Genomic DNA, 144,179 nt, shown 5'->3' with positions numbered 1-144,179 from the left:
CAATTAAGAATAATATTCTAAAACAAAACAAAAAAAATAATATTCTAACCTGCATATTAATTATCAACTCCAATACTACAATTAACAATAATATTCTAACCTGTACATTAATTATCAACTCCAATTCAACAATTAACAACAATATTCTAACCTGTATATTAATTATCAACTCCAATACCACAATTAACAATAATATTCTAAGCTCTATATTAATTATCAACCCCAATACAACAATTAACAATAATATTCTAAACTGTGTTTTAATTATCAAGTCCAATATGACAATTAACAATAATATTCTAACCTGTAATTAACAATAATATTCTAAACTGTATACTAATTATCAACTCCAATACAACAACTAACAATTAATATTCTAAACTGTACATTAATTATAAACTCCAATACCACAATGAACAATAATATTCTAACCTGTATATTAATTATCAACTCCAATACAACAATTAACAATAATATTCTAAAACAAAACAAATAAAATATTCTAACCTGCATATTAATTATCAACTCCAATACTACAATTAACAATAATATTCTAACCTGTACATTAATTATCAACTCCAATATAGCAACTAACAATAATATTCTAACCCGTATATTAATTATCAATTCCAATACCACAATTAACAATAATATTCTACACTGTATATTAATTATCAACTACAATAACACAATTAACAATAATATTCTAACATGTATATTAATTATTAACTCCAATAGAAAAATTAACAATAATATTCTAATCTGTGTAGTAATTATCAACACCAATACGACAATTAACAATAATATTCGAATCCTGTATATTAATTATCAACTCCAATACAACAATTAGCAATGATATTCTAACCTGTATATTAATTATTAACTCCAATACAAAAATTAAAATAATATTCTATACTGTATATTAATTATAAACTCCATTAGGACAATCAAAATAATAGTCTAACCTGTATATTAATTATCAACTCCAATATAATTAACAATAATATTCTACCCTGTATATTAATTATCAACTCCAATACAACAATTAACAATTATATTCTAAACTTTTTATTAATTGTCAACTCCAATACAAGAATTAATAATATTCCAAACTGTATATTAATTATCAACTCCAATACCACAATTAACAATAATATTCTAAACTGTATATTAATTATCAACTACAATATGACAATTAACAATAATATTCTAAGCTATGTTTTATTTATCAACTCCAATACAACAGTTAACAATAATATTCAAAACTGTATATTAATTATGAACTCCAATTCAACAATTAACAATAATATTCTAACCTGTATATTAATTATCAACTCCAATACCACAATTAACAATAATATTCTAACCTCTATATTAATTATCAACCCCAATACAACAATTAACAATAATATTCTAATCTGTGTTTTAATTATTAACTCCAATATGACAATTAACAATAATATTCTAACCTGTGTTTTAATTATCAACTCAAATAGCACAATTAACAATAATATTCTAAACTGTATATTAATTATCAGCTCCAATACAACAACTAACAATTAATATTCTAAACTGTACATTAATTATAAACTCCAATACCACATTTAACAATAATATTATAACCTGTATATTAATTATCAACTCCAATACAACAATTAAGAATAATATTCTAAAACAAAACAAAAAAAATAATATTCTAACCTGCATATTAATTATCAACTCCAATACTACAATTAACAATAATATTCTAACCTGTACATTAATTATCAACTCCAATATAGCAACTAACAATAATATTCTAACCTGTATATTAATTATCAATTCCAATACCACAATTAACAATAATATTCTAACCTCCATATTAATTATCAACTCCAACACAACTGTTAACAGTAATATTCTACACTGTATATTAATTATCAACTACAATACCACAATTAACAATAATATTCTAACATGTATATTAATTAGCAACTCCAATAGAAAAATTAACAATAATATTCTAATCTGTATATTAATTATTAACACCAATATGACAATTAACAATAATATTCTAACCTGTATATTAATTATCAACTCCAATACAACAATTAGCAATGATATTCTAACCTGTATATTAATTATTAACTCCAATACAAAAATTAAAATAATATTCTAAACTGTATGTTAATTATAAACTCCATTACGACAATCAAAATAATAGTCTAACCTGTATATTAATTATCAACTCTAATACCACAATTAACAATAATATTCTAACCTCCATATTAATTATCAAACCCAATACAACAATTAACAATAATATTCTAGTCTGTGTTTTAATTATCAACTCCAATATGACAATTAATAATATTCTAACCTGTGTTTTAATTATCAACTCCAATATGACAATTAACAATAATATTCTATCATGTATATTAATTATCAACCCCAAAACCACAATTAACAATAATATTCTAACCTGTGTATTAATAATCAACATCAATATAAAAATTAACAATAATATTCTAACCTGTATATTAATTATCAACTCCAATACAACAATTAACAATAATATTCTAAACTGTATATTAATTATCATCTCCAATACGACAATTAACATTAAAATTCTAACCTGTGTATTAATTATCAAATCCAATAGGTCAATTAACAATAATATTCTTAAATGTATATTAATTTCAACTCCAATATAACAAATAACAATAATATTCTAACCTGTATATTAATTATCAATTCCAATAAAACAATTAACAATAATATTCTAACCTGCATGATAAATATCAACTCCAATACAAAAATTAACAATAATATTCTAAAATGTATATTAATAATCAACTCCAATACAAAAATTAACAATAATATTCTAAAATGTATATTAATAATCAACTCCAATACAACAATTAACAATAATATTCTAACCTGTATATGAAATATCAACTCCAATAGAACAAATAACAATAACATTCTAACCTGTATTTTAATTATCAACTCCAATACAACAATTAACAATAATATTCTAACCTGCATATTAAATAACAACTCGAATAAAACAATTAACAATAATATTCTAAACTGTATATTAATTATCAAATCCAACAAAACAATTAACAATAATATTCTAACCTGCATGATAAATATCAACTCCAATACAACAATTAACAATAATATTCTAAAATGTATATTAATTATCAACACCAATACAACAATTAACAATAATATTCTAACCTGTATATGAAATATCAACTCCAATAGAACAAATAACAATAACATTCTAACCTGTATTTTAATTATCAACTCCAATACAGCAACTAACAATAATATATTAACCTGTATATTAATTATCAACTCCAATACAACAATTAACAATAATATTATAAAACAAAACAAAAAGATAATATTCTAACTTGTATATTAATTATCATCTCCAATACGACAATTAACATTAGTATTCTAACCTGTGTATTAATTATCAAATCCAATAGGTCAATTAACAATAATATTCTAAAATGTATATTAATTTCAACTCCAATATAACAAATAACAATAATATTCTAACCTGTATATTAATTATCAATTCCAATAAAACAATTAACAATAATATTCTAACCTGCATGATAAATATCAACTCCAATACAAAAATTAACAATAATATTCTAAAATGTATATTAATTATCAACTCCAATACAACAATTAACAATAATATTCTAAGCTGCATATTAAATATCAACTCGAACAAAACAATTAACAATAATATTCTAAACTGTATATTAATTATCATCTCCAAAACCACATTTAACAATAATATTCTAACCTGTATATTAAATATCAACTCCAATACAACAATTAACAATAATATTCTAACCTGTGATTTAATTATCAACTCCAATATGACAATTAACAATAATATGCTAACCTGTGTTTTAATTAACAACTCCAATATGACAATTAACAGTAATACTCTATCCTGTATATTAATTATCAGCTCCAATAGCACAATTAACAATAATGTTCTAACCGGTATGTAAATTATCAACTCCAATACAACAACTAACAATAATATTCTAACCTGTATATTAATTATCAACTCCAATACAACAATTAACAATAATATTCTAACCTGTATATTAATTATCAACTCCAATACAACAATTAGCAATAATATTCTAACCTGTATATTAATTATCAACTCCAATACAACAATTCGAATAAGATTCTAAACTGTATATTAATTATCACCTCCATTACGACAATCAAAATAATAGTCTAAACTGTATATTAATTATCAACTCCAATACAATTAACAATAATATTCTAACCTGCATATTAATCGTCAACTACAATACAAGAATTAACAATAATATTCCAAACTATATTAATTATCAACTCCAATACAACAGTTAATAATAATATTCTAACCTGTATATTAATTATCAACTCCAATACTACAATTAACAATAATATTCTAACATGTATATTAATTATCAACTCCATACAACAATTAACAATAATATTCTAAACTGCATATGAAATATCAACTCCAAAAGAACAAATAGCAATAACATTCTAACCTGTATTTTAAGTATCAACTCCAATACAACAATTAACAATAATATTCTAACCTGCATATTAAATATTAACTTGAATAAAACAATTAACAATAATATTCTAAACTGTATATTAATTATCAACTCCAATACCACAATTAACAATAATATTCTAACCTGTATATTAAATATCAACTCCAATACAACAATTAACAATACTATTCTAAACAGTATATTAATTATCAACTGCAATACAACAATTAACAATAATATTCTAACCTCTATATTAATTAACAACTCCAATACAACAATTAACAATAATATTCTAACCTGTGATTTAATTATCAACTCCAATATGACAATTAACAATAATATGCTAACCTGTGTTTTAAATATCAACTCCAATATGACAATTAACAGTAATATTCTAAACTGTATATTAATTAACATCTCCAATACAACAATTAACAATAATACTCTATCCTGTATATTAATTATAAACTCCAATAGCACAAGTAACAATAATGTTCTAAACTGTACATTAATTATCAACTCCAATACAACAATTAACAATAATATTATAAAACAAAACAAAAAGATAATATTCTAACTTGTATATTAATTATCAACTCCAATACCACAAATAACAATAATATTCTAACCTATATATTAATTATCACCTCCAAGATAAGAATTAACAATAATATTCCAAACTTTATATTAATTAGCAACTCCAATACATCAATTAACAATAATATTCTAACCTGTATATTAATTATCAACTCCAATTCAACAATTAACAATAATATTCTAACCTGTATATTAATTAACATCTCCAATACAACAATTAACAATAATACTCTATCCTGTATATTAATTATCAACTCCAATAGCACAAATAACAATAATGTTCTAAACTGTACATTAATTATCAACTCCAATACAACAATTAACAATAATATTATAAAACAAAACAAAAAGATAATATTCTAACTTGTATATTAATTATCAACTCCAATACCACAAATAACAATAATATTCTAACCTGTATATTAATTAACATCTCCAGTACAACAATTAACAATAATACTCTATCCTGTATATTAATTATCAACTCTAATAGCACAAGTAACAATAATGTTCTAAACTGTACATTAATTATCAACTCCAATACAACAATTAACAATAATATTATAAAACAAAACAAAAAGATAATATTCTAACTTGTATATTAATTATCAACTCCAATACCACAAATAACAATAATATTCTAACCTGTATATTAATTATCAACTCCAATACAACAATTAGCAATAATATTCTAAACTGTATATTAATTATCAACTCCATTACGATAATCAAAATAATAGTCTAAACTGTATATTAATTATCAACTCCAATACAATTAACAATAATATTCTAACCTGCATATTAATCGTCAACTCCAATACAACAATTAACAATAATATTCTAACCTGTGTTTTAATTATCAACTCCAATACAACAGTTAACAATAATATTCTAACTTGTATATTAATTATCAACTCCAATACAACAATTAACTATAATATTCCAAACTGTATATTAATTATCAACTCCAATATAAAAATTAACAATAATATTCTAACCTGTATATTAATTATCAACTCCAATACAACAATGAACAATAATATTCTATACTGTATATTAATTATCAACTCCAAATCCACAATTAACAATAATATTCTAACCTGTATATTAATTATCAACTCCAATACAACAATTAACAATAATATTCTAACCTGTATATTAATTATCAACACCAATATAAATATTAACAATAATATTCAAACCTGTATATTAATTATCAACTCCAATACAAGAATTAATAATATTCCAAACTGTATATTAATTAGCAACTCCAATACAACAGTTAACAATAATATTCTAACCTGTATATTAATTATCAACTCCAATACAACAATTAACAATAATATTCTAACCTGTATATTAATTACCAACTCCAATACATCAATTATCAATAATATTCAAACCTCTATATTAATTATCAGCTCCAATACAATAATTAACCATAATATTCAAACTGTATATTAATTATCAACTCCTATACATTAATTAACAATAATATTCAAACCTATTTATTAATTATCAACCCCAATAAAACAATTAACAATAACCGGTATATTAATTATTAGATCCAATACCACAATTAACAATAATATTCTAAGCTGTATATTAATTTTCAACTCCAATACATCAATTAACAATAATATTCTAAACTGAATATTAATTATCAACTCCAATTCAGCAATTAACAATAATATTCTAATCTATATATTAATTATCAACTCCAATACCACAATTAACAATAATATTCTAACTTGTATATTAATTATCAACTCCAATACAAGAATTAATAATAATATTCCAAACTGTATATTAATTATCAACTCCAATACAACAGTTAACAATAATATTCTAACCTGTATATTAATGATCAACTCCAAAACCACAATTAACAATAATATTCTAAACTGGATATTAATTATCAACTCCAATACAACAACTAACAATAACCGGTATATTAATTATTTGATCCAATACCACAATTCACAATAATATTCTAACCTGTATATTACATATCAACTCCAATACATCAATTGACAATAATATTCTAAACTGAATATTAATTATCAACTCCAATTCAGCAATTAACAATGATATTCTAAACTATATATTAATTATCAACTCCAATACCACAATTAACAATAACATTCTAACCTGTATATTAATTATCAACTCCAATACAAGAATTAACAATAATATTCCAAATTGTATATTAATTATCAACTCCAATACAACAGTTAACAATAATATTCTAAGCTGTATATCAATTATCTACTCCAATACATCAATTAACAATATAATTGTAAACTTTATATTAATTATCAACTCCTATACAAGAATTAACAATAATATTCCAATCTGTGTATTAATTATCAACTCCAATACAACAGTTAACAATAATATTCTAACCTGTCTATTAATTATCAACTCCAATACAACAATTAACAATAATATTCTAATCTCTAAATTAATTATCAACTCCAATACATCAATTAACAATAATATTCTAACATCTATATTAATTATCAACTCCAATACAACAATTAACAATAATATTCTAACCTGTATATTAATTATCAATTCCAATAAAACAATTAACAATAATATTCTAACCTGCATGATAAATATCAACTCCAATACAAAAATTAACAATAATATTCTAAAATGTATATTAATAATCAACTCCAATACAACAATTAACAATAATATTCTAACCTGTATATGAAATATCAACTCCAATAGAACAAATAATAATAACATTCTAACCTGTATTTTAATTATCAACTCCAATACAACAATTAACAATAATATTCTAACCTGCATATTAAATAACAACTCGAATAAAACAATTAACAATAATATTCTAAACTGTATATTAATTATCAACTCCAAAACCACAATTAACAATAATATTCTAACCTGTATATTAAATAGCAACTCCAATACAACAATTAACAATAACATTCTAATCTCTATATTAATTATCAACTCCAATACAACAATTAACAATAATATTCTAGTCTGTGTTTTAATTATCAACTCCAATATGACAATTAACAATAATATTCTAACCTGTGTTTTAATTATCAACTCCAATATGACAATTAACAATAATATTCTATCATGTATATTAATTATCAACCCCAAAACCACAATTAACAATAATATTCTAACCTGTATATTAATTATCAACATCAATATAAAAATTAATAATATTTTAACCTGTATATTAATTATCAACTCCAATACAACAATTAACAATAATATTCTAAACTGTATATTAATTATCATCTCCAATACGACAATTAACATTAATATTCTAACCTGTATATTACTTATCAAATCCAATAGGTCAATTAACAATAATATTCTAAAATGTATATTAATTTCAACTCCAATATAACAAATAACATTAATATTCTAACCTGTATATTAATTATCAATTCCAATAAAACAATTAACAATAATATTCAAACCTGCATGATAAATATCAACTCCAATACAAAAATTAACAATAATATTCTAAAATGTATATTAATTATCAACTCCAATACAACAATTAACAATAATATTCTAAGCTGCATATTAAATATCAACTCGAATAAAACAATTAACAATAATATTCTAAACTGTATATTAATTATCAACTCCAAAACCACAATTAACAATAATATTCTAACCTGTATATTAAATATCAACTCCAATGCAACAATTAACAATAATATTCTAAACAGTATATTAATTATCAACTCCAATACAACAATTAACAATAATATTCTAACCTCTATATTAATTATCAACTCCAATACAACAATTAACAATAATATTCTAACCTGTGATTTAATTATCAACTCCAATATGACAATTAACAATAATATTCTAACCTGTATATTAATTAACATCTCCAATACAACAATTAACAATAATACTCTATCCTGTATATTAATTATCAACTCCAATACAACAATTAACAATAATATTCTAAACTGTATATTAATTATCAACTCCAATACAACAACTAACAATAATATTCTAACCTGTATATTAATTATCAACTCCAATACAACAATTAACAATAATATTATAAAACAAAACAAAAAGATAATATTCTAACTTGTATATTAATTATCAACTCCAATACAACAATTAACAATAATATTCTAACCTGTGTTTTAATTATCAACTCCAATACAACAGTTAACAATAATATTCTAACTTGTATATTAATTATCAACTCCAATACAACAATTAACTATAATATTCTAACATGTATATAAGTAATCAACTCCAATACATCAATTAACAATAATATTCTAACCTGAATATTAAATATCAACTCCAATTCAACAATTAACAATAATATTCTAACCTATATATTAATTATCACCTCCAAGATAAGAATTAACAATAATATTCCAAACTTTATATTAATTAGCCACTCCAATACATCAATTAACAATAATATTCTAACCTGTATATTAATTATCAACTCCAATTAAACAATTAACAATAATATTCTAACCTGCATATTAAATAACAACTCGAATAAAACAATTAACAATAATATTCTAAACTGTATATTAATTATCAACTCCAAAACCACAATTAACAATAATATTCTAACCTGTATATTAAATAGCAACTCCAATACAACAATTAACAATAACATTCTAATCTCTATATTAATTATCAACTCAAATACAACAATTAACAATAATATTCTAGTCTGTGTTTTAATTATCAACTCCAATATGACAATTAACAATAATATTCTAACCTGTGTTTTAATTATCAACTCCAATATGACAATTAACAATAATATTCTATCATGTATATTAATTATCAACCTCAAAACCACAATTAACAATAATATTCTAACCTGTATATTAATTATCAACATCAATATAAAAATTAATAATATTTTAACCTGTATATTAATTATCAACTCCAATACAACAATTAACAATAATATTCTAACTTGTATATTAATTATCAACTCCAATACAACAATTAACAATAATATTCTAACCTGTGTTTTAATTATCAACTCCAATACAACAGTTAACAATAATATTCTAACTTGTATATTAATTATCAACTCCAATACAACAATTAACTATAATATTCTAACATGTATATAAGTAATCAACTCCAATACATCAATTAACAATAATATTCTAACCTGAATATTAAATATCAACTCCAATTCAACAATTAACAATAATATTCTAACCTATATATTAATTATCACCTCCAAGATAAGAATTAACAATAATATTCCAAACTTTATATTAATTAGCCACTCCAATACATCAATTAACAATAATATTCTAACCTGTATATTAATTATCAACTCCAATTAAACAATTAACAATAATATTCTAACCTGCATATTAAATAACAACTCGAATAAAACAATTAACAATAATATTCTAAACTGTATATTAATTATCAACTCCAAAACCACAATTAACAATAATATTCTAACCTGTATATTAAATAGCAACTCCAATACAACAATTAACAATAACATTCTAATCTCTATATTAATTATCAACTCCAATACAACAATTAACAATAATATTCTAGTCTGTGTTTTAATTATCAACTCCAATATGACAATTAACAATAATATTCTAACCTGTGTTTTAATTATCAACTCCAATATGACAATTAACAATAATATTCTATCATGTATATTAATTATCAACCCCAAAACCACAATTAACAATAATATTCTAACCTGTATATTAATTATCAACATCAATATAAAAATTAATAATATTTTAACCTGTATATTAATTATCAACTCCAATACAACAATTAACAATAATATTCTAACTTGTATATTAATTATCAACTCCAATACAACAATTAACAATAATATTCTAACCTGTGTTTTAATTATCAACTCCAATACAACAGTTAACAATAATATTCTAACTTGTATATTAATTATCAACTCCAATACAACAATTAACTATAATATTCTAACATGTATATAAGTAATCAACTCCAATACATCAATTAACAATAATATTCTAACCTGAATATTAAATATCAACTCCAATTCAACAATTAACAATAATATTCTAACCTATATATTAATTATCACCTCCAAGATAAGAATTAACAATAATATTCCAAACTTTATATTAATTAGCCACTCCAATACATCAATTAACAATAATATTCTAACCTGTATATTAATTATCAACTCCAATTCAACAATTAACAATAATATTCTAACCTGCATATTAAATAACAACTCGAATAAAACAATTAACAATAATATTCTAAACTGTATATTAAATAGCAACTCCAATACAACAATTAACAATAACATTCTAATCTCTATATTAATTATCAACTCCAATACAACAATTAACAATAATATTCTAGTCTGTGTTTTAATTATCAACTCCAATATGACAATTAACAATAATATTCTAACCTGTGTTTTAATTATCAACTCCAATATGACAATTAACAATAATATTCTATCATGTATATTAATTATCAACCCCAAAACCACAATTAACAATAATATTCTAACCTGTATATTAATTATCAACATCAATATAAAAATTAATAATATTTTAACCTGTATATTAATTATCAACTCCAATACAACAATTAACAATAATATTCTAAACTGTATATTAATTATCATCTCCAATACGACAATTAACATTAATATTCTAACCTGTATATTACTTATCAAATCCAATAGGTCAATTAACAATAATATTCTAAAATGTATATTAATTTCAACTCCAATATAACAAATAACATTAATATTCTAACCTGTATATTAATTATCAATTCCAATAAAACAATTAACAATAATATTCAAACCTGCATGATAAATATCAACTCCAATACAAAAATTAACAATAATATTCTAAAATGTATATTAATTATCAACTCCAATACAACAATTAACAATAATATTCTAAGCTGCATATTAAATATCAACTCGAATAAAACAATTAACAATAATATTCTAAACTGTATATTAATTATCAACTCCAAAACCACAATTAACAATAATATTCTAACCTGTATATTAAATATCAACTCCAATGCAACAATTAACAATAATATTCTAAACAGTATATTAATTATCAACTCCAATACAACAATTAACAATAATATTCTAACCTCTATATTAATTATCAACTCCAATACAACAATTAACAATAATATTCTAACCTGTGATTTAATTATCAACTCCAATATGACAATTAACAATAATATTCTAACCTGTATATTAATTAACATCTCCAATACAACAATTAACAATAATACTCTATCCTGTATATTAATTATCAGCTCCAATAGCACAATTAACAATAATGTTCTAAACTGTATATTAATTATCAACTCCAATACAACAACTAACAATAATATTCTAACCTGTATATTAATTATCAACTCCAATACAACAATTAACAATAATATTATAAAACAAAACAAAAAGATAATATTCTAACTTGTATATTAATTATCAACTCCAATACAACAATTAACAATAATATTCTAACCTGTGTTTTAATTATCAACTCCAATACAACAGTTAACAATAATATTCTAACTTGTATATTAATTATCAACTCCAATACAACAATTAACTATAATATTCTAACATGTATATAAGTAATCAACTCCAATACATCAATTAACAATAATATTCTAACCTGAATATTAAATATCAACTCCAATTCAACAATTAACAATAATATTCTAACCTATATATTAATTATCACCTCCAAGATAAGAATTAACAATAATATTCCAAACTTTATATTAATTAGCCACTCCAATACATCAATTAACAATAATATTCTAACCTGTATATTAATTATCAACTCCAATTCAACAATTAACAATAATATTCTAACCTGTATATTAATTATCAACTCCAATATGACAATTAACAATAATATTCTAACCTGTATATTAATTATCAACTCAAATACAACAATTAACAATAATATTCTAACCTGTGTTTTAATTATCAACTCCAACACGACAGTTAACAATAATATTCTAACCTGTATATTAATTATCAACTCCAATAAATCAATTAACAATAATATTCTAACCTGTATATTAATTATCAACTCCAATTCAACAATTAACAATAATATTTTAACCTGTATATTAATTATCAACTCCAATACCACAATTAACAATAATATTCTAACCTGTATATTAATTATCAACCCCAATACAACAATTAACAATAATATTCTAATCTGTGTTTTAATTATCAACTCCAATATGACAATTAACAATAATAGTCTATCCTCTATATTAATAATCTTCTCCAATACCACAATTAACAATAATATCCTAACTTGTATATTAATTTCAACTCCAATATATCAATTAACAATAATATTCTAACCTGTATATTAATTTCAACTCCAATATATTAATTAACAATAATATTCTAACCTGTATATTAAATATCAACTCCAATGAAACAATTAACAATAACATTCTAACCTGTATCTTAATTATCAACTCCAATACAACAATTAACAATAATATTCTAAAATGTATATTAATTATGAACTCCAATACAACAATTAACAATAACATTCTAAACTGTATATTAATTATCAACTCCAATACAACAATTAACAATAATATTTTAACCTGTGTTTTAATTATCAACTCCAATATGACAATTAACAATAATATGCTAACCTGTGTTTTAATTATCAACTCCAATAAGACAATTAACAGTAATATTCTATCCCGTATATTAATTAACAACTCCAATACAACAATTAACAATAATATTCTATCCTGTATATTAATTATCAACTCCAATAGCACAATTAACAATAATGTTCTAACCTGTGTATTAATTATCAACTCCAAAACAACAACTAAAAATAATATTCTAACCAGTATAATAATTATCAACTCCAATACAATTAACAATAATATTATAAAACAAAACAAAAAGATAATATTCTAACTTGTATATTAATTATCAACTGCAATACCACAAATAACAATAATATTTAACCTGTATTTTAATTATCAACTCCAATACCACAAATGGCAATATTATTCTAACCCGTATATTAATTATTAACTCCAATACAACAATTAAAATAACATTCTAAACTGTATATTAATTATCAACTCCATTACGACAATCAAAATAATAGTGAAACCTGTATATTAATTGTCAACTCCAATACATCAATTAACAATAATATTCTTACCTGTACATTAATTATCAACTCCAATAAAACAATTAACAATAATATTCTTACCTGTATATTAATTATCAACTCCAATACGACTATTAACGATAATATTCTAACCTGTATATCAATTATCAACTCCAATACATCAAATAATAACAAAATTCTACACTGTATATTAATTATCAACTCCAATACAAGAATTAACAATAATATTCCAAACTGTATATTAATTATCTACTCCAATACAACAGTTAACAATAATATTGTAACGTGTATGTTAATTATCAACTCCAATACAGCAATCAACAATAATATTCTAACCTGTATATTAATTATCAACTCCAATACATCAATTAACAATAATATTCAAAACTGTATATTAATTATCAACTCCAATTCAACAATTAACAATAATATTCTAACCTGTATATTAATTATCAACTCCAATACATCAATTAGCAATAATATTCTAGGCTGTATATTAATTATCAAATCCAATACAAAAATTAGAAATAATATTCTAACCTCTATATTAAATATCAACTCCAATACATCAATTAACAATAATATTCTAACCAGAATATTAATTATCAACTCCAGTTCAACAATTAACAATAATAATCTAAGCTGTATATTCATTTTCAACTCCAATACAACAATTAACAATAAGATTCTAACCTTTATATTACATATCAACTCCAATAAATCAATTAACAATAATATTCTAAACTGAATATTAATTATCAACTCCAATTCATCAATTAACAATAATATTCTAAACTATATATTAATTATCAACTCCAATACCACAATTAACAATAATATTCTAACCTGTATATTAATTATCAACTCCAATACAAGAATTAACAATAATATTCCAAACTGTATATTAATTATCAACTCCAATACAACAGTTAACAATAAAATTCTAACCTTTATATTAATTATGAACTCCTGTATAAGAATAAACAATAATATTCCAATCTGTGTATTAATTATCAACTCCAATATAACAGTTAACAATAATGTTCTAACCTGTCTATTAATTATCAACTCCAATACAACAATTAACAATAATATTCTAATCTCTATATTAATTATCAACTCCAATACATCAATTAACAATAATATTCTAACTTGTATATTAAGTATCAACTCCAATTCAACAATTAACAAAAAATATTCTAACCTGTATATTAATTATCGACTCCAACACCACAATTAACAATAATATTCAAAGCTGTATATTTATTATCAACTCCAATACAACAATTAACAATAATATTCTAACGTGTATATTAAATATCTACTCCAATAAAACAAGTAACAATAACATTCTAACCTGTATATTAAATATCAACTCCAATACAACAATTAACAATAATATTCTAAACTGTATATTAAATATCAACTCCAATACAACAATTAACAATAATATTCTAAACTGCATATTAAATATCAACTCCAATACTACAATTAACAATAATATTCTAAACTGTATATTAATTTTCAACTCCAATATGACAATTAACAATAATATTCTATCCTGTATATTAATTATCAACTCCAATACCACATTTGACAATAATATTCTAACCTGTATATTAATTATCAAATCCAATACACCAATTAACAATAATATTCCAAACTGTATATTAATTATCAACTCCAATATAAAAATTAACAATAATATTCTAACCTGTATATTAATTATCAACTCCAATACAACAATGAACAATAATATTCTATACTGTATATTAATTATCAACTCCAAATCCACAATTAACAATAATATTCTAACCTGTATATTAATTATCAACTCCAATACAACAATTAACAATAATATTCTAACCTGTATATTAATTATCAACACCAATATAAATATTAACAATAATATTCTAACCTGTATATTAATTATCAACTCCAATACAAGAATTAATAATATTCCAAACTGTATATTAATTAGCAACTCCAATACAACAGTTAACAATAATATTCTAACCTGTATATTAATTATCCACTCCAATACAACAATTAACAATAATATTCTAACCTGTATATTAATTACCAACTCCAATTAACAATAATATTCAAACCTCTATATTAATTATCAGCTCCAATACAACAATTAACCATAATATTCTATACTGTATATTAATTATCAACTCCAAATCCACAATTAACAATAATATTCTAACCTGTATATTAATTATCAACTCCAATACAACAATTAACAATAATATTCTAACCTGTACATTAATTATCAACACCAATATAAATATTAACAATAATATTCCAAATTGTATATTAATTATCAACTCCAATACAACAGTTAACAATAATATTCTAACTTGTATATTGATTATCAACTCCAATACAACAAATAACAATAATATTCTAAGCTGTATATCAATTATCTACTCCAATACATCAATTAACAATATAATTCTAAACTTTATATTAATTATCAACTCCTATACAAGAATTAACAATAATATTCCAATCTGTGTATTAATTATCAACTCCAATACAACAGTTAACAATAATATTCTAACCTGTCTATTAATTATCAACTCCAATACAACAATTAACAATAATATTCTAAACTCTAAATTAATTATCAACTCCAATACATCAATTAACAATAATATTCTAACATCTATATTAATTGTCAACTCCAATACAACAATTAACAATAATATTCTATCCTGTATATTAATTATCAATTCCAATACCACAATTAAACATAATATTCTAATCTCTATATTAATTATCAACTCCAATACATCAATTAACAATAATATTCTAATCTCTATATTAATTATCAACTCCAATACTTCAATTAACACAATATTCTAACCTGTATATTAATTATCAACTCCAATTCAACAATTAACAAAAAATATTCTAACCTGTATATTAATTATCGACTCCAATACCACAATCAACATTAATATTCTAAGCTGTATATTTATTATCAACTCCAATACAACAATTAACAATAATATTGTAACGTGTATATTAAATATCTACTCTAATAAAACAAGTAACAATAACATTCTAACCTGTATATTAAATATCAACTCCAATACAACAATTAACAATAATATTCTAACCTGCATATTAAATATCAACTCCAATACATCAATTAACAATAATATTCTAACCTGTATATTAATTATCAACTCCAATACAACAATTAACAATAATATTCTAACATCTATATTAATTATCAACTCCAATACAATAATTAACAATAATATTCTATCCTGTATATTAATTATCAACTCCAATACCACAATTAACAATAATATTCTAACCTGTATATTAATTAGCAACATCAATATAAAAATTAACAATAATATTCTAACCTGAATATTAATTATCAACTCCTATACAACAATTAACAATAATATTCAAACCTGTGTGTTAATTATCAACTCCAATACAGCAGCTAACAGTAATATTCTAACCTGTATATTAATCATCAACTTCAATACCACAATTAACAATAATATTCTAACCTGTATATTAATTATCAACTCCAATACCACAATTAACATTAATATTCTAAGCTGTATATTAATTATCAACTCCAATACAACAGTTAACAATAATATTCTAACCTGTATATTAAATATCAACTCCAATACATCAATTAACAATATTGTTCTAACCTGAATATTAATTATCAACTCCAATTCAATAATTAACAATAATATTCTAAACTGTATATTAATTATCTACTCCAATACCACAATTAACAATAATTTCTAACCTGTATATTAATTACCAACTCCAATAGAAGAATTAACCATAATATTCCAAACTGTATATTAATTATCAACTCCAATACAACAGTTAACAATAATATTCTAACCTGTATATTAATTAACAACTCAATACATCAATTAACAATAATATTCTAACCTCTATATTAATTATTAACTCCAATACAACAGTTAACAATAATATTCTACCCTTTACATTAATTATCAACGCCAATACCACAATTAACAATAATATTCTAACCTGTATATTAAATATCAAAGCCAATACAACCATTAACATTAACATTCCAACCTGTATATTAATTATCACCTCCAATACAACAATTAACAATAATATTCTAACCTGTATATTAATGATCAACTCCAATACAACAATTAACAATAATATTCTAACCTCTATATTATTTATCAACTCCAATACAACAATTAACAATAATATGCTATCCTGTATATTAATTATCAACTCCAATAGCACAATTAACAATAATGTTCTAACCTGTATATTAATTATCAACTCCAATACCACAATTAACAATAATATTCTAAACTGTATATTAATTATCAACTCCAATACCACAATTAACAATAATATTCTAACCTGTATATTAATTATCAACTCCAATATAGCAACTAACAATAATATTCTAACCTGTATATTAATTTTCAACTCCAATACCACAATTAACAATAATATTCTAACCTCTATATTATTTATCAACTCCAATACAACAGTTAACAATAATATTCTACCCTGTATATTAATTATCAACTACAATTCCACAATTAACAATAATATTTTAACCTGTATATTAATTATCAACTCCAATACAACAATTAACAATAATATTCTAAGCTGTATATTATTTATCATCTCAAATACGACAATTAACAATAATATTCTAACCTGTATATTAATTATCAACTCCAATACAACAATTAAAATAATATTCTAACCTGTATTTTAATTACCAACTGCTTTACGACAGTCAAAATAATCGTCTACCTTCTATATTAATTATCAACTCCAATACAATTAACAATAATATTCTAACCTGTATATTAATTATCAACTCCAATACAACAATTAACAAAAATATTCTAACCTGTATATTAATTATCAACTCCAATACAACAATTAACAATAATATTCTAACCTTTATATTAATTATCAACTCCAATACATCAATTAAGAATAATATTCTAACCTTATATTAATTATCAACTCCAATACAGGAATTAACAATAATATTCCAAACTGTATATTAATTATCAACTCCAATACAACAGTTAACAATAATATTCTAACCTGTATATTAATTATCAACTCCAATACAACAATTAACAATAATATTCTAACCTGTATATTAATTATCAACTCCAATACAACAATTAACAATAATATTCTAACCTTTATATTAATTATCAACTCCAATACATCAATTAAGAATAATATTCTAACCTTATATTAATTATCAACTCCAATACAGGAATTAACAATAATATTCCAAACTGTATATTAATTATCAACTCCAATACAACAGTTAACAATAATATTCTAACCTGTATATTAATTATCAACTCCAATACAACAATTAACAATAATATTCTAACCTGTATATTAATTATCAACTCCAATACATCATTCAACAATAATATTCTAACCTGTATATTAATTATCAACTCCAATACCACAATTAACAATAATATTCTAAGCTGTATATTAATTATCAACTCCAATACAACAGTTAACAATAATATTCTAACCTGTATATTAAATATCAACTCCAGTACATCAATTAACAATAATATTCTAACCTGAATATTAATTATCAACTCCAATTCAACAATTAACAATAATATTCTAAACTGTATATTAATTATCTACTCTAAAACCACAATTAACAATAATATTCTAACCTGTATATTAATTATCAACTCCAATACAAGAATTAATAATATTCCAAACTGTATATTAATTATCAACTCCAATACAACAGTTAACAATGATATTCTTACCTGTATATTAATTAACAACTCCAATACAACAATTTAGAATAATATTCTAACCTGTATATTAATTATCAACTCCAATACATCAATTAACAATAATATTCTAACCTGTATATTAATTATCAACTCCAATACTGCAATTAACAATAATATTCTAAACTGTATATTAATTAGCAACTCCAATACCACAATTAACAATAATATTCTAACCTGTATATTAATTATCAACTCCAATACAAGAATTAACAATAATATTCCAAACTGTATATTAATTATCAACTCCAATACGACAATTAACAACAATATTCTAACCTGTATATTAATTATCAACTCCAATACAACAATTAGCAATAATATTCTATCCTGTATACTAATTAACTCCAATACAACATTTAAAATAATATTCTAACCTGTATATTAATTATCAACTCCATTACAACAATCAAAATAATCGTCTAACCTGTATATTAATTATCAACTCCAATACGACAATTAACAATAATATTCTAACCTGTATATTAATTATCAACTCCAATACCACAATTAGCAATAATATTCTATCCTGTATATTAATTATTAACTCCAATACATCAATTAACAATAATATTCTAACCTGTATATGTATTATCAACTCCAATTCTACAATTAACAATAATATTCTAATCTGTATATTACTAATCATCTCCAATACTACAATTAACAATAATATTCTAACCTGAATATTAATTATCAACTCCAATTCAACAATTAACAATAATATTCTAAACTGTATATTAATTATCAACTCCAATACCTTAATTAACAATAATATTCTAACCTGTGTTTTAATTATCACCTCCAATATGACAATTAACAATAATATTCTAACCTGTATATTAATTAACAACTCCAATACAACAATTAACAATAATATTCTATCCTGTATATTAATTATCAACTCCAATACCTCAATTAGCAATAATATTCCAACCTGTATATTAATTACCAACTCCATTACAACAACTAACAATAATATTCTAACCTGTATATTAATTATCAACTCAATTACAAGAATTAACAATGATATTCTAAAACAAAACAAAAAAATATTCTAAACTTTATGTTAATTATCATCTCCAATAACACAATTAACAATAATATTCTAACCTGTATATTAATCATCAACTCCAATACCACAATTAACAATGATATTCTAACCTGTATATTAATTATCAACTCCAATACAACAATTAACAATAATATTCTCACCTGTATATTAATTATCAACTCCAATACAATTAACAATACTTGTCTAATCTCTATATTCGTTTTTTTACTCCAATATAACAATTAACTGTTGCTATTTTTTTATGCTGCTTATCAGGTCCATTTGACCAATTAAGTCTGACTTTATACCCATGTGCTTTATTAACTATGTCAACTTTCACAATTTACTGTAGCTTTACTACCTGCATTGGGTAATTAAGGCCAATTTGGCAATGATCTTTAACTATGTATAATTGGGATTAGTTATCACACATTATGTACCAATTGCAAGCTTCTTTAAACATTGATGGGTATTTGGCAGGGCTAATTGAACAGATAGCCTTGCTTTTATTACTGTGTGCATTGGACTCTGTGCCCAATTTAACAGTAAATTTCACTCGCATGTTTAATCGCTGCCAATGACAAGGTGACAAATAACCAGCTTTATTCCTCTGGCACTGGGCATCTACTCCAATTAAAGATTAAATCTCAGTAGAGTATCCAGAATATTGTTTTCAACCCTGAAATGTGCCACCAGCAGAATGCTGCCCTCAAGCCAAAAACACCTTCTGCCTATTACACCAATAAACAATGTGGTACATGAAGTTCAGTGCCAGTGTGAAGCTAGGCATGTAGGCCGTATGCCCCAAAGATTGGTGAATCGTATCAAACCGCATGTCCCAGCCGCTGTTCGCAACGGGCAGGGTACAGATCGTATCCAACCACCCTGTGCCTGCAAAACCCATAACACACAGTGCCCATCATTAGATGTGATTCTGCGATTGCTAAATAATACTCCTCAGGGCCATCAATTACCCCGACAGTCAGGCTCTTAAAGTTACGCATTTGCCTGTGTGCTGGAAGCTACATATATTAATACACGGGGCCCTCGTTCTTTGCAGACCGAAAGAACATGTGTATACTGTGCGCCTATTTCGGCTAAAGGAAATAAGTGACAGCCATTCGCTGGCTCATTCCTCAGGGCAACGCCTTGACCAATCAGGGTCAAGCTGCCTGGTTTAAAGTTCAAACAATGCTTGCCAGTTAACTGTCAGTCACCATCATGGGTGCACTCCCCATGGCAACATCACTTGCCAGCCAGTCAGCACTCTCTTCACGTGCAGTACGAATTGTTGTTTTCCCGCTTATATTGATGTACTTGCGCAGCGTTCCTGACATGTCTCTCTTTCTCAGCAGCACTCAAGCTCCGTGCTACCATTTATTTCGAGAACCCCTGACAGCCTTAAAGCTAGAGTTATAGCAAAGAATAGAAAGAAGTATATAAAAAATAGAAATCCCTCCACAGGTTTTGAAACCACTGGGGATTATTCAGTGAGCAGATATGGCCAAGGACCTTGAAGAGATGATTGGTTCACTCTGCGCATCTCTTTATCCCCTGGGGTAAGACACTGATACCAGGTCCCCTTCTGCTGGCTTGGATGGACATTAAAGACCCCACCATGGCAATTATAGCAGGAGGGAGCAGGGGGCTCACCCACGTTTCCTTGTGGCCCAATATGTATCACTCGAATTCTTCCCCCGCCTTTGGGTTTATTCCCACCCCTCCGCAGTGTCACAGGGGGTCACCACAATGCTGGCTGATCACCTGTCTCCCTTCCCCATTCATCGTATTCAGCTTCAGTGAGCATTTTTTAAAAATACACATCCGGATGCCTTTTGCACCGCTGAACCTCCCCAGTTATCCCGGGTTGGGATACACCAGAAGCCGGTAATCTCCTCGACTGAGAATCTCGGAGTGGGACTCGAGACCCCCATGGTCAGCCTGGTCAGAAGCAGAGTGTCTGAGCCAAAAGATCAATTCATCCCTCCAACGGACAGAGAGAGAGAGAGAGACGGAGAGACAGAGAGAGACAGAGAGAGAGAGACAGAGAGAGAGAGACAGAGAGAGAAAGAGATAGAGAGAGACAGAGAGAGAGAGACAGAGAGACAGAAGAGACAGAGAGAGAGAGACAGAGAGAGAAAGAGAGAGAGAGACAGAGAGAGAAAGAGAGAGACAGAGATAGAGAGAGAGAAAGAGAGAGACAGAGATAGAGAGACAGAGAGAAAGAGAGAGGCAGAGAGAGAGAGAGACAGAGAGAGACAGAGAAACACAGAGAGAGAGAGACAGAGCGATAGATAGAGAGAGAGAGAGAGAAAGAGAGAGACAGAGAGAGAGAGACAGAGAAAGAAAGAGAGAGACAGAGAGAGAGAGAGAGACAGAGAGAGACAGAGAGAGAGAGACAGAGCGATAGATAGAGAGAGAGATAGATAGGGAGAGAGAGACAGAGAGAGAGAGACACACAAAGAGAGAGAGAGAGAAACACACAGAGAGAGAGAGAGAGACAGAGAGATAGAGAGAGATAGATAGTGAGAGAGAGAGAGAGACAGAGAGACAGAGAGAGAGACACACACAAAGAGAGAGAGAGAGACAGACAGAGAGAGAGAGAGACAGAGAGAGAGATAGAGAGAGACAGAGAGAGAGAGAGACACCGAGAGAGAGACAGACAGAGAGAGAGACAGACAGAGAGAGAGACAGAGAGAGATAGAGAGAGAGAGAGACAGAGACAGTGAGAGAGAGACAGAGACAAAGACACACAAAGAGAGAGAGAGACAGAGAGAGAGAGACAGAGACAAAGAGACACACAAAGAGAGAGAGAGACAGAGAGACAGAGAGAGAGAGAGACGGAGAGAGAGAGAGGGAGACACAGAGAGAGACAGAGAGAGAGAGACAGAGACAAAGAGAGACACACAAAGAGAGAGAGAGAGAGACAGAGAGAGAGACAGAGACAGAGAGAGACAGAGACAAAGAGAGACACACAAAGAGAGAGAGAGAGACAGAGACAGAGAGAGACAGAGACAAAGAGAGACACACAAAGAGAGAGAGAGAGAGAGACAGAGAGAGAGACAGATAGAGAGATAGAGAGAGAGAGAGAGACAGAGAGACAGAGAAAGAGAGAGAAAGACAGAGAGAGAGAGGCAAAGAAACATTATTCTGATCGCCGATCGTATTGTCATTTTCTGCTTGTGGCTGTCACGTTTCAGTCATTATAAGTGTTGGATAATTCCACCCCTTCTTGTACATTAAACAGATTCAAAGAAATATATACTGGATAACTCTGGATAATTCTTTTGTGGGAGGCAAGGCCAGCACTTGTTACCCATCCCCTAATGCTTGACCCCTTCAGAGGGCAGTTATGGCCAGCCACATGATTGAGGGCTGTTACGGCCAAGATGGGAGGAGCGTGTGAATGCTCGAGACCCCACTGCTCCACAGGCCGTACTGTTAATTTGAACGGTTTAATTTTCTCACTGAAATGGCCAATTGTGCACCTCGAACCTCTAGCACCCAGGAGAAAAGGGACTCGGACCAGGCTTGTTTCAAACACTCGGAATGATTCATTTATTTCAAAGCAAGACTCCTTTAACAAGTTTCAAGTACTGGTTAACACACAATTGTAATCAGGATGTATAACTATCTATCCCTTACTAAAGGATTCCCCCAGTGTCGCACACACACACACACACACACACACACACACACACACACAGACGTGTACACACACACACATACACAGACGTGTACACACACACACACATACACAGACGTACACACACACATACACAGACGTACACACACACACGTACACACACAGAAGTACACACACACACGTACACACACACAGACACACACACAGACACACACACACACACACAGACAAAGGAGAAACAGGTGGAGTGTCTCTCTGCAGGGATGGGCTTTGGAGGATGGGCATTATAAAAAATAAAGGATAAAATCCGCAGGATCTGGACGCTGTCCACCTGGAGTTCCCTTGTGCGTAGATGGGCCGCTGGTCTTGGTAGATGCCTGGACGTCCTCATCAACTGGTCTCAGCTTTGCAGGACCAAATGCAGACCAGTTACACTCAGGTGAGGGTCCCTTGGCTGCCGGGTGATAGCCACACGCAATGTTAGGGAAGGTAGAGAGAGAGGGGTCCAGTTAGGGTAGCTTTCCTTCCTCAGCTGGTTCTAGACTGCCTTCAAAACAAGCAGGTTCACAACTTAAGATGTTTCTTTTCCGTCTCTCCTATGCAATTGCCTCTTTGTCTCCCAGCTTTTCATTAATTAAAGTGCGTTGCAGTTCAAAACAAACAAACAAACTCCTTCTCAAGTACCATAAAGGTCAGACGATTTCTTGGAAGAGGCCTGATTGTTGACAAGTCCAAGGTGAACTTATGACCTTTGAAAAAAGAAATACTCAGGTTAGCATCCAGATGACCAGATCATGCCAAGTCCTTCTGTTCTGTGAAATGGAACTTTGCTCTTGAGATACACAGTTTGGGCAGGGCCCTGAGCTAGGTGTAGGCCAGACCAGGTAGGGATGTCAGATTCCCTTCCATAATGGGGCAGTCATGAGGCAAATGGGCTTTTTCAACAGCAACCAATCAGCTTCTGAGTCCCAATTTACCAATTGTCTCTTCAAAGAGTCATCTGGACTCGAAATGTTGACTGTCTTTCTCCTGACAGATGCTGTCAGACCTGCTGAGTTTCTCCAGCAATTTTTGTTTTTGTTTCAGATTTCCAGCATCTGCAGTGTTTTACTTTTATCCTTTCCCTCAGAACATTCAGCTGGGCCTTCAGGGCACTAGACCAGTGACATTAGCGCTACCCACCACCCCCTCCCGAATTGATTGCTAACCAAATTGCAATCTTAATCGTCCCAACCAATGAAACATTAATCTTAAGCGCCTGACTGAATCGAGCAGTAGGTTAAGCACCTTGCCCAATCCAACATCAGCCTTCAACGTGCTGGCCTTCCCCTCGCACAGGGAATGCTTCTTCCTTCGGGAGGCCTGGCTGGAAATCAGGTATCAGTGATGGCTTCGGATTCACGGAAGGTGACTCCTCCTTGCCGGCCCGTCAACTGCGAGGGCATCGCTCCTGGTCACCGTGGCACAGCTGGGTGCCCCCTGCGTTGGTGTTGGCAGAACAGAACTCCCACGGAGGCTTTTGAGATTGCCACTGGAATGCTCCTGTGGGAAAGGGCCCTTCCTGGCAGAGCTCAGAGTGAAGCTCCTTTGTTGAGCAGCCCTGAGCAGGGGGTTTGGTGGGGGGTGGAGGGGAGGGGGGTGGAGGGCAGGGGAGGGGGTTGGGTGAGGGTGTTCTGACACCACTTCACATCCATTGCAGCTGATGTGGGGCTATCATGGCCTCAGTTATTGACCTATCGGTGTCTTTGAGGACAAGGAGTGTTTGGGTGCACGCTCGCGATGCCATGACATACGAGGCTATGGGCCTAGTGCTGGAAAATGGGATTGGGATAGTCAGGTACTTGCTCGACCGGCGCAGACTCGATGGGCCGAAGGGCCCTTTTCCCGGTGCCGTAGACCTCGATGACTCTAATCCTGCTTGTTCTTCGGGTTTTCTGTTTTATTGACAAGATCTTTGTAACGTGGAGTCAACGATGTTGTTCCAGGGTCATGAACTGGCGTCCGTAAGCTATACAACGCTCAGCGCGAGAGGGAATCATGGGGAGGATGACTGACAGACAGAATTTATGGCCTGAATCTGCGGGTCAGTGAGGGGGGTGGGAGGGGGCAGGGTCATCGATGTATAAAGTGACGCATGGTGACTTCGGGCACCATTCCCATCTTCAGTTCGGCAGCCGTGCACCGGAGTCGGCTGTGCTCCCGCTGAACTGTCAAAGGCCTGTTAAGGCCGTTTAAACACTAATGAAAATAATTAACGGAGCTGCCCGTCCAACTTTACGGTTGGCAGGGGTGGGGTGGGGGGGCCGAAGAGACCAGGCGGCCTTCGCATTTATCATGAAACCTCATCCACGGGTGGGACGAGGCTTCATGAAGTGTTGATAAATTGAATACATTTCTTTTTAGTTAAAGTCGTTGACACGTTCTGACTCATGGGATAGTTTCACATGAGGGGAGATGTCCGAATTCTTCCTTCTTCATTTCAAACCTTCATAATCGAACCGAGGCTCTGTGCCTCGGGGAGATTCCTGTGTCCTTTCGTTCGTGTGCGTGAAAGAGCACAGGCCCTGAGTCTCCCTCCTCCACCCCACCCACCCGCCCGCCTGCACAGGTGGCACTCACCACCCACCCCACCCACCCCACCCACCCCATCCCACGTCTTGTGTTCAGGTCTGGTGGCACAATTCTACAAAACTGCAGCGCGTAACTTCGAGCTGGACGAATGAACACGTTGGTCTCGGTGATGACCCTCTTCAGTCCCGGCAGCATCCTTTGGGGGTGGAGGCCTGTCAAGATATGTGAAGTGACGGACGCTTCACCATGAACACCAACTGACCATATTAGATGGTCAAGGAAGGGTGTCAAATGCCTTGGAAGCAGTTCAGAGAAGGTTTACCAGACTAATCCCAGGAATGGGTGGGTTGTCTTATGAGGATAGGCTGGACAGGTTAGGCTCGTATCCGCTGGAGTTTAGCAGAGTGAGAGGTGACTTGATTGAAACCTTTAAGATCCTGAGGGGTCTGGACAGGGTGGATATGGAGAGGGTGTTTCCCTCTTGTGGGAGAATCTAGAACGAGGGGGGGGGCCACAGTTTAAAAATAAGGGGTCACCCGTTTAAGACAGAGATGAGGAGAAACGTTTTCTCTCAGAGGGTGGCGAGTCTTTGGAACTCTCTTCCCCAACAGGAGGTGGGAGCAGAGACTTTGAATATTTTTAAGGCCGAGCGAGTTAGATCCTTGATTAACAAGGGGGTGAAAGGTTATTGGGAGTCGGCGGGAATGTGGGGTTGAGGTTACACTCAGATCAGCCACGATCTTATTGAATGGGGGGGAGCAGAGCTCGAGGGGCCGAGTGGCCTTACTCCTGCTGCCAGTTGGTATGTTGGTATTTGATCCTTGCCTGGATGGGTGCAGCTCCAACATCATTCAAGAAGCTCAGGACAAAACAGCCGCTTGATTGGCTCCCCATCCACAAACATTCACTCCCTCCACCATCGACGCACAGTAGCAGCAGTGTGTGTACCATCTACAAGATGTACTGCAGGAGCTCACCAAGGCTCCTTCGACAGCACCTTCCAAACCCACGACCACTACCATCTAGAAGGACAAGGGCAGCAGACACATGGGGAACACCCACCACCTGGAAGTTCCCCTCCGAGCCACTCACCATCCTGACTTGGAAATATATCGGCCGTTCCTTCACTGTCGCTGGGTCAAAATCCTGGAACTCCCTCCCTAACAGCGCAGTGGGTGTACCTACACCACACGGGGACTGCAGCGGTTCAAGAAGGCAGCTCACCCAACACCTTCTCAAGGGGGCAATTAGGGATGGGCAATAAATGCTGGCCCGGCCAGCGAAGCCTACATCCCACGACCGAGGTAAACGGGGGTGTCCGTGTGGGTGCGGAGCTGCCAGTGGGGGCTGTCCGGACAGTGAGTCAGGGTCCGGGGTGTCCGTGTGGGTGCGGAGCTGCCAGTGGGGGCTGTCCGGACAGTGAGTCAGGGTCCGGGGTGTCCGTGTGGGTGCGGAGCTGCCAGTGGGGGCTGTCCGGACAGTGAGTCAGGGTCCGGGGTGTCCGTGTGGGTGCGGAGCTGCCAGTGGGGGCTGTCCGGACAGTGAGTCAGGGTCCGGGGTGTCCGTGTGGGTGCGGAGCTGCCAGTGGGGGCCGTCCGGACAGTGAGTCAGGGTCCGGGGTGTCCGTGTGGGTGCGGAGCTGCCAGTGGGGCCTGTCCGGACAGTGAGTCAGGGTCCGGGGTGTCCGTGTGGGTGCGGAGCTGCCAGTGGGGGCTGTCCGGACAGTGAGTCAGGGTCCGGGGTGTCCGTGTGGGTGCGGAGCTGCCAGTGGGGGCTGTCCGGACAGTGAGTCAGGGTCCGGGGTGTCCGTGTGGGTGCGGAGCTGCCAGTGGGGGCTGTCCGGACAGTGAGTCAGGGTCCGGGGTGTCCGTGTGGGTGCGGAGCTCCCAGTGGGGGCTGTCCGGACAGTGAGTCAGGGTCCGGGGTGTCCGTGTGGGTGCGGAGCTGCCAGTGGGGGCTGTCCGGACAGTGAGTCAGGGTCCGGGGTGTCCGTGTGGGTGCGGAGCTGCCAGTGGGGGCTGTCCGGACAGTGAGTCAGGGTCCGGGGTGTCCGTGTGGGTGCGGAGCTGCCAGTGGGGGCTGTCCGGACAGTGAGTCAGGGTCCGGGGTGTCCGTGTGGGTGCGGAGCTGCCAGTGGGGGCCGTCCGGACAGTGAGTCAGGGTCCGGGGTGTCCGTGTGGGTGCGGAGCTGCCAGTGGGGCCTGTCCGGACAGTGAGTCAGGGTCCGGGGTGTCCGTGTGGGTGCGGAGCTGCCAGTGGGGGCTGTCCGGACAGTGAGTCAGGGTCCGGGGTGTCCGTGTGGGTGCGGAGCTGCCAGTGGGGCCTGTCCGGACAGTGAGTCAGGGTCCGGGGTGTCCGTGTGGGTGCGGAGCTGCCAGTGGGGGCTGTCCGGACAGTGAGTCAGGGTCCGGGGTGTCCGTGTGGGTGCGGAGCTCCCAGTGGGGGCTGTCCGGACAGTGAGTCAGGGTCCGGGGTGTCCGTGTGGGTGCGGAGCTGCCAGTGGGGGCTGTCCGGACAGTGAGTCAGGGTCCGGGGTGTCCGTGTGGGTGCGGAGCTGCCAGTGGGGGCTGTCCGGACAGTGAGTCAGGGTCCGGGGTGTCCGTGTGGGTGCGGAGCTGCCAGTGGGGGCTGTCCGGACAGTGAGTCAGGGTCCGGGGTGTCCGTGTGGGTGCGGAGCTGCCAGTGGGGGCTGTCCGGACAGTGAGTCAGGGTCCAGGGTGTCCGTGTGGGTGCGGAGCTCCCAGTGGGGGCTGTCCGGACAGTGAGTCAGGGTCCGGGGTGTCCGTGTGGGTGCGGAGCTGCCAGTGGGGGCTGTCCGGACAGTGAGTCAGGGTCCGGGGTGTCCGTGTGGGTGCGGAGCTGCCAGTGGGGGCCGTCCGGACAGTGAGTCAGGGTCCGGGGTGTCCGTGTGGGTGCGGAGCTGCCAGTGGGGGCTGTCCGGACAGTGAGTCAGGGTCCGGGGTGTCCGTGTGGGTGCGGAGCTGCCAGTGGGGGCCGTCCGGACAGTGAGTCAGGGTCCGGGGTGTCCGTGTGGGTGCGGAGCTGCCAGTGGGGGCCGTCCGGACAGTGAGTCAGGGTCCGGGGTGTCCGTGTGGGTGCGGAGCTCCCAGTGGGGGCTGTCCGGACAGTGAGTCAGGGTCCGGGGTGTCCGTGTGGGTGCGGAGCTGCCAGTGGGGGCTGTCCGGACAGTGAGTCAGGGTCCGGGGTGTCCGTGTGGGTGCGGAGCTGCCAGTGGGGGCTGTCCGGACAGTGAGTCTGGGACCCTCCGCGGGATCAAAGCCAGTGGTGGACAGGGCAGCATCCTGCTCCCTGCGTTACTCCTGACACTGGGCATCCCTAAGGCCCACCCCCTCGGAGTGTTGGCTACAGGAGGCTCTTCATGAACCATGTCCAGAGGTCGACACTCGCTTCTGCCTTTTTTAGGTGTTGGGGGAGGGGATGCGGATCCCTGCTCCTGCCTCCCCCACCACCCCTTGCACCAACCCCCTCCCCACACTGCCCCTCCGCACCCCCCCCCCCACCACAAGGCCTTCCCTACCCTCCCTGCCCCGGGACCCCCTTGGACATAGTCTCCGGCCTCTTCCTGTGCTTCCTCTCCCACCCACCGCAGCAGCGGCAGGGGTGGGGGGGGGCGCTAGAGGGCTGCCTACCAATCAGATTGGCCGGCAGCTGTCTGAGGCGGGGCTTCCTCCCGAGTGAGGGGAGGGGGCGCTGATCCTGCAGCCAATTGGCCGCGGGGCAGTCGGAGGCGGGGCAAGGGCGCTCTTAAAGGGGAAGGGCTCGCGTGGGGAGTGTAGAAAAATCCTGTCAACTGTGAAGCCCCAGGTCAGGCAGCTTTAAGGGGTAAAAACGGGACCGACCTGGAGTTTGGGGGAAGAGAGAAAGATTGGAAAAAGAAGAGAGAAGGAAGGGAAGGGGAAGGGAAATGGTAGACAGAGGAGGGGGGTGTGGAGAATGGGCCAACTGGAGGGTGTAAGACGAAGTGGAGAGAGGGAACAGGGAGCAGGAGGCGTGTGTTGGCAAGAGTGGGATGGCAGTGGGCACGAGGGGAGGGGAGGTGGAAGGAGGCAGAACGACTTTGGGAGAGAAGATGGATGGGGGGAGGGTGGGGGAGGGTAGTAAAGGGGGGGAAGGGAACAGAAACAAGAGAGAAATGGAGGGAGAGAGAGGGACGGGGGAGAAGGGAGGGGAGGTTTGCAGAGAGAATAAGAGAACTATTTGCCAGGGTTAGAAAAGTGTAGCTACGAAGAGAGATTGGATAGGTTGGGGTTATTTTCCTGAGAACAAAGAAAGCTGAGAGTTGACTTGACTGAGGTGTACAGAATGACGAGGGGCAATAGATAGAGCGGACAGGGTAAAATTGTTTCCCTTGGTAGAGAATTCTAGAACCAGGGGACATAAGATTCAGGATAAGTGGCAGAAGGTGTAGGGGGGACATGAGGAAGAAATTTTTTACGCAGAGGGTAGTGGGTGTCTGGAACTCGCTGCCCAAGTTGGTGGTAGAGGCAGAAACTCTAAACTCTTTTAAAAAGCACCTGGATCTTGCACCTTTAGCACTGTAAGCTGCAGGGCTATGGGTCGGGTGCAGGAAGGGTGGGATTAGAAAGGGCGCCTGGGTGTCCTAGGGCTGGCATGGACAAGATGGGCTGAATGGCCTCCTCCTGTGCTGTAACTTTTCCATGGTTCTGTGGTTCTATCCTGCCTGGGGTGGTCCCTGAGTTAAATCAGTAAAATTGAGACTGTTTGCTGACCTCTCAATGGCTCTCTAGCCCCAGACTGGAACCGTTCCCACTCCTTGGAGATAATCGAGGTTACGAACGACCAATTGGAAAAGAAACCGATTCGCCTTGGGGCCACCTCGAGACTCAGCTTCAAGCCCAACACCTGCCCCCTCCTCCCACCGATATTCCCACCCATCCCGAACTCTCCGCACCCTCCCCTGTGCACGCGCTGCCCCCACCCCCCCACCCGCCGGCTCCCGCCTTTCACACTCCACATCCCGCACCCTCTCACCCCGGCCAACCGCCAACCCGGCTGTCCCCGCCCCACTCAGTGGTCCTGACGCGGCGCATCGTCTGGGGGGTGCTTCACTGCGCCATCCCGCTGGGCCTCCCGGCGACAGTGCAGGTAGACGTTTATGGGGTGGGCGTAGGCCAGGGCCACCAGGGCGATGAATCCGACATTCAGCTGCAGCGGGAAGGTCAAAGAGAGAGGAAAAGAAAGGCGGCGAGAGTTAGCGCTCATCTCCAAAGACTCACAAAGCAGCACAGCACAAAGGGAGGCCATCCAGCCCGTCGTGCCACTTCCTTGCCCTCTAGAAGGACAATCCACTTGGTGTCATTGTCCCGCTCTTTCCCCCACGTGTCTCCTTCGAGGGACATGGGGGTGTCTGTAATGACGTTGGTTCATGGGATGTGGGCCAGGCCCAGCGTTTATTGCCCTTCCCTAAATGCCCTTGTTCAGAGGGGCATTCTAAGAGTCAACCACCTTGTTGTGGGTCTGGAGTCACGTGTAGGCCCAGACTGGGTAAGGGACGGCAGATGTCCCTCCCTAAAGGGGGGCATTAGTGAACCGGATGGGGTTTTGCAACAACCGACAACGGTTCCATAGTCATCATCAGACATTTCATTCCAGATTTTTATTGAATTCAAGTTTCACCATCAGCCGTGGTGGGATTCGAACCCCCGGTCCCCCAGGGCATAACCCTAGGTCTCTGGAACACGGGTCCAGCGACAATACCCCGATTGTCACTGGGCTAGGGGCCCAGGGTGGTGCTCTGGGGACCTGAGTTCGAACCCCTCGCCCTGGCCGATGGTGAAATTTGAATTTGGTACAAAAAACTCTGGGATTAAACGTCTGTCGATGACCACGGAACAATTGTGGTTTAATAAAAACTCCACCCAGTTCACCAACGTCCCTGTAGGGAGGGGAATCTGCCGTCCCTTACCCCGATCCCGGCCTACACCTGACTCCAGACCCACGGCAAGGTGGCTGAATCTTAAATGCCTCTCTCCAACAGCCCAGCGAGCCACTCAGATCTCCAGGGCAATGAGGGGGGGGGGGCAATAAATGCTGCTCCAGCCAGCAATGCCCAACCCAACCCCATCCCTAATATCATCCCCATCCCCAACCCCAACCCCATCCCAAACCCCATTCCCAACCCCAAACGCATCCCCATCCCTAACCCCATCCCCATCCCTAACCCCAACCCCAACCCCAACCCCATCCCTTACCCCATCCCTAACCCCATCCCTAACCCCAACCCCAACCCCAACCCCATCCCCATCCCCATCCCTAACCCCATCCCCATGAATGAATGAAAATAAAAAGTTGCAGTCTAATCTCTACCCCACCCTCCCTAACGAAGAGCCTCATCCAAATCACTCATCGCATGAGTAGCTTCCTCTTCATGACACCCCTGGTTCTCTACCCCACCATGTTCTCCATATTTGCACCCCCTCCTGCCCCTGTTTCTGATATTCCTGCCAGAGGAGGCAGTATCTCCTTATCTTTACCCCCCTGAACACTCCCGTGTCCTGAAACGCTCCACGAAACCTCATTGTAACCCTGCCTTACTCCGAGCAGAACAACTCCAGCCAGAGTCCTCACACAGCGGTACTCCCTCACCATTCACCCACCCCCCAGCACAACACCGCCCTGCCCTCCCACCCCCCAGCACAACACCACCCTGCCCTCCCAACCCCCAGCACAACACCACACCCCCTCCCACCCCCCAGCACAACACCACACCCCCTCCCACCCCCAGCACAACACCACCCTGTCCTCCCAACCCCCAGCACAACACCACACCCCCTCCCACCCCCAGCACAACACCACCCTGCCCTCCCAACCCCCAGCACAACACCACACCCCCTCCCACCCCCAGCACAACACCACCCTGCCCTCCCAACCCCCAGCACAACACCACACCCCCTCCCACCCCCAGCACAACACCACCCTGCCCTCCCAACCCCCAGCACAACACCACACCCCCTCCCAACCCCAGCACAACACCACCCTGCCCTCCCACCCCACAGCACAACACCACACCCCCCACCCCCCAGCACAACACCACACCCCCCACCCCCCAGCGCAACACCACCCCCACCCACCCCCCAGCACAACACCACACCCCCTCCCACCCCCCAGCACAACACCACACCCCCTCCCAACCCCCAGCACAACACCACACCCCCTCCCACCCCCAGCACAACACCACCCTGCCCTCCCAACCCCCAGCACAACACCACACCCCCTCCCACCCCCAGCACAACACCACCCTGCCCTCCCAACCCCCAGCACAACACCACACCCCCTCCCAACCCCCAGCACAACACCACACCCCCTCCCACCCCCCAGCACAACACCACCCTGCCCTCCCACCCCCCAGCACAACACCACACCCCCTCCCACCCCCCAGCACAACACCACCCTGCCCTCCCACCCCCCAGCACAACACCACACCCCCTCCCACCCCCCAGCACAACACCACCCTGCCCTCCCACCCCCCAGCACAACACCACACCCCCTCCCACCCCCCAGCACAACACCACACCCCCCCACCCCCCAGCACAACACCACACCCCCCCACCCCCCAGCACAACACCACACCCCCCACCCCCCAGCACAACACCACACCCCCCACCCCCCAGCACAACACCACACCCCCTCCCACCCCCCAGCACAACACCACCCCCCCCTCCCACCCCCCAGCACAACACCACACCCCCTCCCACCCCCCAGCACAACACCACCCCCCCTCCCACCCCCCAGCACAACACCACACTGCCCTCCCACCCCCCAGCACAACACCACACCCCCCACCCCCCAGCACAACACCACACCCCCTCCCACCCCCCAGCACAACACCACACCCCCCACCCCCCAGCACAACACCACACCCCCCACCCCCCAGCACAACACCACACCCCCTCCCATACCCAGCACAACACCACCCTGCCCTCCCACCCCCAGCACAACACCACACCCCCTCCCACCCCCCAGCACAACACCACACCCCCTCCCATACCCAGCACAACACCACCCTGCCCTCCCAACCCCCAGCACAACACCACACCCCCTCCCACCCCCCAGCACAACACCACCCTGCCCTCCCATACCCAGCACAACACCACACCCCCTCCCACCCCCCAGCACAACACCACCCTGCCCTCCCACCCCCCAGCACAACACCACACCCCCTCCCACCCCCCAGCACAACACCACACCCCCCCACCCCCCAGCACAACACCACACCCCCCACCCCCCAGCACAACACCACACCCCCCACCCCCCAGCACAACACCACACCCCCTCCCACCCCCCAGCACAACACCACCCCCCCTCCCACCCCCCAGCACAACACCACACCCCCTCCCACCCCCCAGCACAACACCACCCCCCCTCCCACCCCCCAGCACAACACCACACCCCCTCCCACCCCCAGCACAACACCACCCCCCCTCCCACCCCCCAGCACAACACCACACCCCCTCCCACCCCCAGCACAACACCACACCCCCCTCCCAACCCCCAGCACAACACCACACCCCCTCCCACCCCCCAGCACAACACCACACCCCCCACCCCCCAGCACAACACCACACCCCCTCCCACCCCCCAGCACAACACCACACCCCCTCCCACCCCCAGCACAACACCACACCCCCTCCCATACCCAGCACAACACCACCCTGCCCTCCCACCCCCAGCACAACACCACCCCCCCTCCCACCCCCCAGCACAACACCACACCCCCACCCCCCAGCACAACACCACACCCCCCACCCCCCAGCACAACACCACCCTGCCCTCCCACCCCCCAGCACAACACCACACCCCCTCCCACCCCCCAGCACAACACCACCCTGCCCTCCCACCCCCCAGCACAACACCACCCTGTCCTCCCAACCCCCAGCACAACACCACCCTGCCCTCCCACCCCCCAGCACAACACCACACCCCCTCCCAACCCCCCAGCACAACACCACCCCCCCTCCCACCCCCCAGCACAACACCACCCTGCCCTCCCAACCCCCAGCACAACACCACACCCCCCACCCCCCAGCACAACACCACCCCCCCTCCCACACCCCAGCACAACACCACACCCCCTCCCACCCCCCAGCACAACACCACACCCCCACCCCCCAGCACAACACCACACCCCCCCATCCCCCAGCACAACACCACACCCCCTCCCACACCCCAGCACAACACCACACCCCCTCCCACCCCCCAGCACAACACCACACCCCCACCCCCCAGCACAACACCACCCCCCCTCCCACACCCCAGCACAACACCACACCCCCTCCCACCCCCCAGCACAACACCACACCCCCTCCCACCCCCCAGCACAACACCACCCTGCCCTCCCACCCCCAGCACAACACCACACCCCCTCCCACCCCCCAGCACAACACCACCCTGCCCTCCCACCCCCCAGCACAACACCACCCTGCCCTCCCACCCCCAGCACAACACCACCCCCCTCCCACCCCCAGCACAACACCACACCCCCTCCCAACCCCCAGCACAACACCACACCCCTTCCCACTCCCAGCACAACACCATCCCCCTCCCACCCCCAGCACAACACCACTCCCCCACCCCCCAGCACAACACCACCCCCCTCCCACCCCCAGCACAACACCACTCCCCCACCCCCCAGCACAACGCCACTCCCCCACCCCCCAGCACAACACCACACCCCTACCCACCCCCCAGCACAACACCACCGCGACCCCCCCACCCCCGATCCATTCCAGTGAATGCCTCCCTGTACGTTTGCCAAATCCTTCACCCCCTTTCTCAAGGGCCAATGACTGGAAACGGTACCGCACACGATAGGGATGAAGGAACTTTTGTAAGGGTTTAGCAGTAATTTTATGAGTTAGTACTCTGTGCCTCTCCTGATAAAGCTCAGGGTTCAGACCTGTAGCATCAGACGCAAAGCCCAGTGCCTCACACTGACCATTTCACTCTTGGTGGCTTGGAGGTGACCTCCGGGTATATCTCTATCTCTATCTCTCCCTCCCTCTGACCTGTCAGGTGACCTTTGGCTATTTCTATCCCTCCCTCCCCCTCCCTCTGACCTATCAAGCAACCTTTGGCTATCTCTATCCCTCCCTTCCTCCCTCACACTGACCGTTCACTCTTACTGACTTGGCGGTGACTTGGAGGCAACCTTCGGCTACCACTCTTCCCCCCCTCTCCCTCCCTCCCTCCCTCTCCCTCTCTCTGTCTCTCTCATTCCGTATGTCTCCCTTGCTCCCTCTCCCTCCTTCTATCTTTCTCCCTCCTTCCCCCCACTCTCTCTCCCTCTCTCTCTCCCTTTCCCTCCTCTCTCCCCCTCTCTCTCACATATACACGCGCATTCTCTACATTGTATGAATGACACCTGTCACGCCTCTTCCTGGACCGACTGGATCTGTGGCTTAGACCAGGGGGAAACCTCAGATGCCCAGTTACCCCCCTCATACTCACATAAAATGGGTTGTCTTGCAAGGGTCCCTGGATGAAAGTGAAACAAGGATACTGGAGCAGGGAGACAATGGCAGAGACAGCCTGCGCTAGCCCATAGACCTTCCCAAAGTGACAATGGGGGAACCTGAAGGAGATGAGAGGATGGGACGGAAGAAGATTTAGAGAATGACAGTATCCAGCACACAAACAGTTCGAGTGCACACTGTGTTTCCACAGCACATCAGCACCCTCCGAATCTCGCCCACCTCTACCCTGCCGGAGGATTCTTGAGCGACCGGGGCGTGAGGATAACGCGACCAGGGCTTAACCATCCAACAGGAGGCGTGGGTTCGATCCTCACTCAAGCAGCCAGTGGAATTTAAATTCAATCAAAGAGGGATTCTGGCAGTGAAGGGCCAGCCTCAGCAGCGGTGAAGATAGAACGATCGTCATTCGAAAAATCATAGAGTCACACGGTGCAGAAGAGGCCCTTCGGCCCATCCAGTCTGCACCGACACGTGAGAAACACCTGACCTACCTCCCTAATCCCATTGACTCAGCACTTGGCCCCATAGCCTTGAATGTTATGAGGTGCCAAGTGCTCACCCAGGTATTTTTTTAAAGGATGTGAGACAACCCACCTCCACCAGCCTCCCAGGCAGCACATTCCAGCGTCTCAAAATCAGAGATTTGGCAGCGTGATGAGTGAGCTTGGATTCCTGTTTTCCAACGTCCAGACCTAACAGAACGATGAGCTCCTACCAGGCCGCTGGCTCTGAACTCCCAGGTCTCGTGGTGAGATGGGAGGTTGACCGACCTCTTGTTTCCAACAGCCCAACTCCTCACTGACCCCCCACAAACACACCCACCCCGCCATCCCTCCCGCCCCACCCCCGCCCAACAGAGCATTGAGATTCTGGCTGAACTGAAATCACATATTTAACAGCGGAATAAAAGTCTGACTGAACTGCACCCCCCCCACCCTTTTTTTAAAAATTCATTCAGGGGGATGTGGGCTTCGCTGGCCGGGCCCTGCATTTATTGCCCATCCCTAATTGCCCCCTTGAGAAGGTGGTGGGTGAGCTGCCTTCTTGAGCCGCTGCAGTCCCTGTGGTGTAGGTACACCCACAGCGCTGTTAGGGAGGGAGTTCCAGGATTTTGACCCAGCGACAGTGAAGGAACGACCGATATATTCCCAAGTCAGGATGGTGAGTGGCTCGGAGGGGAACTTCCAGGTGGTGGGTGTTCCCATGTGTCTGCTGCCCTTGTCCTTCTAGATGGTAGTGGTTGTGGGTTTGGAAGGTGCTGTCGAAGGAGCCTTGGTGAATTCCTGCAGTGCATCTTGTAGATGGTACACACACTGCTGCTGCTGTGCGTCGGTGGTGGGGGAGTGAACGTTTGTGGGTTGGGGTGCCAGTCGAGCGGGGCTACTTTGTCCTGGACGGTGTCGAGCTCCCTGAGTGCTCTTGGAGCTGCACTCAGCCAGGCAACTCCCAGGACTTACAATGTAACTGGCATCTGAGTGGACTCCTGGTATCAGAATCCCAGATGTAAGATTGTTCGGAGGGATATTTGAATGGAGCCCTGCCCTCAAATCCCGGATCTAATCGAGCAACGAGAGTCTGGGTGTACTCCTGGTCTCAGCGCACGAGCGTATGATTTCGAAGCAAGCATGGGCTGCTTGGCCCCTCGAAACTGCTCCGCCTTTCGATAAGATCACGGCCGAACTGATCACGGACTCCACTCCACATTCCCGCCTAATCCCCGATAACCTCCGTTAGTCAAGGATCCATCTCCCTCGGCCTTGAAACTAATCAATGACCTCCCCTCGCCACTGCTCTCGGTGGAAGAGGACTCCAAAGGCTGGTGGGGGTGGGGGGGAGACAGTGGTGTCATCACTAGATCAGTAATCGGGATAAGGTCCTGTGGACCGGGGTTCAGAATCCCCCCATGGCAGATGGTGAACTTGGAATTCTACCAAAAAGAAACCTGCAATTCAAAATCTACAGACGGCCACCAGACCTTTGTGGTCAAAGCCCATCGGCTGCGCCAAGGCCCTTTCGGTCTGGAAATCCACCACCCTTACCTGGTCTGGCCTGGGTGCAACCCGCACCAACTTGGTTGACCCAGCAAGCCGCTCAAGGGGTAATTAGGGGTGGGCAATAAATGCTGACCTAACCAGCGGTGCCCACGTTCCATGAGCGGATAAAAAAATACTCAAGACCATACCCCACCTCCCCCACAGCCCCCTGCCGGGAGGGGTAGGGGCACTCAGTTCTGTCTGAAATGGAAGACCCCCTTATTTTTAAGCTTTGTCCCGTAGTGACCCACTCCCCCCCACCACACGGGGAAACATCCTCCCAGCAGCAGCCGTGTCAAGCCCCCTGGGGATCTTACCACATGGAATGGGAGGTCTCGGCGGAAGCCAGGGTCTCAGGATCCCGCCCATCGTGACATAACAGCAGTCAGAAAGGACCCCCTCAGGATCCCTGGGCCTAACAAGGTAAACTGGAGCCTGGCCTTGGTCTCAGAGTCGCAGGGATAACAGGTGACAGAGATAAAAACAAAAAAACTGTGGATGCTGGAAATCCAAAACAAAAACAGAATTACCTGGAAAAACTCAGCAGGTCTGGCAGCATCGGCGGAGAAGAAGAGTTGACGTTTCGAGTCCTCATGACCCTTCGACAGAACTTGAGTTCGAGTCCAGGAAAGAGCTGAAATATAAGTTGGTTTAAGGCGTGTGTGTGGGGGGCGGAGAAATAGAGAGACAGAGAGGTGGAGGGGGGGGTGTGGTTGTAGGGACAAACAAGCAGTGATAGAAGCAGATCATCAAAAGATGTCAACAACAATAGTACAATAGAACACATAGGTGTTAAAGATAAAGTTGGTGATATTATCTAAACGAATGTGCTAATTAAGAATGGATGGTAGGGCACTCAAGGTATAGCTCTAGTGGGGTTTTTTTTTAATATAATGGAAATAGATGGGAAAGGAAAATCTTTATAATTTATTGGAAAAAAAAAGGAAGGGGAAACAGAGAGGGGGTGGGGATGGGGGAGGGAGCTCACGACCTAAAGTTGTTGAATTCAATATTCTGTCCGCAAGAATGACCCAAACCTCCCTGTCGCTTGCCATTTTAACACTCCACCCTGCTCTCTTGCCCACATGTCTGTCCTTGGCTTGCTGCATTGTTCCAGTGAAGCTCAACGCAAACTGGAGGAACAACACCTCATCTTCCGACTAGGGACTTTACAGCCTTCTGGACTGAATATTGAATTCAACAACTTTAGGTCGTGAGCTCCCTCCCCCATCCCCACCCCCTTTCTGTTTCCCCCTTCCCTTTTTTTTCCAATAAATTATAAAGATTTTCCTTTTCCCATCTATTTCCATTATATAAAAAAAACCCACTAGAGCTATACCTTGAGTGCCCTACCATCCATTCTTAATTAGCACATTCATTTAGATAATATCACCAACTTTAACTTTAACACCTATGTGTTCTATTGTACTATTGTCATTGACATCTTTTGATGATCTGCTTCTATCACTGCTTGTTTGTCGCTACAACCACACCACCCCCCTCCACCTCTCTGTCTCTCTATCTCTCCGCCCCCCACACACACACCTTAAACCAGCTTATATTTCAGCTCTTTCCTGGACTCGAACTCAAGTTCTGTCGAAGGGTCATGAGGACTCGAAACGTCAACTCTTTTCTTCTCCGCCGATGCTGCCAGACCTGCTGAGTTTTTCCAGGTAATTCTGTTTTTGTAACAGGTGACAGGTTGGCCAGACCGAATGGTGACCCTCCCCCCCGCTCCCCTTCCCCTTCCCACCCCCCCACCCCCCGCGCAGGAGGTCGCGCGCTGACTTACGTAACGGCGATGAAAGCGGCGTCTCCCCCGTACAGGAACGAGCGGTTGATCACCTGCAGGGCAAAGGTCAGGTACTGGGCCTCCAGGACTGGGATGGCGGCGCAGATGGCAAACAGCACAGCCTGGGTGACAGTGATGGCGAGAGAGATGATCGCCGATCTCATGCTAGCAAGCCTCTGTGAGGCGGCGCAACCTGACGGAGGGCAAGAAAGAGGAGGGATAAGCCAAAGGAAAAGACGACTCGCCATCAGCCCTCGGATGCTCCACCTCAGAGCCTCGGGGCCCAAAACCCCGTCCGCGATCGAGGGAGACAGCCCCAAACCAAGCCCCCCCCGCACACTCCCACAGTGACAGGGAGAGAGAGAGAGGGCCCGCACACTCCCACAGTGACAGGGAGAGAGAGAGAGGGCCCGCACACTCCCACAGTGACAGGGGGAGAGAGAGAGGGCCCGCACACTCCCACAGTGACAGGGGGAGAGAGAGAGGGCCCGCACACTCCCACAGTGACAGGGAGAGAGAAGGCCCCCCTCCCCAGTGACAGGGGGCGAGAGAGAGGCCCGCACACTCCCACAGTGACAGGGAGAGAGAGAGGGCCCGCACACTCCCACAGTGACAGGGGGAGAGAGAGAGGGCCCGCACACTCCCACAGTGACAGGGAGAGAGAGAGGGCCCGCACACTCCCACAGTGACAGGGAGAGAGAGAGGGCCCGCACACTCCCACAGTGACAGGGGGAGAGAGAGAGGGCCCGCACACTCCCACAGTGACAGGGGGAGGAGAGAGAGGGCCCGCACACTCCCACAGTGACAGGGAGGAGAGAGAGGGCCCGCACACTCCCACAGTGACAGGGAGAGAGAGAGAGGGCCCGCACACTCCCCAGTGACAGGGGGAGAGAGAGAGGGCCCGCACACTCCCACAGTGCCAGGGAGAGAGAGAGGGGCCCGCCACACTCCACAGTGACAGGGGGAGAGAGAGAGGCCCCGCACACTCCCACAGTGACAGGGGGAGAGAGAGGGCCCGCACACTCCCACAGTGACAGGGGGAGAGAGAGAGGGCCCGCACACTCCCACAGTGACAGGGGGAGAGAGAGAGGGCCCGCACACTCCCACAGTGACAGGGGAGAGAGAGAGGGCCCGCACACTCCCACAGTGACAGGGGGAGAGAGAGAGGGCCCGCACACTCCCACAGTGACAGGGGAGAGAGAGAGGGCCCGCACACTCCCACAGTGACAGGGAGAGAGAGAGAGGGCCCGCACACTCCCACAGTGACAGGGGGAGAGAGAGAGGGCCCGCACACTCCCACAGTGACAGGGGAGAGAGAGAGGGCCCGCACACTCCCACAGTGACAGGGAGAGAGAGAGGGCCCGCACACTCCACAGTGACAGGGAGAGAGAGAGAGGGCCCGCACACTCCCACAGTGACAGGGGAGAGAGAGAGAGGGCCCGCACACTCCCACAGTGACAGGGGGAGAGAGAGAGGGCCCGCACACTCCCACAGTGACAGGGAGAGAGAGAGAGGGCCCGCACACTCCCACAGTGACAGGGGGAGAGAGAGAGAGGGCCCGCACACTCCCACAGTGACAGGGGGAGAGAGAGAGGGCCCGCACACTCCCACAGTGACAGGGAGAGAGAGAGAGGGCCCGCACACTCCCACAGTGACAGGGGGAGAGAGAGAGGGCCCGCACACTCCCACAGTGACAGGGGAGAGAGAGAGGGCCCGCACACTCCCACAGTGACAGGGGAGAGAGAGAGGGCCCGCACACTCCCACAGTGACAGGGGAGAGAGAGAGGGCCCGCACACTCCCACAGTGACAGGGGAGAGAGAGAGGGCCCCGCACACTCCCACAGTGACAGGGGGAGAGAGAGAGGGCCCGCACACTCCCACAGTGACAGGGAGAGAGAGAGAGGGCCCGCACACTCCCACAGTGACAGGGGGAGAGAGAGGGCCGCACACATCCCCAGTGACAGGGGGAGAGAGAGGGCCCGCACACTCCACAGTGACAGGGGGAGAGAGAGAGGGCCCGCACACTCCCACAGTGACAGGGGGAGAGAGAGAGGGCCCGCACACTCCCACAGTGACAGGGAGAGAGAGAGGGCCCGCACACTCCCACAGTGACAGGGGGAGAGAGAGAGGGCCCGCCACACTCCCACAGGACAGGGGGAGAGAGAGAGGGCCCGCACACTCCCACAGTGACAGGGAGAGAGAGAGAGGGCCCGCACACTCCCACAGTGACAGGGGGAGAGAGGAGGGCCCGCACACTCCCACAGTGACAGGGAGAGAGAGAGAGGGCCCGCACACTCCCACAGTGACAGGGGAGAGAGAGAGGGCCCGCACACTCCCACAGTGACAGGGGGAGAGAGAGAGGGCCCGCACACTCCCACAGTGACAGGGGGAGAGAGAGAGGGCCCGCACACTCCCACAGTGACAGGGAGAGAGAGAGGGCCCGCACACTCCCACAGTGACAGGGAGAGAGAGAGAGGGCCCGCACACTCCCACAGTGACAGGGGGAGAGAGAGAGGGCCCGCACACTCCCACAGTGACAGGGGGAGAGAGAGAGGGCCCGCACACTCCCACAGTGACAGGGGGAGAGAGAGAGGGCCCGCACACTCCCACAGTGACAGGGGAGAGAGAGAGAGGGCCCGCACACTCCCACAGTGACAGGGGAGAGAGAGAGGGCCCCGCACACTCCCACAGTGACAGGGGAGAGAGAGAGGGCCCGCACACTCCCACAGTGACAGGGGAGAGAGAGAGGGCCCGCACACTCCCACAGTGACAGGGGGAGAGAGAGAGGGCCCGCACACTCCCACAGTGACAGGGGAGAGAGAGAGAGGGCCCGCACACTCCCACAGTGACAGGGGGAGAGAGAGAGGGCCCGCACACTCCCACAGTGACAGGGGGAGAGAGAGAGGGCCCGCACACTCCCACAGTGACAGGGGGAGAGAGAGAGGGCCCGCACACTCCCACAGTGACAGGGGAGAGAGAGAGGGCCCGCACACTCCCACAGTGACAGGGAGAGAGAGAGAGGGCCCGCACACTCCCACAGTGACAGGGGAGAGAGAGAGGGCCCGCACACTCCCACAGTGACAGGGGGAGAGAGAGAGGGCCCGCACACTCCCACAGTGACAGGGGGAGAGAGAGAGGGCCCGCACACTCCCACAGTGACAGGGGGAGAGAGAGAGGGCCCGCACACTCCCACAGTGACAGGGGAGAGAGAGAGGGCCCGCACACTCCCACAGTGACAGGGAGAGAGAGAGAGGGCCCCCGCACACTCCCACAGTGACAGGGGGAGAGAGAGAGGGCCCGCACACTCCCACAGTGACAGGGGGAGAGAGAGAGGGCCCGCACACTCCCACAGTGACAGGGGAGAGAGAGAGGGCCCGCACACTCCCACAGTGACAGGGGGAGAGAGAGAGGGCCCGCACACTCCCACAGTGACAGGGAGAGAGAGAGGGCCCGCACACTCCCACAGTGACAGGGGGAGAGAGAGAGGGCCCGCACACTCCCACAGTGACAGGGAGAGAGAGAGAGAGGGCCCGCACACTCCCACAGTGACAGGGGGAGAGAGAGAGAGGGCCCGCACACTCCCACAGTGACAGGGAGAGAGAGAGGGCCCCGCACACTCCCACAGTGACAGGGGAGAGAGAGAGGGCCCGCACACTCCCACAGTGACAGGGGGGAGAGAGAGAGGGCCCGCACACTCCCACAGTGACAGGGGGAGAGAGAGAGGGCCCGCACACTCCCACAGTGACAGGGGAGAGAGAGAGGGCCCGCACACTCCCACAGTGACAGGGGAGAGAGAGAGGGCCCGCACACTCCCACAGTGACAGGGGGAGAGAGAGAGGGCCCGCACACTCCCACAGTGACAGGGGGAGAGAGAGAGGGCCCGCACACTCCCACAGTGACAGGGGAGAGAGAGAGGGCCCGCACACTCCCACAGTGACAGGGGAGAGAGAGAGGGCCCGCACACTCCCACAGTGACAGGGGGAGAGAGAGAGGGCCCGCACACTCCCACAGTGACAGGGGAGAGAGAGAGGGCCCGCACACTCCCACAGTGACAGGGGAGAGAGAGAGGGCCCGCACACTCCCACAGTGACAGGGGAGAGAGAGAGGGCCCGCACACTCCCACAGTGACAGGGGAGAGAGAGAGGGCCCGCACACTCCCACAGTGACAGGGGAGAGAGAGAGGGCCCGCACACTCCCACAGTGACAGGGGAGAGAGAGAGGGCCCGCACACTCCCACAGTGACAGGGGAGAGAGAGAGGGCCCGCACACTCCCACAGTGACAGGGGGAGAGAGAGAGGGCCCGCACACTCCCACAGTGACAGGGGAGAGAGAGAGGGCCCGCACACTCCCACAGTGACAGGGAGAGAGAGAGAGGGCCCGCACACTCCCACAGTGACAGGGGAGAGAGAGAGGGCCCGCACACTCCCACAGTGACAGGGGAGAGAGAGAGGGCCCGCACACTCCCACAGTGACAGGGGGAGAGAGAGAGGGCCCGCACACTCCCACAGTGACAGGGGGAGAGAGAGAGGGCCCGCACACTCCCACAGTGACAGGGGAGAGAGAGAGAGGGCCCGCACACTCCCACAGTGACAGGGGGAGAGAGAGAGGGCCCGCACACTCCCACAGTGACAGGGGAGAGAGAGAGGGCCCGCACACTCCCACAGTGACAGGGGAGAGAGAGAGGGCCCGCACACTCCCACAGTGACAGGGGGAGAGAGAGAGGGCCCGCACACTCCCACAGTGACAGGGAGAGAGAGAGAGGGCCCGCACACTCCCACAGTGACAGGGGAGAGAGAGAGGGCCCGCACACTCCCACAGTGACAGGGGGAGAGAGAGAGGGCCCGCACACTCCCACAGTGACAGGGGGAGAGAGAGAGGGCCCGCACACTCCCACAGTGACAGGGGGAGAGAGAGAGGGCCCGCACACTCCCACAGTGACAGGGGGAGAGAGAGAGGGCCCGCACACTCCCACAGTGACAGGGAGAGAGAGAGAGGGCCCGCACACTCCCACAGTGACAGGGAGAGAGAGAGAGGGCCCGCACACTCCCACAGTGACAGGAGAGAGAGAGAGGGCCCGCACACTCCCACAGTGACAGGGGGAGAGAGAGAGGGCCCGCACACTCCCACAGTGACAGGGGGAGAGAGAGAGGGCCCGCACACTCCCACAGTGACAGGGGGAGAGAGAGAGGGCCCGCACACTCCCACAGTGACAGGGAGAGAGAGAGAGGGCCCGCACACTCCCACAGTGACAGGGGGAGAGAGAGAGGGCCCGCACACTCCCACAGTGACAGGGGAGAGAGAGAGGGCCCGCACACTCCCACAGTGACAGGGGGAGAGAGAGAGGGCCCGCACACTCCCACAGTGACAGGGGAGAGAGAGAGGGCCCGCACACTCCCACAGTGACAGGGGAGAGAGAGAGGGCCCGCACACTCCCACAGTGACAGGGGGAGAGAGAGAGGGCCCGCACACTCCCACAGTGACAGGGGGAGAGAGAGAGGGCCCGCACACTCCCACAGTGACAGGGGGAGAGAGAGAGGGCCCGCACACTCCCACAGTGACAGGGGAGAGAGAGAGGGCCCGCACACTCCCACAGTGACAGGGGGAGAGAGAGAGGGCCCGCACACTCCCACAGTGACAGGGAGAGAGAGAGAGGGCCCGCACACTCCCACAGTGACAGGGGGAGAGAGAGAGGGCCCGCACACTCCCACAGTGACAGGGGGAGAGAGAGAGGGCCCGCACACTCCCACAGTGACAGGGAGAGAGAGAGAGGGCCCGCACACTCCCACAGTGACAGGGGGAGAGAGAGAGGGCCCGCACACTCCCACAGTGACAGGGAGAGAGAGAGAGGGCCCGCACACTCCCACAGTGACAGGGAGAGAGAGAGAGGGCCCGCACACTCCCACAGTGACAGGGGAGAGAGAGAGAGGCCCGCACACTCCCACAGTGACAGGGAGAGAGAGAGAGAGCCCGCACACTCCCACAGTGACAGGGGGAGAGAGAGAGGGCCCGCACACTCCCACAGTGACAGGGAGAGAGAGAGAGGGCCCGCACACTCCCACAGTGACAGGGAGAGAGAGAGAGGGCCCGCACACTCCCACAGTGACAGGGAGAGAGAGAGAGGGCCCGCACACTCCCACAGTGACAGGGGGAGAGAGAGAGGGCCCGCACACTCCCACAGTGACAGGGGGAGAGAGAGGGCCCGCACACTCCCACAGTGACAGGGAGAGAGAGAGAGGGCCCGCACACTCCCACAGTGACAGGGAGAGAGAGAGAGGGCCCGCACACTCCCACAGTGACAGGGAGAGAGAGAGAGGGTCCGCACACTCCCACAGTGACAGGGAGAGAGAGAGAGGGCCCGCACACTCCCACAGTGACAGGGAGAGAGAGAGGGCCCGCACACTCCCACAGTGACAGGGGGAGAGAGAGAGGGCCCGCACACTCCCACAGTGACAGGGAGAGAGAGAGAGGGCCCGCACACTCCCACAGTGACAGGGAGAGAGAGAGGGCCCGCACACTCCCACAGTGACAGGGAGAGAGAGAGAGAGGGCCCGCACACTCCCACAGTGACAGGGGGAGAGAGAGGGCCCGCACACTCCCACAGTGACAGGGGGAGAGAGAGAGAGGGCCCGCACACTCCCACAGTGACAGGGAGAGAGAGAGGGCCCGCACACTCCCACAGTGACAGGGAGAGAGAGAGGGCCCGCACACTCCCACAGTGACAGGGGGAGAGAGAGAGGGCCCGCACACTCCCACAGTGACAGGGAGAGAGAGAGGGCCCGCACACTCCCACAGTGACAGGGGGAGAGAGGGCCCGCACACTCCCACAGTGACAGGGGGAGAGAGAGGGCCCGCACACTCCCACAGTGACAGGGAGAGAGAGAGAGGGCCCGCACACTCCCACAGTGACAGGGGGAGAGAGAGGGCCCGCACACTCCCACAGTGACAGGGGGAGAGAGAGAGGGCCCGCACACTCCCACAGTGACAGGGGGAGAGAGAGAGGGCCCGCACACTCCCACAGTGACAGGGGGAGAGAGAGAGGGCCCGCACACTCCCACAGTGACAGGGGGAGAGAGAGGGCCCGCACACTCCCACAGTGACAGGGGGAGAGAGAGGGCCCGCACACTCCCACAGTGACAGGGGGAGAGAGAGGGCCCGCACACTCCCACAGTGACAGGGAGAGAGAGAGAGGGCCCGCACACTCCCACAGTGACAGGGGGAGAGAGAGAGGGCCCGCACACTCCCACAGTGACAGGGGGAGAGAGAGAGGGCCCGCACACTCCCACAGTGACAGGGGGAGAGAGAGAGGGCCCGCACACTCCCACAGTGACAGGGAGAGAGAGAGAGGGCCCGCACACTCCCACAGTGACAGGGGGAGAGAGAGAGGGCCCGCACACTCCCACAGTGACAGGGGGAGAGAGAGAGGGCCCGCACACTCCCACAGTGACAGGGGGAGAGAGAGAGGGCCCGCACACTCCCACAGTGACAGGGGGAGAGAGAGAGGGTCCGCACACTCCCACAGTGACAGGGAGAGAGAGAGAGGGCCCGCACACTCCCACAGTGACAGGGGGAGAGAGAGGGCCCGCACACTCCCACAGTGACAGGGGGAGAGAGAGAGGGCCCGCACACTCCCACAGTGACAGGGGGAGAGAGAGAGGGCCCGCACACTCCCACAGTGACAGGGGGAGAGAGAGAGGGCCCGCACACTCCCACAGTGACAGGGGGAGAGAGAGAGGGCCCGCACACTCCCACAGTGACAGGGGGAGAGAGAGGGCCCGCACACTCCCACAGTGACAGGGGGAGAGAGAGGGCCCGCACACTCCCACAGTGACAGGGGGAGAGAGAGAGGGCCCGCACACTCCCACAGTGACAGGGGGAGAGAGAGAGGGCCCGCACACTCCCACAGTGACAGGGGGAGAGAGAGAGGGCCCGCACACTCCCACAGTGACAGGGGGAGAGAGAGGGCCCGCACACTCCCACAGTGACAGGGGGAGAGAGAGAGGGCCCGCACACTCCCACAGTGACAGGGGGAGAGAGAGAGGGCCCGCACACTCCCACAGTGACAGGGGGAGAGAGAGAGGGCCCGCACACTCCCACAGTGACAGGGGGAGAGAGAGAGGGCCCGCACACTCCCACAGTGACAGGGGGAGAGAGAGAGGGCCCGCACACTCCCACAGTGACAGGGAGAGAGAGAGAGGGTCCGCACACTCCCACAGTGACAGGGAGAGAGAGAGAGGGTTCAAAAAAATCACCCAATACCTCAAATGAACAAACAGAAAGACAGAGATGGACAGAAGGTGGGAGAGATACCCACACATCCATTCCAGAGAATGAGAGAGAGAGAGAGAGAGGGTCTCCCCAAATCCTCACACACCCGGTCATCAGGGAGCCTACAGGTCCTCGCATGACCCACCCCAAGCAGAGAGGGGCTTCCCAGATCACCGCAGTAAGCCATCCAGGAGAGAGAAAGGGGTTTCCTCAAATAACCAGCGCAACCATTGCCAGAGAGAGAGAGAGACCTGAACTCCAGAGACTCCAGGGAGAGATAGAGAGAGAGAGAGGCCGGGCTGGGGGTGTTCCCATCAAAACCACCATCGGAAACCATCCCAGAGAGAGAGGGAGAGAGAGAAACAGAGACTGAGACAGAAGCAGAGACAGAGACAAAGGCAGAGAGATAGAGAGAAAGAAAGAGAGACAGAGAGAGAGACAGACAGACAGAGAATGAAACAGAGACAGAGAGAGAGAGATAGACAGAGAGAGAGTGAGAAACAGAGGGAGGGAGACAGTGAGAGAGGGAGACAGAGAGAGATAGACAGAGAGTGAGAGACAGTGAGAGAGAGAGTGAGAGACAGAGTGAGAGTGAGAGAGAGAGAAAAACATATATATATAGATATATATATTTATAGAGAGAGAAACATAGAGAGAGAGAAGGGGATAGAGAGAAAGAGAGAGACAAGGAAAGAGAAAGTGAGAGAGCGAGAGCAAGGGAGAGACAGACAGATAGAGAGAGATAGGGGGAAAGGGAAACAGAGGAATAGAGTGAGAGAGAAAGGGAGAGAGAAAGAGACAAAGAAAGAGAGAGAGAAGAGAGTGAGAGATGGCGAGAGAGAGACAGAGAGAAAGAGGCAGAAAGACAGAGAGAGACAGGCACAGATGCAATGAGAAAGCAAGAGAGAGCAGTTACCATAATTCACCATACTCCAACTATCCCAGAAGACACCCCACACAGAGAGAGAGAGAGAGAGAGAGAGAGAAAGGGGGTCTCACCCAGCCATCCCAGAGAGAACACGGAATAGAGAGACATTCATCTCCCTCTGCACACCTAGGGGAGACACCTGACCCCAGAGCTCAGAATTTATACTGCCTCAGTGGGAGCTGAGTGTTCACAACTGGATTACCCGAGACTGGGAGGGAGACGAGTGTTCACACCTGGATTACCCGAGAATGGGAGGGAGCTGAGTGTTCACACCTGGATTACCCGAGACTGGGAGGGAGCTGAGTGTTCACACCTGGATTACCCGAGACTGGGAGGGAGACGAGTGTTCACACCTGGATTACCCGAGACTGGGAGGGAGCTGAGTGTTCACACCTGGATTACCCGAGACTGGGAGGGAGCTGAGTGTTCACACCTGGATTACCCGAGACTGGGAGGGAGACGAGTGTTCACACCTGGATTACCCGAGACTGGGAGGGAGCTGAGTGTTCACACCTGGATTACCCGAGACTGGGAGGGAGCTGAGTGTTCACACCTGGATTACCCGAAACTGGGAAGGAGCTGAGTGCTCACACCTGGATTACCCGATACTGGGAGGGAGACGAGTGTTCACACCTGGATTACCCGAGAATGGGAGGGAGACGAGTGTTCACACCTGGATTACCCGAAACTGGGAAGGAGCTGAGTGTTCACACCTGGATTACCCGATACTGGGAGGGAGACGAGTGTTCACACCTGGATTACCCGAGACTGGGAGGGAGCTGAGTGTTCACACCTGGATTACCCGATACTGGGAGGGAGACGAGTGTTCACACCTGGATTACCCGAGACTGGGAGGGAGACGAGTGTTCACACCTGGATTACCTGAGACTGGGAGGGAGCTGAGTGTTCACACCTGGATTACCCGAGACTGGGAGGGAGCTGAGTGTTCACACCTGGATTACCCGAGACTGGGAGGGAGCTGAGTGTTCACACCTGGATTACCCGAGACTGGGAGGGAGCTGAGTGTTCACACCTGGATTACCCGAGACTGGGAGGGAGCTGAGTGTTCACACCTGGATTACCTGAGACTGGGAGGGAGCTGAGTGTTCACACCTGGATTACCTGAGACTGGGAGGGAGCTGAGTGTTCACACCTGGATTACCCGAGACTGGGAGGGAGCTGAGTGTTCACACCTGGATTACCCGAGACTGGGAGGGAGCTGAGTGTTCACACCTGGATTACCCAAGACTGGGAGGGAGCTGAGTGTTCACACCTGGATTACCTGAGACTGGGAGGGAGCTGAGTGTTCACACCTGGATTACCCGAGACTGGGAGGGAGCTGAGTGTTCACACCTGGATTACCCGAGACTGGGAGGGAGCTGAGTGTTCACACCTGGATTACCCGAGACTGGGAGGGAGACGAGTGTTCACACCTGGATTACCTGAGACTGGGAGGGAGCTGAGTGTTCACACCTGGATTACCTGAGACTGGGAGGGAGCTGAGTGTTCACACCTGGAGTACCTGTGAGCTGGGGGGGGTGTGGGGAAGAGGAGAGTTCACACCTGGATTAGCAAAGACTGGGAGGGAGCTGAGTGTTCACACCTGGATTAGCTGAGACTGGGAGGGAGCTGAGTGTTCACACCTGGATTAGCTGAGACTGGGAGGGAGCTGAGTGTTCACACCTGGATTACCTGAGACTGGGAGGGAGCTGAGTGTTCACACCTGGATTACCTGAGACTGGGAGGGAGCTGAGTGTTCACACCTGGATTACCCGAGACTGGGAGGGAGCTGAGTGTTCACACCTGGATTACCTGAGACTGGGAGGGAGCTGAGTGTTCACACCTGGATTACCCAAGACTGGGAGGGAGCTGAGTGTTCACACCTGGATTACCTGAGACTGGGAGGGAGCTGAGTGTTCACACCTGGATTACCTGAGACTGGGAGGGAGCTGAGTGTTCACACCTGGATTACCCGATACTGGGAGGGAGCTGAGTGTTCACACCTGGATTACCCGAGACTGGGAGGGAGCTGAGTGTTCACACCTGGATTAGCTGAGACTGGGAGGGAGCTGAGTGTTCACACCTGGATTAGCTGAGACTGGGAGGGAGCTGAGTGTTCACACCTGGATTAGCTGAGACTGGGAGGGAGCTGAGTGTTCACACCTGGATTACCCGAGACTGGGAGGGAGCTGAGTGTTCACACCTGGATTACCTGAGACTGGGAGGGAGCTGAGTGTTCACACCTGGATTACCCGATACTGGGAGGGAGCTGAGTGTTCACACCTGGATTACCCGAGACTGGGAGGGAGCTGAGTGTTCACACCTGGATTACCCGAGACTGGGAGGGAGCTGAGTGTTCACACCTGGATTAGCTGAGACTGGGAGGGAGCTGAGTGTTCACACCTGGATTACCCGAGACTGGGAGGGAGACGAGTGTTCACACCTGGATTACCTGAGACTGGGAGGGAGCTGAGTGTTCACACCTGGATTAGCTGAGACTGGGAGGGAGCTGAGTGTTCACACCTGGATTACCCGAGACTGGGAGGGAGACGAGTGTTCACACCTGGATTACCTGAGACTGGGAGGGAGCTGAGTGTTCACACCTGGATTACCCGAGACTGGGAGGGAGCTGAGTGTTCACTACTGGATTACCCGAGACTGGGAGGGAGCTGAGTGTTCACTACTGGATTAGCTGAGACTGGGAGGGAGCTGAGTGTTCACACCTGGATTAGCTGAGACTGGGAGGGAGCTGAGTGTTCACACCTGGAGTACCTGTGAGTGGGGGGGGGAGAGGAGAGTTCACACCTGGATTAGCTGAGACTGGGAGGGAGCTGAGTGTTCACACCTGGAGTACCTGTGAGTGGGGGGGGAGAGGAGAGTTCACACCTGGATTACCTGAGATGGGGAGGGAGCTGAGTGTTCACACCTGGAGTACCTGTAAGCAGTGGGGGGGGGGGGGAGAGGAGAGTTCACACCTGGATTACCTGAGACGATGTCTGGCGATTTGTCTTTGCGTTTGTGCCGGTCCATGATTAGCCCGTTCCAGGGAGCACAGAAAACACTGCACATCTGTGTGAGGGCAAATGCGTTTGTAAACCTGCTGACTGAGAGAGAGAAAAGAGGGGGAAAGGGAGAGATGGAGGGTGAGAGTGTTAGGAAAACAGCGAGGCAGAGGGATAAGAGAGAGATGGAGAGCTTAGAGGGAGAAAGAGAAAGACAGAGGGAGGCAGAGAGAGAGGGAGGGAGAGTGAGTGAGAGAGAACGAGAAATAGAAGCAAAGACAGGGACAATGAATTAGAATTTCATTTTATTGCTACTAATTGTTCAGGTATTCAGTTGCTTGATTTACACACATATCAATATACTTTACCTGGGATTAGGATACAAGCCTTAGTGTGATTTGAGATGCAAGTTTCCTTGCGGATTCGATTATGAGTCATGGTGCAGATAGGGATGAATTTCTGACTGTGGAATGGGATAAATGGTATCATGTGGATTGGGATAGGTGGTTTCATGTGGATTGGGATAGGTGGTTTCATGTGGATTGGTTTAGGTGGTATCATGTGGATTGGGATAGGTGGTATCATGTGGATTGGGATAGGTGGTATCATGTGGATTGGGATAGATGGTATCATGTGGATTGGTTTAGGTGGTATCATGTGGATTGGGATAGATGGTATCATGTGGATTGGTTTAGGTGGTATCATGTGGATTGGGATAGGTGGTATCATGTGAATTGGGATAGGTGGTATGTGCATTGGGATAGTTGGTATCATGTGGATTGGGATTAAAGGTCTCAGTTTCAACTTGCTGATGAAATTATGACAGTCAGTGTGGATGAGGATATGGGTCTCAGTGTCGGTTATAATACCCGTCTCAGTGCGATGAGCCCTTGGTCATTGCCTCAATGAAACCACACGTCTAAATCCAGGTCGGTCCATGTGTCTCCGTGTGGATAGGGTTGAGGCCCTGGTCAACGCTGCAATATGAGTTTAGGTGTGAAATAGGGTAGGAGTCTCGACAAGCACCCAGACACTTGGTGTGGATTCAGGAAAAAAGGCTTGATGTGGACTGGAAGACGGGTGCCAGGGAGAAGTGGGTCAAGAGCTCAATCCAGATTGGGAAATGGACACAGTGCAGACTAGAGTGAAAATGTCAGTACGGACGGAAATAAAAGGCCTGGTGGGAATGGGATACGAGTCCCCGTACGGAATGGGAATCGGGTCCTGATGTCACTGGGAATTGGGTCTTGTTGTGACTGGGAATCAGGTCTTGTTGTGACTGGGAATCAGGTCCTGATGTGACTGGGAATCAGGTCCTGATGTGACTGGGAATCGGGTCCTGATGTGACTGGGAATCGGGTCTTGTTGTGACTGGGAATCGGGTCTTGTTGTGTCTGGGAATCAGGTCCTGATGTGTCTGGGAATCGGGTCCTGATGTGACTGGGAATCGGGTCCTGATGTGACTGGGAATCGGGTCTTGTTGTGACTGGGAATCGGATCTTGTTGTGACTGGGAATCAGGTCCTGATGTGTCTGGGAATCGGGTCTTGTTGTGTCTGGGAATCGGGTCCTGATGTGACTGGGAATCGGGTCTTGTGACTGGGAATCAGGTCTTGTTGTGACTGGGAATCGGCTCCTGATGTGACTGGGAATCGGGTCTTGTTGTGTCTGGGAATTGGGTCCTGATGTGACTGGGAATTGGGTCTTGTTGTGTCTGGGAATTGGGTCCTGATGTGACTGGGAATCGGGTCTTGTGACTGGGAATCGGCTCCTGATGTGACTGGGAATCTGGTCCTGATGTGACTGGGAATCGGGTCTTGTTGTGTCTGGGAATCGGGTCCTGATGTGACTGGGAATCGGGTCTTGTTGTGTCTGGGAATTGGGTCCTGATGTGACTGGGAATCGGATCCTGATGTGACTGGGAATCGGGTCTTGTTGTGACTGGGAATCGGGTCCTGATGTGACTGGGAATCGGGTCCTGATGTGACTGGGAATTGGGTCTTGTTGTGACTGTGAATCGGGTCCTGATGTGACTGGGAATCGGGTCTTGTTGTGACTGGGAATCGGGTCTTGTTGTGACTTGGAATCGGGTCTTGTTGTGTCTGGGAATCAGGTCCTGATGTGTCTGGGAATCGGGTCTTGTTGTGACTGGGAATCGGGTCCTGATGTGACTGGGAATCGGGTCCTGATGTGACTGGGAATCGGGTCTTGTTGTGACTGTGAATCGGGTGCTGATGTGACTGGGAATCGGGTCTTGTGACTGGGAATCGGCTCCTGATGTGACTGGGAATCTGGTCCTGATGTGACTGGGAATCGGGTCTTGTTGTGTCTGGGAATCGGGTCTTGTTGTGTCTGGGAATCGGGTCCTGATGTGACTGGGAATCGGGTCTTGTTGTGTCTGGGAATTGGGTCCTGATGTGACTGGGAATCGGATCCTGATGTGACTGGGAATCGGGTCTTGTTGTGACTGTGAATCGGGTCCTGATGTGACTGGGAATCGGGTCCTGATGTGACTGGGAATTGGGTCTTGTTGTGACTGTGAATCGGGTCCTGATGTGACTGGGAATCGGGTCCTGATGTGACTGGGAATCGGGTCTTGTTGTGACTGGGAATCGGGTCTTGTTGTGACTGGGAATCGGGTCCTGATGTGACTGGGAATCGGGTCTTGTTGTGACTGTGAATCGGGTCCTGATGTGACTGGGAATCGGGTCCTGATGTGACCGGGAATCGGGTCTTGTTGTGACTGGGAATCGGGTCCTGATGTGACTGGGAATCGGGTCCTGATGTGACTGGGAATCGGGTCTTGTTGTGACTGTGAATCGGGTCCTGATGTGACTGGGAATCGGGTCTTGTGACTGGGAATTGGGTCTTGTTGTGACTGGGAATCTGGTCCTGATGTGACTGGGAATCGGGTCCTGATGTGACTGGGAATCGGGTCCTGATGTGACTGGGAATCGGGTGCTGATGTGACTGGGAATCTGGTCCTGATGCGGACTGGGTTATGGGCTTTGGTACAGATTTGGATGTGGATCCCGGGGCAGATTTGGACACATGCTTCATGGTTTACATTGGAGTAAGGGTCTGAGTTTAGGCCAGCGTACCAGTCTCAGGATACCCTGGGATTGAGTTCTAGTGAGGGTGGTGTTGCAAGCCTCAGAGCAAAGTTTGATGTGCATCTCAGAGTGGATTGGGATACAGTTTTTGGTTTATTTGGGATAGGGGCCTTGCCATTGGGATTTAAATCTCCCTGAGCATTGGGACATAATGCTCAGTGCACATTGGTGTACAGGATGGAGTGGGATACGTGTCCCACACAGGGAGTTCAGAGGACATGGAATACAAGTGTCCAAGCTCAATTTTGTGCACACAAGGCATTTTACACGCCGGAGAGCCAGTAAGTGAAACACAGAACTGGGGCTGATCTGTACATCCTTGTATGAACACATGGAGTCTGAGAGTCATGCATCAAAGCAGGAGGCCATTGTGCCCATCGATTCAATTCTGGCTCTCTTTAGGACAAATCCAATTAGTCCCCTTGCCTCACAGCTATCAGTTTATTTCCCTCAAATACCCAGCTAATTTCCTTTTACTCTTTCCACCGCTGCCCCAGGCAGTGAATTGCTGGGCATTGCCGCTTGTTCTGTAAAGACTTCCTTCCTCCTATTGCTCGGATCCTTAAACCTGCCTCTCCAAGTCACCATACCATTGACTGAACAGAGCTGAAGGCTGAACTCTGTGTGCTAATCCATCAACAGGCCTTTCTCTCTGTCCCCCTCCCACTCCATCTCCCCGTCTCTCACTACCGACCATCCCGCTCTCCCCTGTGGTTTTGCTGTCGTTACCCTTTATGTGTTCCTCAATCCGCATGGCCCCATTCAGCTTCCTTTCACTCGTTCTCTGGCATTCTTCTCTTCCCATTATCCACTCCCCGTTCTCTCTGAGTTTCTTTCCTCTCTCTCTTTCCCATCTTGCTGCCTGTCTGTCTGTCCATTCCCCTCCCCCCCCTCCACCCCCCCTCCCAACTGCTGTATTCCGTGATTTACCCTCGGACACATTACCTTGTTTGGAGTCACCGTCGGCGAGCAGGGCGAGCATGGGGTTAAAGGTGCCGATGAACAGGAAGTGTCGGAGCTGGATGATGGACAGCCAGAGCAGGTGGGTGAAGAAGAACGATGAGAATATGCAGCTCCTGAATGAGGGAACCTGCTCCTCATTTCCTTTCCAGGTTGAAGCAGGAGAGGTGGGGACAGTGTTGTGGGGGTGGGGGGAAGAGAAACGTAGAGTTAATAAGGACAGGGAATTGATGAATAAAGAAACAAGACGATACCCAGACAGATCACAGAACCATTTCTACCATAGCAGTCAACAGGCCTTTCCTAATCTCGACTCCACAACGCAGGGGATTGTTTGGCCCATCGCGTCCGTGCTGGCTGTTAGAAAGTCTCTGTCAAATAACGCCCAATCCCCCAGCTCCCTCCCTCAAGAATCGCGCAAATAGTTTCCCCCTTCAAGCATGTTTCTGACTCCCCTTTCGGAGTTAACGTTGAACCGTCCTCCTTTGCCCAGTCAAGCAACGTCTCCCGCACCATGAGAGCTGCCTGTGTAATATCCACACCTCCATCGTCTTTTGCCCATTATCTTAAGAAGCGCCCTCTGATTACTGCCTCTCCTGCAACTGGAGGCAGTTCCTCTTTAACATACAGGGCAGAAATTTTCACCTCAGTGGGCGATCGCACCTCCGACATGCTCAAGCGTGAAACGACGCCCGATAGTTCGGTGGGTGGGATGCGCACTGGAGCCAGTGAAGGCCATCAAGTTATCAATTAATGGCAGGCAGAAAGGCCAAGTGGCCTTTTCTCGTTTTTTTTTGGAAACCTCATCCGCGGGACGTGTTTCGTTACCTTTTTATTTTCTTGACGCATCTCCTCACCTCCCTGAGGCGGCTCTGTGCCTCAGGGAGATCGGGTGGGCGCTCGCTCGCACACGCAGTGTTCACCCTCGGCCGGTTCCCACGCTCCCACCCTTCCCCCCCCCATGCACCCCCCACCCCTCCTCCCACTCAGGCAGCTTCCGCTCGTGTTTCACACCGGGCGGGTCTTAATTGACCCGTCCAGCGCAAAATCTGGGCACGGTGCCAATCGCGGGCAGCTTCCCGAATGCCCCATCCCTCGCCGACCACCCCCGCCAAGGGGGCAGAATTCAGCCCATAAAGGAAAATAACCTGTTAGGGAGATACTCCCTCCCTAACAGGGCTGTGGGTGTACCTACACCACACGGGGACTGCAGCGGCTCAAGGAGGCTGCTCACCCACCACCTTCTCAAGGGACAACTAGGGATGGGCAATAAATGCTGGGCCCGGCCAGCGAAGCCCACATCCCCCTGAATGAATAATATAAAGATGTAGGGCCAACCCAGGTGAGGATGGCAGACTTCCTTCCCTGAAGGGCGTTCGTGAACCAGATGGGGTTTGTACTACAATCGACAGTGGCTAGGGGCTCTATCCCGAAGGAGAGACTCGAACCCTTCAGGAGTTACGTGTGCAAGTACTTTGGGACACTATTCCAGAGGGTGGGAATTTATGCTTGAACAATGTTCATTCTGACTTTGAATGGTTTATGTTGTCTATGGATGTTAAAGAGTATCAGGCAATGGCGGGTATGTGGGGCTGGACTATCCCCTCATCGGCTGGGTCAACTAACGGGCAGTCAGCGTGAAAGACGTGAAACGCTTAGCGCTGTTGAGCGGGAGGGTCGCCAGCGAGAAGTCTGCTCATGCGCTGGGGGTGGTGGGGAAGAGAGCACGCTGAACGCTCCCTATAGGCAAAGAGCAGCCTCAGGGAGCCCAAGGAATTTTAAATACAAAAATAAACATTTTATAAGTGATATAAACACCTCCCCACACGTGGCATGGATTACAAATGTAGGGAGGTCATGTTGGAGTTGTACAGAACCTTGGTGAGGCCACAGCTGGAGTGCTGTGTGCAGTTCTGGTTGCCACATTATAGGAAGGATGTGATTGTACTGGAGGGGGTGCAGAGGAGATTCACCAGGATGTTGCCTGGGATAAAACATTTAAGTTATGAAGAGAGGTTGGATAGACTTGGGTTGTTTTCGTTGGAGCAGAGAAGACTGAGGGACGACCTGATCGAGGTGTACAAGATTATGAGGGGCACGGACAGGGTGGATAGGGAGCAGCTGTTCCCCTTAGTTGAAGGGTCAGTCACGAGGGGACATAAGTTCAAGGTGAGGGGCAGGAGGTTTAGGGGGGATGTGAGGAGAAGCTTTTTTACCCAGAGGGTGGTGATGGTCTGGAATGCGCTGCCTGGGAGGCTGGTGGAGGCGGGTTAGCCTCACATCCTTTAAAAAGTACCTGGATGAGCACTTGGCACATCATAACATTCAAGGCTATGGGGCAAGTGCTGGTCAATGGGATTAGGGAGGTAGGTCAGGTGTTTCTCACGTGTCGGTGCAGACTCGATGGGCTGAAGGGCCTCTTCTGCACCATGTGACTCTGTGACTCTGTGTGACTCAGTCACATGAGGAGGGACTTGTTAAAAATGAAGTTAAAAATTTTTATCGTCTTTTATTTTTCTCACTCACTGTCGGAAACCTCATCCCGCCCGTGGATGAGCTTCCGGAACAAATGCAAAGGCTGCCCGGCCTATTCGCCCGCCCACTAACCGAACGGTCCAGCGGGTAGCGAAAAACGCAAAATAATTAATTGCTTAAGGGCCTTAATGGGCCTCTTCACTGTCGGCGGGCGCACTGCCGCCTCTCGTTCCCACCCGCTGACCGAAAGATCGCCAGGCTGCGTGATGACTTCGGGACGCTTGCCCAAGGTCAGCGCCCACTGGTTCATTCTCGTCCAGGTCGGACCCGCAGGGAGAATATTCCGGCCCATGGAGTTAGATTCCATGGTCTCACTGAGTAGCGGAACTGGATCCAAGGGCAAATCGGTCTCCTCCTCTTCCCATGCTGAAATGGAGGGAGGCAGAGGAGGGGGCAACGGCAGGGCACCAGGGGGATTGGGAAAGAGATGGTGGAGGAGGGAGTTAGGTCAGGGTAAGGAGGAGGTACAGGGTTTGAGGGGGAGTCGAAGGGGGTAGGGAGGGACAGAGGGAGAGCAGACGGAGGCGCAGGAGGGAGGGAGGCGTGAAATGGAGAGAAGGGGGGAGAAAAGTGAGAGTGGAGGGGGGCAGGTTAGAGGAAGGGGAGGGAGAACGGTGAGAGCGAGGGGAGAGAGGGAGCAGAGGAAAGACGGGGGGAGGGGAAAGCGGAGAGGGAGGAGAGGAAAGAGGGAATGAGAGGATGGACGAGGGGCATAAAGGGGAGGCAGAGAGGGGCAACGCTTTCTAACCTGCTGGCCCATTGGCCTGGGGATTCACACCATCAATCATCTCCGCTTTTTCCAATCCTTCTTCCCCGTCTCCTTCCGCGTTTTCCCGTCTCTCTCCCCTGTTCTCTTCCCTCTCCTCCAGGGTCTGGTTGGCCACCCTCGCCGTCCCTTCCCCCCCTTGTCGGGGGCCCCTCTGGCTCACAGCTTCCTGCTCATGGGAGAGCGATTTCAACCCGAAACTCTTCCAAGCGACCCTGTCCAAACAAGCCAAGGGTTTCCTCTTTGTGTAGAACGGGCACTTCTATCTTATCCCACGTCGAAATGCCCTGAAACCCACTATCTGATGTCGGATTGCAGTGAACTGCCTCGTATCTATCCATTCAATAGATAGAAACCACCTGGCAAGTCATGAATATTTCCCAGCCTGTAACTCACTCCTGCTCCCTGCTGCGCTCCATCGTCAATTTTGTCCATGAGATTTCACATGTAACTCATTCCCAGGCATCTATTCTTCTATGTATAAAGCACCCAAAAGTGGATGATCCTCAATTATTTAATGTATAAACCCCTCCGATCTGCTTGGGGAGGTAGGGGGTCTACCTGCCCTATAACCCACACCAGGGTATCCGTTAATCACCTGGACCCCCAGATTAGACTCCAGCCTGTAAACTCACTGCCAGGTATCTGTTAGTCTACACGTAAAGCCCTCCAGTCCCCTCGATTAGATTCCAGCCTGTTAATTACTCCTTGGTATCTCTTATTCTATATTCAAACAACCCTCCTATATTTCCAGCCTGTCTAACACAACGGCTGTGAATTATCCCATTTCGAACCTCCCAAATCCAACCAGTTACTCACTCCCATGCATCTCTCATTCCATATATAAGGGCCGGGGACTCCCTGGTTCTCGCTTCCGGGTATCTGTTTTCCTCTGTATAAACCCACCGCGCCTACCCACTGGTTCCCAACGTGTAACTCGCTCCATAGTTTGGACAATGTATAACCCACCCGCTCACGGATACAATTTATTCTATATTGACCTTTGTACCCTCTTCCAGTCTCTAACTCAATTCCAGTTACCTGCTGTTCAATCTATAGCCACCCCTGCCGTCAAACCCTTCCATTAGATTCTAGCCTTCAAGTTACTGTCTGTTATTTCATGCATAAAGACTCCACGGCTTAGACAGGGGAACTCAACTCCATAAACCAACACAAACACCTTGATTCCAGCATGTAATGCACGCCTGGGTGCTTCTTATCCTATATATAAACCCCACTGAACTCCTCAACTGGATTCCACCTTGTGACTGACTCCCCAGTCAACTGTATCCCAGCATGTAATCTCCAGTGAACATAAGAACACAAGAAATAGGAGCAGGAGGCTATTTGGCCCCTGAAGCCTGCCCCGCCATTCAATAAGATCATGGCTGATCTGCCCCAGGCCTCAACTCCTCTTTCGTGCCAGCTCCCCACAGCCCTCAACTCCCCAATATTTCAAAAATCTATCTAACACCTCTTTAAATACTTTCAGTGATCGAGCCTCCACAACTAACTGAGGTAGAGAATTCCAGATATTCACTGCCCTCTGAGAGAAGAAATTCCTTCGCATCTCAGTGTTAAATGAGTGTCCCCTTATTCTGTAACTATATCCCCTAGTTCAAGATTCCCCCACTAGTGGAAACATCTACTCAACATCTACCCTGTCAAATCCCCTCCGAATCTTGTACGAGTCTTGTATGTAGCCTATGAAACCCACTCTTATCCTTACCAACAGTGGGAGCTGTCCCCCAGAGTAGACAAGAAACAGCCTAAATAGTCACACTCACTGAATCGTACCTGACAGCCAATGTCAAGGACATCATCATCAGCATGACTGACATTGTCCTTTCCCACCAACAGGACAGGCCCATCAGAGGTGTCAGCACAATGGTGTACAATTGGGAGGGACTGGTCCTAGCAGTTCCAAACATTGACTCCAGACCCATGTGGCATCAGGTTATACGTGGGCAAGGGAACCTCCTGCTGATTACCACCAGCCTCTCGCCATCAGCTGATGGATCGATGCCCCTCCATGTTGAACACCAATTCGGAGGAAGCACTGAGATTGGCAAGGGCACAGAATGTACTCTGGGTGGGGGACTTCAATGTCCATTATCAAGAGTGGCTCAATAACACCACGACTGACTGAGCCCTAAAGGACACAGCAGCTAGACTGAGTCTGCGGCAGGTAATGAGGGAACCATCAAGAGGGAAAAAACATACTTGACCTCATCCTCACCAACCTGCCTGTGGCAGATGCAACTGCCCATGGCAGTACCGGTAGGAGTTAATACCACACAGTCCTTGTGGAGACAAAGTCCTGTCTTCACATTGAGGATACCCTCCATCATGTTGTGTGGCACCACCACCGTGCTAAGTGGGATAGATTTCAAACAGATCTAGCAACTCGAGACTGGGCATCCATGAGGCACTGTGGGCCATCAGCAGCAGCAGAATCGTACTCGAATACAATCTGTAATGTCATGGCCCAGCATATCCCCCACTCTACCATTACCATCAAGCCAGGGATCAACCCCGGTTCAATGAAGAGTGCAGGAGAGCATGCCAGGAGCAGCACCAGGTATATCTGAAAATGAGGTGTCAACCTGGTGAAGCTACAACACAGGACTACTTGCGTGCCAAACAGCAAGTGATAGATAAAGATGAGCGATCCCACACTCAATGCACCAATTCAAAGTCCCACAGTCCTGCCTCATGCAGTTGGTGAATGTGGTGGACAATTGAACAAGCAGAGATGGTGCCTCACTAAATATCCCCACACTCATCCTCATCAAAGGATGTCCAGCATCTCAGGGTGAGATTTGTGACCATCATTTGCAACAATCTTCAGCTAGAAGTGCCGAGTGGATGATCCATCTCGGCCTCCTCCGGAGGTCCCCAGCATCACTGGTGCCAGGCTTCAGCCAATTTGGTTCACTCTGCATGATATCAAGAAACGGCCGAAGGCACTGGATACTGCATAGGCTGTGGGCCCTGACAATGTCCTATACCTGAAGGCATGTGTGCACAACTAGACCCAGGCCAAACTGTGGTGGTACAGCTCCAAACTGGCACCAGTATGACAATACAGAATATTGCCTGGGTGTATCCTGTCCACAAAAAGTAGGGCAAACCTAACCCCGCCCCACATCAGAATACTCTCTATTGCCGGAAAAGCCATTAACAGTTGCTGTATATCCACAACAATGGCCTGCTCACCGACGGTGTGTTTGAGGTCCACCAAGGTCACTCGGCTCCTGACCTCACGGGCGGAAGAGCTGAACTCAAGAGGTGAGGTGAGAGTGACTGCCCTTCACATCGAGGCAGCATTTGACCGAGTGTGACATCAAGGAGCCCCAGCAAAACCGGAGTCAATGGGAATCAGGGGGAAAACTCTCCACTGGTTGGAGTCATACCGAGCACAAAGGGAAATGGTTGTGGTTGTTGGAGATCAATCATCTCAGCTCCAGGACATCACTGCAGGAGTTCCTCAGGGTCGTGTCCTCGGCCCAACCATCTTCAGCTGCTTCATCAATGACCTTCCTTCCATCATAAGGTCAGAAGTGGGGATGTTCGCTGATGATTGCACAATATTCAGCACCGTTCGTAACTCCTCAGGTACTGAAGCAGCCCATGTCCAAATGCAGCAAGACCTGGACAATACCCAGGCTTTGGGCTGACAAGTGGCAAGTAACATTCACACCACACAAGTGCCAGGCAATGACCATCTCCAACAAGGGAGAATCCAACCATCACCCCCTTGACATTCAAAGGCACTACCATTGCTGAATCCCCCACTAACAACAGCCTGAGGGCTTACCATTGACCTGAAACCAAATTGGACCAGCCGTATAAATGCTGTGGAGAGCAGGCTTGGAATTCTGTGGTGAGTAACTCACCTCCTGGCTTCCCCAAAGTCTGCCCACTATCTACAAGACACTGGTTGGATGAATGCCACTCCAAAAAGACTCAAGAGTCTTACAACATCCAAGAGGAAGTAACCTCTGTGGTCATCCCCCTATCAATCATGTTAAAAACTCACTCCTTTCAGCATGGGTGTACAGTTGATGAAATCTGTACCATCCACCAAATATACTGAAGCAACTTGCCAAGCCTCCTTTGATAGCACCTCCCAAACCCGCAATCTCTACCGCCAAAGAGAACACGGGTAGCTGAAATCCTGGTACACCACCACCTGGAGTTCCCTTCAAAGCTACACACCCTCCTGACTTGAAAATATATTGGCCGTTACTTCACTGTCGCTGGGTCAAAATCCTGGAACTCCCTCCCTAACAGCGCTGTGGGTGTACTTAAACCACAGGGACTGCAGTGGTTCAAGAAGGCAGCTCACCTCCAGCTACTCAAGGGGCAACTAGGGATGGGTATTAAATGCTGGCTCAGCCAGTGATGCTCACATCTCATGTAAGAAAACTGCTCGATTGGATTGCAGTCTTGACATGAATGTCAAGTAAATTCTTAATATGTAAAACACAAGCCATTCAATTAGATTCCAGCCTGTAACATATTCCTATTATCTGTTATTCCCTATAAAAATACCCAAAACTCTCGATTAGATTCCAGTCTGTAACTCACTCCTGGGGTATCTATTATTCTATAAATAGACCACCCAAACCCCCCGATTAGATTCCAGTCTGTAACTCAATCCCGGGAATCTGTTATTGTATATATAAACCACCCCGAACCCCTTGATTAGATTCCAGTCTGTAACTCACTCCCGGGTATCTGTTATTCTATATATAAACCCCCCCGAGCCATTCGATTAGATTCCAGTCTGTAACTCACTCCCGGGCATCTGTTATTCTATATATAAACCACCCCGATCCCCTCAATTAGATTCCAGTCTGTAACTCACTCCCGGGTATCTGTTATTCTATATATAAACCCCCCCAAACCCCTCGATTAGATTCCAGTCTGTAACTCACTCCCGGGTATCCGTTATTCTATATATAAACCACCCAAACGCCTCGATTAGATTCCAATCTGTAACTCACTCCCAGGTATCTGTTATTCTATATATAAACCACCCCAAACCCCTCGATTAGATTCTGGTCTGTAACTCACTCCCGGGCATCTGTTATTCTATATATAAACCACCCAAACTCCTCGATTAGATTCCAGTCTGTAGCTCACTCCCAGTATCTGTTATTCTATATATAAAACCCCCGAACCCCTCGATTAGATTCCAGTCTGTAACTCACTCCCGGGTATCTGTTATTCTATATATGAACCACCCAAACCCCGTGATGAGATTCCAGTCTGTAACTCACTCCTGGGTATCTGTTATTCTATATATAAACCCCCCGAACACCTTGATTAGATTCCAGTCTGTAACTCACTCCCAGTATCTGTTATTCTATATATAAACCACCCCGAGCCCCTCGATTAGATTCCAGTCTGTAACTCACTCCCGGGTATCTGTTATTCTATATATAAACTACCCCGAACCCCTCGATTACATTCCAGCCTGTAACTCACTCCTGGGTATCTGTTATTCTATATATAAACCACCGAGAACCCCTCGATTAGATTCCAGTCTGTAACTCACTCTCGGGTATCTGTTATTCTATATATAAACTACCCCGAACCCCTCGATTACATTCCAGTCTGTAACTCACTCCTGGGTATCTGTTATTCTATATATAAACAACCCTGAACCCCTCGATTAGATTCCAGTCTGTAACTCACTCCCGGGTATCTGTTATTCTATATACAAACCCCCCGAACACCTCGATTAGATTCCAGTCTGTAACTCACTCCCGGGTATCTGTTATTCTATATATAAACTACCCCGAACCCCTCGATTACATTCCAGTCTGTAACTCACTCCCAGTATCTGTTATTCTATATATAAAACCCCCGAACACCGCGATTAGATTCCAGTCTATAACTCACTCCCGGGTATCTGTTATTCTATATATAAACTACCCAGAACCCCTCGATTAGATTCCAGTCTGTAACTCACTCTCGGGTATCTGTTATTCTATATATAAACCACCTCGAACGATTGGATCCAATTATTAACTCCCTCCTCTCCTTACCCATAGGTGTACCCCTCTGGTACAGGGTGGGGAAAGCGTGTCCGTGGGAGCAGGAAGAAAGTGCTCACGATGTGGATGAAACTTAAGCAGCTGATGAACAGGAACATGGATCTCAGGGACAAACCCACCTCGTACAAAACCTGCAGGGGGATGGGACAGGACGAGGGAAACAACAGATGGACGTTAATAGCAGCTCTCGCCTGATGCCACCTCACGCTCCAACCTCTCTCTCTCTCTCTCCCCCTGCTCCTCCCTCTCTCTCTCTCTCTTCTCCCTCTCCAATCCTTCTCACACATTATGTCCTCAATTGCTACCTCATTCTCACCTGCCACCATCTCTCACTCTAGTCTCTCTCTCATCCTCATCTGCCTCTCTCTCTCTCTTTCTGTTTATGTCTGTCTCTCTCTCTCTCTCTCTTTCTCTCTGTCTCTGTCTGTCTCTCTTTCCGTATCTCTCCATCTCTCCCTGTCTGCGTGTCCCTCTCTCTGTCTGCCTCTCTCTCTTTATCTCTGTCTCTCTGTTTGTCTGTCTTCCCTTTCTCTCTGTCCGTATCTGTCTCTCTTTCTCTCTCCCTGTCTGTTACTCTCTCTCTCTGTCTCTCTGCCTGTCTCCCTCTCTGTCTGTCTCTGGCTCTCTCCCTCTGTCTGTGTGCCAACATCTGTCTGTCACTCTCTCTCTCTGTTTGTCTGTCTGTGTCTCTCTGTCTCTCTCTCCCTGTCTGTCACTCTCTCTCTGTGTCTCTCTGCCTGTCTCCCTCTCTCTGTCTGTCTCTGTCTCTCTCCCTCTGTCTGTCTGCCTACATCTGTCTGTCTCTCTCTCTGTGATCGGTCTCTGTCTGTCTGTCTGTCTCTCTCTTTCTCTCCCTCTTTCTCCCTGTCTGTCTCACTCTCTCTGCCTGTCGGTCACACTCTCTCTTTGTCTCTGTCCTGTCTGTCTGTCTCCCTCTGTCCTCTCTCAATCATTATTCTCATCACACCCACCCACTCTCCACACTCAACCGACTCTGCCCTCAGCCTCTCCCCTCTCACCCAGCCAGTGGGGTGAAGGGCTCCTCTCTCTCTGATGGGGTGACCCTGGATTCACCGTTTGTTGTGGTGAATCTGGCCTCTCGCAGCCCCTTGTTAAAGCGAGTGTTGCGTGTGATTTCAGCCATTGACCCTCGGCCTGGTTCCTTGTGAGACATTGGGTGGGCTACATCTCTCACCTTCACGAGCAGAAAGACCACCGCTGACGATCCGAAAGCCCCCGTGTATAGCGTGATGATGGTCGACTGGTTGTTTCCAAAGAGGTTTCCAACCTGGGAATCAGAAGATGACAAGGGCAATCAGTGGAGCTCTGTGAGGCTCACGCTCGGGCAGTACAATGCAGGCAAGGACCAGGATGCTGGCCTGGTGCTGAGTGAGACTAATCTTACACTGTGTGTGTGTGTGTGTGTGTGTCTGTGTGTGAGTGTGTGTGTGTCTGTGTGTGAGTTTGTGTGTGTGTGTGTGTGTGTGTGTGCGAGTTTGTGTGTGTGTGTGTGTGCGCGTGTATGTCTGTGTGTGTGTGAGTTTGTGTGTGTGTGTGTGTATGTGTGTGTGTGTGTGAGTTTGTGTGTGTGTGTGTGAGTTTGTGTGTGTGTGTGTGAGTTTGTGTGTGTGTGCGTGTGTGCGTGTGTGTGTGTGTGTGTGTGTGTGTGAGTTTGTGTGTGTGTGTGTGTGTGTGTGTGTGAGAGCATGTGTGTGAGTGTGTGTGTGTGTGAGCATGTGTGTGTGTGTGAGCATGTGTGAGCATGTGTGTGTGTGTGTGTCTGTGTGTGAGTTTGTGTGTGTGTGTGTGTGTGTGTGAGCATGTGTGTGTGTGTGTGTGTGAGCATGTGTGTGTGTGAGCATGTGTGTGTGTGTGTGTGAGCATGTGTGTGTGTGTGTGTGTGTGTGAGCATGTGTGTGTGTCTGTGTGTGAGTTTGTGTGTGTGTGTGTGTGTGAGCATGTGTGTGTGTGTCTGTGTGTGAGTTTGTGTGTGTGTGTGTGTGTGAGCATATGTGTGTGTGTGTGTGTGTGTGAGTTTGTGTGTGTGTGTGTGTGTGAGCATATGTGTGTGTGTGTGTGTGTGTGAGTTTGTGTGTGTGTGTGTGTGTGAGCATGTGTGTGTGTGTGTGAGTCTGTGTGTGAGTTTGTGTGTGTGTGTGTCTGTGTGTGTGTGAGCATGTGTGTGTGTGTGTGAGTGTGTGTGTGTGTGTGTGTGTGAGCATGTGTGTGTGTGTGTGTGTGTGTGTGTGTGAGTGTGTGTGTGTGTGTGAGTTTGTGTGTGTGTGTGTGTGTGAGCATATGTGTGTGTGTGTGTGTGTGTGAGTTTGTGTGTGTGTGTGTGTGTGAGCATGTGTGTGTGTGTGTGAGTCTGTGTGTGAGTTTGTGTGTGTGTGTGTCTGTGTGTGTGTGAGCATGTGTGTGTGTGTGTGAGTGTGTGTGTGTGTGTGTGTGTGAGCATGTGTGTGTGTGTGTGTGTGTGTGTGTGTGTGTGAGTGTGTGTGTGTGTGTGTGAGCATGTGTGTGTGTGTGTGTGTGTGTGTGTGAGCATGTGTGTGTGTGTGTGTGTGTGTGTGTGTGTGAGTGTGTGTGTGTGTGTGTGTGAGCATGTGTGTGTGTGTGTGTGTGTGTGTGTGTGTGTGAGCATGTGTGTGTGTGTGTGTGTGTGTGTCTGTGTGTGTGTGTGTGTGTGTGTGTGTGTCTGTGTCTGTGTGTGTGTGTGTGTGTGTGTGTGTCTGTGTGTGTGTGTGTGTGTGTCTGTGTCACTGAGCCCCAGGCAGGGCAAGACCAGCTCGGACTCCACAGAATCACAGAATCACAGTGCAGAAGAGGCCCTTCGGCCCATCGAGTCTGCACCGACACGTGAGAAACACCTGACCTACCTCCCTAACCCCATTTACCAGCACTTGGTCCATAGCCTTGAATGTTATGATGTGCCAAGTGCTCATCCAGGTACTTTTTAAAGGATGTGAGGGTAACCCGCCTCCACCAGCCTCCCAGGCAGCACATTCCAGACCCTCACCACCCTCTGGGTAAAAAAGCTTCTCCTCACATCCCCCCCCCAAACCTCCTGCCCCTCACCTTGAACTTATGTCCCCTCATGACTGACCCTTCAACTAAAGGGGAACCGCTGCTCCCTGTCCACCCTGTCCATGCCCCTCATAATCTTGTACACCTCGATCAGGTCGCCCCCTCAGTCTTCTCTGCTCCAATGAAAACAACCCAAGAGAAGTTGCAACAGTTTTGATTGAGGATGAAGATTGAGTTTATGCTGGTCTGGTGCTGAGTGAGACCAATCTCACAGTGTGTGTGTGTGTGTGTGTGTGTGTGTGTGTGTGTGTGTGTGTGTGTGTGTGTGTGTGTGTGTGTGTGTGTGTGTGTGTGCTCTCTCAGTACTGACCCTCCGACAGTGCAACGCTCCCTCAGCACTGACCCTCCGACAGTGCAACGCTCCCTCAGCACTGACCCTCCGACAGTGCAACGCTCCCTCAGCACTGACCCTCCGACAGTACAAAGCTCCGCAGCACTGACCCTCTGACAGTGCGGCACTCCCTCAGCACTGACCCTTCGACAGTGCAGCGCTCCCTCAGTACTGACCCTCGGACAGTGCGGCACTCCCTCAGCACTGACCCTCGGACAGTGCGGCACTCCCTCAGCACTGACCCTCGGACAGTGCGGTACTCCCTCAGCACTGACCCTCGGACAGTGCGGCACTCCCTCAGCACTGACCCTCGGACAGTGCGGCACTCCCTCAGACGGTGCCACTCTCCCTGTCCTTTTCCTCTCCTATCCTGCATGAGGCTGCATTACCTGTATGTTGGTCATGTAGATGATGATTCCTCCCACTGCAATCATGCAGGCTGCAGGGAACAGCAATGCTGCAGAAGCTGGGGCAGAGGGAGAGAATGAGTGCAGGGTATAAATATGCATGAAGAAAGTTGTAATTCTGCAGAAGGTGTCACCAGCTCAGGTCACCACAAAACACTTTACAAACAAGGCAGTGTATTATTTGAAGTCTACTCACTAAGTGGGAAATAAAGGAGAGAACTTTCACACAGCAATCTCACATAAAGAGACAGTGTCATAATAAACAGCATTATGGGTTTTCTAACATTAGTTGAACAATAAATACTGGTTTCAATAAAAGCGCACTCTCAAGAGCCGATGCAGTAGCCCTCCCTCACTACTCACACTCCCAACGTTCAGTGCGCTATTAGTTCCGCCCCTCCAATCCTACAACGCTCCCTCAGAATTGTCCCACCAACTGTGTAGCAATCCCTCAGCACTGCCCCTTTGACAGTCTAGTTGCCTCTCAGTCCCTCCAAGTGTACAGTGATTCATCAGTACTGTCCCCCTAACAGTACAGAGAATCTATGATCTGCACTGTCCCTCTGACAGTGTGGTGTTCCCTCAGTTCTCTCCCTCTGACAGTGCAGTGATTCCTCTGTAATGTCCCTCTGACTGTGTAGTGCTTCCTCAGTACTGTCCCTCCGACAGTGCAGTCTTTGCTCTGTACTGTCCCTCTGACTGTGTAGTGCTCCCTCAGTACTGTCCCTCTGACTGTGTAGTGCTCCCTCAGTACTGTCCCTCTGACTGTGCAGTTCTCCCTCAGTACTGACCCTCCAGCAGTGCATTGATTCCTCTGTACTGTCCCTCTGACTGTGTAGTGCTCCCTCAGTACTGACCCTCTGACTGTGGAGTGCTCCCTCAGTACTGTCCCTCCAGCAGTGCAGTGATTCCTTTGTACTGTCCCTCTGACTGTGTAGTGCTCCCTCAGTACTGTCCCTCCAGCAGTGCAGTGATTCCTCTGTACTGTCCCTCTGACTGTGTAGTGCTCCCTCAGTACTGTCCCTCTGACTGTGTAGTGCTCCCTCAGTACTGTCCCTCTGACTGTGTAGTGCTCCCTCAGTACTGTCCCTCCAACAGTGCAGTGATTCCTCTGTACTGTCCCTCTGACTGTGTAGTGTTCCCTCAGTACTGACCCTCTGACTGTGTAGTGCTCCCTCAGTACTGACCCTCCAGCAGTGCAGTGACTCCTCTGTACTGTCCCTCTGACTGTGTAGTGCTCCCTCAGTACTGTCCCTCTGACTGTGCAGTGCTCCCTCAGTACTGTCCCTCCAACAGTGCAGTGATTCCTCTGTACTGTCCCTCTGACTGTGTGGTGCTCCTTCAGTACTGTCCCTCTGACTGTGTAGTGCTCCCTCAGTACTGTCCCTCTGACTGTGCAGTGCTCCCTCAGTACTGTCCCTCCAACAGTGCAGTGATTCCTCTGTACTGTCCCTCTGACTGTGTAGTGCTCCCTCAGTACTGTCCCTCTGACTGTGCAGTGCTCCCTCAGTACTGTCCCTCTGACTGTGTAGTGCTCCCTCAGTACTGTCCCTCTGACTGTGTAGTGCTCCCTCAGTACTGTCCCTCTGACTGTGTAGTGCTCCCTCAGTACTGTCCCTCCAACAGTGCAGTGATTCCTCTGTACTGTCCCTCTGATTGTGTAGTGCTCCCTCTGTACTGTCCCTCTGACTGTGCAGTGCTCCCTCAGTACTGTCCCTCTGTCTGTGCAGTGCTCCCTCAGTACTGTCCCTCTGACTGTGTAGTGCTCCCTCAGTACTGTCCCTCTGACTGTGTAGTGCTCCCTCAGTACTGTCCCTCTGACTGTGCAGTGCTCCCTCAGTACTGTCCCTCTGACTGTGTAGTGCTCCCTCAGTACTGTCCCTCTGACTGTGTAGTGCTCCCTCAGTACTGACCCTCTGACTGTGTAGTGCTCCCTCAGTACTGACCCTCTGACTGTGCAGTGCTCCCTCAGTACTGTCCCTCTGACTGTGTAGTGCTCCCTCTGTACTGTCCCTCTGACTGTGTAGTGCTCCCTCAGTACTGTCCCTCTGACTGTGTAGTGCTCCCTCAGTACTGTTCCTCTGACTGTGTAGTGCTCCCTCAGTACTGTCCCTCTGACTGTGTAGTGCTCCCTCAGTACTGTCCCTCTGACTGTGCAGTGCTCCCTCAGTACTGTCCCTCTGACTGTGCAGTGCTCCCTCAGTACTGTCCCTCTGACTGTGTAGTGCTCCCTCAGTACTGTCCCTCTGACTGTGCAGTGCTCCCTCAGTACTGACCCTCCAGCAGTGCAGTGATTCCTCTGTACTGTCCCTCTGATTGTGTAGTGCTCCCTCAGTACTGATCCTCTGACTGTGTAGTGCTCCCTCAGTACTGATCCTCTGACTGTGTAGTGCTCCCTCAGTACTGACCCTCCAGCAGTGAACCTCTACCTCAGCTGCCCCATCAACGTCCTTCCGTCCCTCATTGAATTAGACACAAGCATGTTGAGCAGCATTCTGTACCGCTCATAACTCCACCGATGCTGAAGCGGCCTGTAACAAGACCGGGACACAATTCAGGCTTGGCCTGACAAGTGGAAAATGAGCTTCGTTCCACGCCATGGCCAGGCAATGACCATCTCCCACAAGAGAGCCATCGCCCCTTGACATTCAGCTATACTGCTGTTGCTGCATCACCCACCATCAATATACAGGGGTGACCATTGACCAGAAGTTTAATCAGACTAGACATATACATATGCCATATATGGGGAGGCAGTGGTATCGTCACTGGGCTGGTAATCCAGAGATCCCCAGGTAACGCTCTGCGGACCTGAGTTCGAATCCCAGCATGGCAGATGGTGGAACTTGAATTCGAAAAATACCTGGAATTAAGAATCTAATGACGACCGTGAGACCATTGTCGATTGTTGTTAAAAAAAAACACCATTTGATTCACTAATTTCCCTTTCGGGACATTAGGAAATCTGCTGTCCTTACCTGGTCTGGTCTGGGCCTACATGTCACTCCAGAGCTACGGCAATGATTGACTCTTAAAAACGCCCTTCGAGCAGGGACAATTAGGGATGGGCAATAAATGCTGGCCTTGCCAGCGACGCCTACATCCCACGAGCTAACTTTTAAAAAATGTACCGTGGGCAAAGGAACAGGTTAGGGTTGTGAATTCCACAGTGAGTGACAGGCACCCACCAGGCCTCACATCCCATAATTAAAGAAAAGCAACTTACTCTACAGTGCCCCTGTATTTTTGTCCAGAAGCATAACTCCCCCCAAGTAGCATACCCCGGAGTGAATCCAGCTACATTACTACTGCCCCCGGCATTACAAATACCGTTATATAGCCAGGACACAGCTTAGCCTAGGATTATGAATCCAGGAATGCAATTCCTACACTGTCAGAGCCTGTAATTGTTTCAGCAGTATCGGCACACTACTTCCCGCTCACTTGTTAGGTCAGTAATACCACCATTACATTACCATATACATTGTGCTGTTAATCCAGCAACATTACCTTACACTGCCACACCGCGTTTTGTTAGTCCAATAGCATTAATATCACACAAACGTACACTGGATTATCAGTTCAGTAATTTCATGCTTGTGTTCACTGAATCACCGAATTTTAAGGGCACAGAAGGAGGCCATTCAGCCCATCGTGTCTGCACCGGCTCTCCAAATGAGCATCATGACCTAGTGCCATTGCCCAGCCTTTTCCCCGCACCTTGCTTATATTTAAATCATCATCCAATGCCCTCTTGAATGCCTCGATTGAACCTGCCTCCACCACGCTCTCAAACAGTGCATTCTGGACCCGAAACACTCGCTGGGTGAAAAGTTTTTTTCTCACCTCGCATTTCTGCAAAACGCTTTAAACCTGTGCCCTCTCGTTCGCCACCCTTTTCCGAGCGGGAACAACTTCTCCTGATCTACTCTGTCCAGCCCCCTCAGGAATGAACACCTCCACCGAATCTCCTCTCCGCCACCTTCTCTCCAAGGAGAACAGTCCTAACCTCTCCAATCTGTCTTCGTAACTGAAGCGTCTCGTCCCTGGAAACATTCTCGTAAACCTCTTCTGCACTCTCTCCAGTGTGTTCACATCCTTCCTATAGTGTGGCACCCAGAACTGTACACAATACTCCAGCTGAGGTCTAACTAGTACCTTACATAAGCTCAGCCTAACCTCCCTGCTCTTGTACTCTGTGCCCCTGTTAATAAAGCCCAGGATACTGTATGTTTTATTAACTGCTCTCTCCACCTGTCCTGCCACCTTCAGTGATCTTTGCACATATACACCCAGGTCCCTCTGCTCCTGCACCCCCATAGGAATTGTACCACTTGTGCACTCTGCTTGAGTGCTCTAGCTAGTCCCATTCCACTGTGTTTTGCACATGACCCTGCAATTTATTCTCTTTTAGGTGAGTATCCAATTTTCTTTCAGAAACCACTATCTCCAGCCTGTCTCCACCAACCTCTGGGGCATTGGAATGCCAGCGTTGGGCCTTACGCCGGTTAACTTGACTCGATGTCTTCCAGTTTTTCACTCCTTTGCCAATGGAAGCAATTTCTCCCAATTCACTTTGTCCCGGGCACCACCTGCCTCTGAATGCCTCTATCGAACCTTCCCTCAAACATCCCTTCCCTGAGGTTGCTCTGCCCCCAGCTTCTGCCATCTATCCACGCAATGGCCTGTTATGACCGATGCAGTTGGGAAAGCGAAGTTATTAAGAAAACCCAGAGGGGAAATTTGAAACAACCGTCATAACCTATAATTTTTAAGCGTTATGTTTGGGATGTGACTCTAAATTCAGGAATCAGAACACCAGTTCTCGAGGTTTTACATTAAACTAAATGAAACATTTTATTAACTTACACGGGTTAAAATATATATATATATCTTTTAACAAATTCCCAAACTAACCTCCATTAAGGCAACAGCAACCCATAGACTTAACCAAACACCAGGCTAAGCATTTTCACCTTACAGAATCAAAATGAGGTTCTTTTCACTTTGGTTCCTGTGGAGCCAGTTGGAGGCTTGATGCTGCCTTTTGATCTCACATTGCCTCTGCTCTGCACACCTGAAAACTGCTCAAGTTATACTTACCACCACTGATTGAATGCAAATTCTCATTGTATCTGAACTAAACCTCTCTAACAATAAAATCCCTTTCATAATACCAATTTTATTAGGAATATAATCATATTGCTTGGTAGCTGCTAGATAGGCGTCAGTTTTCACCCGCCTTCTTGGATGCTCTATTCAAAAAATGCAAATACACCCTATCTCTCTTACATATCAAAACTAGGACATGTCAAAGCACCCAGACTAGCTGGCTTTAATCCAATTAAGATGCAGTCACAGACTAAACCTCTATTTTAAAAGAAAAATACTTTCCAAAATTTTGCATATATTAATAGGTTCATGACACCCATCCCTGAAACCATCCTTGTACATTTTGCCTGTGCCCTCTCTAAAGGCTTCCCATCCATCTGAAACTGCACCACGCAGAGTTGGACACATTATAATTGAGGTCACCCCTACATTTCATTAAGGTCCACCACAGCTTCCTTGATTTTGCAGGCCTCTGTTTATCAATCCCATGATGTCCGGTGACTTTTTAACCACTTTCTCATCCTGCACTGCTCATAGATTAATGCACACAACCCTGCAGGTCTCTCTGAAAGTCCCCCACTTTCGAATTGTATCTTTTAGCTTATCTTATTCTCCCTGTCAAAATGTATCAGCCCACACTCCTCTGTGTTACATTTCATCTGCCGTGCGTTCGCACACACAAAATGGGCCATTCAGCCCCTCTAGCCCTGCTCCGCCATTCATTAAGGTCATGGCTGATCTGTTTGCGTTTCGAGCTCCACATTCCCATCTACCCACCCCACCCCCCCAATAACCTTTGATTCCCTTGCGTAACAAGAATGTTTCTACCTCTGCCTTAAAAATATTTAGTGACTCCGCCTCCACCACCTTCTGAGACAGAGAATTCCAAAGTCAACGCAACCCTCAGAGAAAAAATTTCTCCTCATCTCTGTCCTAAAAGGGCGACCCCTCATTTTAAAACAGTGCCCCCTGGTTCTGGACTCACCACAAGAGAAAATTTCCATGTCCACCTTGTCTAGGCCATTCAGCATCTTGTATACTTCAATCAAATCACACCTCACTCTTCTAAACTCCAGTGGAAACAAGGCCAGTCTGTCTAATCTTTCCTCATAAGACCCACTCATTCCAGGTATCGATCTAGTAAACCTCCTCTGAACCACCTCCAATACATTTACATCCTTCCTTAAATAAGGAGAACAAATCTGCGCACAGTATTCAGGATGTGGTCTCACCAATGCCCTGTATAACTGAAGCATAACACCCTGACTTTTATGCTCAATTCATCTCGTAATCAAGGATAACATTCCAATTGCCTTCTTAATTACTTGCTGTACCTGCATAATGACTTTTTGTGACTCATGTGCTAGAACACCCAGATCCCTCCGCACCTCGCAATTCTATAGCCGTTCTCCGTTTAAGTGTTGCTCTGCTTTTTTATTCTTCCTGCCAGTGTGAACAACTTCACATTTTCCCACATGACACCCCACCCGCCAGATTTTTGCCCACTCACTCAACTCACCTGTATTCTTCCACCATCCTGTCCACGTCCTGTTGAAGACTGACGCTATCTTCCTCAAAGCTCAAAATAATCCCTAGCTTTGCATCCGGTGCACCTTGTGAAATGATGCAACCTGTACACTCAAATCCAAATCATCAATAGGCATCATAGAATCGTAGGAAGATTACAACACAGAAAGAGGCCACTTGGCCCATCGTGTCAGTGCTGGCCAATAAACAAGCCATCCAGCCTAATCCCACTTTCCAGCGTTTGGACCTGCAGGTTATGACACTTGAGGTGCATATCCAGACACCTTTTAAATGAAGGTTTCTGCCACTGTCAGGCAGTGAGTTCCAGACCCCGCCCCCCCCCGCCCCCCCACCCCACAGCAACCCTCTGGGTGGAAAGAGTTTTCTTCTTCTCCCCTTTAATCTTTTGACCAAGACACTGTAAATCTACAACCCCCGAGCCACTGACCTCTGCTGAAGTGATGAAGCCTTTCTCTAGCCACACTATCCAGGCCCCTCTCAACGTTCTACATCCCAATCAAATCACCCCCCCAGCCTCCTCTGCTCCAAGGAGAACAACTCCGGCCTATCCAATCTCTCCTCATAGCTGCAATTTTCCAGTCCCGGCATCATCCTCGTAAACCTCCTCCCTACCCTCCACTCGGATGTAGGGAGTGAATGTACTATCGCCAAGTTTACAGATGACACCAAAATAGGAGGGAAGGCAAGTGGTGATGGTGACACGAGGAGTCTGCAGAGGGATATAGACAGGTTAAGTGAGCGGGCAGAAAACTTGGAAGACGGAATATAATGTAGGAAAATGTGAGGCTATGCACTTTGGCAGGAAGAATAGAGGAGCTGAATATTATTTAAATAGGGAAAGGCTGCAGAAAGCTGCAGCACAGAGGGATTTGGGGGTCCCTCGTGCATGAATCCCAAAAAGCTAACATACAAGTTCAGCAGGTAATAGGGAAGGCAAATGGAATGTTGGCCTTTATTTCAAAGGGAATGGAGTATAAAAATAGGGAATTCTTGCTAAAACTATACAAGGCACTAGTTAGACCAACACCTAGAATACTGTGAACAGTTTTGGTCCCCTTATCTAAGGAAAGATATACTGGCATTGGAGGCAGTGTAGGGAAGGTTCACTAGGTTGATCCTGGGTATGGAAGGAGTTTCTTATGAGGAGAGGTTGAGTAGGTTGGGCCTGTATTCATTGGAGTTTAGAAGAATGAGAGGTGACCTTATTGAAACATATTAGATTCTTAGGGGATTTGACAGGGTAAATGCTGAGAGGTTGTTTCCCCTTGTGGGAGAGTCTAGGACCAGAGGGCATAATCCCAGAGTAAGGGGTCACCCATTTAAGAGAGAGATGAGGAGGAGTTTCTTCTCTCAGAGGGTAGTGAATCTGTGGAATTCTTTACCGCAGAGGGCTGGAGAGGCTGGGTCATTAAATATATTCAAGGCTGAGACAGACAGATTTTTAATCAGTCAGGGAATCGAGGGTTATGGGAAAAAGGCAGGAAAGTGGAGTTGAGGATTATCAGATCAGCCATGATCTCATTGAATGGCGGAGCAGAGTCGATGGGCTGAGTGGCCTACTTCTGCTCCTCCGTCTTATGGTCTCTCTAGTACCCCCTCTCTATTATCAAGAAAAGTAATGATCCTGATACAGATTCCTGTGGAACCACTTTGCGTACCTTCCTCCAGCCCAAAAAGTAACCTTTTATCACTAGCCTCTGTTTCCTGTCTCCCTCCACACTTCACACAACCATGCTGCCGCTGCTCCTTTTATCCAGTGGGCACTGCATTAAACATCTCATTGAAGTCTAAATATATCACATCAACCACACTCTCCTTATTATCCCTTCACATTAGCTCAGCCAAAACTCAATCAAGTTTGCTAAACGCGGTTTGCCTTCAACAAAACCAAAATACTGCGGACGCTGGAAATCTGAAACAGAAACAGAAAATCGGACTCGAAACGTTAACTCTGTTTCTCTCTCCGCAGATGCTGCCAGACCTGCTGAGTTTTTCCAACAATGTTAACTCTGGTTTCTCTCTCATCTTAAATCTATTAATGTATATAATATTTTTGGAAAATATTTTTCATTTAAAATAGAAGTTTAGTCTGCAGGTGTATATTAACTGGATTAAAGCCAGCTAGTCTGGGTGCTTTGACATGTACTAGTTTTGATATGTAAGAGGGATAGCGTGTATTTGCATTTTTGAATACAGCATTCAAGAAGCGGGGTGAAAACTGGCACCTGTCTAGCAGATACCAAGCCATATGTTTTTATTAGTAATAAAATTAGTACTATGAAAGGGGTTTTATTGTTAGAGAAGTTTAGCTCAGAGGTTGGTGATACAATGAGAAATCACATACAATGGGTGGTGGTAGGTATAACTTCAGCAGTTTCCGAGTGTGCAGGACAGAGGTAACATGAGAACAAAAGGCAGCTGTAAACCTCCAACTGGCTCCACAGGAACCAAAGTGAAAAGAACCTCATTTTGAAATTGTAAGGGGGAAATGCTTTGCCTGGTGTTTGTTAAGTCTATGAATTGCTGTGGACTTAATGGAGATTAGTTTGGGAATTTGTTAAAAGTGATGATAGTGGTAATTCGAAGCCATGTGTCTGTGTGTATTTTATATATATATATTAACCAGCGTAAATTAATAAAATATTTCATTTAGTTTAATGTAAAACCTCGCGAACTGGTGGGCTGATTCCTGAATTTAGAGTCGCATCCCAAACAAAACACTTAAAATTATAGGTTATGACGGTTGTTTCAAGTTTCCCTCTGGGAATTTTAAAAACTCCACTTCACTGACTGCATGTGTCACAACACTCTCCACAGATGCTGCTGGACCTGCTGAGCTTTTCCAGCATTTTCTATCCTTGCCGTCAACAAAACTGTGCTGTCTTATTTTTAAAAAAACATACACTTGCTCAACCGGCTATTAATTCGACCAGGATTGCTCTCTCGCAAAATCTCCCCCCCACCCCCCCTCACCTCCCCAACCCACCAAGGTGAAATCAGCGATCTGCAGTTGTTTGCTTTATCCTTACAGCCGTTGGCGGACTCAGGACTAACATTTACAATTCTTCCAGTGGCGCTATCATCAACATGTAGCTAAGGAGGATTTGAAGAATGTGACCAGTCACTCCTCCATTTGCACCCTTTCATGCCTCAGCTTTCTCCATTGCACCTTATGCAGCCCTGCTGGTTTACTCACATCAAGTGCAGCCAGCCTCTCTAGCGTTTCCTCTTCCCCAACGTTCAGCCCACCTCGCTTCTTGGCTGCCTCCTATTTCACCTTGCGGCACTTTGCCAATGATGGGAATTTGGCTTCATTCTTGGCAAAGGCAGGCGTAAAGTAACCATTTAGTAACCTCATCCGTGAATCCTCTTATCGGTCTCTGAGAGGCCCTTGCTCCACATTTGCAGGCCTTTTTATCATTCGTAGGCCAATAGAAGACTCGCGCATTCCGTTTTACTCAATGAGCTAATCAAACTCAAACAGAATAAGCCCTTGTGAGGATGGGTTGAGTTCCTACATTTTAAAAGTACCCGGGGAAGAGGCGGAAGCGACATTACTACACATCCTTAATACTTCACTTTATGTCTTGGGTGAATGAGTTCGTTGGCCAGCCGACATCTAACTGCACGCCTTCCTGGGTTCTCATCAGTTGCTGCTTGCAATCAGTAACGAGGAGAGACTGATAGTGATGGTTTGTCGAGACTTAGGGCAGAGCACCAGATCACATATGCTCACGCAGAAACCTCCAGGGCTAGACTAACAGTTCCCCATTGCCTGCGCCGTACAGCGATTTGTCAGTGCTGTCACGTGATCAGTACCCTTGCATTCTCTTAAAGGGACAGGGTACCTCAGTTTACCACACTTCATTTAGCAAGAAAGTGGGCCAGAAGGCTGGCGGACAGTTAACTTCGTTGGGGAGGTGGTGGGGTAGTGGGGTTGGCACTGGACTAGTGACGCAGAGGCCCGGCCTGAAGCTATGGCCCTCGTTAGGGCTCAGCTGGAGTATTGTGTACAATTCTGGGCACCACGTTATCGGAAGGATGTGAGCACATTGGAGAGAGTGCAGAAGAGGTCTACAAGAATGGTTCCAGCGATGAGGAAATTCAGCTATGAAGGTAAATTGGTGAGGTTGGGACTGTTCTCCTCAGAGAGAAGGCGGCTGAGAGGAGATTTGATACAGGTTCAAAATCTATGAGGGGGCTGGACAGTATAGATAGGGAGAAGCTGTTCCTGCTTGTAAAAGGGTCAAGAACGAAAGGGCACAGATAAAAAGTGATTTGCAAAAGAGGCAAATGCGAGGTGAGAAAAAAACTTTGTCACACAGCGAGTGGTTCAGGTCTGGAATGCACTGCCCAGAAGTGTGGTGGAGGCAGGTTCAATCGAGGCATTCAAGAGGATGTCAGATGAATTTTTGAATAGAAACAATGTGCAGGGCTACAGGGAAAAGGCACTAGGTCATGATGCTCATTTGGAGAGCAGGCGCAGGCACAATGGGCAGAATGGCCTCCTTCTGTGCCATTAAAATTCTGTGGTCCTGAGGCAGTGGGAAACCTTCAGGTTGACAAGTAAATTTCAACGCAGGTAAATGTGAAGTACAGCCACTTGGTAAGTGCAACAGGACCCACGTTACTTGGAAAAGAAGGATTTGAACGAGGCAGATGGGTAAAGGGACCTGGTAGCACAGATGAAATGGTCGCTAATAGCATTAGCACAGGTTAACAAGGCCACAAGCACAAATAAGCCCAGGGGGTTATTTCTAAAGGGTTAAAGCTGGAAGGTATAGAGTTAATCCTAAAATTATATTGAAGTTTGTTCACACAGAGAACATGAAACTAGGAGGGGGTGGGGTGGGGTGGGGTTGGGGAGGGGTGTTGGTGGGGGGGATGTAAAATGCCTTTCAAAAGAACATTGACGTCGGTGGTAAAAGCAAAAACTGCGGATGCTGGAAATCCAAAACATAAACAAAAATAGCTGGAAAAATTCAGCAGGTCTGGCAGCATCTGCGGAGAGGAACACAGTTAACGTTTCGAGTCCGTATGATTCTTCAACAGAACATTAACTTCGGCGGGACTGGAAAATCCTGCTGGTCGGAGGGGCTGTAAAATTCCACGTCTGTTTGTCTGTCTCTCTCTGTCTCTCTCCCTCTGTCTCTGTTTCTCTGTCTATCTGTCTCTCTCTCTCTCTATGTCCTTCTCTCCCTGTCTCTCTCTCTCTCTCTGTCTTTCTCTGTCTATCTGCCTATCTGTCTCTCCATCTCTGTCTATTTGCCTGTCTGTCTCTCTGCCTTTCTGTCTGCCTAACTCTCTCTTTTCCTCTCTCTGTCTCTCTCCTCTATCCCTCTCTCTCTTTATCTCTGTCTGTGTCTCTCTCTGTCTCTCTCTCTCTCTCCCTCTGTCTGTTTGTCTCTCCATCTCTCTCTGTCTCTCTTTCTGTCTCTCTCTTTCTCTATCTCTCTCTCTTTGTCTTACTGTCTCTCTCTGTCTGCCTCTCTCTCTCTGTCTCTCTCTCTATCTCTCTCCCTCTCTGTCTCTGTTTCCCTGTTTGACTGTCTCTCCTTCTCTCTATCTCTGTCTGTCTCTCTCTGTCTGTCTCTTTCTCTGTTGCTCTCTGTCTGTCTGTCCCTCTTTCTGTTTCTCTGTCCCTCTCTCACTCTGTCTCTGTCTTTCTGTCTCTCTCTCTCTTTCTGACTCTCTCTTTCGCTCTGTCTCTCTCTTTCTCTGTCTCTGTCTCAGTCTCTCTCTGTCCCTGTCTCTCTCTGTCTGTCTGTCTTTCCCTCTGTCTCTCTCTGTCCCTCTCTCTCTAACTCTCTCTCTGTCACTGTCTCTCTCTCCTCTATCTCTCTCTCTCTCGGTCTCTCTCTCTCTTGGTCTCTCTCTCTCTCTGTCTCTCTCTTGGTATCTCTCTCTCTGTCTCTTTGTTTCTTTCTCCCTCTGTTTCTCTGTCTCTGTCTTGCTCTCTCTCTCTGTCTCTCTCAGTCTCTGTCTCTTTCTGTCTCTCTCTGTCTCTGTCTCTCCGTCTCTCTCTCTCTGTCTCTGTCTCTCTGTCTCTCTCTCTGACTCTGTTTCTCTGACCCTGTCTCTGTCTCTCTCTCTCTCTGTTTCTGTCTCAGTCTCTCTTTCTCCTTCTCCTTCTCTTAAATACATGAGACTTCCCCCTCCCTCTCTCATTCCCATCACCAGTGATCTTAGAAGAAGCTGGACTCACCAGCAGTGGAGAATGCGATCATCAGAGTGGCGGCGATGTACAGGGATCTGAGGAGATAACAAAAAAGAGCATATTTAAAATCAGGCCTGTCTTGTGGCCACAGCTTGCTCCCCTTGCCCATTTCCACTGGGAAGAAGGAGCTCCCAACTATCCAGCACCTTTCATGGCCAATTCATTGTTGCAGAGGTTCTTGAGGGCAGCTCACCACCACCTTCACAAGGACAATGTCAGGGTGTGCGACACCCATGTTTCATAAGCAAGTGAATAAAATAAGATCCCAATCACCCTTTGTCGAGTTATTGTTGTGACTTGTGAGTCCCAACTGCACGCTTGTTGAGGGGTGACCAAGTTGGTACTTTAGGTAGAGTAGTTCCGTAGACACTTCTTAGGTGGAACACATTCTGTTTATTCACAAGGTGCTCAGCAGTTACACTTGTGTGTTTCTACGCCAAACTCTATCTACATACTTCTGCTGCTCTCTCGCAGACAACTGACTTCCAACTAGCTACTAATTAACTCACTAACTACTAACTAAGTTAGCCCGCGCTACTCCGCTGTAGGTTACACAAGGTCATGTGATCTTCCACCATAACATTCTTCTTAAAGGTATACCACTACACATTAGATAAAACCATAGTTACCACATCCCTCCCCCTCTACTTGGAAACATATTTACAACATTTGTTCAAGTTAGCAAATTATTTACGCTGATAAGTTATTTACAAATTCAGTCTTTCTGGGGGTTTCCTTAGGAGCGAATCGACTGAGTAACTCAGTTTTCTCAACTCTTGTAGGTACAACAGGCACTTCAGAAATATCTGTGCTGGGCTGAGTTCTCTCAACGTGAAACGTTGACTCAGTCGTGAGCTCTGGCGGAATCATTTCTCGATGATTTGTCTCTTCCTCCCTCAAATGGTCCACATGCCTCCCTGTGACTCAGCCTTCCACCTCCCCATGGTCAGACAGAGCTCCAGTCACCGCACTTATTTCACCCGCTAACCACTTTGGTCCTTCTCCAAAGTTATTGGCATATGCCATCTCTCCCGCGGTACACTTCCTGTCATGTCCAGTTTTTTGACTTCCCTGACCCCTTCTCGCCTTCACCCGTTAAAGTTCGGCATCATTAATCTCAATCTTGTCCGGAGATGGTGTTTCGTTCATAATTCCGCAGGTTGTTGTTTGGTGAGGGCTGGTCCTATCATGGGAAAGGAAGCGCTCTAGCCTGGAGACTGAGGAATCTCCAGTTGACTTGCTCATGCCAGGCTCGAACGTTGGAACTGCTCTTTCGGCCAGTCCGTTTGAGGGTGATGTCTTCACACGAGTGATAAACCGTTGAAGCGGAGCACTCGTACCATTGCCCGTACCGTTATCAGATACGGCCTCTCCTGGTGGCCCACTAATTGCGAAACTTTGACCTTGCTTCTCAATTGTAGCAGAAGACGTTGGTGACTTCACCTCACATGTGCCCGTCCATTTTGAGTGGGCATCAACAATGAGCAGGAACACTGTTCCCAAGGAAGGTTCCAACACGGCCAATGTGTAATCATACCTATGGTCTACCTGGCCACTCCCAACGGAGCTGTTGAAGGTAATTTTTGCGCTTGGCGACACTGCACATGATTCTTCACTAAGCTCTCTCTTTCACCATCCATCTCAGGCCCACCGTAGATAGCTGCGCGCTATGGTCTTCCTTCGGGATATTCCTGGACGTGCGCTCTCTAGTTCGATTAACAGTGGCCCGCTGCCCTTTGGAGGAGCTATCACCGGTGCTCCCCACAATAAGATGCCAACCTGACTGGTTGTTTCGTGTCTCCTGTTGAAGTACGGTTTCTATTTCGTCCGATACGGGTTATGGTGACCAACCGTGAAGCACTTCTTCTCTACTGGGTCCCCACCTGTCCAGTCTCTGATCTGTCGAGCACATACTGGCAAGGAAATCTAAGAAATTTAACAACAACGCAAGTTCTTGAGGGACTGAAACATCTTCAAACGACTAAGCGGCATCTGCGTTGGCGATTCGATTTCCAGGCCGACGTCCAAGAGCGTACTCGTACCCTGCCAGGGCCAGGACGTTACTGGTGTTCCTGTGCCTTCTTGCGATGGGCATTTTCCTTCCTGACACCGGCTTTATTTTCAGCCTTCTTTCCGACTCCCGCATTGGCCCCGGCTGCTCTCAGGTGCCAGCTCTTCCCCAGTGAAACTCGGTTGCTGCGCCTCCCTGAATTTCGGCTTCGTGGGGACGCCTGCAACTCTTGCCGCCAGAGGCCTCTTTGGCTTCATGCGGCTGACTCTTTGGCTCTCCCGTCTCTCGCTTTTTTTATTTGCCATCGGTGCACTGCCTCCTGGGAAATTTAGGCTGTGGTCTTCTCTGCCAACTCGTTCTTCTCTTCACTCGGAGGACCGCCGGGCTCCTTGGGCAGAACTTTACTGTCGGCAAGCGGGGACCCTACTCGCCGAAGCGTGAAATGACGGGCGGTGACGTTGGGAGTGCAGCCTGACATCATCGCGATCTCCCAATCAGTGGGGGCGCGCCGGTGTGGGCTGCGTGCCCACCGAACTTGTCAAAGGCCTGTTAAGGCCATTAATTGACTAGTTAAAGTAATCCTCATCTCTGCCCGTCCAGACTTAAGGTTGGCGAGGGGAGGCAGGCGAAGAGCCCAGGCTTTTCTCATGGGTAGGATGAGGTTTCCTGAAGGTTTTATTCATTCAATAAAAATTTTTACGACAATTCATAAACAGGTCCCAGCTCGCCCGACACTGTCACATGGCGGGGGGAGGACGGGACATGCCCGAATAATTTTAACTGTTCTTTTCTCCCAGCTTTTAAAACCAGAGTTAATCTCTCGGAGGCGGCTCTGTGCCTCAGGAGATTTCTGGGCGTGCGTGAAAGAGCGCTGGATCCGACTATCCCTCCTCCACCCCCACCCCCACCACCCGTGCGTCACGCTGGGTGGGCCTCGTAAAATGGCGGCGCGCAGCCGATTGTGGGTGGGGATCAGTTCCATGCCTGCCTGCGCCCGCTCCGAACCAGCCCACCCGACAGGGAGATAATTCTGCCCCTTTTTTGTTTCTCCTCATACTTTTCCAGAGGTACATCCATAGACAGGAGGGAAACCGGTGGGGGGGGGGGAGGTGAAGATCGTTCAGGGGGTTTTCGCTTCATTTTGGAGGTTCTTTACCTCGACTCGGACTCTGTCCCTCAGGATGCTCTCTCCTGGCTCCTTGTTCCTCTAGGTTGTTGAGCCTTGAGGCTCTCTCCTTTTGCAAGGCAGGAATATTTTCAGCTTCCTTTTGGAATCTCTGTGACAAATCAAAGTTGATTTCCCGCGGCCGGATTCGCCCGAGGAGGCTTGGCCCCCTGTCTCTCAACACCAACACTGGCAGTTTGACCGATTGGCTCCGATAATGGACAGGAACCCTGCTAATGCCTTTGACTTGGATGTCTTCGCCCGTGCAAGTTATTAAGTTGGCATCTGTGTCTTTCAAATCTGATTTATGTTCACCATAATTCGGGTATTTGAAGGCTGTGTTCACCAGTTATATGGTGGAAACTCTTGCGTCCACTTCCATTCTAACAGGCCTGCCATTTACCTTCACTATTACCTTCTCTGCCTTCAAACTAAATTATGGATAAATGCCTGAATTTGTTGCTTCAGGTTCTTCTGCAGTGTAAACCTCAGGGGGTTTTCTCCTTGGCTCGGAAGCCTGCCCGAATTCTTTCCTTGCGCTGTTTCATTGGCCGGAGTTTTGCTCTTGTCGGGCTGGTGGGTGGGCCGGCTCAGCGGGGGTGAACAGGAAGCTGACCGCCGCCCGCAATCAGGGCTCGGGCCGTGGTTTCACACCGGCAGGACAATTAAGACCCGCCCTGCGCTGCTGGTGTGGGGGTGGGAGGGGTGGTGAGTGGGGAACTTTGAGCAGGCATGTGGGGTGGGGTGCGCGGGCAGGGAAATCTCCCCAAGGCGCAGAGCTGGGACTTTGAAAAATAAAGAAAAAAGGAGGGATTTAAAAATGTTTTTAAACAAAAGCATGTCCCTGCTCATCATGACCACGACACATGAGCAGGGACGCGTTGAGTGTTGGGAAAGTTGGAAACTTTTTAATTTTCTTTTCAATAACGCGTCAAAACCTCCTCCCGCCCGTGGATGAGGGTTTTGCAGAAAAAACCCGAAGGCCGAAAGGGGTTGGGTAGGCTGCGGAAAATTTAATTCAATTAGATTTTTAATGGGCCTTTAAATTGTCGGCTGTCTGCTCCCCGCGTACGACAGACGAGTGAAACATTGCGGGATCGGGCGGTGATGTCAGCATGCTCGCCTGCCCAATGAGCAGAAAGTCCCGCCCGTTATGTGCCCGTTTCGATGACAATAAAAACGTTTGATTTGTTTTTTTTTAAAACCACCAATCATTACGAACCTGCTCATTTCTACCTTGGCCGCTGGATTTTCGCCGCTGAGTCAATTGTTTTTATTTTTCCCTCCAGTGGCGGCTGTTTCCCGCTTTTCGCGGAGGAGTCTTGGCATTTCCGGGCCCTTTATCGGCCGGGGGGGCGCTTCTCTCCCAGCGTTGGGGGGACGGCACAATTTTGCGCTCCGGGTCTGACTTTAGAATCCTTCGCTGCGCCTCCCCCAGGTCGGTGTTATCTCTGGCTCCTTCTCAAAATCCAAATTTGTTTCGGGCAGTAATCTCTCCTGAATCGTGCCCTCACTCACACCGCACGCTAAACGATCTCCGAGCGTATCGTTTAAAGATGTACCAAACTCGCAATGTCCTGTTAACTGTCTCGAACATGCCGCATAACAAGCCACTGAATCTTCCCGGGGCTCTATTCCACGAATTAAACTTGAAACAAAAACAAAAATAAAAATCCCTGGAAAAACTCAGCAGGTCTGGCAACATCTGTGGATAGGAGCACAGTTAACGTTTCGAGTCCGAATGACCCTTCACCAGAACTAAGAAAAAATAGAAGAGAGGTGAAATATAAGCTGGTTTAAGGGGGGCTGGGACAAGTAGAGCTGGATAGAGGGCTAGTGATAGGTGGAGATAACCAAAAGATGTCACAGACAAAAGGGCAAAGAGGTGTTGAAGGTGGTGATATTATCTAAGGAATGTGCTAATTAAGGGTAAAAAGCAGGATGAGCAAGGTACAGATAGCCCTAGTGGGGGTGGGGTGGGGTGAAGGAATCGAAAAAGGCTAAAAGGTGGAGATAAAATAATGGATGGAAATACATTTAAAAATAATGGAAATAGGTGGGAAAAGAAAAATATATATAAATTATTGGAAAAAAGGGGGATCGGAAAGGGGGTGGGGATGGAGGAGAGAGTTCATGATCTAAAATTGTTGAACTCAATATTCAGTCCAAAAGGCTGTAAAGTGCCTAGTCGGAAGATGAGGTGCTGTTCCTCCAGTTTGCGTTGAGCTTCACTGGAACAATGCAGCAAGCCAAGGACGGACATGTGGGCATGAGAGCAGGGTGGAGTGTTGAAATGGCAAGCGACAGGGAGGTCTGGGTGATGCTTGCGGACAGACTGAAGGTGTTCTGCAAAGCAGTCACCCAGTCTGCGTTTGGTCTCTCCAATGTAGAGGAAACCGCATTGGGAGCAACGAATGCAGTAGATTAAATTGTGGGAGGTGCAAGTGAAATGCTGCTTCACTTGAAAGGAGTGTTTGGGCCCTTGGACGGTGAGGAGGGGGGAAGTAAAGGGGCAGGTGTTGCACCTTCTGTGATTGCATGGGAAGGTGCCGTGGGAGGGGATTGAGGCGTAGGAGGTGATGGAGGAGTGGACCAGGGTGTCCCGGAGGGAACGATCCCTGCGGAATGCCGCTGGGGGGGTGAAGGGAAGATGTGTTTGGTGGTGGCATCATGCTGGAGTTGGCGGAAATGGCGGAGGATGATCCTTTGAATGCGGAGACTGGTGGGGTGATAAGTGAGGACAAGGGGGACCCTATCATGTTTCTGGGAGGGAGAAGAATATATGAGGGCAGATGCGCAGGAGATGGGCCAGACACAGTTGAGGGCCCTGTCAAACATCATGGGTGGAAAACCTCGGTTGAGGAAGAAGGAGGACATGTCAGAGGAACTGTTTTTGAAAGTAGCATCATCAGAGCAGATGCGACGGAGGCGAAGGAACTGAGAGAATGGGATGGAGTCCTTACAGGAAGCGGGGTGTGAGGAGCTGTAGTCGAGGTAGCTGTGGGAGTCGGTAGGCTTGTAATGGATATTGAATAGTAAACTTGAAACGTTGCATCGTTACTGAGGGCTTTGGCTAGTCATGACCTCTCACCGAGGTCCACCAAGTCATTAACATTTCTCAAATCTGGGGCACTGGATGCCATCAAACTTTGAATTAAGCTGTAGGCTTTACTCCCACATGTTGATAAGAGCACCGCTCGCCTCTTCTCTTCCCCCATAATGCTGTTGCTCGGAAATAGAACGCTAGAACGTTCAATATAACGAGGCCAGTCGTCCGCAGCTGGATCGAATGGATCAACTCCCCCGATTTGTGACGTGCTTTGAGGGAATTTGAGTGGGAACTTCTACTTACCCCGGCTGTATGAGCTACAGCCCCATTTTGATCCGTTTGATTCCCTCTGTGATTTTTACAGTCGCCGCTGATTCATTGTATCTTTCTTCTAGCCTTGCTTTTTCCTTCTTTCTCCTTGCTGCTGGTTTGTTGTGGTCTCGTTGCCAGTTTGTCGGCTCTCTGCTTTACCCTCATTTCATCCTCGTCACCAGTTTGTTGTGACTTGAAGTCCCAATTGCACGCTTGTTGAGAGGTGACCGAGTTAGGTAGAGAAGTTCTGCAGACACTTCTTAGGTGGAACACATTCTGTTTATTCACAAGGTGCTCAGCAGTTACACTTGTGTGTTTCTACACCAAACTCCATCTACATACTTCTAACGACTTCCAACTGACTACAGAGTTAGCCCGTGCTACTCCACTATTGGTCACGCAAGATCATGTGATCTTCCTTTATGACATTCTTCTTAAAGGTCAGATTACCATTACACATCAGATTACCACAGCTATGATATCAGCTTACATCTCTGCTTCTGTACCCCCACACCCATCTCCCCCCAGGTCCCTCCTGCATTATGCCCATCTCTAAGGCATTCAGATAGGGAAACTGGACCAGCCAACTGGGAATTGCTAAACTGGGGTCTCAGGCTAGATTGAGGAGGTGTGCTCTACAGCCTGGTCACCATGATGCAAATCGGGCTGTATTCCCCGGGGTAAATCGTGTAATAGTGTGGGTGTGCTTCCCCTCTCCCTCCCGTCCGTCCTCCTCCTGCCACTCCAATGCCCGCCTCCTCCTCCTCCTCCAGCCTCTCCAAATCCCATCATTGCCAACCTCATTCTGCTCCCACCCCCTTCCCTTCCCGGCTCCTCCTTCTCCCCTTCCCCTGCTCCCTGCCTCCTTATCCTACTGCCCCTTCCTGCCCTGCCCCTATCCGTCCTGCCCACCCACTCATTCCCCTCACCTCCCAGCACTTCCTGCCCTATCTTGCCCTCAGCTGGTATCACACTTGCCCCTGAATCCATGTTCAGGATCCACTCCAGGCCTTCAGCACAAAGATATCAGGGCTGATGCTCCACTACAGCGGGAGCCCTGCACTGTCAGAGGTGCCGTCTTTGGTATGAGACTGTAAACAAAAACCACGCCTGCCTACCTGAGCGGATGTAAAAGATCCCATGGGACGATGCGGAAGGAGAATTATCTCCGGTGTCCTGGTCAATACTTATCTCTCAGTTCACATCACAAAAAAAGTAGATCATCTGGTTATCAGATTTCTGTTCGAAGGGGTTTGCTGAACTCATTGGCTGCGGCACCCGTTAAAAATGAATTTACGGGATGCGGGCGTCGCTTACCCACCCCTAGTTACCCCTTGAGGAGGTGTGGTGAGCTGCATTGTTGAATCGCTGCAGTCTGTGCGGAGTAGGTACACCCACAGTGCTGTTAGGGAGGGAGTTCCAGGATTGTGACCCAGCGACAGTGAAGGAACGGCCGATATATTTCCAAGACAGGATGGTGAGTGGCTTGGAGGGGAATTTCCAGGTGGTGGGTGTTCCCATCTGTCTACTGCCCTTGTCCTTCTAGATGGTAGAGCTAGCATTACAACACTCTGCTGTACTGGAGTGCACTTCAAAGTGCTTCATTGGCTGTAAAGCACTTTCATACAATCCCATTCCATCCCTGCCCATCACTACAGCCCCTCTCACCTCTTCCTGACGTGCCCACTCCAACCACCCCTGCCCCTCCCCCACCCCCTCTGCTCCCACCTACCGCTACCCCGCTTCCCCCCTCTCACCGCCTCCCCTCCTTCACCCCAATCAACAAGCTGAAAACCCCCGGTAAGCCGGAAAAGGTCAAGGACTTACATGGCCAGGAATCGTGTTACCATGGTACCGAAGGAGTCGAACAGGAAGCCGCAGGGGAGGGTCATGAAGCTGAGGGCGAAGGAGGCCAGGGTGAAGATGAGGGCGAAACGGTCATCCTGAAGATCGCAGTGCACTGGGAGAGAGAGAGAGAGGGAGAGAATGACAGTGAGGGCGAGTGAAAGAGAGTGAGAGGGCGAGAGAGAGAGAGAGAGAGAGGGAGGAAGTGACAGAGAGTCAGAGAGGGAGAGAGGGAGAGAAAACAAAGGAACAAGAGAAAGAGAGAGAGGAGAAAAAGAGTGAGAGAGGACAGGAGTGAGAGAGACTGAGGGGAAAAGAGAGTGAAAGAAAGGGATAAGTAAAGTCAGAGCAATAGAGGGTGAGGGGGTGAGAGAAAAATAGAATGAGACAGAGCGAGAAATAGTGAAAAAGAAAGTGTGTGGGAGAGAGGGATGGGTGAGTAAACGGGAATGATGTGACCTCTGAAGAAGAGTCGTATCGGACTCGAAACGCCAAACTCTGTTCCTCTCTCCGCAGATGCTGCTGAGTCCCTTCCTTACCTTCAACGAAGAGAGCGACTTGGAATGAGCGAGGGCAGGTTCAGGAGAGGGTGAGAGGCTGAGAGAGAGGTAGAGACAGGGAAAGGCAGTGAGAAAGAAGCTGAGAGCGAGCGAGGGAGAGTGTGATGGAAGCTGGTGAAAGAGGAGGGCGAGTGAAAGGTGAAGCGAGTTTGTGTGAAAGGAAACCCATTTCTATAGCATCTTCCAGTCCCTCCGGACCTCCCGCGGCAGTTACAGAGCGAGTGAAGAACAGTTCGAACGGCAGTCACATGTCTAACACATAAAGATGTGGTGACCAATCAGGGCATAGCATAGCACAACCATCAGATGGGTTAAGTGACCAGCCAGCCTCTCTTTAATGGTGTTCCTTGAGGGATTAATACTGGGGTCCAGGACATATTCATTCACAGGATGTGGGCTTCGCTGGCCGGGCCCAGCATTTATTGCCCATCCCTAATTGCCCCTTGAGAAGGTGGTGGGTGAGCTGCCTTCTTGAGCCGCTGCAGTCCCTGTGGTGTAGGTACACCCACAGCGCTGTTAGGGAGGGAGTTCCAGGATTGTGACCCAGCGACAGTGAAGGAACGGCCGATATATTCCCAAGTCAGGATGGTGAGTGGCTCGGAGAGGAACTTCCAGGTGGGTGGCCTTCCCATCTATCTCCCCCCAGTGTCCTGGTCATGGGATTATTTACATTCACCTAAGAGGGAAGATGGGGGGGGCCCCAGTTTCATTCAGGGGAGCAGTGTCACTGGGCTAGTTCTCCAAGCACCCAGAGTAATGCTCTGATAACAAACTGGGTCCCAACCCCACCACAGTCAGGTGGTGGAATTTGGATTCAATAAACAAAACACCAGAATTAAAAGTCTAATGATGACCATGAAACCATTGTTGTAAAAACCCATCTGGTCCCTTTAGGGAAAGAAATCTGCCGACCTTGTGTGGCCTACATGTGGCCCACAGCAAAGCTATTCAGCTCTCAAAGGCAGTAAACGCTGGCCCATCCTTTGAAAGGCTGCACCAGCGACAGTGCAGCACCCCCTCAGTGCTGCCTCTCTGACAGTGCAGCACAGCTCTCCCTCAGCATTGTCCCTCTGAAGGAGTGGTACCTGGGTATGCCCCAGCTCTGGATCCTAACGTTCAAGCATGTAGAGTAGGGCTTGGGCCCAAGAACAGGACAGAGATGAGAGTGAGACTGATGGCTAAATGCAGGTTACAACAGTGATGCCTCTGTGCTGGGCACCTCACCATGCCCAGGCGATGCTTGTATCATATTTTATTTTGTTTTACTCATTTACACAACCCAAATCCAATCCCTTGTTACCCTTACTGGTGGCAAGTCACCTGCTGGCACCGCTGGAGTCCCCACAATACACTTACGCAGCAATATTAAGCGGAGGCCTGAGGCCTACAGGCCTAGAGCCACTAATTTCAGGATTGTAACTCGGCGACACTGACAAAAACAGCAATGCAGTTTCAAGTCAGCCTGGTGTGTGTCCTGGGGGGAGTTGGGGGGGGGGGAATCCTTGAAGGTGGGATCTTCCCATGCACCTGCTGCCCTTGCCCTTCTGGTGGTAGAGGTCGTGGGTTCGCAGGTGAGGGAGATATGGCAAGTTGCTGCTGTGTCTCTTAGGGATGGTACACACCGCAGCCACCATGTGTTGCTGGTGGGGGTTGGGGCGAGAATCTGAATGTTTAAGGTGGGGGGGGTGGAGAGCTGATCAAGTGGGGTCCTTTATCCTGATAGCGCTGAGCTCCTTGATTAACGTTGAAGCTCTAATTATCTGGCCAATTGGACACTGACTTGTGCCTTGTAGATGGTGGGTAGGGTTTGGGGAGTCAGGAGGTGAGTTACTTACCGCAGAGGCCCTAGCCTCTGACCTGCTCTACGAGTTACAGCGCTTATATGGCTGGTCCAGTTAAGTGCCCACTCAATGGCAACCCCTATGACGATGACAATGGGGGATTCAGCTCTGGTAATGCTATTGGATATCAGGGGGAAAGGGTTTGGTTCAGTATTGCTAAAGATAATTATGTTTTGGCACTTGTGTGATGTGAATTCACAATCACTCACGCACAACATTGTGTTAATCCTAGTAATCCCACTCCGCCTCCCACCTCAACCCTCCTCCCTGCCCCTCCCCCTCTTCCTACCATATCCCCAGCCCTTCCCCTCCTTCTCGCTCCCTGTCTCCCCCTCTTACTTTCTCGCCCCAGACTTACTGGTGCTGTTCCTCTCTCTGGACTCGCTGACGTTGTGCAGCGGGAGGCAGAGGTCGGAGAAATACCCCTCCTCCTTCAGCACGAAGACGAGGGAGGCCCAGCCAAAGATGACGCCTGCGAAGCCCACACACTCGAACAGCCCTCTGGTGAAGGTCAAGGACCGCTTCACCCTCTCGCTCAGCGGCCCCATTCACACCCCTCCCGACTTGCGGAAAATTCCCCCTTGGATGTTCTCCGGGTTCCCGAACCTGAAAGAAACAATCCCCACGTTTATGCCACTCCTTTCGCCACCTTTAGACGTTCAAGCTTCAGTGGGGCACCAATGACGTGTGCTCGCTGTTGTGACCTCAGCGACGCAGCAGCCAATCGGAGCATGAGTTAGATCCATGACATCCAACGTGATAATGGCCTGTTTGAGCGATTCTTGGACGGGGAGGGGGGGTTAGTATTGAGCCCAGGATACTGGGGGAAGCGCCCCTCATCTTCTTCTGATAGCCCCGGTGGGATTCCCCACATGACAGGGCGGACGGATGGTTTTAACACCTCACCCCGAGACGTGGAACCTCTGTCGGTGCAGCGCTCCCTCAGAGCTGACCCTGCGGCAGTGCTGCATTCCCTCAGTGCTGCTTTCCACCCAACCCCCACCACCCCCCAACAGCGTAGCCCTCCCTCAGTACTGCACCTCGGACTGCGCAGCGCTCCCTCAGTACTGCACCTCGGACTGCGCAGCGCTCCCTCAGTACTGCACCTCGGACTGCGCAGCGGTCCCTCAGTACTGCACCTCGGACTGCGCAGCGCTCCCTCAGTACTGCACCTCGGACTGCGCAGCGCTCCCTCAGTACTGCACCTCGGACTGCGCAGCGCTCCCTCAGCACCGAAATCAGCCTTGATGAGGAGCCACCCGTGCTAAACACACTTTCTGGCTCTCCATTCCTCCCTGGATTTTACTGTTCTTCAAGTGTGTGTTTTTTTTAAATAGAGCCATGGAGTCATAGAGGTCTCTACAGCACAGAAAAAGGCCCTTTGGCTCATCGAGTCTGCGCCGGTCAAACAAGTACCTAACTATTCTAATCCCATTTTCCAGCACTAGGCCCATAGCCTTGTATTGCCATGTGGCATTGCAAGTGCACATCCAAATACTTCTTCAATGTTCTGAGGGTTTCCTGTCTCTACCATCCTGTGTTCCAGGTCCCCACCACGCGCCCTCTAGCCAGGAATAAAAAAAATCTCCTCGGAGCCCTCTCAAACAGAACTGGAGTCCAATCTTTAACCGCGTAACTCTCCGAAGGCAGCGGAGGAGAGGGGGGGTGGGGGGTCACTGAATATCTTCAAGGCAGAGGTAGATAGCTTTGTAAATGGCAAAACACTGCAGATGCTGGGAATCTGAAACAAGAACAAAAAAATAGCTGGAAAAGCTCAACTGGTCTGACAGCAACTGGGGAGAGAAAGACAGAGTTAACTTTTCGAGTCCGTGTGACTCTTCTTCAGAGCAGATAAAGGGGTCGATAGATTTGTGTTAGGCTGGGGAATCGAAGGCTATCGGGGCCGGGGGCGGGGCAGATAGATGGGAACGTGGAACTCGAAACACGAGCGGGTCAGCCATGGGTCTTACTGAAGGCTCGAGGGGCTGAATGGCCTGGTCCTGCTCCCATTTCGTGTGCCCCTCTAGGCTTTTGTTCGGAGAGATCACCTTTCCAAACATGTGCCTCCGGAACACAACAGCCCTGGGCCTTCACTCTGCTCCTTGGCGTAACGTTGACTAACGGGAGAGGTGCATTCAAACTCTGCTGACACACCCTCACCTCGTTCCAATGTTAGGCCACTTTGTAAAAACCATTCCCGCACTTATGGCCCAATTTGAAAAGGATGGGCATGGCCCACTGCGATGGAAAAATAACGGGAAGCAGGAGCAGACCAGGGCTTCAAAGGAGGCTTCCTGGCTTTAATTAGAGTGGCCTTTCTCGGGATTGATGACGGAATCCAGGACCGACTCCGTGCATCCCCCTCCCTACCCCCAGTCCGAGCACTGGTCCCATTCCCGGTTCTCTGATGGAGAATACCAAATGGACAACATAAACTGACCAGCCCAACGATTTGACCCTTAAAAAGGGAGAATACTTTTACCCCTCCCCCCCCACCGTTTTGAGTAAACTAAAACGAAGTGAATGAACGACCAGCCCCCAAGTCTCTTGTTACACTCTTTCAACTAGAAGCAGGTGAGCTAAACTAACCCATAACCGAATTAACAGCTTGGTCACTCCAAGGGGGGAAGGGGGGGGGTCACTGTAAAAGCACCAAAACTTGAAAGGAGTATTATTTAATTTCAGTTAATTTTTTTTGGGGGGGGGGTGGTAGAAGTGGGGTGGTGGGGGTGCGGAGAAAATGACTGTAGCCCCTGCGGTGCTCACCGGTCAATCGTATCGGCGGGACACCCCGTGCTCCCTCTCCCCCGCGCTGACGTAGCCACAGAGGAGGCGCAGGCGGTCGGATTGAGGGAGACCCGGCGGCCTCAAGCGCTCGCTGCCTGAACCTGTCCGCCCAAGGCCAAGCTTGGCCAGGCCCAGGCAGCGGCCTAGTGAGGAGGCCCTTCGACCTGCCCCCAGACCCACTCCGCACCGGGGTGACGGGCGGTGAGGAGAGCCGGGCTGAAGGGCAGCTAAAGGCTGAGGAGCAGCCCCTTCCAATGATGAGAAAGAGGGCGGGGTGGGGGGTAGTGGGGGGGGGGGGGGGGCCACTCAGTATGAGCAGAAATGAGTCATTGGCCCATGACCACCATCTGAATAGAGTCAAACAAAATTAGTGTGCAAGGGACAGCCACACCTCCTCCCCATTACAGGGAGATATAGCTGCAGAAAACTATCCCACAGTCGCTGAGTTTCTGATATGTTCTAGACTGCTTAGTCTCGATACGAATGTAAATTAACATCCCCCGTTAAAACTAGTCTGAATTTGCTGCATGTTTGCCTAGCCTGTTTGCTTACGTGGTCTGTCACTTCTCAGCTGCTACCAGGGGGCCTACATGCAACCCTCAATACGGTCTTAATCGTTTTCATATCTAATTCATCTCTCAATTCGCCACCGCCTGCTAACCACTCGCTGTATCAGCAATGATCATCGAAGCCATGTTGCCTTTGATCACTAAGGCGACTCTACCCCCTCCACCTATTGCCCTGTCTGTCCTGTCCATGTTGTAACCTGGTGCGTTTGGTTGACAGTCATGTCTCAGTCATGTCTTATACATCATATGAACGTGAGGAGGAGGGCCATTCGGCCCCTTGAGACTGCCCTGCCTTTCAATAAAATCATGGTTGGTCTGACTGTGTTTTGCATTCCCCTCTACACCCAATAACCTTCGATTCCCTTGCCTAACAAGAATCTATCTCTCTCTGCCTTAAAAATATTCTCTGACCCCCGCCTCCTGAGGCAGAGAGTTCCAAAGTCGCACAACCCTCAGGGAGAAAAAAATTCTCCTCATCTCTGACCTAAAAGGGCGCCCCCTAATTTTAAAACAGTGACCCCTAGTTCTGGACTCACCCACAAGAGGAAACATCCTTTCTACATCCACTTTGTCAAGGCCGTCCAGGATCATGTATACTTCAATCCAATCACCCCTCACTCTTCTAAACTCCAGTGGAAACAAGGCCAGTCTGTCCAATCTTTCCTCATAAGACAACCCACTCATTCCAGGTATCAATCTAGTAAACCTCCTCTGAACCACCTCCAATACATTTACATCCTTCCTTAAATAAATCTGCACACAGTATTCGAGGTCCGGTCTCACCAATGCCCTGAATAACTGAATCATAACATCTTTACTTTTATGTTCAATTCCTCCCATAATAAAGGACAGCATTCCATTAGCCTTCTTGATCAAATGCTTTACCTGCACACTAACCTTTTGTGACTCATGCACTAGAACACCCAGATCCCTCTGCAACTCGGAATTCTGTAGCCGTTCTCTGTGTCAGTGATGATCTGTTTTTTCATTCTTTCTGCCAAAGGGGACTACTTCACATTTTTCTACATTATTACCCCATCTACCAGATTTTTGCCCACTCACTCAAACTATCCATATGTCGGCAACTTCCTTACGCCCTCCCAGTTGAATTTGTGTCTGTAATTTATTCACTTTGTTCCTTGTAGGTTTCCATAAAGAACATCTATTCAGGACTGTCTTTTGGCACTGATGTTTCATCCTTATGCTCCCTATTTTCTCTCCTGGTTTACTTAATTTATTTCTTTTAGCTTTGCCTTCGCCTGAAATGCCTGGAGCATGGTTTCTGAATGTTACTCTACACTCCTCCACCTCGACTGCCTCTGAACTACAATGAATACTGCCTTTCCCACCTACTCCCTCATTTACAATCTTAAAGTATTACTGTGAAAGGACACGTGCTGTCGAAGCTTTTTTGCCTTGCACTCATCAAGACAATTTGCAAGAATGCCAAGTGTAAAGGGGACAACAACTTATACTGCACGAGCAGAGAGCGCTGAGAGGTTGGTTGGCGACTGGACTCTGATTGCTAGAGGCTTTGCCATTGGAGAATGCGCCAGTTAAGTGATGTCTGACAAATGGTAACCTTCCACTTGCTAACCAATCTACACTCTCTTCCAATGCAGTGTAAATTGTTGTTCCTTTACGCTTGGCATTCTTGTGGACTGTCCTGATGAGTGCAAGACAAAAAACTTCAACAACGTCTTATACAGGTACATGTGTCCCATGAAATGGAACCCCTCTTTCCCACACTGTTACTTCATCCAAGTTCAGTTTCCTAATCTTTTTGCACCAAAGCCAATTTGCACATGACCCAGGTGATAATCCAGAGATTAAAACCCTTGAAGTCCTCTGTTGTGTCTTAGCTCTGAATCCCTGGTAACCCCCGAACATGACATCGTGCTGCCTTTTCCCTATCTTCTTGGCCCCACATGGATCTGTCAAGAAGATGTGATAATTCTCGTAATGTGGTTGGAATTAATTGTAAAATAGAGTAATAGCGGGATGTGTCTATGTGCCTATATGTGTCTGCGTGTGTGTGTGTTTCTGTGTGTGTGTGAGATTTAATTGAATTAGAGGAAGCCAGCCTGGACACTTGGATCTAAGGAGAGAGGATAGGTTTTGAAATGTTAATTAGGTAAACTTGGGGAAGTTTAGAAACACAGGTGTCAAGGGAACACTTGCATTTTGAAATTAACCAGGCTAGCTTTTTTTCAAAGGAGGGGTTAAGTGTGTCACCTAACCAGGTGAAGTTTAGAAACAGTGTGTTTATTTTTCCCAAAGGTTACTGGTAAAACTTAGTGCTTTGAGAGGGTTTTATTATCAGGAAGATAAAGTCCAAAGACAGGGTGAAACAATGGGTATTTGCATTCAAGGAGGAAGCTATGTATAGCAAAGGAACAAGGGCTGTGTGTGAGGAAAGGCATTTTTAAGGTCTTACAAGTGCATGAAAAGCCTTCAGCATTTATGCCTCAAGCTGCTGTCTTCAAATGACTGAAGTTAAGGAAACTCACTTTGAATTCGACTTGTGTTCAGGGTATCATGTATCTTTGCCTGGGTCTATTAAAATCTGCTTGTCTTACTGTTGCCTTAGTGAAAGTGTAACTGGGAGTTAGATTGATTAGCAGATTTAGAAGTTATCACAGTATTAATTTGTAATATGTATATATTTAAAATCAGTTCTCTTATTAATAAATGTTTAATCTAATTTTATATAAACCTATAAGACTTGATGGTCTTATTACTACTGAATTCAAGGTATGCATCTTGAAATTTATTCAAATTAAAAATGAGTTGGGACAGTTATTTCAAGCTTCCCTCTGGGATTTGAAAGCTCAGCATTTGCCATCAGCTGTGTCATAACAGATCGCAAGAACTGGATGGCCCCCCTCCCTCTCCAATGCCCGTTCAAGCCGAGTTCAGGCCTCCTCCGCCTTGATGCTCATTGAGAAATGTGCCATTTCTGGCTCTTTATCCTGCTATCTGACCCACTAATTATTGAATCCCCTCTCTCCCACCCGCGAGCCTCATATTACACTTCCCTAAGGGAAAAGCAAAATGCTGCAGATGTTGGAAACCTGAAATAAAAACAGAAAATGCCACAGATTATGGAAACCTGAAATAAAAAACAGAAAATGCTGCAGATGCTGGAAACCTGAAATAAAAAACAGAAAATACTGCAGATGCTGGAAACATCTGGTCAGCAGGGTGTGACTGCAAGTGAGGCAGGCAGAGGGATCCTGTGTTTAGGAACAGAGCAGCCTCAGCTCTTGACCTTGTCCAACAGGTACGAGGTACTTGCTCCCTGTGTGGATGAGGAAGAGGGCTGTAGGGAGGATGAGCCAGCTGACCACAGCACCATGGCACAGGAGGTCATTCAAGAGGGGGGGAGCAAAAAGACAAGTGGTAGTTGTAGGGGATTCTATAATTAGGGGAATTGATAGCTTCCTTTGTAAGCAGGATTGAGAGTCCCGCAGGGTATGTTGCCTGCCTGGTGCCAGGCTGGGGGACATCTCTGACCGGCTTGAAAGGATATTGGAGAGGGAGGGGGAGGTTGTTGTGGTCCACGTCGGGACAAATAACATAGGTAAGACTAGGAAAGAGGACCTATTTGGGGATTATCAGGAACTAGAAACTAAATTAAAGAACAGGTCCTCAAGGGTTATAATCTCCAGATTACTACCCGAGCCACGTGCAAATTAGCATAGGGACGCGAGAATAGGGAAGTAAACACGTGGCTAAAGGAGTGGTATGGGAAAGAGGGGTTCCATTTCATGGGGCACTGGCATCAGTATTGGAACAGGAGGGATCTGTACCGTTGGGACGGACCCCACCTGAACCGATCTGGGACCAATGTTCTAGCGAAAAGGGTAAATAGGGTGGTCAACGGGACTTTAAACTAGAAAGTGGGGGGGGAAGGGAAGGGTAAACTCCAAGAAGTATGACTAATGGGAGACAACGCAACAGGTTAGTGTGTGGGGGGGTGGAATCAACTTCATGGAAAATTATGAAAAAACTGAAAAGAAAGGAGAGCCCAAGAGAGGCTATTAAAGTCTCCAGAACACAAAATAGTGTTTGGAAAGGGCTAGGAATCTAACTTCGAGCACATCAGATAAAGGGACGACAATGAGAAAGGGGATGGGAAATACAGGACTGAAGGTGTTGTATCTGAATGTACACAGTATATGAAATAAGGCAAATGAGTTTGTGGCGCAGATTGAAATTGGCAGGTATGATGTGGTGGGCATCACAGAGACATGGCTGCAAGGGGATCAGGACTGGGAGCTAAATATCCAAGGATATACATCCTATCGAAAAGTTGGCAGAGGGGCTGGGGTTGCTTTGTTAGTAAGAAATGAAATTAAATCGATAGCAAGAAATGATGTCGGGTCAGATGATGTAGAATCTGTGTGGGTAGAGTTGAGGAACTGCAAAGGTAAAAAAACCATAATGGGAGTTATGTCCAGGCCTCCGAACAGTAGTCAGGATGTGGGGCACAAGATACATCAGGAGATAGAAAAGGTCTGTAAAAAAGGCAAGGTTACAGTGATCATGGGGGATTTCAATATGCAGGTAGACTGGGAAAATCAGGTTGGTGGTGGATCCCAAGGAAAGGAATTTGTGGAACGTCTACGAGATGGCTTTTGGAGCAGCTTGTGATGGATCCCACTAGGGAACAGGCAATTCTAGATTTAGTGATGTGTCATGAGGCAGATTTGATAAGGGAGCTTAAGGTGAAGGAACCCTTAGGAGGAAGTGGCCGTAATATGATAGAATTTATCCTGCAATTTGAGAGGAAAAAGCTGGAATCAGATGTAACGGTATTACAGTTGAATAAAGGCAACTACAGAGGCATGAGGGAGGAGCTGGCCAGAATTGACTGGGAGATGAGCCTAGCAGGAAAGACAGTGGAACAGCTATGGCAGGAGTTTCTGGGAGTAATTTGGGAGACACAGCAAAAATTCATCCCTAGGAAGAAGAAGCATACTAAAGGGAGGACGAGGCAACCATGGCTGACAAGGAAAGTCAGGGACAGCATAAAAGCTAAAGAGAAAGCATACAATGTGGCAAAGAGCAGTGGGAGACCAGGGGGTTGGGAAGCCTACAAAGACCAACAGAGGACAACTAAAAAAGAAATAAGGAGAAGATTAAATATGAGGGCAAACTAGCCAGTAATATAAAAGAAGATTACAAGAGTTTTTTTTAGATATATAGAGGGTAAGAGAGAGGCAAAAGTGGACATTGGGCCGCTGGAAAATGACGCTGGAGAAGTAGTAGTGGGGAACAAAGAAATGGCGGAGGAACTGAATAGGTACTTTGCGTCAGTCTTCATAGTGGAAGACACGAGTAACATCCCCAAAGTTCAAGAGAGTCAGGAGGCAGAGGTGAGTATGGTGGCCATTACCAAGGAGAAGGTGCTAGGAAAACTGAAAGGTCTGAAGGTGGATAAATCACCTGGACCAGATGGATTATACCCCAGTGTTCTGAAGGAGATAGCTGAAGAGATAGTGGAGGTGTTAGTGGCGATCTTTCAGGAATCACTGGAATCAGGGAGGGTCCCAGAGGACTGGAAAATCGCTAATGTAACCCCCCTGTTTAAGAAGGGAGTGAGGCAAAAGATGGGAAATTACAGGCTGTTTAGCCTAACCTTGGTCGTTGGTAAGGTTTTAGAGTCCATTATTAAGGATGAGATTTCAGAATACTTGGAAGTGCATGGTAAAATAGGGCAAAGTCAGCATGGTTTCATCAAGGGGAGGTCATGCCTGACAAATCTTTTCGAATTCTTTGAGGAGGTAACGAGTAGGTTAGACAAAGGAGAGCCAATGGATGTTATCTACTTGGACTTCCAGAAGGCCTTTGACAAGGTGCCGCACAGGAGGCTGCTCAGTAAGATAAGAGTCCATGGTGTTAGAGGCAAGGTACTAGCATGGATAGAAGACTGGCTGTCTGGTAGGAGGCAGAGAGTGGGGATAAGGGGGTCCTTCTCAGGATGGCAGCCAGTGACTAGTGGAGTTCTGCAGGGGTCAGTGTTGGGACCACAACTTTTCACTTTATACATTAATGATCTAGATGAAGGAACTGAGGGCATTCTGGCTAAGTTTGCAGATGATACAAAGATAGGTGGAGGGACAGATAGTATTAAGGAGGCGGGGAGACTGCAGAAGGATTTGGACAGTTTATGAGAATGGGCAAAGAAGTGGCAGATGGAATACAACGTGGGGAAGTGTGAGGTCATGCACTTTGGTAGGAAGAATAGAGGCATAGGCTATTTTCTAAATGGGGAGAGAATTCAGAAACCTGGAGTGCAAAGGGACTTGGGAGTCCTAGTCCAGGATTCTGTTAAGGTTAACTTGCAGGTTGAGTCGGTAGTTAGGAAGGCAAATGCAATGTTGGCATTTATTTTGAGAGGACTAGAATATAAAAGCAGGGATGTGCTGCTGAGGCTTTATAAGGCTCTGGTCAGACCACATTTAGAATATTGTGAGCAATTTTGGGCCCCGTATCTCAGGAAGGATGTGCTGGCCCTGGACAGGGTCCAGAGGAGGTTCACGAGAATGATCCCAGGAATGAAAGGCTTAACATATGAGGAACGTTTGAGGACTCTGGGTCTATACTCGATGGAGTTTGGAAGGATGAGGGGGGATCTGATTGAAACTTACAGAATACCGAAAGGCCTGGATAGAGTGGACGTGGGGAAGATGTTTCCATTAGTAGGAGAGACTAGGACCCGAGGGCACAGCCTCAGAGTAAAGGGAAGACCTTTTAGAACAGAGATGAGGAGAAACGTCTTTAGCCAGAGAGTGATGAATCTATGGAATTCATTGCCACAGAAGGCTGTGGAGGCCAGGTCATTGAGTGTATTTAAGACCGAGATAGATAGGTTCTTGATTGGTAAGGGGTCAAAGGTTACAGGGAGAAGGCGGGAGAATGGGGTTGAGAAACTTATCAGACATGATTGAATGGCGGAGCAGACTCGATGGGCCGAATGGCCTAATTTCTGCTCCTTTGTCTTATGGTCTTAAACCTGAAATAAAAACAGGAAATGCTGGTTGGGGTTTGGTGGGGGGGGTGGGGGGGTGGGGGGCGTGGTGGGTAGTGGGGTGGGGGGCGGATCTCAGCAAGCCTGGCAGCACCTGGGTTAATGTTTCGAGCCCGCCTGACCCTTCTTCTGACCCTTCTCTGTCGTGCTTCCCTTCATATCCTTCTCCTCCTCCTCCTCCTTTTGGACAGCACCCCCCCCACGCGCCCCTCCCCCACCAGTCCCAGGCTGCTGACGTTACACGACCTGCCCTGCCTCACGTCATCCAGAGACGCCCGCCGTGGTGTTTCTTTGCCCCCTCCCTCTCTCCCCACCACGCCGAACCAGCGCCGAGCGCCCAAAGAGGAGGAATGAGAAGAAGCACTCGGATACTCACCGCCCTGGAGTTCACACGCACGACGCGAGGCACTGAGGGTAAAAGCAACGCTTCCCTGCCTTTATAATCGCCACAATCGCCGACCTCTGCACCCTGTTCACAATGCAGACTGATAATCATGTGCCCCTTTCAGGGTGTGAGGACCTCCTGCTGCGTTATCAGGTTAGGTCTAATTTACCGAGATTGGAAGATAGATACCTACATGCAGAGATAGAGAGAGATAGAGAGAGAGAGAGAGAGAGAGGGAGAGTGGTGGCGGGGGAAGAGGGAGTGGAGAAAGAGAAAGGGGGAGACAGAGAGAGAACCAGGGGTGAAGACATAGGGCAGGGGCAGTGGGCGCGGAGCCGTCATTTTAATCTGGGGGGGCCAATGAAGGCCCGGCCGGTGTAAGAAGCGACCGACCTGCTCTCAGCGCTACCTGTGCGGGTGGCCGGGGGGAGGGGAGGGAAGGGGAGGGGAGGGGGGAGGGCGGAGGAGGGAGAGTCGGGGCCGGCGCTCTCTCTCGCTCGTGTGCGTGAAAGGGCGTTTCAATTTCCCCCCCCCTCCACCCCACCCCCCCTCCACCGAGGCACGGAGCTGGATTCAATCGACATTCCAACGATGAAATGAAGGTTGGGAAGCGTATTTAAAGGCGTTTCCTCTCTCCCGTGACTGAGTCACGCCAGCCGGGGATGTGTTGGTTTTTCTATATATTCATCTGTGAAAATTCTTTCATTCGTTCGATAAAAGCTTTCGGTGGGGGGGGGAAATGAGGTTTGCGGAAAAAAACAGGGCCAAGGCCGCCTAGGCTTTTCTCCCGCACCACTCCCCTCACCGCCGGCTGTGAGGCTGGGGCGTGCGGCGCTGGTCGAATCCTCCAGCCAGCTTCTGGAACCCCGCCGCCGGCCCCACATTGACGGGCACCACAACGTCAGGGGGCGCACGCCCAGCTTCACGGCGCTGCGTGGTTTTACCGCAGGCGAAGTTCCGGAGGGTGAAAGGGGAAATCGGAAAGGGAGCGATCGGGGTGGGGGGGGGGGATTGCTGCCGAGGCAGAGCGGTGGGGGATTTGGAAGCGACGGGACGCTGTACGATCCAGCTCTTCCTTGTGCCTCCACCGCGTCGGCGCTGAGCAGGCCAATATCTCCTTGCCGATCACAGGTCACAGATAGTGAAAACGCAATTGCAGTCTCGCTGTCTGCAAGGGAGATTAGGGTGCGCCGTGCCCAGTTTATTGGAGCGAGTACTATGACTCCACCCTGGGCTGCTCGGTTATCTCCTTTACAGCCCCTGCCCATTCACGTCACAGCATTCAACAAGGCAGGGAGACCGAAGCACATACCCTTCCCCAGACAATCTGACAAGGAGAAGGGACAGAAGGGGCCCATTCGGCCCTTCGTTTCCCCCACCCTGTGCTAGCTCGTTGCGCCTGCTGCCCCATTGGCTCCAACTTTCACCCTACTCGTTCTCCACCGCCAAGCGACCGTTATAATTATAAAGTGTTTCCTTCTGAGCACACCCACTTATTAAACAAAAGAAACGGCAGGAGAACCTCCTCCACCCCGGAGGTAGGTGAGGGTGTGTACCTCCTCATCGGAGGTGTAGCTGCTGGTTCATAGCCTGGGTTGCATCGAGGGAGCAGCCGGGCAAGCCGGGGGGAGGTAGGGACGGGAGGATGTGTTGATGGGGAGGGTGAGATGAAGAGGGGTTTGAGCTCATGCGCATCATGAGGGCTGGCGTGGACCAGTCGAAGCGGTGACCGTTTCTGCGTAATTCTACTGAACCTGCGTCCAGGCAACGCGTCCCGGGTCGCCACAACTCACGGTGTAAAGAAACTCCTGCTCATCCAGACTCCCGTTGGAACACTCGCCAATGACCTGAAATCTGCATCGCCTGGTGACTAAGGAGAGAGAAGGGGAGGGCGGGGGGGGGGCAGCGGCGCAGGGTTGAGGGGTGGGGGATGGTTGTTCGAGAGAGAAAGAGGGGAGGAGGGGAGAAAGAGGTCGTGGCAAGGGGACGGAAGTGTGGTGACAAGAGGGGGGTAGAGGCAGAGTAAGGGAAAGGGAGATGGGGAAAGAGAGAAGGGGGGAGAGAAAGGAACAGAGCGGGGAGGTGCAAGAGGAACATTTTGCCCCAGGCTTAGTTTCAGAAACGTTTAACACTTAAATTTGACTCCTAACTGATGGTGCATTTGAAAAGGGGCTAAATACTAATGGACAGCGCCGAGATTTGAACTTATAAACGCTGGGGTTGCGAAGCTACTGCTCTAACCACCAAGCCAGGGAGCCACCAAGACACTAAACGGGCACAAATGAATTCTTTCTGTGCCATCTGCAGAAAGAGATGGACTCAGTCAAGCTAGCAGGTTGTGACTCATCTCCCAGGCACCTGCTTCTTTTCATATCCACTTCTCCATAACAATATCTGGAGAGCCAGACACGTGTTAAAATAGTACATTTAACAGCTACAGGGCATGCCAAAGCACTTAATAGCCAATTAAGTACTTTTGATAAGTGCGATGAAGGAAGCACGATAAGCAATTGGTGCACAGCAAGCTCCCACAACAGAATACAACAATGTAATGAACAATCCAGTTAACTTCACAGAATCACATGGTGCAGAAGAGGCCCTTCGGCCCATCAAGTCTGCACCGACACGTGAGAAACACCTGACCTACCTCCCTAATCCCATTTACCAGCACTTGGCCCCATAGCCTTGAATGTTATGATGTGCCAAGTGCTCATCCAGGTACTTTTTAAAGGATGTGAGTCTAACCCACCTCCACCACCCTCCCAGGCAGTGCATTCCAGACCCTCACCTCCCTCTGGGTAAAAAAGCTTCTCCTCACCTCCCCCCCCAAACCTCCTGCCCCTCACCTTGAACTTACGTCCCCTCGTGACTGACCCTTCAACTAAAGGGGAACAGCTGCTCCCTATCCACCCTGTCCATGCCCCTCATAATCTTGTACACCTCGATCAGGTCACCCCTCAGTCTTCTCTGCTCCAACAAAAACAACCCAAGTCTATCCAACCTCTCTTCATAACTGAAATGTTTCATCCCAGGCAACATCCTGGTGAATCTCCTCTGCACCCCCTCCAGTGGAATCACATCCTTCCTATAACTTGCTTTCTATATCTCTCATTCTCTCTCTTCCTCCCTGAAATTCATCTCTCTCCTTTGGGCCTTTCACATTCTCTCAATCTCTTTCTCGAACATTTTTGTAAAGGCTCAATTTGGGAACCGAACTGTTGGCTTGACGCGCCACATGGTGACTTGGCTATGTCATGATTGACGTCATGAGGTGGCTGAGGGTGAGGTACCCCAAGTTTATTGATGCGACCTAAAGCTGGGTGGGAATTTTTAAAAAAATTTGTTTATGGGATGTGGGTGTCGCTGGCTGGGCCCAGCATTTATTACCCATCCCTAATTGCCCTTGTTCAGAGGGCAGTTAAGAGCCAACCACATTGCCGTGGGTCTGGAGTCACATATTTGCCAGACCAGGTATCTGGCATTCGTGAACCAGACGGGTTTTTTCAACAATCGGTTCAGGTTTCATGGTCACCATCAGACTTTTAATTTCAGGGTTTTATTGAATTCAAATTCCACCACTGCTGTGTCAGGATTCGAACCCAGGTCCCCAGAGCATTACCCTGGGTCTCTGGGTAATTGGACCAGTGACAATACTGCGACACCACAGCCTCCCCCATCGTAGGGCAGGGTGCGGAGGTGAGGCCTGGAGAGGCGGACGGAAGGGAGTAGGGGTGGAGCTGGGGAGGCCGGGGTGGGGTAGGGTGGGGTGGGAGGAGGGGTGGTGGAGGGGGGGGGTAGTTGAGGGCAGTGGTTGGAGGAGAGGGAGGGTCTGCAGGGATGGGACCTTATGGAGGCATTCAAAGGGGGTGGGGTTGCCGATGGAATGGCCCCCAACTCCTCCCCACCACCCCCCCAACACTGCCTTGCATCCCCATCCTGCCCGAAGCCTGAATTTGGTTTATTTTATGGGGCCTCCCCCCAGAGCCCCTCCCAACAGCCTGAAGGTTGAGGCTGGGCTGGGAATGGCCCTTACATGGCCAAACACCAGACAGAAAAGGGCCTCAGTTAGTGCAAGGGCCAAGGCCGTGCTGGACTAGGCCTCACCCCAGCCAGCGTGAAATTGTGGAGACGCCGGGGTGGGCATCTGCCTGGTGAGAAGGCCCTCTGAGAACTTTTACCCTCACCACCCCCGGCACACAACCCCACCCCCCCCATCGCCCCCACCCCCGGCCTACAAACCCACCATCGGGAGAACGTAGAATTCTGCCCACCTGGTTTGGTACTGAGTTTCCCCCTCCCCACATACACAAAACAGGGTGGGCATTAGGCAAGAACACAGCCTGGGGTGTGATGCATCCCGTAGCCAACTAGCTGTAGGCAGAAAAGGGAAGCAGGGTCCACTTAGCTGAGGTCAATGGGAGAGCGGGCTACACTGATCCAGTTCCTTCCATGCCGTCAATCCCACACTAAGAGGCTCCACAGAGAGGGTTTCCCAACACAACTGGACTCCATGTCAGGTCAGGAGGTGTCAGGGAAGCTCATGCGAGACTTGAGACTTGGCCCAAGAGGTAGATGTTAAGGAGTGTCCATACAGGATGGAAGTGAGGGGGAGTTGTTAATGGGCCCAGGAAGCTGAATGCACAGCCACCCATTACCGAGTGCAGAAAACCAACAATGCACAGCTGGACACAACTGGAGGATTTGCAAGGGGTTTGGAGGTTGCAGGGGCCGGAGGAGGTTACAGAGATAGGGAGGGGTGTAGGGGCTGGAGGAGGTTACAAAGATAGGGAGGGTTGTAGGGGCTGGAGGAGGTTACAGAGATAGGGAGGGGTGTAGGGGCTGGAGAAGGTTACAGAGTTAGGGAGGGTTGTAGGGGCTGGAGGGGATTACAGAGATAGGGAGGGGTGTAGGGGCTGGAGAAGGTTACAGAGTTAGGGAGGGTTCTAGGGGCTGGAGGAGGTTACAGAGATAGGGAGGGTTGTAGGGGCCGGAGAAGGTTACATGGATCAGGAGAGTTGTAGGGTCTGGAGGAGGTTACAGAGATAGGGAGGGTTGAAGGGGCTGGAGGTGGTTACAGAGATAGGGAGGGTTGTAGGGGCTGGAGGAGTTTGCAGAGATAGGGAGGGTTGTCAGGGCTGGAGGAGATTACAGAGATAGGGAGGGCTTTGGGGCTGGAGGTGGTTACAGAGATAGGGAGGGTTGTAGGGGCTGGAGGAGGGTACAGAGATAGTGAGGGTTGTAGTGGCTGGAGGAAGTTTCAGAGATAGGGAGGGTTGTAGGAACTGGAGAAAGTTACAGAGATATGGAGGTCTGTAGTGGGTGGAGGAGATTACAGAGATGGTGAGGGGTGTAGGGGCTAGTGGAGGTTACAGAAATTGGGAGGGTTGTCAGGGCTGGAGGAGGTTACAGAGACATGGAGGGGTGTAGGGGCTGGAGCAGATTACAGAGATAGGGAGGGTTGTTGGGGCTGGAGGAGGTTCCAGAGATAGTGAGGATTGTAAGAGCAGGAGGAGGGTACAGAGATAGGGAGGGTTGTAGGAACTGGAGGAAGTTACAGAGATATGGAGGGCTGTAGTGGGTGGAGGAGGTTACGGAGATATGGAGGGCTGTAGTGGGTGGAGGAGGATCCAGAGATAGGGAGGATTGTAGGGGCTGGAGGAGTTTACAGAGATAGGGAAGGTTGTAGGGGCTGGAGGAGTTTACAGAGATAGGGAGGGTTGTAGGAACTGGAGGAGGTTACATGGATAGCAGGTCTGTAGGATTTTGAAGACTTTACAGAGATAGTGAGTGTTGTAGGAACTGGAGGAGGTTACATGGATAGCAGGGCTGTAGGATTTTGAAGACTTTACAGAGATAGTGAGTGTTGTAGGGACTGGAGGAGTTTACAGAGATAGGGAGGGTTGTCAGGGCTGGAGGAGTTAGCAGAGATAAGGAGGGCTTTGGGGCTGCAGGAGGTTACAGAGATAAGGAGGATTGTAAGAGCTGGAGGAGGGTACAGAGATAGGGAGGTTTGTAGTGGCTGGAGGAGGTTACAGAGATGGGGAGGGGTCTAGGGACTGGAGGAGGTTTCAGAGATATGGAGGGTTGTAGTGTGTGGAGGAGGTTACAGAGATATGGAGGGCTGTTGTGGGTGGAGGAGGTTCCAGAGATAGGGAGGGTTGTAGGGACAGGAGCAGGTAACAGAGTTAGGGAGGCTTGTAGGGGCTGGAGGAGGTTCCAGAGATAGGGAGGCATCTAGGGGCTGGAGGAAGTTACAGAGATAGGGAAGGTTGTAGGGGCTGGAGAAGGTTACAGTGATAGGGAGGGTTGTAGGATCTGGAGGAGGTTACAGAGATATGGAGGGTTGTAGTGGGTGGAGGAGGTTACGGAGATATGGAGGGCTGTAGTCGGTGGAGGATGTTACAGAGATAGGGTGGGTGGTAGAAGGTGGTGGAGGTTACAGAGATAGGGAGGGTTGTAGGGGTTGGAGGAGGTTACAGAGATAGGGAAGATTGTAGGGACTGGAGGAGGTTACAGAGATAGGGAGGGTTGTAGGAACTGGAGGAGGTTACATGGATAGGGGGGGCTGTAGGGTTTTAAAGACTTTACAGAGATAGTGAGGGTTGTAGAGACTGGAGGAGGTTACAGAGTTAGGGAGGGCTGTTAGGGCTGGAGGAGGTTACAGAGATGCAGAGGGTTGTAGGGGCTTGAGGAGATTACAGAGATAGGGAGGGTTGTAGGGGCTGGAGGAGGTTACAGAGATAGGGAGGGTTGTCAGGGCTCGAGGAGGTTCCAGAGATAGGGAGGATTGTAGGGACAGGAGGAGGGTACAGAGATAGGGAGGGTTGTAGGAACTGGAGGAAGTTACAGAGATATGGAGGGCTGTAGTGGGTGGAGGAGGTTACAGAGATAGGGTGGGTGGTAGGAGGTGGTGGAGTTTACAGAGATAGGGTGGGTTGTAGGGGCTGGTGGAGGTTACAGAGATAGGGAGTATTGTAGGGGCTGGAGGAGGTTCCAGAGATAGGGAGGATTGTAGGGGCTGGAGGAGTTTACAGAGATAGGGAAGGTTGTAGGAACTGGAGAAGGTTACATGGATAGCAGGGCTGTAGGATTTTGAAGACTTTACAGAGATAGTGAGTGTTGTATGGACTGGAGGAGGTTACAGAGATATGGAGGGTTGTAGTGGGTGGAGGAGGTTACGGAGATATGGAGGGCTGTAGTCAGTGGAGGAGGTTACAGAGATAGGGTGGGTGGTAGAAGGTGGTGGAGGTTACAGAGATAGGGAGGGTTGTAGGGGTTGGAGGAGGTTACAGAGATAGGGAAGATTGTAGGGACTGGAGGAGGTTACAGAGATAGGGAGGGTTGTAGGAACTGGAGGAGGTTACATGGATGGGGGGGCTGTAGGGTTTTAAAGACTTTACAGAGATAGTGAGGGTTGTAGAGACTGGAGGAGGTTACAGAGATAGGGAGGGCTGTTAGGGCTGGAGGAGGTTACAGAGATGCAGAGGGTTGTAGGGGCTGGAGGAGATTACAGAGATAGGGAGGGTTGTAGGGGCTGGAGGAGGTTACAGAGATAGGGAGGGTTGTCAGGGCTCGAGGAGGTTCCAGAGATAGGGAGGGTTGTAGGGACAGGAGGAGGGTACAGAGATAGGGAGGGTTGTAGGAACTGGAGGAAGTTACAGAGATATGGAGGGCTGTAGTGGGTGGAGGAGGTTACAGAGATAGGGTGGGTGGTAGGAGGTGGTGGAGTTTACAGAGATAGGGTGGGTTGTAGGGGCTGGTGGAGGTTACAGAGATAGGGAGTATTGTAGGGGCTGGAGGAGGTTCCAGAGATAGGGAGGATTGTAGGGGCTGGAGGAGTTTACAGAGATAGGGAAGGTTGTAGGAACTGGAGAAGGTTACATGGATAGCAGGGCTGTAGGATTTTGAAGACTTTACAGAGATAGTGAGTGTTGTATGGACTGGAGGAGGTTACAGAGATATGGAGGGTTGTAGGGACAGGAGCAGGTTACAGAGATAGGGAGGCTTGTAGGGGCTGGCGGAGGTTCCAGAGATAGGGAGGTGTCTAGGGGCTGGAGGAATTTACAGTGATAGGGAGGGTTGTAGGATCTGGAGGAGGTTACAGAGATATGGAGGGTTGTAGTGGGTGGAGAAGGTTACGGAGATATGGAGGGCTGTAGTCGGTGGAGGAGGTTACAGAGATAGGGTGGGTCATAGGAGCTGGTGGAGTTTACAGAGATAGGCAGAGTTGTAGGGGCTGGAGGAGGTTACAGAGATAGGGAGTGCTGTGGTGGGTGGAGGAGGTTACAGAGATAGGGAGGGTTGTAGGGGCTGGAGGAGGTTACAGAGATAGGGAGGGTTGTAGAGGCTGGAGGAGGTTACAGAGATAGGGAGAGTTGTAGGAGGTGGTGGAGTTTACAGAGATAGGAAGGGTTGTAGGGGCTGGAGGAGGTTACAGGGATAGGGAGGGTTGTGGTGGGTGGAGGAAGTTACAGAGATAGGGAGGGTTGTAGGGGCTGGAGGAGCTCACAGATATAGGGAGCGTTGTAGGGGCTGGAGGGTGTTACAGAGATAGGGAGGGTTGTAGGGGCTGGAGGAGTTTACAGTGATAGGGAGGGTTGTAGGGTCTGGAGGAGGTTACAGTGATAGGGTGGGTTGTAGGCACTGGAGGAGGTTCCAGAGATAGAGAGGGTTGTCAGGGTTGGAGGGTGTTACAGATATAGGGAGGGTTGTAGGGGCTGGAGGGTGTTACAGTGATAGGGAGGGTTGTAAGTGCTGGAGGAGGTTACAGTGATATGGAGGGTTGTAGGTGCTGGAGGATGTTCCAGGGATAGGGAGGGTTGTCAGGGTTGGAGGGTGTTACAGATTTAGGGAGGGTTGTGGGCGCTGGAGGAGGTTCCAGAGTAAGGGAGGGTTGTCAGGGTTGGAGGGTGTTACAGATATAGGGAGGGTTGTAGGGGCTGGGGGGTGTTACAGAGATAGGGAGAGTTGTAGGGGCTGGATTTAGTTACAGTGATAGGGAGGGTTGTAGGCGCTGCAGGAGGTTCCAGGGATAGGGAGGATTGTCAGCGTTGGAGGGTGTTACAGAGATAGGGTGGGTTGTAGGAGGTGGAGACAGTTATACAGCTCGAGAGGCTTGTATTTCTGGAAGTGTTATGGGAGACAGGGAGAGGGCCAAGAGGCCCTAGAGCGATTTGAAAACATGGATGTAGTTTAAAAAAAGTACCTGTTCCTGGTTGAACTGCGGGCCAGTGCATGTCAACCAACAAACGCCCAGGCGGTGAGGAATGTATCTCACTTTATACAAGTTAGGCAACAATCTGCACTTTTAGGTGATGCTAAGTTTGTGGAGGGTGGATCCCGGGAAACCAGACAAGGAGAGCGATTGCTGAAACGCTTCTGGAGCTCAAGAGCAGCACCCAGCGAGAAATGTCAAATAAGGGCGCGAAATTCACTTTTTAATTAAAAGTAAGGTGCACCCACGCACCGCAACATTTCCATTTAGACCTCCAGGGTCACGCTACCAGAGATTTCTCAGCAGGTGGTGTCGTGACGTGAGTTGCAGTTTAAAAGGCTGGCGGGGTTGGGGGTTTGTTGGTGATACCCTCACCTCTCCCGTCCTCTTGATATTCCTTTCAATAGAGCCAGGATCGTGGGAGGACGTGAGACACATGGGGGCAGCCGAAGGTTCAGTAGCCCATCGGATTACAAGAGGCTGAAATTTAACAAGCCTCAAACAGGTTCAAGCGATAGTCATGTGGGATGGGAAGGGGTTCAGTGATCACTGACTCTGACCGGAATGACGAGGGGGAGTGTGGTGGTGTTAGTGAGGACCAGCAACCGACAATTACTGCCCAGGAACAGCCTCTGCCTTTAAATCGAGGACATGATCCCCCGGGGGAGAGTGCGCTGGAGGGTGTCAGTTTGAGGAAAATCTCTAGCAATGTGCCAGATACATGGGCTCGAGCACGAGTCCCCTTAGCAGCGTCGATTTGGAGACAGTCCCTAGCTTAGTGTTGGGTGCATGGGTTAGCCAGGCCGACTCAGTGAGGTGTGTGCTTAGGGATGATCCCTGACATGGATTCGGGAGAGTGAGGAGGGTGGGGGCTCGTGTATGTGCACGCTTAGAGATGGTCCCTAGTGTCACCTCACTGGGAGCTGTTTATTTCAATTGGTATCAGCCGCTCAGCCTATGTCAAGAACTTGAGTTTGCAGGAGGCTGTTTGTTTATGGACAGTCCCTAACTTTATATGAAGCTGACAGTATCAGGGAGACGGCCTTTGGACAGGAGGGTGGTGTTCAGGGACAGCCTCTCGGGCACCAGTTTGCAGGGTGGCTGAAGGGGGTAGGTGTGGGGCTGATTCTGTACATTTGGACAGCCCACAAGTTGGTGGCTGATATTTAGGGACGGGACACTTATTGAGAAAAGGGGTATGCTTTGTTTAGACACACTCCCTAACATCACCTCAGGCGCAGGAGTTAGGGACTGTCAGTGTGTTTAAGGATGGTCCCTACCATTATCTGGGGATAAGCGTAGCCTGTGGGCTGAAGGAAAGCCCCTCGCTGAGTAACAGGTTCAGGGGCAAAAACAATTCATGTCTTCAGTAGTGGTTGGTAATTTCCCTGGATGAACAGGAGAAAGAGATCACTTGAGAGATTAGAGACAGTTCCAAATTGTTTTCTGCACCAGACACAGGAAATGCTCTGGGAGATTTTGATTGCAAAAAAACAAAGGCAGTAAATCCACCTCAGCTCGTCCTGACGTTCGAGACCCCACTCCAGAGACTGGACCAGCATAATCCACGGAACACTCCCCAGTGCCAATACCGAGTGATCACTTCTCTGTCGGAGGGTCAGTACTGAGGGAGCGCTGCACTGTCGGAGGGTCAGTACTGAGGGAATGCTGCACTGTCAGAGGGTCAGTATTGAGGGAGTGCTGCACTGTTGGAGGGTCAGTACTGAGGGAGTGCTGCACTGTCAGAGGGTCAGTACCGAGGGAGCGCTGCACTGTCGGAAGGTCAGTACTGAGGGGGCGCTGCACTGCCGGAGGGTGAGTACTGAGGGAGCGCTGCACTGTCAGAGGTTCAGTACTGAGGGTGTGCTCCGCTGTCGGAGGGTCAGTACTCAGGGAGCGCAGCACTATCAGAGGGTCAGTACTGAGAGTGTGCCGCACTGTCGGAATGTTAGTGCTGAGGGAGTGCTAAACAGTCAGAAAGTCAGCACTGAGGGAGTGCTGCATTGTCGGACGGTCAGTAATGAGGGAGTGCTACACTGCCGGAGGGTCAGTACTGAGGGAGTGCTGCACTGTCAGAGAGTCAGTACTGAGGGAGTACTGCACTGTCAGAGGGTCAGTACTGAGGGAGTACTGCACTGTCAGAGGGTCAGTACTGAGGGAGTGCTAGACTGCCGGAGGGTCAGTACTGAGGGAGTGCTGCACTGTCAGAGGGTCAGTACTGAGGGAGTGCAGCGCTGTCAGAGGTTCAGTACTGAGGGTGTGCTCCGCTGTCGGAGGGTCAGTACTCAGGGAGCGCTGCACTATCAGAGGGTCAGTACTGAGAATGTGCCGCACTGTCGGAGTGTTAGTGCTGAGGGAGTGCTAAACAGTCAGAAAGTCAGCACTGAGGGAGTGCTGCATTGTCGGACGGTCAGTAATGAGGGAGTGCTACACTGCCGGAGGGTCAGTACTGAGGGAGTGCTGCACTGTCAGAGGGTCAGTACTGAAGGAGTGCTGCACTGTCAGAGGGTCAGTACTGAGAGTGCCGCACTGTTGGAGTGTCAGTGCTGAGGGAGTGCTGCACTGTCGGAGGGTCAGTACTGAGGGAGGGCTGCACTGCTGGAGGGTCAGTGCTGAGGAAGTGCTGAACAGTCAGAAAGTCAGTACTGAGGGAGTGCCGCACTGTCGGAGGGTCAGTACTGAAGGAGAGCTGCAATGTTAGAGGGTCAGTGGTGAGGGAGTGCTGCACTGTCTGAGGGTCAGTACTGAGGGAGCGCTGCACTATCAGAGAGTCAGTGCTGAAGGAGTGCTACACTGTCGGAGGGTCAGTACTGAGGGAGAGATGCACTGTCAGAGGGTCAGTACTGAGGGTGTGCTGCACTGTCGGAGGGTCAGTACAGAGGGAGAGCTGCACTGTCGATGGGTCAGTGCTGAAGGAGTGCTACACTGTCGGAAGATCAGTACTGAGGGCGAGCTGCACTGTCGGAGGATCAGTACTGAGGGAGTGCCGCACTGTCAACTTTCAGTACTGAGGGATTGCCGCACTGTCGGAGGGTCAGTACTGAGGGAGTGCCACACTGTCGGAGGGTCAGTTCTGAGGGAGTGCAGCACAGTGAGAAAGTCAGTACAGAGGGAGTGCCGCATTGTTGGAGGGTCAGTACTGAGGGAGTGCCACACTGTCGGAGAGTCAGTGCTGAGGAAGTGCTGAACAGTCAGAAAGTCAGTACTGAGGGAGTGCTGCATTGCCGGAGGGTCAGTACTGAGGGAGTACTGCACTGTCGGAGGGTCAGTACTGAGGGAGTGCAGCACTGTCGGTGGGTCAGTACTGAGGGAGTGCCGCACTGTCGGAGGGTCAGTACTGAGGGAATGCTGCACTGTTGGAGGGTCAGTACAGAGGGAGAGCTGCACTGTCGGTGGGACAGTCCTGAGGGAGTGCTACACTGTTGGAGGGTCAGTACAGAGGGAGAGCTGCACTGTCGGATGGACAGTACTGAGGGAGTGCTGCACTGTCAGAGGGTCAGTACTGAGGGAGCGCTGCACTGTCGGAGGGTCAGTACCGAGGGAGTGCTGCTCTGCGCTGCCAGAAGGTCAATACTGAAGGAGGATGAGGCATTAATCTGGTGGACATAAAATAACCCCATGTGAGGAAGAGCAGAGGAATTCTCCCCATGATCGTGAACCCAATATTTACCCTCCCCCTCCCCATGGGCGAGAAGCTCAGTGTGAGATCTCCTCCCATAGTCTGTGAATCCCCAGGGTCTTTGGGATGATCCACTTAGTTGATGAGCTCAATGAGCCCATGTCCCAAAGACATCAGCGAAAGTGTGTGATTCCCCTCGTAGTCAATGTCCCACATGGGGAGTGTGTGATTCCTTCCATGGCCAGTCAGCCAAATGGAAATCATGTGATACCACCATTGCCAGTGTGCTTGTTGTGAGTGTGATTCACCCTAGAGACAAAAACCTCAGTGTATGTGATTCCACACATGGCCAATCGGCACAGGGGGGACCTATCATTCCCGCATGGCTCCTGAGAAGTGTTTACGATTGACGCTGTTGCCCAGTGGGCTACTTGGGGAGTGAGTGATTACCCGCATGGCCGAAGAGCCACATGGGGAATGTGTGTGATTACTCCCATGGTCGATGAGCCATTTGGGGAGTGTGTGTGATTCACCCCATGGCCAATGAGTTTGCTTTGAGTGTGATTCCCCACATGGTCAACAAGCTCAATGTATCTGATTCTTGCACACCCCCCCCACCCCCGACCCCCTTCTCCCTGCCCCACACTCCCCAGCTCCACCATGACCAATCTCCAGTGTCTCCACCTTAAAGGCACCTCAACTTGGCCGAGAATGACTTTAAGAACGAGACTCTGTCCCTTTAAACACACATAAAGAAGTCATTGGCCATCAGGTGAGAGACACACCGAGGTCATCAGCTACGGGGGTTCGGGGTGGGGCGGGGGGTGCGGGGGTGGAATCACACACAGCCAGATCATTGGCCACAGGTGGAATCACACACACACAGCTCATCGTTCTTGGGGGGAATCACACACACACAGCTCATCGATCTTAGGGGGAATCAAACACACACAGCTCATCGATCTTGGGGGGAATCACACACACACAGCTCATCGAACTTAGGGGGAATCACACACACCCAGCTCATCAACCTTAGGGGGAATCACACACACACCCAGCTCATCGATCTTGGGGGGAATCACACACACACAGCTCATCGATCTTGGGGGCAGTCACACACACAGAGCTCATCGATCTTGGGGGGAATCACACACACAAAGCTCATCGATCTTGGGGGGAATCACATACCCAGCTCATCAATCTTAGGGGGAATCACACACACACACAGCTCATCGATCTTGGGAGGAATCACACACACACAAAGCTCATCAATCTTAGGGGGAATCACACACACACAGCTCATCGATCTTGGGGGGAATCACACACACACAAAGCTCATCAATCTTAGGGGGAATCACACACACACAGCTCATCGATCTTGGGGGGAATCACACACACACAGCTCATCGATCTTAGGGGGAATCACACACACAGAGCTCATCGATCTTAGGGGGAATCACACACACACACACAGCTCATCGATCTTAGGGGGAATCACACACACACACAGCTCATCGATCTTAGGGGGAATCACACACACACAGCTCATCGATCTTAGGGGGAATCACACACACACAGCTCATCGATCTTAGGGGGAATCACACACACACACAGCTCATCGATCTTAGGGGGAATCACACACACACACAGCTCATTGATCTTGGGGGGGATTCACACACACAAAACTCATCGATCTTAAGGGGAATCACACACACACACAGCTCATCGATCTTAGGGGGAATCACACACACACACAGCTCATCGATCTTAGGGGGAATCACACACACACAGCTCATCGATCTTAGGGGGAATCACACACACACACAGCTCATCGATCTTGGGGGGAATCACACACACACACAGCTCATCGATCTTAGGGGGAATCACACACACACACAGCTCATCGACCTTGGGGGGGAATCACACACAAAGCTCATCGATCTTAGGGGGAATCACACACACACACAGCTCATCGATCTTAGGGGCAATCACACACACACACAGCTCATCGATCTTAGGGGGAATCACACACACACAGCTCATCGATCTTAGGGGGAATCACACACACACACAGCTCATCGATCTTAGGGGCAATCACACACACACACAGCTCATCGATCTTAGGGGGAATCACACACACACAGCTCATCGATCTTGGGGGGAATCACACACACACACAGCTCATCGATCTTAGGGGGAATCACACACACACAGCTCATCGATCTTAGGGGGAATCACACACACACAGCTCATCGATCTTAGGGGGAATCACACACACACACAGCTCATCGATCTTGGGGGGAATCACACACACACACAGCTCATCGATCTTAGGGGGAATCACACACACACACAGCTCATCGATCTTGGGGGGGAATCACACACAAAGCTCATCGATCTTAGGGGGAATCACACACACACACAGCTCATCGATCTTAGGGGCAATCACACACACACACAGCTCATCGATCTTAGGGGGAATCACACACACACAGCTCATCGATCTTAGGGGGAATCACACACACACACAGCTCATCGATCTTAGGGGCAATCACACACACACACAGCTCATCGATCTTAGGGGGAATCACACACACACAGCTCATCGATCTTGGGGGGAATCACACACACACACAGCTCATCGATCTTAGGGGGAATCACACACACACACAGCTCATCGATCTTAGGGGGAATCACACACACACACAGCTCATCGATCTTGGGGGGAATCACACACACACAGCTCATCGATCTTGGGGGGATTCACACACACAAAGCTCATCGATCTTAGGGGGAATCACACACACACAGCTCATCGATCTTCGGTGAAATCACACACACACCCAACTCATCGATCTTAGGTGGAATCACACACAAACACACACAGCTCATCGATCTTAGGGGGATTCACACACACACACAGCTCATCGATCTTAGGGGGAATCACACACACACACAGCTCATCGATCTTGGGGGGATTCACACACACAAAGCTCATCGATCTTAGGGGGAATCACACACAAAGCTCATCGATCTTAGGGGGAATCACACACAAAGCTCATCGATCTTAGGGGGAATCACACACACACAGCTCATCGATCTTAGGGGGAATCACACACACACACACTGCTCATCGATCTTAGGGGGGATCACACACACACAGCTCATCGATCTTGGAGGGGAATCACACATACACAGCTCATCGATCTTGGAGGGGAATCACACACACACACACACATGTCATCGATGACCTTCAAACGGAATCACGCACACCCAGCTCATCGACCTTGGAAGGAATCACACACACCCAGCTCATTGGTCTTGTGGGGAATCACACACACACACAGCTCATCGATCTTAGGGGGAATCACACACACACACAGCTCATCGATCTTAGGGGGAATCACACACACACACAGCTCATTGATCTTAGGGGGAATCACACACACACAGCTCATCGATCTTGGAGGGGAATCACACACACACACACACACACACACACAGGTCATCAATGACCTTCAAATGGAATCACGCACACCCAGCTCATCGACCTTGGGAGGAATCACACACACCCAGCTCATCGATCTTAGGGGGACTCACACACACACAGCTCATCGATCTTAGGGGGAATCACACACACACACCGCTCATCGATCTTAGGGGGAATCACACACACCCAGCTCATTGGTCTTGTGGGGAATCACACACACACAAACACACAACCACACACAGCTCATCGGCCATGGAGGGGAATCTCATACACACACACAGCTCATCGACCTTGGCGGGAATCACACACACCCAGCTTTTGATCTTGTGGGAAATCACACACACACACACACACACATAGCTCATTGGACATGGAGGGGAATCTCACACACACCCAGCTCATTGACCTTGGCGGGAATCACACAGACCCAGCTCATCGTTCTTGTGGGGAATCACACCCACACAGCTCATCGATCTTGTGGTGAATCACACATACACACACACACACACAGCTCATTGATTTTGTGGGGAATAACACACACACACAGAGCTAATCGATCTTGTGGGGAATCACACACACACACACACACACACACACACACACACACACACAGCTCATCGATCTTGTGGGGAATCATACACACCCAGCTCATTGAGCTTGTGGGGAATCACACACACACACACACACACACACACACACACACACGCACAAAGCTCATCGATCTTGTGGGGAATCACACACACACACACACACACACACACACACACGCACAAACACACACACACAGCTCATCGATCTTGTGGGGAATCACACACACACACAAACGCAGCTCATTGATCTTGTGGGGAATCACACACATACACACACACAGCTCGATTGGGAGGAATCATACATACACAGCTCATCGGCCATGGAGGGAATCACACACACATGAACCAAGCTCATTTTCCATGAGCGGAATCACACACACATCCAGCTCATTGACCTTGGGGAGAATCGCACATTCCCAGCTCATCGATCGTGGGGGGAATCTCACACACACAGATACACACACACACACACACCTCATTGACCTTGGGAGGAATCACACACACCCAGCTCATCGACCTTGGGAGGAATCACGCACACCCAGCTTATTGATCTTGTGGGGAATCACACATACACACAGACACACCTGATCGATCACCTTGAAGGGGGATCACACACACTGAAGCAGGACTGAAAGCTGGTGAACATGGATTCTGCCCATCCACCTACAAGAGCAGTCGGTCGCCCTTGTTTTAATACTCCCTCTTGCACTTTTAATCTGATTGTGATTGGAGTTGATTAGTGAGCCAGAATTACCTATTTAAAAATGTAGGCAGGGAACTTGTTTACAATAGGGCTGCTCGAAGAATTAGATTGTTTCAATGGAGACATGCCTCCTAAGATAAGATTGCAAGCAGCAACCCACCTGGCACAAGGATTTCACCAATGGAACGTTGAAGGGGATCCCATTGCAAATCAGTGCATCAAAGGAGCAAAGTCCCAAGAAGGCGTAAACCAGAGAACAATAAACACAGAAGGACGCCATTCGGTCCATCGTGTTAATGCTGGTCCTTAAAGACTCATAGAGGTCTACAGCACAGAAGGAGGCCATTCAGCCCATTGTACCCATGTCAGTCAACAAAGATCTGACTACACTCATCCCATTTTCCAGTGCTTGGCCCATAGCCCTGGAGGCTATATCAATGCAAAGTGAATATCTAAATACTTCTTAAATGTTACAAGAGTTTCTGACTCAACCACCCTTTCAGGCAGTGAGTTCCAGACTCCCACCACCCTCTGGGTGAAAAAATTTCTCCTCAACTACCCCACCCCCCCCCAACCTTCTACCTCTTACCTTAAATCTATGCCCCCTGGTTACTGACCCCTCGACTAATGGAAAAAAGTACCTTCCTGTCCACCCTATCTATGCCCCCCTCCCCACAATCTCATACACCTCAATCATGTCCCCCCTCAATCTTCACTGCTCCAAGGAAAACAACCCCAGCCTATCCAATCTTTCCTCATAGCTCAGAGCCTCCAGCCCAGGCAGCATCCTGGTAAACCTCCTCTGCACCCTCTCCAGTGCAATCACACCTTTCCTATAATGTGGTGACCAGAGCTGCACACAGTGCATAGAGCTATCCGATTAGTCCCACTTCCCTGTCCTTTCCCCACATTCCTACATGGTTTCCCTCTTCTACAATGAGAGGCCATAGTTTTAGGCTAAGGGGTGGTAGATTTAAATCAGAGATGAGGAGGAATGACTTTTCTCAAAGGCTGATGAATCTGCGGAATTCACTACCTCCAGAGCGCAGTGGATGCCAGGACGCTGAATAAATTTAAGGAGGAGATGGACAGATTTTTAAATAGTAACGGGTTGAAAGGTTACGGGGAGAGGATGGGAAATTGGAGTTGAGGCCGAAATGAGATCAGCCATGATCGTATTGAATGGTGGGGGGCAGGCTCGAGGGGCTGAATTGCCCACTCCTGCTCCTAGTTCTTACATTCTTATGTTGTTACGTTTTTATGTTCCAGTATTAATCCAGTTCCCTTCTTTAAACTTACCGTTCAATTTGCTTCCATTGAACCTGCAGGCCTTGCACTCCCAATCACAGTACTCACCGCTTTGAATTCATTTTTCCCCATCTCCCCCTCTGGTTATTTTGCCAATTATCTTAAATCTATATCTCTGGCAACCAACACTCCAGTCAGGACAAGTACACTGCACGTTTTTGCTTCATCACAACGCTTCACAGTTTCGAACAACTCTACTCGCACGGCCCTTAACCATCTCTGCTATGAGGAGAACGCTCCTGCCTGAGGAACATAGGGTCGCAGGAGCGAGAGGAGGCCATTCAGCCCATCGAGCCTGCTCCGCCATTCAATACAATCATGGATGATCATCCACATCAATGCCTTTGCCCCGCCTCCCCCGACAATATCCCCATATCCCTGTATGTCATCGGTATTTAGAAATCTGTCAATCTCTGCTTTAAACCTACTCAGTGCCCTCTGGGGGAGAGAATTCCAAAGATTCGCAACCCTCGGAGTGAAACAAAAATAAAAAATTCTCCTCATCTTGGTCCTAAGTGGCGTCCGCCTTATTTCGAAACTGTGTCCCCTGGACGTAAACTCCCCAACCAGGGGAAACAGCTGACCTGCATCTACCCTGCCTATCCCTTTAAGGACTTTGTAGGTTTCAACGAGATCACCTCTCATTCTTCAAAAATCTAGAGTAGAGTTTAAAAGCCTCTCTGCAGGAACTGAAGACACTCATCCCTGGAACAATTTGGATCAATGATCTCTTGCACCTTCTCCAACTCTTTGTCTATTCTTTGAAAGTAGGAATATCACACCTTAAAAAAGGTGTCAAGGCGTACATCGGACAGAGACACCTCAAAGGAAGAGATGCAATGCAAAAACTGAACGCTAATCTCCTGTGGTTGCAGGGACATTGGAGACCAATTACTGCATCTCTGCAGACACCATCTCCTGTTGAGCTATATCCCAGGCTGTGGACATGAACTGAGTTGAAGGAAAGCAGTTTCTGGGTGAAACACATGTTTGTTTTTCCCTTCCAGCGATACGTAGCAAAGGGCTGAAAAGCCAACTGCAACCCTGGTTTCTGCGTGTTGGTCTTATGTTCTAGCTCTACTGTGCTAGTGTGCGCTGTGAAGGTCATAACTGAAGAACATCAACTAGGCACTTGCAGGTAAAAACAACTCTCTCTCTCTGACTTCTGGAAGTCAGCAAGGCCACAGTCAAAAAGGAAATAGGACAACCGCTTTCAACCTGCAGAACCAAGAACCTCTAAACCAACTGCTTGACTGCCAGAGTCAGCTCTACCGGAATCGCCCAACTTAACGGCCGCAATGTTTCATTATCTACTCCTCATGGACAAACCAAAGACTGATTCGTATATCTATTCTAACTTCTATTTTCAGACTCACTTCTCATTTCTAATCCATGTGCTCCATTTTTATCTTTTTTTTCTATGTTTAGTAACTAATAAACTCACTCTTTCTATGACTCGAGAAAGCTTGGTTAAATTGGCTCCTTCTAAAATATAAATCCATTTGGACTGGGAAAATTATCCACGAGGGAAGGGGTCTTTTTTAAATTAACCTTGTTGCGACCAACTGAGGGGGTTGAATAAAGAATGCAGGCTAGTTCATCCCTCCTCACCCGGGAGCATAACAATTTGGGGAATATTGCCAGGGGCCGTAACAAATTGAGGGACCTTGCCTGGGGACCAGCTGTAACACGAGGCATAATTTTTAAGTAACATAAAATTCCGATGTGTGTGGAGGGGGTGGGGGTAGAAAGAAATATCAGGCTGTTATATAAGCTTAGGTTAGGAAGTATTCTGGCCTGTGGCTGCTTGGGAACTTGGAGAAGCATTTTCATATGCCCAGCTCTATAATAAGGCAAGAGCAAAGGAAAGAATTATTTTATGTTAACTATGTTAGTGTTATGATCACAGCTGATGCTATTGCTGAGCAAGACAGATCCCAGTGTAAAGTCGGTCACATTGATCATAGACAGTTTTTTATTTGTGAAAACGAGGGGGAAGGGCTAATGATCTCAGAAACATGGAACTCCGGTAACGCATTTAAGATTTAAAAATAAAATTAAATTGTTAAAAAAAGAAAGAACTCTAGCATACCAGATTGAAGTCAAACAGTTAAAATAGTCCAACAGCAAAACCTCCCCAAAAAACCCACTGGGTCAAAAATAAACAATTAAACTACAGTCTTAACAATACTCCCTTACAGATTTTAATCATAAACAACCAGTAATATTACCCAAGTCAAGGAATTATTGTCACATTAATAAAGCTTCTCAAATGCCTCCTCTCCAATATGGAATTCCGAAAGAGGTTCAGAAACAAACAGTTTCCAAAGCCACAGCCTTTCCTGGCTTAACACTGGAAGGCTGTTTCCAATTCAAACTTTTAACTGCTGCTCACACGCGAAGGAGTTGTCCTTCAGGGCTCCTCCCCCCACAGCCACCACACTCAGTTAAATAACCTTCCTTAAATATTTTTTCCTCTTTCATCTCCGAATCCATTGTCCTCAAACACCTCTTTGATCTAAACTTCTTCAAATATAAAAATCCTCCATCTTTTCGATTTTGCCTCTACTTTCGGGTCAATAAAATTTAACATAACTTCCCCTGTTTACTCACAACGTCTTTGCAAGGTGCAAATGTTCCTTTTCACCTCTGGAAACCCTTTTGAAGTTCAACAGCTAAAAAAACCCACTTATCTCACAATGCAAATATCACATCGACCCTATTTATAAAAATTCAATCACAGGATGTGGACTTCGCTGGCTGGGACAGCATCAAATGCCAATCCCTAGTTGCCCCATGAGAAGGTGGTGGTGAGCTGCCTTCTTGAACCGCTGCAGTCCCTGTGGTGTAGGTACACCCACAGTGCTGTTAGGGAGGAAGCGCCAGGACTCTGTGACCCAGCGACAGTGAAGGAACGGCCGATATATTTCCAACTCAGGAGGGTGTGTGCTTGGAGGGGAATTTCCAGATGGTAGTGTACCAGGATTTCAGCTGCCCATGTTCTCCTTGGCGGTAGAGATTGCGGGTTTGGAAGGTGCTGTTGAAGGAGCCTTGGTGAATTCCTGCTGTGCATTTTGTAGACGGTACACACACTGCTGCTACTGCGCGTCGATGGTGTAGGGAGTGAATGTTTGTGGATGGGGTGCAAATCAAGCGGGGCTACTTTGTCCTGGATGGTGTCAAGCCTCTTGAGTGTTGTGGGAGCTGCACACATCCAGGCAAATGGGGAGGATTCCATCACACTCCTGACTTGTGCCTTGTAGATGGTGCACAGGCTTTGGGGAGTCAGGAGGTGAGTGACTCATTGCAGCATTCCCAGCCTCTGAGCTGCTCTTGTAGCCAGAGTGCATGTGTACACACACACACCTTTCTTTACCTACAAAGAATACCAACAGAATTCCAATAAACATTTTCCCATCACAGCAGCTAAAAGGTCTCCTGCTTAATGAACAACAATGTTATGTACGAGGAATTTGTACGTTTATCACACAGTCATGGACAATAACGAAGTGATGGTAAACTAATAAGCTCAATTATAAAATGATAGTAAACTAATTAGGTTGGCTGAGATGAGGTTTCACTCTACTGAAGGGTAAACTAATCAGTCACCTAAAACAGCACAAGGCTGCTCTCAGAAAGAGTAAAAGAGGGAAAGCCCAGTGACCTTAAACACACAACCAAGAGAAGCAGAGATAGACTATGCTCAACAAGAACACAACAGCAACAACCAAAACTGTAAGATAAAATCAAAATACTGCGGACGCTGGAAATCTGTAACAAATACAGAAAATTGCTGGAAAAACTCAGCAGGTCTAACAGCATCTGCGGAGAGGAAGACAGAGTTAACGTTTCGAGTCCGTGTGACTCAGCTCTGAAGGAGAGTCTGTCTCAGACTCTGTCTTTCTCTCTCCACAGACGCTGTCAGGCCTGTTGAGTTTTTCCAGCATTTTACGTTTCTGGAGAAACACTGACAGAGCAGGGGTCGGCGTCCCGGTCAACTGGAGAATCCGGAGCTGCTGTGCGTTAGGACAGCGTGGGGCTACTATCTTGCTCTGTGCCATTCCGTTACACTACTTGTGCTTCTAATTAATAAACTTACTGCTGCTGATACCAAATGCCTCGAGTGGACAGTGACTAGTCAGAACTGAATGTCCCAGAAATGGACTCCAACTTACAACTGCAGATTAGAATTGTCTTCCCCTTTCAGCCCTGAGACCTGTTAAGCTGAGATTGTGATCCCTAGGCCTAGATGCTAAGGCAGCCTCTCCACTATTACCCTGTCCACACTGTGAAACTTTCCACATTCCCATGGCATCGCCTCTCATTCTTCCAAACTCCAGGGAATGTGAGCCGGGGTTACTCAATCCCTCTTCACAGAACAATCGCTTCAGGAGTTCCCCAGGCTTGTGGACTAGGCCCAACCAGCTTCAGCAGCTCTATCAACCTGACATTCAGCCGAAGTGGAAGTGGCTGCCGATGACCACACGGTGATCGTTAATATTCACAGCTCCTGAGGCACCGCAGCCATTCAGGTCTGTTGCAGCAAGAGCCGGAGAGGGTCCCTGACTCAGGAGGACAAGTGACATTGGCACCACACACGCTCCACACATCATCTCGTCTAGACTTTCTCTGGCACGACTCTTGTTTAACTCCCCCACCACCGCCTACCCCCCACCCCCCAGCAACCTTACCCACCTACACCCTCCACCAGCCCCCTCCCCACCTCTCCACACCCCTCCATTGACCAGAAATGTAACTGGACACATCTATCTAAATACTGTGGCTACAAGAGCCGGTGAAAGGCTAGGAATTTGCTCACAAATAATTCACATCCTGCCCCCACTCAATCCATGCCTCTCCCCAACTCCACCCCCCAACCCATGCCCCTCCCTCCAACACCCCAACACAGGCCCCTCTACCCCAACCCCCCAATACATGACCCTCCCCCCAATACCCCAACACAGGCCCCTCTACCCCAACCCCCCAATACATGACCCTCCCCCCAACACAGGCCCCTCTACCCCAACCCCCCAATACATGACCCTCCCCCCAACACAGGCCCCTCTACCCCAACCCCCCAATACATGACCCTCTACCCCAACCCTTCCAAAACATACCACTCTAACCCCCCACCCCCCAACCAATGCCCCTCACCCCTCCAAACCATGCCCCTCTCCCCCACCCCCCCAATCCATGCCCCTGCCCCCCCTCATCTTGCAACGGCCCCAGTGAGGCACTGGACTTGAGTTAGTTTTGGCCTCTACCAGGGTCTCCTCTTCGGTTCCTGGTCAGCGACTGCTCATTCCGAGCATTTCATTGCCCCTGACTGCCGGAAAATTCCCAGGGGGGGAGGAAACGGGAAACCCGTGCAGTCCTGCCACCTGTTATTACCCCTTCCTCCCCCCCGCGCCCCACCTCCTCCACCCCCACCAAACATAAATTTAAGCCTCGTGCATCTTCCCAATTGCTTGACGCGCCTCCATGTTAACTTGCTGGTGAGTTCGTGTGCAAAGGCGCACAATTGTCCCCCCACCCAGTCTCTCTCCCGTCCCAAAGTGGTAGCTCCACATTTCAAAATGATTCATTTATTTGTTCATGGGACGTGGGCATCACTGGCATTGGCTGCCCATCCCTAATTACCCCTTGAACTGAGTGGCTTGCTGGGCTATTTCAGAGGGGCAGTTCAGAGTCAATCCCATTGGTGCAGGTTTGGAATCACATGTAGGCCAGACCAGGTGAGGAGGGCAGATTTCCTTCCCTGAAGGACATTATTGTGAACCAGATGGGGTTTGTACAGCAGCAATATAAGGCACCATGGTCACCATTGCTAACTACAAACTGATATTCCTGCTTTTATTCATTTAATTCTGAGTCCCACCAGCTGCCGTGCTGGGATTTGAACTCACGCCCTCAGGCCATTAGTCTGGGCTTCACGATTACTAGTCCTGTGACATTTCCATCATACAAACACCTCTGCAGTGACCAGGTACCATATTGAACACCATCTCCATCAATTCCATCTTAGGCTGTTCTTGCCCCTTCACCCAGCCTATAGGGCACAGGAGCCACATTGAGGCCTCCCACAGTTCACTATCCCCCCTAACGTCTTGCTGACATCAGGGAACTTGATAACTTTGTATGCAGTTGTCTTACCTCAGCCATTAATATCGATCGTGAATCGCTGAGGCCCCTTGTGTTGAACCTTGTGGTACCCCAAAATGGTCTGTCAGTCCAAAAGTGTTCTGCTTTTTCCTACAGGCTGTCTACTCTCGGATAAGCCACACTAATATATTCCCTCCATTCCCATAGATCGGAGACCATGCTCGACGAGGGCATTCTAACATTTTTGAGCTACTTTGATCAGCCTCCAGTCCTTTCCCCAATGCGACTGCTTCTCACTGAGCCAGTGGCTGGCCCATTGGATCAAAGGCATTTTCACTCTCCTGAACCAAAAGGATATTTCTCCACTCATCCCAAGCTTACTCCCTCTGCTCCACTCTCACTCCACAGCCCTGCATCGATACCACAGTCCGATTCGCTTCCCATTGACCTTCTAACCTGCCCCGGTCTCTCCCTTTAGCCCTGTGTCAATCCCAAACCAATCCAAGTGCCCCACTACCAGTCCATGAACCCGTAGCAATGCCGAACTAATCCGACTGGCCCCTTCTCAACCATTACCTCTGTATCAATCCCAGAATAATTCAGCACTTTCCCACCATGACCATCAACGCCTACCAAATTAACGCCAATGCCCACAGCCATGTATTGATCCCTAAATAATACCATTGCCTCTCTGTCTGTCCCCACTGGTCAATATCAATCCTGAACTAATTCCAATGCCCCTCTCTGTTCCTTTTTATTCATTCACAGGATGTGGGCTTCGCTGGCTGGGCCAGCATTTATTGCCCATCCCTAATTACCCCTTGAGAAGGTGGTGGGTGAGCTGCCTTCTTGAGCCGCTGCAGTCCATATGGTGTAGGTACACCCACAGTGCTGTTAGGGAGGAAGCGCCAGGACTCTGTGACCCAGCGACAGTGAAGGAACGGCTGATATATTTCCAAGACAGGATGGTGAGTGACTCAAAGTGGAAATTCCAGGTGGTGGTGTTCCCATCTATCTGCTGCCCTTTTCCTTCTAGATGGTAGTGGGGTTGGAAGGTGCTGTCAAAGGACCCTTGTTGAATTCCTGCTGTGCATTTTGTAGACGGTACACACACTGCTGCTATTGTGCGTCGGTGGTAGAGGAAGTGAATGTTTGTGGATGGGGTGCCAATCAAGCGGGGCTGCTTTGTCCTGGATGGTGTCGAGCTACTTGAGTGTTGTGGGAGCCGCATCCATCCAGGCAAGTGAGGAGTATCCATCACACTCCTGACTTGTGCCTTGTAGATGGTGCACAGGCTTTGGGGAGTCAGGAGGTGAGTGACTCACTGCAGCATTCCCAGCCTCTGAGCTGCTCTTGTAGCCAGAGTGCATGTGTACACACACACACCTTTCTTTACCTACACAGAATACCAACAGAATTCCAATAAACATTCTCCCATCACAGCAGCTAAAAGGTCTCCTGCTTAATGAACAACAATGTTATGTACGAGGGATTTGTACGTTTATCACACAGTCATGGACAATAACGAAGTGATGGTAAACTAATAAGCTCAATTATAAAATGATAGTAAACTAATCAGGTTGGCTGAGATGAGGTTTCACTCTACTGAAGGGTAAACTAATCAGTCACCTAAAACAGCACAAGGCTGCTCTCAGAAAGAGTAAAAGAGGGAAAGCCCAGTGACCTTAAACACACAACCAAGAGAAGCAGAGATAGACTATGCTCAACAAGAACACAACAGCAACAACCAAAACTGTAAGATAAAATCAAAATACTGCGGACGCTGGAAATCTGTAACAAATACAGAAAATTGCTGGAAAAACTCAGCAGATCTAACAGCATCTGCGGAGAGGAAGACAGAGTTAACGTTTCGAGTCCGTGTGACTCAGCTCTGAAGGAGAGTCTGTCTCAGACTCTGTCTTTCTCTCTCCACAGACGCTGTCAGGCCTGTTGAGTTTTTCCAGCATTTTACGTTTCTGGAGAAACACTGACAGAGCAGGGGTCGGCGTCCCGGTCAACTGGAGAGTCCGGAGCTGCTGTGCGTTAGGACAGCGTGGGGCTACTATCTTGCTCTGTGCCATTCCGTTACACTACTTGTGCTTCTAATTAATAAACTTACTGCTGCTGATACCAAATGCCTCGAGTGGACAGTGACTAGTCAGAACTGAATGTCCCAGAAATGGACTCCAACTTACAACTGCAGATTAGAATTGTCTTCCCCTTTCAGCCCTGAGACCTGTTAAGCTGAGATTGTGATCCCTAGGCCTAGATGCTAAGGCAGCCTCTCCACTATTACCCTGTCCACACTGTGAAACTTTCCACATTCCCATGGCATCGCCTCTCATTCTTCCAAACTCCAGGGAATGTGAGCCGGGGTTACTCAATCCCTCTTCACAGAACAATCGCTGCAGGAGCTCCCCAGGCTTGTGGACTAGGCCCAACCAGCTTCAGCAGCTCTATCAACCTGACATTCAGCCGAAGTGGAGGTGGCTGCCGATGACCACACGGTGATCGTTAATATTCACAGCTCCTGAGGCACTGCAGCCATTCAGGTCTGTTGCAGCAAGAGCCGGAGAGGGTCCCTGACTCAGGAGGACAAGTGACATTAGCACCACACACGCTCCACACATCATCTCGCATTGACTTTTGCTGGCACGTCCCTTGTTTAACTACCCCCCACCCCCTCCCCCTCACCTCAACACCGCTACCACCCCTCCTCACCCCCTACCACCGCCCTATCCAGCCCCCTTATCCCCCTACACCCCTCTCCACCCCCCCGCCATTCACCAGAACCGTAACTGGACCCAGCCATATAAATACTGTGGCTATAAGAGCTGATGAAATGCTAGGAATTTGGTGACAATTAATTCACATCCTGCCCCTCACCCAACCCATGCCCTCCCCCACCACCCCCTCAATCCATGCCCTTCCAACCACCCCGCCAATCCATGCCCCTCTCCCCGCCACCAACCCAACCAATCCCCCTCCCCCCCACCAACCCAACCCAAGTCCCTCCCCCCACCACCCAAACCCATGCCCCTCTCCCCAACCCATGCCCCTCACTCCCAACCAATGACCCTCCCCCTACCCGTAGCCCCCCTTCCCCACCAACCAATGCCCCTCTCCCCCTACCAACCCGACCCATGCCCCTCTCCCCACCAACCCAACCCAAGTCGCTCCCCCCACCACCCCAACCCATGCCCATCTGCCCCGCAACCCATGCCCCTCACTCCCAACCCATGCCCCTCCACCCAACTTGTAGCCTGCTCCCCCCCAACCAATGCCCCTCTCCCCCCCACACCACCCCAATCAATGCCCCTCCCTCCCCTCATCTTGCAACGGCCCCCGTGAGGCCCTGGACTTGAGTTAGTTTTTGCCTCCACCAGTGTATCCTCTTCGGTTCCTGGTCAGCGACTGCTTCCTCCGAGCATTTCATTGCCCCTGACTGCTGTAAAGTTCCCTGGGGGAAGGAAACGGGCAACCCGGGGCAGGACTGCCACCTGATTTTACCCCTGCACCCCACCCCCACCCACTCCCACCAAAAATAAAATTAAGCCTCGTGCATCTTCCCAATTGCTTGACGCGCCTCCATGTTAACTTGCTGGTGAGTTCGTGTGCAAAGGCGCACAATTGTCCCCCCACCCAGTCTCTCTCCCGTCCCAAAGTGGTAGCTCCACATTTCAAAATGACCAATTGATTCGTCCATGGGACGTGGGCATCACTGGCATTGGCTGCCCATCCCTAATTACCCCTTGAACTGAGTGGCTTGCTGGGCTATTTCAGAGGGGCAGTTCAGAGTTAACCCCATTGATGTGGGTCTGGTGTCACATGTGGGCCAGACCAGGTGAGGAGGGCAGAATTCCTTCCCTGAAGGACATTATTGTGAACCAGATGGGGTTTGTACAGCAGCAATATAAGGAACCATTGCTAACTACAAACTGATATTCCAGCTTTTATTCATTTAATTCTGAGTCCCACCAGCTGCCGTGCTGGGATTTGAACTCACGCCCTCAGGCCATTAGTCTGAGCCTCAATATTACTAGCCCTGTGACATTACCACAATACCGCCACCTCCACTTTGACTGGGTTTCATATTGAACACCATCTGCATCAATTCCACCTTAGGCTGTTCTTGCCCCTTCACCCAGCCTATAGGGCACAGGAGCCACATTGAGGCCTCCCACAGTTCACTATCCCCCCTAAAGTCTTGCTGACATCAGGGAACTTGATAACTTTGTATGTATTACCTCAGCCATTAATATCGATTGTGAATCGCTGAGGCCCCTTGTGTTGAACTTTGTGGTACCCCAAAATGGTCTGTCAGTCCAAAAGTGTTCTGCTTTTTCCTTCAGGCTGTCTACTCTCGGATAAGCCACACTAATATATTCCCTCCATTCCCATAGATCGGAGACCATGCTCGACGAGGGCATTCTAACATTTTTGAGCTACTTTGATCAGCCTCCAGTCCTTTCCCCAATGCGCCTGCTTCTCACTGAGCCAGTGGCTGGCACATTGGATCAAAGGCATTTTCACTCTCCTGAACCAAAAGGACATTTCTCCACTCATTCCAAGCTTACTCCCTCTGCTCCAATCTCACTCCACAGCCCTGCATTGATACCAAAATAATCCCACAGTCCGAGTGGCTTCCCATTGACCTTCTCATCTGCCCCGGTCTCTCCCTTTAGCCCTGTGTCAATCCCAAACCAATCCAAGTGCCCCGCTACCAGTCCATGAACCCGTAGCAATGCCGAACTAATCCGACTGGCCCCTTCTCAACCATTACCTCTGTATCAATCCCAGAATCATTCAGCACTTTCCCACCATGACCATCAACGCATACCAAATTAACGCCAATCCCCACAGCCATGTATTGATCCCTAAATAATACCATTGCCTCTCTGTCTGTCCCCACTGGTCAATATCAATCCTGAACTAATTCCAATGCCCCTCTCTGTTCCTTTTTATTCATTCACAGGATGTGGGCTTCGCTGGCTGGGCCAGCATTTATTGCCCATCCCTAATTACTCCTTGCGAAGGTGATGGTGACCTGCTTTCTTGAGCTACTGCAGTCCATGTGGTGTAGGTACACCCACAGCGCTGTTAGGGAGGGAGTTCCAGGATTTTGACCCAGCGACAGTGAAGGAACGGCCGATATATTTCCAACTCAGGATGGTGAGTGACTTGGAGGGGAACTTCCAGGTGGTGGTGTTCCCATCTATCTGCTGCCTTTGTCCTTCTAAATGGTAGTGGGTTTGGAAGGTGCTGTCAAAGGAGCCTTGGTGAATTCCTGCAGCGTATCTTGTAGATGGTACACACACTGCTGCTACTGTGCGTCGATGGTGGAGGGAGTGAATGTTTGTGGATGTGGTGCCAATCAAGCGGGGCTGCTTTGTCCTGGATGGTGTCGAGCTTATTGAGTGTTGTGAGAGCTGCACTCATCCAAGCAAGTGGAGAATATTCCATCACACTCCTGACTTGTGCCTTGTAGATGGTGCACAGGCTTTGGGGAGTCAGGAGGTGAGTGACTCGTCACAGGATTCCTAGCCTCTGACCTGCTCTTGTAGCCACAGTATTTATATGGCTGTCACCAGCCCTGTGTCAATCCCAATCTAATCCCACTGCCCTGTTTTCTCCCCAGTGATCTGTATTAACCCCAGGATAATCCCACGGCCTTCCATCTCACCACAGTGCTGTATCACTCCCAAACCAATCGCACTGCCCCACTCTCTTCTGATACCTTTGTGCCAAAGCTGATCTAATCAGACTGGACGCTAATGTTACAATAAAGCTGCATCAGTCCCTAACTAATACATTTTGTGAGCCAACATAGAAGCGGCCAGGAAACAAGAAATGCAAATCAGGTGCAATTAAGAATGTGCCTTGCCAACAACGTTCACACCCAATGAGATAATAATAATAATACTAGTAGTAATAATGTTACTTATGTAAATGATAATAATACCAACAATAACAATGATATTAGTAGTAATAATAATGATACTAATGTAAATGATAATAATGCCAACAATAGCGATAATAATAGTAGTAATAATACTAAAATAAATGATAATAGTAATACTAACAATAGCAACAATAAGAAAACAACAATGATAAAAGTAATAATAAAAATAAAAACAGGAGTAATAATAATTAAAATAACAATAACAATGATAGTAATAATGTGATAATAATTTTATTAGTAATAATAACAACGATAGTAATAATGATAACAGTAATAAGTATAATAATAAGGGATGAGTAATAACAAAACATTAATAATAGTAAGAATACTAATAGTAATATTAGCAGTAGTAACAATAGTGACAATAATAACAACAATAAAGTTATTAATAGTAATAGGAAAATAAGAAGAAGAAGGACAGGGTAAGGATGCCAGATTTCCATGTCTAATGGTCATTAGGAAATCCAATGGCTATTTACAACAATGTTGTTATTTCATGGCTGCCATTACTGTTGGAGGGTCAGCACTGAGGGAGTGCTGCACTGTCAGAGGGTCAGTACTGAGGGAGTGCTGCACTGTCAGAGGGTCAGTACTGAGGGAGTGCAGCACTGTTGGAGAGTCAGCACTGAGGGAGTGCTGCACTGTCGGAGGGTCAGCATTGAGCGAGTGCTGCAGTGTCGGAGGGTCAGTACTGAGGCAGTGCCGCACTGTCAAAAGGTCAGTACTGAGGGAGCGCTGCACTTTCGGAGGGTCAGTGCTGCACCATTGGACCTTCAGTACTGAGGGAGTGCCGCACTGTCGGAGGGTCAGTACTGAGGGAGTGCTGCACTATCGGAAGGTCAGTACTGACGGTGTGCTGCACTGTTGGATGGTCAGTACTGAGGGACAGCCGCACTGTCGGAGGGTCAGTACTGAGGGAGTGCTGCACTGTCGGAGGGTCAGTACTGAGGGAGTGCAGCACTGTCGGAGGGTCAGTACTGAGGGAGTGCTGCACTGTCAGAGGGTCAGTACTGAGGGAGTGCCGCACTGTCGGAGGTTCAGTACTGAGGGAGTGCAGCACTGTTGGAGAGTCAGATCTGCAGGGTGCCTGTTGGCGGAGCCGCTCTCATGGAACTTGAGTCCACAAACCTCCTGCCCAGTGGTGAGTGAGAGCTTGAAGCCTGGTCTAAAAAACTTGTGGCTGTGGAATATTTGACACCCGGCTGAGTATTCCCCACCGTGCTGCTGATCTTATCAGAAATGGAAAACAAAAACAGAATTACCTGGAAATACTCAGCAGATCTGGCAGCATCAGCGGAGAAGAAAAGAGTTGACGTTTTGAGTCCTCATGACCCTTCGACAGAACTGATTTTTCTTTACAATGAGAGGGGTGAAATATAAGCTGGTTCAAGGTGGGTGGTGGGGGGGAGAGAGAAGTGGAGGGGGGGGTGTGGTTGTAGGGACAAACAAGCAGTGATAGGAACAGATCATCAAAAGATGTCACAGACAAAGGAACAGAAGAACAAAGAGGTGTTGAAGTTGGTGATATTATCTAAACGAATGTGCTAATTAAGAATGGATGGTAGGGCACTCAAGGTACAGCTCTAGTGGGGTTGGGGGGGCATAAAAGATTTAAAAATAATGAAAATAGGTGGGAAAAGAAAAATCTATATAAATTATTGGAAAAAAAAAAGGAAGGGGGAAGAAACAGAAAGGGGGTGGGGATGGAGGAGGGAGTTCAAGACCTAAAGTTGTTGAATTCAATATTCAGTCCGGAAGGCTGTAAAGTGTCTAGTCGCAAGATGAGGTGTTGTTCCTCCTGTTTGCGTTGGGCTTCACTGGAACAATGCGGCAAGCCAAGGACAGACATGTGAGCAAGAGAGCAGGGTGGAGTGTTAAAATGGCAAACGACAGGGAGGTTTGGGTCATTTTTGCGGACAGACCGCAGGTGTTCTGCAAAGTGGTCGCCCAGTTTACGTTTGGTCTCTCCAATGTAGAGGAGACCACATTGGGAGCAACGAATGCAGTAGACTAAGTTGGGGGAAATGCAAGTGAAATGCTGCTTCACTTGAAAGGACTGTTTGGGCCCTTGGATGGTGAGGAGAGAGGAAGTGAAGGGGCAGGTGTTACATCTTTTGCGTGGGCATGGGGAGGTGCCATAGGTGGGGGTTGAGGAGTAGGGGGTGATGGAGGAGTGGACCAGGGTGTCCCGGATGGAATGATCCCTATGGAATGCCGACAGGGGTGAAGGGAAGATGTGTTTTGTGGTGGCATCATGCTGGAGTTGGCAGAAATGGCAGAGGATGATCCTTTGAATGCGGAGGCTGGTGGGGTGATAAGTGAGGACAAGGGGGACCCTATCATGTTCCTGGGAGGGAGGAGAAGGTGTGAGGGCAGATGCGCTGTTTCTTCCCCCTTCCTTTTGTTTTTTCCAATAATTTATATAGATTTTTCTTTTCCCACCTATTTTCATTATTTTAAAATCTTTTATGCCCCCCCACCTTCACTAGAGCTGTACCTTGAGTGCCCTGCCATCCATTCTTAATTAGCACATTCACTTAGATAATATCACCAACTTCAACTATTAGTTCTTTTGTTCCTTTATCTGTGACATCTTTTGATGATCTGCTCCTATCACTGCTTGCTTGTCCCTACAACAACAACCCCCCACTCTCCACTTCTCTCTCTCTCTCTCCCCGCCCCCACCCCGCCCACCTTAAACGAGCTTATATTTCACCCCTCTCATTGTAAAGAAAAATCAGTTCTGTTGAAGGGTCATGAGGACTTGAAATGTCAACTCTTTTCTTCTCCGCCGATGCTGCCGGACCTGCTGAGTTTGTCTAGGTAATTCTGTTTTTGTTTTGGATTTCCAGCATCCGCAGTTTTTTGTTTTTATCAGAAATGGAGCTGGCCAGGGGGTCCAGCATTGGCACGGAGTGTGCTTACAGGAGGTGTGGGCCGGGAAACATTCGGGGCATTGTCTGGGCTGCTCCACTCCCAGGATCAGCTGCCAAGAGCCATCCCACCAGGTTAGGGTTAGGGTTAGGGAGTTGCCTGTTGGGATGTTGGAGGGGTTGGCGTGAGGGAATTAACTCCAGGAAATGTAAAGGAAAACGCAGTTCCAGGGAAAGGAGTTGGGAATGACGGAATGCCGTTCTGCCCATTTTTCCCGTGCTGGCCCTTTGAAGGGGCGATCAAATTAGTCCCATTCTCACCTACTCTTCCCCTTCCCCACCCCCTCCCCCACCCCCACCAACCCCATAAATCTTCCAACTTCAAATATTTAATCAATTTCTCTTCTCAACCTTCCTATTGACTCTGCTGCCAGTGTCCTTTCAGATCCTGCATTCGAGATTACAATGACCTCCTTCATTAAAACAGTTCCCCCCGCCTCCTCCCCCTCATTCCTTCCTCCCTCTTCTCTTCCTCCTCCCCCTCATTCCTCCCTCCCTCTTCTCTTCCTCCTGCCCCTCATTCCTCCCTCTTCCTCTCCACCTCCTCCCCCTCATTCCTCCCCTACCTCCTCTTCCTCCTCCCCCTCATTCCTATCTCCTCCTCTCCACCTCCTCCCCCTCATTCCTCCCCCACCTCCTCTTCCTCCTCCCCCTCATTCCTCTCTCCTCCTCTCCACCTCCTCCCCCTCATTCCTCCCTCCACCTCTCCACCTCTTCCCCCTGCCTCCTCTCCACCTCCTCCCCTTCCTCTCCACCTCCTCCCCGCCTCCTCCTCCCCTCATTCCTCCCTCCCTCCATCCCCCTCATTCATCCCTCCCTCCCCCTCATTCCTTCCTCCCTCCTCCCCCTCATTCCTCCCTCCCTCCTCTCCCTCATTCCTCCCTCCTCCTCTCCACCTCCTCCCCCTCATTCCTCCCTCTTCCTCTCCACCTCCTCCCCCTCATTCCTCCCCTACCTCCTCTTCCTCCTCCCCCTCATTCCTATCTCCTCCTCTCCACCTCCTCCCCCTCATTCCTCCCCCACCTCCTCTTCCTCCTCCCCCCATTCCTCTGTCCTCCTCTCCACCTCCTCCCCCTCATTCCTCCCTCCTCCTCTCCACCTCTTCCCCCTGCCTCCTCTCCACCTCCTCCCCTTCCTCTCCACCTCCTCCCTGCCTCCTCCTCCCCTCATTCCTCCCTCCCTCCATCCCCCTCGTTCATCCCTCCCTCCCCCTCATTCCTTCCTCCCTCCTCCCCCTCATTCCTCCCTCCCTCCTCCCCCTCATTCCTCTCTCCCTCCTCCCCCTCATTCCTCTCTCCCTCCATACCCCTCATTCCTCCCTCCCTCCCCCTCATTCCTCCTTCCATCCATCCCTCCTCATTCCTCCTCTCCACCTCCTCCAGGTTGTTTTTTTGACAATTGACTGAAACCTGGGTCCTTCCTTCTCCTTATTTACATTGTCGAAACACTTCACCACTGGGGATGCCTCTATTCAGTCACCCCTAAGGCATTCTCTGCTCGAAGGGGAACAAACCCAATTCCTCCTCCAACCTCTCCACATTCACTGAACTTCCTCACCCCATTCTGGCCAATCTCCCCTGCACCTTGAATCACTATCCTGCCAGAACCCTTTTCTTTAAAAAAAATCATTCAAGGGATGTGGGCTAGACCAGTATTTTCAGGCCATCCCCTCATCGCCCCATGCTCAAGGGGCATTTCAGAGTAAGGACAGCAGATTTCACATGAGGGGAACCAAAGGTTTCATGTCAACATCAGCATTATAATTACAGAGGTTTGTACTGGTGGGATTTGAACCCAGAGTATTACACTGGGTATCAGTAATACTAGTCAGTGACAATACCACTAGGACACCACCTCCCCATAGATATTACATGCCCAGAGTTTGATGCTCTGTTTAAGTGAGTTTGAGGAACCAGCCCACACATTTTGCCAATTCCTCTGGTTACATCGAGGCCTTGCAAGGCCCACTCTCTTCAAAGCCTGTCTTCATTTGACCTTGAGATTCTGGTGTGCGTACTCCTCTCCTTCTGAAGATGCATTAATCTGTGGTCCTCAATGGACTGGGTTCCCCCGGGTCAGGCCAACAGCCTTTATCCATCAGCCCTGTCGATCGGCATGAGGACGATGCGCATTTCGAAGAGGCTGCCTCCCTGCCCTTCTGCGCTGCAGAGGCCATCGTGGACTTTGTGCGCTGCTCAAAGACATGCGGTCCCAAGGGAGAGCTTCCTGTCAGTGACACCACGGGGAGAATTATACACCCGGCATTGCGAGAGTGGGACCCATACGCCTAGGCGTAAAAATGACTTGCAGTGACATTGGGGTGAGCGCCCGCCGATAATTAAAAGGTCCATTAAGGCCACTGATGTACTAATTAAGTCCAAATTCATGCTGCCCATCCACCCTTTCGGTCAGCGGGCAGGCGAAAAGGCCAAGCGGCCTTGACGTGTTTTTAGGAACCTTCACCCACAGAGCGGGATGAGCTTTCCTGAAGATTTTACTAATTGAATAAAAACATTTTCTATGAAAAATAAAAACATGCTGCGCCTCGTGTGACACAGTCACAGGAAGGGACGTGTTTCAATATGATTTGTAACGTTTTTAATATCTTTAAAAAGCACATCAATCTCCCTGAGGCAGCTCCGCCCGCGCACGGCGTGAAACAGCACTGGACCCGACGCTCCCTCCTCCACCCCCTCCCGCACATGTGGTGCTCAGTCTCACCGCTCACCATCCTCGCCGGGACACGGGTAGCGCTCGGTCTCACCGCTCACCATCCTCGCCGGGACACGGGTAGCGCTCGGTCTCACCGCTCACCATCCTCGCCGGGACACGGGTAGCGCTCGGTCTCACCGCTCACCATCCTCGCTGGGACACGGGTAGCGCTCGGTGTCACCGCTCACCATCCTCGCCGGGACACGGGTAGCACTGGGCATCACCGCTCACCATCCTCGCTGGGACACAGGTAGATCTCATTCTCACCGCTCACCATCCTCACTGGGACACGGGTAGCGCTCGGTCTCACCGCTCGCCTTCCTCGCTGGGACACAGGTAGCGCTCGGTCTCTCCGCTCGCCATCCTCGCTGGGACACAGGTAGCGCTCGGTCTCACCGCTCGCCATCCTCGCTGGGACACAGGTAGCGCTCGGTCTCACCGCTCGCCATCGTCGCTGGGACACAGGTAGCGCTCGGTCTCACCGCTCGCCATCCTCGCTGGGACACAGGTAGCGCTTGGTCTCACCGCTCGCCATCCTCACCGGGACACGGGTAGCGCTCGGTCTCACCGCTCGCCATCCTCGGCGGGACACGGGTAGAGCTCAGTGTCACCGCTCACCATCCTCGCTGGGACACAGGTAGCGCTTGGTCTCACCGCTCGCCATCCTCGCCGGGACACGGGTAGATCTCATTCTCACCGCTCACCATCCTCGCCGGGACACGGGTAGATCTCATTCTCACCGCTCGCCATCCTCACCGGGACACGGGTAGATCTCAGTCTCACCGCTCACCATCCTCGCTGGGACACGGGTAGATCTCAGTGTCACCGCTCACCATCCTCGCCGGGACACGAGTAGCGCTCGGTCTCACCGCTCACCATCCTCGCCGGGACACGAGTAGCGCTCAGTGTCACCGCTCACCATCCTCGCTGGGACACGGGTAGCGCTCATTCTCACCGCTCGCCATCCTCGCCGGGACACGGGTAGATCTCAGTCTCACCGCTCACCATCCTCGCTGGGACACGGGTAGATCTCATTCTCACCGCTTGCCATCCTCACTGGGACACGGGTAGATCTCAGTCGCACCGCTCACCATCCTTGCCGGGACACGGGTAGAGCTCAGTCTCACCGCTCACCATCCTCGCTGGGACACGAATAGCGCTCGGTCTCACCGCTCACCATCCTCGCTGGGACACGGGTAGCGCTCAGTCTCACCGCTCACCATCCTCGCTGGGACACGGGTAGCGCTCATTCTCACCGCTCGCCATCCTCGCTGGGACACGGGTAGTGCTCAGTGTCACTGCTCGCCATCCTCGCTGGGACACGGGTAGCGCTCAGTGTCACCGCTCGCCATCATCGCCGGGACACGGGTAGCGCTCGGTCTCACCGCTCGCCATCCTCGTTGGGACACGGGTAGCGCTGGGTCTCACCGCTCGCCATCCTCGCTGGGACACGGGTAGCACTCAGTGTCACCGCTCACCATCCTCGCCGGGACACGAGTAGCGTTCAGTCTCACCGCTCGCCATCCTCGCCAGGACATGGGTAGCGCTCAGTGTCACCACTCGCCATCCTCGCTGGGACACGAGTAGCGCTCGGTCTCACCGCTCGCCATCCTCGCTGGGACACAGGTAGATCTCAGTGTCACCGCTCACCATCCTCGCCGGGACACGGGTAGCGCTCGGCGTCACCGCTCACCATCCTCGCTGGGACACGAGTGGAGCTCAGTGTCACCGCTCGCCATTCTCGCTGGGACACAGGTAGATCTCAGTGTCACCACTCACCATCCTCGCCGGGACACGGGT

General features: G+C 47.8%; 1 protein-coding gene across 1 annotated transcript; it reads right to left on the bottom strand.

Moving 5' to 3' along the window:
• Positions 1-32,558: 32,558 nt before the first annotated feature.
• Positions 32,559-142,785, bottom strand: LOC121269346 (solute carrier family 43 member 3-like). Its single transcript, XM_041173898.1, has 12 exons — positions 142,611-142,785; positions 92,551-92,683; positions 84,175-84,221; positions 71,292-71,368; positions 68,680-68,772; positions 67,476-67,615; positions 58,779-58,834; positions 58,101-58,259; positions 54,015-54,145; positions 41,849-42,024; positions 37,998-38,121; positions 32,559-32,696 (listed from the first exon to the last, which is right to left on the bottom strand). Exons 1-12 carry the CDS (start codon positions 142,783-142,785, stop codon positions 32,559-32,561), a joined length of 1,449 nt encoding a protein of 482 aa, XP_041029832.1.
• Positions 142,786-144,179: the final 1,394 nt, after the last annotated feature.

The sequence above is a fragment of the Carcharodon carcharias genome, chromosome 24 (genome assembly GCF_017639515.1).
Source record: "Carcharodon carcharias isolate sCarCar2 chromosome 24, sCarCar2.pri, whole genome shotgun sequence".
NCBI classification, from domain to species: Eukaryota; Metazoa; Chordata; class Chondrichthyes; order Lamniformes; family Lamnidae; genus Carcharodon; species Carcharodon carcharias.
The sequence above is the reverse complement of the archived record's forward strand: the minus strand, read 5'-3'. Positions and strand labels throughout refer to the sequence as shown.

Coding starts and splice junctions, on each gene's coding strand:
- LOC121269346 (XM_041173898.1), bottom strand. CDS start 142,785: ATGGCGAGCGGTGAGACCGAGCGCTACCTGTGTCCCAGCGAGGATGGC. Junction 67,616..68,679: donor TGGTCTTTCTGCTCGTGAAG/GTGAGAGATGTA, acceptor ATCCCCCTGCAG/GTTTTGTACGAGGTGGGTTT. Junction 38,122..41,848: donor GCCGCTTTCATCGCCGTTAC/GTAAGTCAGCGC, acceptor CATCTCCTTCAG/GTTCCCCCATTGTCACTTTG.